Source organism: Cnephaeus nilssonii (assembly GCF_951640355.1).
Source record: "Cnephaeus nilssonii genome assembly, chromosome: 11".
In the NCBI taxonomy this organism is placed as follows: domain Eukaryota; kingdom Metazoa; phylum Chordata; class Mammalia; order Chiroptera; family Vespertilionidae; genus Cnephaeus; species Cnephaeus nilssonii.
This window is the reverse complement of record NC_137082.1, coordinates 54,432,437-54,576,615: the sequence shown is the minus strand read 5'-3', so window position 1 is coordinate 54,576,615 and position 144,179 is coordinate 54,432,437. Positions and strand designations below refer to the sequence as shown.

The window sequence follows — 144,179 nt, the reverse complement described above, 5'->3', positions numbered from 1 at the left end:
TTATCTATGCTGAAGTCTCTTAAATGAACATTTTATTGGCACGTTTTATTTTCTTTTTCAAGGGTGTAGACTGTGCCTAGTATATCTTCGGCAGCAGCACCTAGCACCATAATAAATATTTAATAAATGCACATCAGCCTGTAGGAAGCAATTTGGCAAAGTTCAGAAGTCTTTGACTAAGAATCCTGAGTCCAGAGTTCAAGTTTCAGCTCTACTACTAATACACTATAGAATTTCCACAAATCCCTTGGCTTTAATTTTTCTCTTCTGAGGATGGGCACATGGGTGTTAATCACCTCTTCAATAACATTCAGGTTATCTTAAAAACCTATCGCAATTTATGAAGTAACTCTTTTATGTTATTCTAATGATGAGCTACTTTTTTAAAAAGAAGAAATATGGACACATTTATATTTTACCTTTTTCAAAATCTGTACTGCTTTTTAAAAGACATTGTGGCATAATTCAAAGAGTTCTATACCTGTGTTCTAAAAGCAGATTTGCTTCTAATTGTTTTGGGGCATTTGGCTAACTCGTTTGACATTTGAAGGAATCAACTCCTTATCTATAAATGAGAATATTAGGTTACATTAATTTAAAGATGTTTCCTACTCAATTCCTAAGATCTATTTCACTCCTAATAGTCTGGAGTGTTTCTAGGTGACATTTTAAAGTGTCTGCCTTTTTTTTCTGATTACAGTATTAATATTCATTTTAAGATGTTCCAAGACTATATAAATACTAGAGGCCCATTGCACGATATTCATGCAAGAATAGGCCTTCCTTCCCCTGTCTTCGCTCCCGTCCGCCTGGGAGCCTCCAAGTCCCCACTCTTGGGCCGCCCAGGAGCCACCAAGTCTCTGCTCTCAGGCCGCCCGGGAGCCGCCAAGTACTTGCTCTAGGCCGGAACACCGCTCCTGTAGCTCCCTCTGCCCCCTTCCCTCCCCCTCATAGCAGGCATCCCACCCCAGCTGGTTGCTCCATGCCTGCATATGCAAATTAACCTTCCATCTATGTTGGGTTAATTTGCATACTCACTCCTGATTGGCTGTGGGTGTAGCGGAGGTACGGTCGATTTACATGTTTGTCTATTATTAGGTAAGATATTAAGTAAAAAGTTAAGAGTCCTTCATAATGCTATTCCTTGGAGATTAGTATTTACAGCTTATTATATAATCCTTCCAATTTCTCGCTGATATACTTAGATGTATTATTCTTACCATTATTTTACAAAATCGGGGGCATGTCATACATACTTTTATGACATTTGTTTTTTCATTTAATAATATGTAATGAACATCTTTCAACTGGATACATTTAGTTCTGTCTCATTCTTTCTCATGATTCTTTTCCACTGAATGGATCTATCCAATTTATTTATCTTTCTCCTATTGAACATTTAAATTGTTTTTAAATTTCCATAATGGGAATCCTGGATCACCTATGGGTACCTTTGGTCATCTATTTTTGTACAACTTTGGAAGTATATCTTGAAGATAAATTCCTAAAAATGGAATTTCTGTGTGAAATGGTATCATTTCATATGTAGAGCCACATTGCTCCCCAAAGAAGTATTAACAATTTGCATTTACACAAACAATGTCTGATATGAGGACATGTGATACAAATCATGCTAATTCAGGTGTACCCTGTGGCAAGAATTGGGGAGCCTTATTATCTAGTTTGGGCCTTATTTCAAAATAAATCTAGACTAGTGGTGACCTAAAAAAGAAAATACCCTAATTCAAATCTGGTTGGTCTTTCATCAGGCATATCGCAAGTACTCCCAGAAAGCAGAATTTAAAATGTATAGAAATAACAGACAGGTAAATTCTCGCTCAATAAAAAAAAAAAAGAAACTTTCTAGCATCAGCATTTTCCCACTAAAAATTGCATTGCTGCTTGGTGTTGCTTGGTGGTTAGAGCATCAGCCAACACACCAAAGGGTCGCAGGTTTGATTCTCAGTCAAGGGCACATATCTGGGTTGCAGGTTTCATTCCCAGCCCTGGTGGGGGCATGTGCGGGAGGCAACCAATCGAAGTGTCTCTCTCACATCAATGTTTCTGTCTCCCTTTCTCTCTCTCTGCCTCTCCCTCCCTCCATTACACTCTCTCTTAAAAAAAAAAAAAAAAAGTGCATTGCTTTTTAGCGACTAACCAATCACTATATTATAAATGGTGATCAGTAAAAGGCTGGATGACCTTTTGTCAAATAAGTGATTAGATCTGATGGTCTCTAAAGTGTCTTTTGGATTTGAAGGCTCCAGGACACCCAGATTGGAAGGTTAAAAATTGGGGTTAAATCCTCTCACAGGCACTTGCCTCCCTAGACTCTGTTTCATGTCAAAATAACCATTTTTATGTCTTCTCTATCCTACTTATTTGAATATTTCATTAGGTTAATTTTTATAGGTTTAAATAACTACTTCTTTGGAGCTCAAGGTTAATATTTCTACTTCCATTTAATTATCCAACAAATATTTATTGAACCCCAACTATGTGCCCAGCAGAGGACTAATTGAGGTGAACAAAACAGACAATGAACAAAACAGACAATTCCTGCTCTTTTGGAATTTATAGAGTATGCATGTAAACAGGCTCTAGTTGCAGGCAGCCATAAAAATATTTATTTTAACTGACTATAAAATTAATCAGAGGCTGCCCAGTAAATCTGAATATGTTCATTAAGAAAATAAGAAACATGTGATTAATATTTTTAAACCATTTTTTTAGTAGACATGAAGCAAAACAGAAAGCAGAAACAATTACCTGAACATTTGAGTAAAGGTTAGAGCCAAAGTAATTATCTAATCTAAAACTAAAACAAAAACACATTTTACTCTGATTGTCTAGGAAATTGCATCTGTGTTCCCTCTTCACCTGTGGGTCTCCATGGGCTCACATTTTAAGATTAGAAACCTCTGAATACTCTAAGAACATGACTTCTCTGGCCCCAAGCCCAAGGGCATATTTTCTCAGACAAAAAGGCTACAGAAACAAGAGAAGATAAAGGTCCACAGGATGGCTTGGGTTGAACTGTGTGTGTTTATGAACAAAAATGCCAAATAGACCACATGTGTCATGAGGGAAAATACCATAAAGAGATTTCCCCAAGAAATCCCGGAGCCAAAACTCTTTCTTAGGTATAAATATTATCTCCGGGCACATTCCTCTCCTGTCATGCATGCATGAGCGGAATGCTTCCTGTTGAAAGCGCATTCTGAAAAACGAAACGCAGCCCCACAGTGAGCCTCGCTTCCCAGGAAGGCAGGACAGAGTAAACAAAGCAATCCTCATTTTCAGTTACATTTCTTTATTTTAGGTAGGATCTAGAATGTTCAGGGAATAGAATTTGAGAAATTTTGACCCTCTGAAATATAGCTACACCAGTTAAACTTGACCAAAGTTTGTTGTTTTTTTAATCTTACTTTAAAAAAAACTCAGGAGCTTAAAAAAAAAAAAAAAATCAGTGAACTATTTCTTTACAAGGTTCCCAACTTGATATTCAGTGGCAACCATTACCTTTTACCCCACAATCCAAATGTTTCCCTGATTATATGTAACTAGCTGGTAAAGCCACATGGGCAGACATGATCCTTTCCTGTAACTTGTTTGGAGCTTAATCCATTTGATGTGTCTTTACCTTAGACATTAATTCCTCTCTCCTTATCATCCTCAATGAGAGCTCTGTGTCATGACACAGAATGTACACTTGGACATTTTTAGGTCGCAACAAATAAAATTGCCAATTTTGGACCATTTTTGACCTATTAAAATAGCAATTTCACCCAGTTCAACTCAAGCAAGATCTCTCTTCATTTGTAACATGATGATGTCCAAGGTGAGCTCAAAGATCCTAAGTATAATATTTTACGATTCCAAGAGTTATAGGATCAAGTTCATACAGATACACAGAGGCATGCATAGGTGCCATCTGCTATTGCAATTTTGCTACAGAACGAAAAATAATCCATTTAACAAGTAGTCATTGAACACCTACCTAGGACAAGGCCTTATTAAGTAGGTATGTTTATGATATCCAAATGCTAGTGTTTATTGGGCTATTTATGAAGAAAAAAATGTCAAAATATTTTTTGGACTTGAATTCCTTGAGCTTTAAACCAGATTTAACTTTGTATATGTCAAATGCTTGGTTATGCTTAGGAATTCCAAGAGTAGTGGTTAATAATTACAGTCATAATTTTCTCCCAGTGCCCTCTGGAGCCCTGGGCTGAGTCTATGAATGAACAGGAACAAGCTGCACCACAAGCGTTTCACAACTTCTTTCAGGCACTCACTTAATTATAAAGGGTAATTTATTAAATTATAAATGTGCCAGATTCTCCCTGAGTAGCTGCTCATTCTTATGAATAAGCAATAAACCACCAGTGCATTAACTCTGTAGGCAATAAATCATTCATTCCGCAAACATTGCCTGGGTGTTTACTATGTCAAGCACTGGCTGGGCTAGGATTTGAGATATGAAAATAAAAAGTCCCTCTCTTCAAGAAACTCACATCTTATTGAGCAAAACAGATAAGTAAACTAATACTCACACTGCCATGTAATAAGTATGTGCAAAGTACTATAATGACACAATATGGAAGGAGAGAGGCATTGGACACGTATACACTTACTTCACAAGGAAGGTGACATCTGAATTGGAAACTGAAGATTTTTAAAAAAGTTCACCACGTATCAGGGGTGAGGAATGGATACTACAGGCTAATTAAACAGGATGTGCAAAGCATGAACACCTGAAAGAATATTCTATACTCAGAGAAAGGTGGGAACACCTACGTAAAGGATATATAATATGAGGCAAAGATATTAAAGGAAATAAGTCTAATAATGTAGACTGGGACTAGCTTTTGTAGTCCTGAAGGCCAGCTAAAGAATATTAACTGGTTTGTATATAACAGAAAGCCACTGAGGGGCCTTTAAGCAAAAGAGTAGCATGATCAAATTTTTAAAATTATCGAATGACAGTGTGGATGGCATGTGCCCTAATCAGGAATTGAACCATGGTCTCCTGGTTTATGAGTCGACGCTCAACCACTGAGCCACGCTGGCCGTGCTAAAAATTTATTCTTGATTTCTAAATATTAGGTAACTGGTTGGTAGCAATCTCATTTAGTTATTAGCTAACTATATCGAATGGAAGACTGAGGTAGTGAAATGAAACAAGTAAATTAGCTGCACTCTTACGAACTGTGAATCAAAGAAACCTGCTTCTCATGCTCCACGGCCTGAGTGAAAGAGAGCCCTTGGGTTCTACCTTTATACTGCTGAGAAGAAAATTAGAGATGGTTGCCCAAGAGATGAATAAAGACACGGCCTGAGGTCACAAGATTAAATTCTAACACAGTGAATAAAAAGGAAGAAAAAAATGGTCACCTATATAAGTAAATCAGCAAATTTTGAATAATATCAAGATCTTGTCTTTTCATTCTTTTAACAATGTCTTTTGCAAAGCAAAAGTTTTAAATTTTGATGAAGTCCAAGTTATCAGTTGTTTCTTTTATAGATTACACTTTCAGTGTTTTATCTCAGAGCTCTTTGCCTAACCTCGGGTCATGAATATTTTTTCCTATATTTTCATCTAAAAGTTTTATGGTTTTACATTTTATATTTAGAGTTATGATCCATTTTGATTTAATTTTTGTGTAAGGTATGAGGTTTAGGTGAAGGTTAATTATTTTTGCATGTCTATATCAATGGTTCCAACACTATTTATTGAAAAGATGATCCTTTATCCATTGAATTGTCATAACAGCTTTTCCATAATATAGATCCCTTTACCCTCCCTACATGACATTATATTTGTCTTGTGTATTATATCTACGTATATTAACCCTCAGTCCAATTTTCTGTCTACTTTTATTTCATTTCACGATGAGAACCTTATTTATTTGAATGAATACTTTTCACGTCTTTTAAATATCTCTTTAAAAATGCAAGCTCTTCTGCACTCCCCACTCTGGCAGGGGGTAGGTAGAGGGGGATGGCAGTATATTAGTTAAGTGTCTTTGGTTATATGTACAGAAACCGATTTTGATTAACTTAAGTAAAGGACATGATATTGGGAGGAGACAGGTGAGTTCACTGAATTGAACAGAAAAAGAGGTGAACAATTGTTCCTCAGAAAGAGCAAGGAGCTGAGCAGACTTAAGTTGTCAACAACGGGAACTTATGGAATTTCTCCCTGGGTTCTACCATTGAGTAACTTGGTATAATTGATTATCTACCCTGCAGAATCTCTACTCTAGAGTCAGAGAGAATCTAGTTGGCCTAGCATAGACCACTGGCCCACTCTAGTGCCTAGGAAGAAAGATGTACTGTGATTGGCAGCCCCACTAGGAACATACAGAAAGGTGAAAGAGTAACTCTTTGAAAATAAAAAATATATTTACTTGGTAGAAGAGGGACAAATGGTACATGGCAGATTTACATTGAAAACTTTATCAGAAAATGTTATTGTTTTTTCTTTAATTACCAAATATACTTTAAAGAACTGAAAGGATAAGAATTGTCTATTATGTTTACCTAGATATTTGCCATTTATATTGCTTTGCCTTCATTCTTTTTTTTTTCTGCCTTCATTCTTCTTTTTTTTTTTTAAGAGAAGTAAGCCTTTATTAGTGATTAGTCAAAAATATTAAATCCCATATCCTTGTCCAACTCCTCCAACTCTTGGAAGGAGACTTGACGTGGGGTGATAAACATGTAATACAATTTACAGATAATGTATTGTAGAATTGCATAGCTGAAACCTATATAATTTTATTAACCAATGTCACCCCAATGAATTCAATTATAAAAATAAGCTAAGGACTTAAATAAACATTTCTCAAAAGAAGATATGCAAATAGCCAACAATTATTTGAAAAAAAATGTTCAACATCACTAATCATCAGGGAAATGCAAATCAAAACCACAATGAGATATCACCTCAAACATGTCAGGATGCCTGTTATAAAAAAAAACACATAAGACAATAAGCATTGGCAAAGATGTGGAGAAAATGGAGTGCTTATACACTGTTGATAGAAATGCAAAATGGTATAGCCACTGTGGAAAACAGTATGGAGTTTCCTCAAGAAATTAAAAATAGAACTACCGTATGATCCAGAAATTTCATTTCTGAGTTTTAATCCCTCTCACCAAAATGAAATCAGGATCTCCCACTTTTCACAATAGCTAAATTGTGAAATAGTTTAAATGTACATTGACACATTAATGGATTAAAAAAATGTGGTATATACATACAATGAAATACTATTCAATCATTAAATATAGGAAATTCTGCAATATGTGACATAGATGAACTCTCAAGACATTATGCTAAGCTCAGCAAGCCAGCCACAGGAAAAAAAATACTGCATGATTCCATTTCTATGGATTCACATAAATTCAACATCAAATTCATAGAGTCAAAGGATGGAATTGCAGTGCCCTAGCTGGTTTGGTTCAGTGGATAAAGCATCAGCCTGGGGGCAGAAGGGTCCTGGGTTTTATTCCAGTCAAGGGCACATGCCCAGATTGTGAGCTCGATCCCCAGTAGGGGGCGTGCAGGAGGCAGCCAAACAATGATTCTCTCTCATCATTGATGTTTCTCTCTCTCTCTCTCCCTCTCTCCCTTCCTCTCTGAAATCAATAAAAATATATTTTTTAAAAAATGGAATGGCAGTATCCAGGGGCTGGGCACAGGAGGAAACGGGGAATTACTAACCAACAGGAATAAAGCGTCAGTGAAGCAAGATAAATAAGCTCTAGAGATCTGCTGTACAACATTGTCACTATTGTCAACAATAGGTATTGTGCATTTTAAAAATTTCTTAAGAGGATAGATCTCATGTGAAGTGTTCTTACCACAATAAAATATGTTTTTTAAAGAAGTATATGCTCTTACTTCTTTCAGCACATTTTGTCAGCTAATTCCAGCAGCTGTGACACAGTAACATATGTCAATTCTTATGCAAGTTGAGTTTTTCCTGGTATTCAGTTCAGTTCTATGTGTGTGCCACACAATGACCAGTCTAGAACTTGAGCTGTGGTCTATCCCTTAGTTCAGTTCTCAGTCTTTGGTATGCTGTTTAGGATCAGATCCATGCATGCACTGCTACGGGTGAACCCAGGAGGTCATAGACAACTATATGGGTTTTCTTCCCAGACTCCCGCTTTCTCTATGATCTTTCTGGTATTCCTGGTGTCCTGGGCCCCCTTTTCAAATTTCTGAAAAAGAAGCTGGACTTCTCTCCACACTTCCTGAGATTGGCCCCTCCTTGAGGCCAAGCAACAGGACAGCAGAGAGAGAGAAAGAACAACAGGGACTCACCTCAGCCTTTTGGGACCACAGCTGCTTCGATCATAGAGAAATGTTCTCTTCCCTGTTTTAGGTGCTGGGGTCCCCAGCTGTGGCTGCTCTTCTTGCTGCCACTGCCACTACCACGGCATGATTGCCTAAGGATGGTGCACAAGAGAACAGAAAAGAGAGTCAAAAGAGGAAAAGAAGGAACAGGACTCCCCCTCCCACCACCTTTCTCTGAGCGTTAGCTGATCCCTCTCCTATTCCTCAAGCCAGAACTAGAGGTTTTCTCCTGGATCAGTCTACGTCATGCCTATGCCTGCTTCTTGATTTGGGGCTACCTTAAGTTCAAACTGGAAGTTACCAGAGGACAAAAACTGGTAATCTCACCCTATTTGGTGGTGTTTTGAATTATTTTCTTGTGCCATCTGCTTGCTACTACTTTTCAGAGTCCTCAAGTATCTGTTCCATGTGTTCTGTCCAGGTTTTATAACTATATTCTGGGGGCTGGGGGGAGGGACAAGATGAAATGTTCTTGCTCCATTTTATTTGGAACCAGAAACGTAATAGACATTCATTAAAATTATGCCTGCACTTTCAAAGAATTAAAATTGTTGATTGCTTCCATTAAGCTGTTATTTGGTTTCTTCATTTGTTTAACTATATGTAACCCAGTTCAACTAGATGTGAGGTTTGTTATCCATTGACCTACCAGAGGTAGTTTTGTTTTCAGAAATCAGAAGCATTCTCTTTTATAATTTCCAAAAAACATTTGGTCAATGTTGTCTCTACTTTCTTCTGCTGTTTTCTATTTTACTAGGCTGAAAGACTACAATACATTCAATTTTATTAAAATAAAATTTGTATTTAGGATTAAAAAAAATAATAGAATATCACATTGCTTGACAACAATTTGAATCCTTACATTGCTGGACCATTTGTTTATGTCATTTAAAGCAACTAACAGCAACACAAAAAAAGTCCCAATACACCAAAAATTAGCCAATTGAATGGTCAGTGATACAAATAGAAAACTATTTTTTAAGTTTGTGCCACCATCTAATATTTTGAATCATTCCACACAACAAATTATTTTCTAAAGAATTTTTCTCTTTGTGTGTCTAGCTTTTCAATGCTACTTACACTTATTAAATCTGAAGACCTCCATGGTTTTTTACAAAATAAAAAATTCATGGAAGAAGTACATATAGACAGGCACTACTTCTCCCCCCCCCCAAAAAAAAAAAAATATATATATATATATATATATATATATATATATATATATATATATATCTTGTGCACCCAAATAGAGAGCAGAAATCACATCTCTGTTGATATATGCTCTAAGGCTAAGTAGGAAATAATACCTGGCAAATGGAACTGCCAAAGACAGGAAGAAACATGGATTATAAACCTGGACATAAAAGAAGACATGTAAAAACAGACCATGCAGAAAGAGCTGCTAGGAATAGATTTCATATATCTCAAGGCACAATGCAGTTGGCTGGAAGTGAGGAGGAAAGGTTAAATAAAATTTACCTACTGCCATGAGGATTGTGGTTGGAAAGAAGAGTGGTTACAAGTTAATATAACCAGTTTTTCACAAAATAAAGAATAACATTTATGATTCTGTCTTAGCCTATTAACCTGATGGTAATAGTTTAGTAAAGATAGAAATACAGTACATTTTTATGACGTTAAGTATTCCTTACCTAACACAACTTTAATGGATAGCACAGATTTTTAAAAGAATTTGTATAAACTTTCCCCACAACTCCCTCTCACTCTGCATGTGAAAGGCAAATATAGTTTGAAATAGAGACCCCAAATATGCACAGTTTATTCCAATAGACACTTACAGAACTGAAATTTTAAAATGCTGAAAGGGGGAAGATGGGCTTCCACCAGTCACTCAAATTAAAGTAGGTAAGTGGTCACAGCAAAAATGTTTATGGAAAATCCACAAATAACCATGAAAGTTGAGATCGCAACTTACCAATTTAAGGCTTTAAAATGAGCTATCTACCTGATACACAGGTAGAGAGCTAAGACCCAGTAAGGGACCATCTGATTATAACCAGAGTGTTTCCCAGAAAAAATACACAGATTTCTCCTTGTGAAGCTGTTGAAGCTGCTCTCACACCAACCTAGTTATTAGAGTCCAACCATCTTATCTTTAGGATTTGCTCAGTACCTAGAATTGTGTGCTGCACATTGTAGATTCTCAATATGAAAGATTCAAGTTCATTACTCTGTCGTTATGTATTTTTAGTCTATTTAAAATATTCCAATGGGTTTCTCCAAAACACACAAGGACTAGAAGATGAAGTTTATCATTTACTTATGGTCCTAATTACACGATTTTACTTGTTTGAATCATCAACATAAGTGCCTTTGAATACAGTGGGCATTCAATAAGTGTCTGAAGGATAAAGGTATAAATAAGGTAGCTGGACTACAACCCTTGATGAAGGAAAGGAATTGGCCCGCTCTTTCTTGTGGCTTCCCTGCACCAAACTTCCAGAGCCAGCACGCCCACAGTGAAAGAACACCCTCTGAATGAAGCTTCACATTGCTCTCTCATTACCACTGGGCTTCTGGCATCCAACACATCTTAGAGTCCTAGTGTTAAGGAATGCTTTCTGAGCCTCTGCCGGCACAGGCATGTCACAATGAGACTTCTAAAACAAACTGGAGCTCAGATTTGTTTCAAGTCTTCACTTGTTTTTGATGGAAAGTGCACTGGCAGCTGTTGTCATCATTAGCCTTGTGGCAATACTTTTTCCCTTAAGTGTCTTATATGAAAGCTTAAAGCTAGTTAAATAGGGAGGGACTTTGGAATATGTGCCAATGTTAAACAGTAAAGTTTTTATTTTCCCTTGTGGTAACAGCTTTAAAGATCTGAATTCCCAAATCTTAGTCCCTAACACCACTCAGGATTTTAAGTTAGATAATGGGGTAAGAACAGGGGGATACTAATTCCTTCTCCTCCTTTTATGATATTTTCCAGACAACTAGTAAATGAAAGATTTAGGGCCTGTTAGACACTTTGGGTGTGGAATTCTCCAATAATCTTGATGTTTAGGAATGAGTGAGCTGTTCAACCATGATTCTGTAACCTGGAGAGTTGAGACATCTAAATGTATATGAACAACCCAATACAGTCTTCAGTGACATTAACATTTCCCAACAGCTGACCCAAATGGCACATTTGAAAATTCACAATAACTAATGTTCACTAGACACTTACTAAATGCCAAGCAATAGCTTCAGTACTTTACATCATAAAAATTTCACAAAACACTTTCAGGTACATACTTATCTCCATCTTACAGTTGAGAAACCCTTAAAGAGGTATGGAACTTGCTCAAAATTTTATTCACTAAAGAAAGACTCTTTTTTTTTAAATCCTCACCTGAGGATATATTTTTATTGATTTTAGAGAGGAAGGGAAAGGGAGAAAGAGAAACATAGGTTGGTTGCCTCCAGTACACACACTGACCAGGGATCGGAGCCACAACCTGGGTATAAGCCCTGACAGGGAATTGAACCTCTGACCTTTTGGTGTACAGGATGACACTCCAACTGAGCCACACTGGCCAGAGCTAAAAAGGGTAAATAGCATTGCCTAATATGATGAAAACATCCACTCCACTGAACTGTTCTTTAGGGCAATAACTATTATTCACTTCATCTTTGTATGCCCCACAATACCTAGAACAATGTCTATACACTTCTTAATAAAAGTTTACTGAGCAAATGAAAGGTCCCATAGTTCTGGAATGGCTGTATCTCTCTCTCTCTCTCTCTCTCTCTCTCTTTCTCTCTCTCTCTGTCCCCCTTTCTGTTTCCATTTTTTTCATTCTAGGGAATAAGTTTAAGTTCTGCAACCCTCAAAATCATTCATACTCACATGCACACATACTTATTTACCAAGTTCACCAGATCCCTCCTTCGAATCCGAATCCCAAAAGCACAAGCTTCTGAGGCCAAAAGCAACAGCTGCTTCATCGGTGAACTTCAACACCAGGTAACAGGTTGGGACAAGTAATTAAGGATATAAAATCCATTTGAAATTGCAGGGGAAATTTTGGGAAGTAGAATGTATTTATCAGAATTGGAATTTGGCCAGCCAGGATTCTAAGGAAAACATCAATTACTCTTTGATAATACAAAGTAGCACGTAAACACTGTTTAATTGAATTTCTGTGTAAGGTAAGAATTTCAGAGATCCACCAAACAGGCACATCATCACTGGACAAATTCTTTGTACTTTCATAATAACCTCTTGTATCTAACAAAGAAAACCTCTTGTCAAGTTAGTAGCAGAAGTGAATCCTAGTTGAAGGAAGTAAGAGGTCATTCCAGCAGTTCAATCTATTGTGCACATTCAATTCTTTTAGATAGCTCCCTTCAGCACAGTAACTCCACAGTCTCAGATATCTCTATGTGGAAGACACTTCAAGAGAGCTGATTTCATCAAAATCAGACAGCACTTCTCTGTCCAAGATGTGAAAGTGAAGGAATGGATTGGGTAACTTTCCAAGATCTCTAACCACCTTCAAGATAAGAATTCTACTAAAGGATCTAAACTAAAACATAACAAATTAAATAATTTAGTGATATACCAGCTAAATACAAACGTGTGGACCTCATTTAAAATCTGACTCAAAGCAATTGGTTTTTTTAAAATGAACTAATTGAAGAAATTGAACACCAATTGAATATTTGATGATATTAAGAAATTCCTATTAACTTTTCAGCATAACAATGATAAGTGTATTTTAGAGATGCATACTGTAGTATTTGTAAATGAAATGATATAATGTCTAAGATTGGTTTTGACATGACAGAGAAGTTTGTGAGGGTATGGCTAAACAAGATTGTCACGTGTTGAAAATACCTGAAGTTCAATGATGGGTATACATGAGGACTCGTTATACTATTTATCTTCACTTTTGCATGTTTGAAGTTCTTCATAATAAAATCTTTTTTTGAGGTAAATTAATATCACTGTTCACTATAGGTTTGAACATAGATGGGATGAGCCATGACTCAAGTGCAATTTCTAGTAACACAACAATTTTCTTTCTTTCAAAAAAAATATAAGAATGTACATAACCTGAAAACTGTATAATTTTGTTAACCAGTGTCACCCCAATACATTCAATAAAAAGGAGAGGGAAATAATGTAAATAAATGAGAGTGACATTTTATAGCAGTAATGTTGAACTTTTGCTAACTCACAAAATAAGTAAATTTTCTAAAATTTAAAATTTTTAAAAATATAAACGCTTATATTATTCTGTTTGAATTTTTCTAGTAAAAGTTTTTTTTAATTTATCATAAATCAAGTAAATCACATTATTTTTCTAAACTCCAATTGAGCTGAACCCAATCAATTAATGTTTTTTTGACCAATAGATAAAGCCAAAGCACTTTGGTGGGGTTTTTTCCAGCACTTTTGTTTTTAAATGTGCAATAAAATAATTCATTGTGTTTGTAAACATTCAAATAAAATTTACTGAATTCCTACATGCTCTTTTTTTTAAATTTAAATTCCTTATTGTTTAAAGTATTACATGAGTCTCCTTTTTCCCCCATTGACCTCTCCCCGGCCGCTCTCATCCCCCAGCACATGCCCTCACCCTGCTACTGTCTGTGTCCATTGGTTATGCTCATATGCATGCATACAAGTCCTTTGGTTGATCTCTTACCTCTTCACCCCCCCACCCCCGTCTTCCCTCATAGGTTGGACAGCCTGTTCAATGCTTCTATGTCTCTGGTTCTATTTTTGTTTATCAGTTTATGTTGTTCATTATATTCCACAAATGAGTGAGATCATGTGATATTTATCTTTCTCTGACTGGCTTATTTTGCTTAGCATAATGCTCTCCAGTTCCATCCATGCTGTTGCAAATGGTAAGAATTCCTTCTTTTTTACTGCAGCGTAGTATTCCATTGTGCAGATGTGCCACAGTTTTCTAATCCACTCATCTGCACTTAGGCTGTTTGCAAATCTTAGCTATTGTAAATTGTGCTGCTATGAACATAGGGGTGCATATATCCTTTCTGATTGGTGTTTCCATTTTCTTGGGATACAGTCCTAGAAGTGGGATTACTGGGTCAAATGGAAGTTCCATTTTTAATTTTTTGAGGAAACTCCATACTGTTTTCCACAGTGGCTGCACCAGTCTGCATTCCCACTAGATATGCTCTTATTAATATACTAAAAGATATTGTGAATACCAGAAAAGTAGAAAATGGTATCTGCCTTTGAGAACTAATAGCCAAATTCAAAAGATGAGATTTATGTATGAAATAGAGCATAATAAGAATCTGAATACTCAATAAATTAACTTACATTGCTAATCAAACCTATAGGTTAATGATCTCTAAACAAAACTGAACCCAACCAAGTAACTGTTCAGTCCAAATTACTACATCTCTCTGTTTACTTTATTTATAATTATTTTTATTTTATTACCACTTCCATTTTTTTTTTTAAGAGTCTGTTGCTGCCTGAACTTCTTTAAGCCTATGTGCAGGCAGACTGTGAATTGACTCAACATGATCCTCTTCCTATTGCCCACATTTTGTTGTTGTTGTTTTGGTTAATCCTCACCCAAGGATATTTTTCCATTGATTTTTAGAAAGAGTGGAAGTGAGAGGGAGAGACAGAGAGAGAAACATTGATGTGAGAGAGCACATTGAATGGTTGGCTCCTGCACGTGACTGACAGGGGCCGGGGAAGGTATGTGCCCTTGACCAGGAATCAAATCTTTCAGTGTGCAGGCCGATGCTCTAACCATTGGGAACACTGACCAGGGCTCAGTTGCCTATTTATACACAAATGATGAATTCTCAGAATGGCAAACTAGGAAAACAATCTCATTTTTTTAAAAAGAAAAAGAAAGAAAGAAAAAAAGAATGCCAAAAAGCCTGGCCAACACCTTGATTACAGCTTGGTAAGACCCTAAGCAGGGAACTCACCTAAGCCATGCCCAGACTCCTGACCACAGAAACTGTGAGATAATATATGTGTGCTATTTTAAACCAATAATTTGGAGGTAACTTTTACAAAACAACAGAAAACTATTACAGTAGAAAATTTTAAAATTGTAATATGTAAAAGTACAGTTAAATCCTGCGGTGTTGTTTAAAAGAAAACAAAAACATGCAAAGCCAAAATATTTGTTTGACTAAAGTCAGAATGTCTTTAAAAATGACTTATATTCCACCCTGACAAATACAGTTTTTAGATTTACTCATATTTTTAGAAGGTCACAGCAATTCCAGGAGAAATAACTAGGAAAATTGGTGTGTGCTATATATGAGTTAGAAAGGAAAATAAAATCCACTAATCTTCACATTTTAAACCAACTTTGCACTCCTGGGATAATTGGTTATTACTTATTATACTTTTAATTTGCTAAAGTTTTAAGAATAAGTTTCCTATGTCCTTATTTGTTACTACTTGTTTTCTCAATATGGAGAGAGTGTTGAAATCTCTGGCTAAAATTGTGGACTTGTCTATTTTACCTTTCAGTTCTATCAGTTTTTGCTTCATGAGTTCTGAAGTTTGTTATTAGGCACATAAACATTTAGGATTGCTGTGTCCCCTTGATAATTGACCCTTTATCATTACAAAATGAGCCTCTTTATTCCTGATAATAGTCTTTGCTCTGAGATCTACTTTGTTTTATACTATTATAGCCACTATATCTTACTTTTGATTAGTGTTAGCATGTTATATCTTTTTCCATTTTCATTTTCAAGTTATTTGTGTCTTTATATCTAAAGTAGGCTTCTTCCACTAGGTCGGGCAGGTCTCAGCTAATAGGAGCCACCGGCAGGAGATGGGGGGAGGAGGGGGAGGGGGAGCTGGAAGGGAAAGAGAGTATTTCTCCCTCTCCCTGTCTTCTGAGTTGATTGCCAGTTAACATGGGTCTTGGGAAAAGCTGCCTTTGGGACTCAGCATCTCAGTGATGTAGAGCAAAGGAGAACAAAGCACAGAAGCTATTTTTACAGCATTTCTTGCTGATAGATATTTTCTTTTTTTTTGGCAGACTGACTTTTGTATCTATTCCTTATATTGGTTTTAAGCTAGGAGACAGGAGTCTATCAGCCACCCCAAACCTTCAACAAGTAATTTGATCATGTTTGGGGTAGGCCACTTGGATGCTTGCTAATTCTAACAGCAAGGGATCATTGTGGCCACAGAGAGAACAGTGAATCTTCAAAATGTGGAGAAATAGTATGAGACTGTAAAATGGAATGACAGCTGTGCTTCTAGTTCCTCTTTCAGCATCTCTACTGTGAGTGACATTGTCAAATCCGCGTCTGCTGCTGATCTCCATGTCCAAACTTAAGAATCGCATCGAGAGCTATTACTATCAATTTGACAGGATCAACTTCTTTCATATGAATGTTTTAAAATGTAAAAAAAAATAAATAAAGTAGGCTTCTTGTAGACCATTTACATTTCATGTGACTATTAATGTAGTGGGGTTTAACTTTACCATCTTGTTTTATTTCTAGTTAGCCAACCTGCTCTTTCTACCCTTTATCTTCTTTTTCTGTCTTTTCTAATTTTTGGATTCATCTTTATAATTCATTTTATCTCCATTATGTCATATTAGTTATAATTCTTTGTTCCAGTTTAAATGTGTACATTGTTATTTGGGGATTTACTTATCATGGCCTCCAATCAAGTAATAGATGACTTCATTTACATAGTCCCGCCTTATCTGCAGTTTCACTTCCCAGTTTCAGTTACCCATGGTCAACCTCAACCGGAGTCTGAATATATTAAATGGGAATTCCAGAAATAAACAATTCATAAGTTTTAAATTGCAAGCCATTCTGAGTTGTGTGGTGAAATCTGTGCTCTCCTGCTCTGTTCTGATCAGTACATCAATCCTCCCTGTGTCCAGCTTATCCACACCCTATGTGCTACCTTAGTCACTTTATAGCTGTCTCAGTTATCAGATTGGTTATCAGAGAGAGACCAGATTCACATAACACTTATTACAGTATATTGTTTTATTATTATTGTTCTTAGTCTTACTGTTTCTAATTTATGTATTAAACTTTATCATAGGTAGGTATATATAGGAAAAAACGTAAAATATGTATAGTGTTTGGTACTACCCGTGGCTTCAGGCACCCACTGAGGGTCTTGGAATATATACTCAATGTTGTAAGGGGGACTACATATAGCAGAAGACTGTTTCAATGGTATACTTCCATTTCTCCCTTTTTGGTCTTTGTGCTATTGTTTTCATACATCTTATTCGTGCATATGTTATAAATCTCACAATATGTTGTTATAATGTTTGCTTTAAACAGTAGGTTATCTTTTAAAGAGATTTTTAACATAGGAAAAATGTCATGTATTTACTCACATATTTACCTTTTCTAGTGTTCTTTTATTCTTTTGCATAGATCCAGATTTCCATGTTATCATTTTCCTCTTTAACATTTCCTGCAATGTAGGTGAGTGATAAATTATTTCAGCTTTTGTGTGTCTGAAATGTATTTTGCCTTTATTTCTGAAAACTATGTTTACTTGGCCTAGCATTATAAGTTGACAGATTTTTATTTTCAGCACTGCCAATGCTGCTCCACTGTGTTCTGGCTTGCAATGTTTCCAACAAGAAGTCTGCTAGCATTCCAACAAGAAGTCTTGTGTCATTGTCACAAGGATATAAAATGTCATTGGCATTTTTTATGTCAATAAAAGAATACCTTTATTTTTCCGGACATAATGTATATTTTTTACTGAATATTTTAATATTTTTCCTTTGTTACTGGTTTAATCTTTTGCCCTTACTGTTTTATTTTGGTATTCATAAGTCTTTTTGTTGTTGTTGTTAACCTGCACCCAAGGATATTTTTCTATTGATTTTCAGAAAAGGTGGAAAAGAAAGGGAAAGACAGCGAGAAACATCAATGTGAGAGAAACATATAGATTGGTTGCCTCCTGCATGAGCCCCGACCAGGGAGGAGCCTGCAACCAAGGTATGTGCACTTGACTGGAATCATACTCAGGACACTTTGGTCCACAGGCCAACGCTCTATCCACTAAGCCAAACCAGCTAGGGTTCTTCATAAGTCTTATGCTTGGATTTTGTTGAGCTTCTTGAATATCTGTCAGTTGTTATTTCTTCAAATAATGTTTTTATTTCTCCGTCTTTCCCCCCTCCTTTGGCAATTCCAAGTACATATTAGGCTGCTTGAAGTTTCCCACAGTTCACTAAGGCACTATTGATTATTTTTTAAATACCTATATTCGTTTCCTAGGGCTGCCTGAACAAATTACCAAAATTTGGTGCTTAAAACAACAAAAATTTATTCTCTCACAGTTCAGGAGGCCAAAAATCCAAAATCAAGGCATTATTAGCATGATTGGTACTCTCTGGGCACTCTGGGGAAGAAACGGCCCTGTGCCTCTCTCCCAGCTTCTGGAAGTTGCCCACAATCCTTGGCATTTCTTGGCTTGTAAGTGTATCACCCCAATCTCTGCCTCCATCTTCACATGGCCCTCTTCTCTTCTCGGGGTTTTCCTCATTCATTTCCTTTCTCTTGGGGATTACTATGCTTCACTACCTGATGTCTATTGTCTGAAAACTATCCTTTCACATATTTTGTTGTTGTTTTGTTTTCGTAGGAGAGTAAATACAGTCTCTGTTTTTTATCTTGTCCAGAAACAGGAGTCTCCCACTAAACTGAAGGAGTACACAATGGTGTAAATACCCTCTCCAGCCCTAACCGGTTTGGCTCAGTGGATAGAGCATTGGCCTGAGGACTCAAGGGTCCCAGATTTGATTCCAGTCAAGGGCATGTACCTTGGTTTCGGGCACATCCCCAGGAGGGGGTGTGCAGGAAGCAGCTGATCGATGTTTCAAACTCTCTATCCCTCTCCCTTCCTCTCTGTAAAAAAAAAATCAATAAAATATTTTTTTAAAATACCCTCTCCATGAAATTTAGTATTTTTCAATCTGAAAACTACATGTATGTTTCACACAATACAATATCTCACATGGAATTAAATCACTATAGAAAAAGCCATGTTGCCCAGCCAGCGTGGTTCAGTGGTTGAGCGTCGACCTATGAACCAGGAGGTCGTGGTTTGATTTCCAGTCAGGACACATGCCCGGATTGCAGGCTCGATCCCCAGTGGAGCGTGTACAGGAGGCAGCCGATCAATGATTCTCTCATCATTGATGTTTCTATCTCTCTCTTTCTCTCCCTTCCTCTCTGAAATCAATAAAAATGTATTAAAAGAAAAAGGGAAAAAGAAAGAAAAAGCCATGGTTGTTTATTATGATAAATAACTTAGACAGTTATAGACATACTTCTTTTGAAGAACTGAATGTTCAAATCATTGAGTTACATGTGTCAGAATTGTTGAAATGCACACCGAAAACATTGTTCTAAGATAGATATCTTTACCCTATAGAATTCAATATGTGTAACTTTTCAGGCCCTTTAAAAGAGGAAAGAAATTGAGTGAAAATTGTGAAGTGTATTTTATCTTTAAACTCTTCCATTTTGGAAATTTTTCATTAGTGGTTTTGCTCAGTTTTTAAATTCTATCAAGTAGATAGAAATTTCTGCTATGGTAGCTACTTACAGCAAGACTTTTTAAAGTCTAGTAAATAACAGGAAATCCTCTATTAGGGAAGGCCCTAATCCCATTTCCTCTCATTCTCAGTGCTCGCAAAGGGTCCACTTTAGTGATTTATGAGGAAGGAATGGTATATCATTCACTCACTTCTTCTTTTCTTCAAAACATGTGTTCGGTGGTTTCCCCAATGAGAGAATAGATACTACGTTTGAATGTTATAAATGTCCTGTAGTGGAGTCCTGTCTAGGGAGACACAGAGAAAAGTTTGGTATAAGAAAGCACTGAATGGCAAATCTCTCAGCATTTAATTCTAGATGATGTAACTGAGCACCAATACAAGAGGCCTCACAACTCTACCCACACACCGTAAGCCTCCAAAATATCTGTCTCTGCAAGCCCAGACATTCTTTTAGCCTACAGCTGCTTTGGGTAGTGAGATCGCTTGACTTGCCATGGCAAGGTCTGTGTATTATGAATAAAGTGGGGGGAAATATTTGAATGGGCCCAATTGTACACTATTCCATGTCCCACTACTACTGGTCAGAGTAAAGAGAGTGACAGAGTCTGCAGTACAAACCATAGACTGTTTCTTCACTATGTTGGGAAAAGACTATTAACTGGTACATGTAGCCTTTCCTAGTATTTGTACAATGGGTGCCAAAAATGGGAATAGTAACAATCTGAGTCACTCATATGTCAGGTGTTAGATATTTACTCCTTCATGAAATAGATTTCTAACCAGAAATTAGTTCTAATTTCATAGTCTCAACCCTGTAGAAAGTTTCTCCTCAAACTTAAGATATTTCTATTTCCAGCAACAATTGTAGGTTAGTCAGGGAAGACAGTCTCTGACTTTTTGTTATTGTTTAGATGCTATTTACCTGTTGCTGAGCTACAAAGGGCATTTCCTGTTTCTTGTCTTGTTCTCAAAGAAAAACTTCCCAATGAAAAAGATTTTTCATCTATGTCTGTAGCTTTGGGGAAATAGGCATTCTTAGACATTGCTGGTAGGAATGCAAAATAATACAACATCTATGAAGAAGAATCTGGCAATATCTAGCAAAATTATATATACATGTTCCAGCGGTACCACTTTTAGAAATTTATTCCAAAATATACTTGCAAAAATACTACAGTGGATTATGTGGTGGGTTACCCAGATGCCTTCTTTATGACATAGGCTATGGGAGATCCCATTCCTATGAGTTTGGTAGCAGATGGCTCTCAGCTGAGATCCTCTCCACAAACTGCCTTTTGCTGAGGAGAGCTACCTCCCAATTCACATCCAGTGACTGTTCTATTCACGGGTATACAGTTCAAAGAACAACTTTGAAACCCCATCTAGCCCCAGAGCTCTCCCTGGTATTAGCTGAGACCTTTGGTGCATCTCCATAGCAGTTCAACTCTTTCCAATGCCCAATGCTCCATCCTTCAAAGGTTTGATCCCAAAACCACTCACCAATAACTTCCTACACATAAATCTCTGCCCAGAATCTGTTTCCCAGGGAACCTAAATGACTGGTGCCAGAGTGGTCCAAAATAGCAGACCCTAAAATGGGATTTTAGAGCTGGCTCATTAGCCAGCTGGCTGACAATGAGGCCGGGCCCAGATCATGCTAGTAGGTAAAGCACTTGATAGTGCTCAACATGCTGTAGCAGTACAATTGTTTAAAGTTTTACAAGTGGTAAACCAGGATAGGACACCGGTGGACGGGAATGTATTGACAGTTGTGATACCTCAGGCTTTTATGGAAGTATTAATTATAAGCACAAAAGAATTCAATCACTGTTGCTGAGTGCCATTGATGGGCTGGAAAAATAAGACAATCAAAGGCTAGGGATAATTATTACTTTAGAGAGAAATGCAAAACTAAAAACTCAGTAATCCTCCCTGGTAGCAAATGAAGAGACTATCTCCTATAGCCAGGGGACAGAAAAACCTGAGGACATTCTCAGGGTTCAAGTACAAGTAGCAGAGTTCCGGAGAAAGGTGAATTGTCATTTCTGCAAAGTCTAAGTCAGGGCCCTGGTGGGAAAGGATGTCATAGTCAGAGCCCTGTTTGAGTCTGGGGTTATCTGAGTTGATTTACTAAAAAATCATAAAACCTCTGATCATCCATCCCCCTTAACCCCCTGGACCTACAGAATGGTCGACCCCTCTCCGTTAAATGCTAGCCTTCCACTCACAACCCTTGCTTGGAGATAAAGCATGCCCTCTCCACCATGCCCCGCCTTCCACCAAGATTGAACTCCTCTTCTCCTTCTGACTCACATCACCAATAACTAGGGTCAAGCCTCAGTAGAACCCAGAAGAAGAAGTGTTGGAGCAGATAAAGGAGAAAAAGGACTACGTGCTGAAGGAACTGGAAGATCTAGCCAATATGTAGTGGCAGGAGCTAGAAACGTATGCATAGGATTGGGTCCTGAGCATAATGGATCAATAGAAATAGAACATCAGGTTGGACAAGGGACAGTTTTTCAGAATGGGAGCACTCTCCCAGGATACAGGATTTAGCAGCTTGACCAGAACCCCAGAACCATGTTGAAAGGCAGAAAATTCAATGGCCTACACTATGCGAAGTGGAAATACCAAAACTGCCTTGGAAAATGTTGCAAGAAGTAATCAAAAGACTCAGAGAAATAGTCAGGGCAGAGTGGATATACTGTATAACACCAGACACTCAGACCTATTAAATATGTTCCATGTGAGAACCTAAAGAAGAACTTGTTTCCCCAGAGTGATAAAGAATGAACAAGTGAGAAGAATACCAGAATCATTAAGAAGCTCAGTGTTGACTATTCTCTATAGGCCAAAGCTGAGAGTAGGAGAAGTCGAATTATAGAACTAGTCTTAGTGATGGCAATGGGGACAATGTTCCTACCTCAAGAACCTTAAGTAAATCATATCTGCAAAGTCCCTGTTGCCATGTAATTTACTCATAGGTTCTAGGGATTAGAATGTGGGCCTTTGATGGGGCTGGGGGCATAGGGGCATTATTTTGTCTGCCACAGATTCTGATTCAAACTAAATAACTACAAAAAGATATTTTCACAGAATTGGGAAATTTTGACCATAGATTGGTTATCGTATATAGGGACTGTTATGAATTTTCTAAGGTAAGATCATGGCATTGTAATTTTGTTTTTAGTGTAGGCCATCTGTTGGAGATGCTTACTGAATTATTTTTAGGTAAAACTATATATCTGGTATTTGCATTAAAATGTGTTTAAAAGAATAAGGGAATAAATGAAACAAGATAGGCAAAATACTAAAAATTGTTAAAGTTACAATATGGTCACGAGGGATCAGAATACTTCTCCTCTACTACTGTGTATAATTAAAAATGTCTAGACCTGACCAGGTAGCTCAGTTGGATAAAATGTCATCCCAATATGCCAAGGTTGTGGGTTTGTTCCCTGGCAAGTGGAACAACAAATCTCTCTCTCTCTCTCTCTCTCTCTCTCTCTCTCTCTCTCTCTCTCTCTCTCGTCAATACAAATTTTTTTTAAAAGAAAGAAAGTGTCTACAATAAGAAGGTTTTTTAAATCAAAGATAATTTAATATGGTTTACAAGAAAAGAAATGGAAAGGAAAGGGATGTGTCTAGGGCTTCAATAAACAATTCTTGTCCATATATCTTTGCATACCAGTGTGAATATACAGTGGGGAAAATTCTTAGACACGGAATTACATTTAAAATGTTGATAGTAATTGCTTTATATGTACACTAAGGTTGAACAATTAAGTGAACAGATGGCAGATAAGCCAGGTTCCTCACTATCGGAGATGAAAGTTGCAGGATAAAATGAACCATGTTGTGCTGGATTAAAGTCAGCTTTTTAAAACAACTGAAGAAATGTGTACTTGTTCTTTAAATGAAGCTGCAACACTGTGCAGAAATTCTACAGACACCCAGAACAGAATAACCTGTTTCAAAATTCAGGTTAGTTACACTTGGTAAATTGGACAAAGTCTTTTTAATTTAATTTTTAATTCACAAAGCATTTAGCACACTGTGCTAAGAATGTCCACAATTAGAAAAAGTAAAGAAGCTTCTTTATTTACTGATTATTCACTATTGATTATAAACTTTCTAACACTTAAAACAGAAGATGAAATTTTTAAAAACTCTTAGCCATGAAAGCAATAGGAATAATGAAATCCTAAAATATGCACTATATTTTGCTGAAGTACACTTCTGTAATAGTAAATGACAGGAAATGGGGATTATGGAAAAAAAATCTAGATATGAATGGAAATAATAAATTGCTTGAAACTTCAAATTACATAGCTAGAAAACAGAACCTTTGATAAGTACATTTTGCATTGAAGAGATGAAGTCTTGAAGCAATTCTGTCCTGTCCCCCTTTTTCCCTTCTCAGCTATAGCTTGCCAGTGATCTGAGATTCATACCGTCCTCATTCTCCAGGGAATAACATGAAAGTGACTGTTTGAAAATAAAATGAGGGATTGAAACACTATACTTCAGAAGACAGACTCAGTTACCTGACATTCAATACCAATCCTCACTGTGTTAAGAATGTCAGTGTTTCACATGCCCCGGAAAAGAGTTGTTTCAATACACGCTTCTATGACTTTATTCAGTTTGGTTACACCTCAGAGAGTTTAATTTCATGCAAAGCTTTCAGATAATGCTTTCCAGTGACAGGAGCAAGTCCACGCACCATAAGACAGCACTTAGACGTTCAGGGGAAATGAAAGCAGCTTGGGTTGCTAAAGCTTCATCAGAACTTGGGCCTTGCCCCGAAGTTAGCCTTCGAGAACTGAGAAAGTAGTGTTGGGAGATCCTGATGTAAACATAATGGAATGAAAGATGATCTGGTTGGATTGGGGCTTATATTATAGCCATAAAGGGAAATGGCAATGAGAAGTGGATGTCAGAGATTTAACTAAACTGAACTGACTTCATGAAAGGCTTAAGAATCTGCCTGGCTGGGAAAAGAGAGGAAAAACACCTGCACTACTAGTCCACACATGAACAATGCATTTATTTTCAAACAAAGAGCAGATAATGCTCAAGCTTTGGAAAGGGAGATCTATTTTTCAGAGAAAGTATGGACACCTGAAAGAAACACATGGGCCATTGTGTTTAGGAATGAAACATGTGATCTAGGGAAATGCCAGTTTATCCAAGTATTGGCTGGGTTACTGCTTTGTTAAGAGAAGGGACATATTTTTGAAACAACTGTGATTAACTGAGGTTTAATATACTTTCTTGTAATTGCCTATAATTTTAAAAGATTACATTGTAGCTTGTAAGCCTAGTTTTAAAAAAAAAACAAATCAGGTGATGTTTTTTAAAAATACAACATCATATGTGTTTTATTGCCTCAAATTTATCCCCAAATACAGAGATAATGTATGTTTTGCTATTTGCTAAAAGTCATTTTGTTGATTCAATGTGGCTTCTCTCTCCACCTTTGGTTTCTTAACATGGTTATACCGCCATCAATTATTTAATATTTCTCAAAGTTTATGTAATCATGCTCATTGACTAAAAATTCATTCTGCACAAATGGAGTTTCAAGTACTATAAACTTTCACAATTTACCTTTAGTGCTCCATGTTCTCCTTAAGGGATAATATCTGAATGAGTTTTTCTTATATCATTCTAGAACTCATAGACACAAGAACTCTCTCACAAGTTAGCTCAAAGAATGAATATAGATTGTTAGAATTTCTTTTTTATTCTCATACCAATTCTGAACAAGAGGGGCCTTCCTCTTAACCCATTCTTCTTTAGCTGTGTGAGCACACAAGTTTGATAACCCAGCTTCTGCACCCTTCTTTCCTCTATCTGCACTTCAGTTTGTTTCTGACTGAAGTACATCACTTAGTGCTCTTTCTGGAAAGATCTAGGGAAATGAGCTTTTCTCTTTAGTGATATTTTGGGTAGTTATTGACTTTTAAGTAACAATTAATTTACCTCAGCTCTTAGAAGATATTATTTCAGCCCAGCCGATGTGGCTCATTGTTAATGTTATTAAAGTTAGACTGGTATATAAACAAATACAATATTGAATGTCAACTGTAATTGGAAAAAAATTAAACAAGGAAATTCTACCATTTGCAACAGCATGAATGAACCTTGAAGGCAATTTGCTAAGTGAAATAAATCAGAGAATATCCTATATATATGTGGAATCTAACAAAAAAAAACTCATATAAAAAGAAATCAGACTTGTGATTACCAGAGGCAAAGAGTGGGGAGAGAGAGAGAATTGGAGGAAGGCAGTCAAAAGGGACAACCTTCCAGTAATAAGATCAGTAAGTACATATGTAATGTACAATATGATGGCTACAGCTAACACTGATGCAGGATACATAGGAAAATTGTTAAGAGAGTAAATCCTAAGACTTCTCATCACAAGAAAAATTGTTTGTCCTTTTTTTTCTTACCTTCTTTCTTTTCTTTTTATTGTTTCTATATGAGAAACTGGATGTTAGCTAAACCTAGTGTGGTAATTATTTTACAATATGTGTACATTAAGCCGTCATGCTGGGTGCCTTAAACTTATTCTGTAATGCACATCAACTATTTCTCAATAAAACTGGAAAATTTTTCAAAAGTTTAAAATCTTACACAATGGAATTAAATTAAAAATTAATTAAAATATTTTTAATATTCACAAATATTTAGAAATTACATCACATAAACCAGATGAAAAATTCACAAGAGAAATTATAAAGTATTCCCTCCGCCTCCTTTTGCAGTGTCAGAGAAGCAGTGGAGACAAAGGCTGATGAAGGTCTCATCTAAATTTAGCCTCTTTCATTCTTTTAACTTTTTATTTTGAAATAATTATAGATTCACAGAAAACTGCAAAGATAGTACAGAGAGGTCTCATACCCTTCACTCAGTTTCTCTCAATAGTTACATCTCAGTAACTATATTTACTCAACACCGTGATATTGAATTGTCATTTTCGGTCCCATTTGATCACATGCGTATATTCACGAAGCTACCACCACGCTTAAGAAACAACCATCAGCACAAAGATCTCTCTCGTGCTGCCCCTTTAAGGTCACACCCTCCCCGCATCATCCCTAAACTCTGACAACCCTAGTTTGTTCTCCATTTCTGCCATTTGGACATTTTCAGAATATTTTATAAATAAAATTATATAGCATGTAGCTGTTGTATCGCAAATCATCGAATGAGATACAAGACACCTTAATGAGCCAATTAATTAGGAGTCATTTATTGCGTGCGGCCCAGAGGGAGGTGTCTTTCCAAATCTCTGAGCCCCGACAAAGAGGAAATGTCTTGTATTTATACTTTTCGAGCCCCTTTGTTTGCAGATATTACAAAGGGCTCTGTGTGAGTTATTGTTACAGACAGTTGTAACCTTGAATACATAATGAGTTTGTACTTGGCATGAGAATATGGGAATTATCTATCACATTGGATGGCTAGCTTGCAAGGTCAGACAGTTAAGTTTATCTTTTTCTATTATTTAAACTAAAAAATAAAGTCATTTTACAGAACAACAGACTGTCTTAAAGTGACAGAGTTTATAATGACAGAGTTTACAGAACAAGGGATTATCTAACAATAGCAGAGAATTTTAAACAGCAGTTTTATATACAAGATGGAAGTTACTATGTTTCATAGCCTCTTAAGATTGTTTTTCACTCAGCATAATATCCTTGAAATCCACCCAAGTAATTGTATGTATCAATATGAAATCCATTCCTTTTCATTGCTAAGAAGTATTCCTTGATATGGATATACCACTCTTTACTTAACTAGTCACCTATTATCAGACATATTGGTTATTTACAGTTAGGAGTGATTACAAATAAAGCTGCCATGAACAATTATGTGAAGATTTTTGTGTGAACCTAAGTTTTCATTTCTCTGGCATAAATGCCAGGAGTATGACTGCTGGATTATATGTTTGATTTTTTTTAAGAACTTGCCAATTGGTACTGGCACTATTTTTAAAATTTTAGCTGTTACCATAGGTGTGTTAGAAATAGTTCATGTGGTCTTAATTTGTATTTTCCTAATGGCTAGTGATGTTGAACATCTTTTCATGCATTTATTTGCCATCTGTATTAGCCTCTTCAGTGAAGAGAAGGTGTCAAGGTCACCTTGGAAGATTATGCAGGATGGAGACACTTGCTGCCATTTTTAGAAAATATAGTCTGATATAGGTAGATCATGAACTAGGAAGGGTTTGGATAGGCAAGTAGCAAGAAAAAGGCATTTGAATGTATACTCTTGTATACACTCCGTCATTGAGAAATTTTAGAGTGCAATATTTTTATTTAGTCAAAAATGTATAGCTAGAATAGAAGATACGGAGATATAAAGGACAGACCACACCAAGTTTACATAGTAAAGTTTCCAGAAAAGATCCTTTACTCATCTCTTTCCCCTTTAAACTCCCTCCCTCTGGTAATTGCCCACATCTTTTTAACTTGTACTCGTGGTTTTTTGTTTTGTTTTGTTTTTTTGTTTTGCAAAAGCATCCATGTTGTTGTTTTTTTAAAATAATTCTTTATTGTTGAAAGTATTACATATGTCCCTTTTCCCCCCCATTGGCCCCCTCCAGACCTTCCTCAGCCGTGTCCCAGGCCCTCACCACCCCATTGTCTTTGTCCATGGGCCATGCATATATGCATACAATTAACCTCCACTCTTTCTCCTCTTTTCTGTAGCCCTACACTTCAATTTGTTTCTCTTCTTTTTTTTTCATATATTTTTATTGATTTAAGAGAGGAAGGGAAAGGGAGAGAAAGATAGAAACATCAATGATGAGAATCATTGATCAGCTGCCTCCTGCACACCCTACTGGGGATCGAGCCCGCAACCCAGGCATGTGCCCTTGACTGGAATTGAACCCAAGACCCTTGTCCATAGGCTGATGCTCTGTCCACTGTGCCAAACCAACTAGGGCTATTTCTCTTTGTCTTTATTATAAGAAACAAAGTGTTGCCCTGGCCGGGTGGCTCAGTTGATTGGAGCGTCATCCTATACACCAAAAGGTTGCAGGTTCAATTCCCAGTCAGGGCACATACCTAGGCTGTGGGTTTGATGTGGGTTTGATCCCTGGTAGGGACACGTATGGGAGGCAGATTGATGTTTCTCACATCAAGATTTCTCTCTCTCTCCCTTCCTCTCTCTCTAAAAATCAATAAAAACATCCTCAGGTGAGGATTAATATATATTTTTTTTAATTTTAAAAAGCAAAGTATTACTTTCTTAACTTCTCCCAATCTCTTCCAAGGAAGAAAACAAAAAAATTATATTGTGACTATATTGTGACAGTTCATCCTTTGAGTGTTAGAGGACATAAGTTCCATATGGTTTGCGAGGTAACCTGAGGAAAGAATAAGAGTTTTACAAATCGAAAGTAATAAAAAGGATATCCTCATTTTTCATTGGATTTCAGTATATAGCAATGTATTTCTGTCTATATGTGCCTAATTAAGCACATTTATGGATTACTAACCTAACCCTCACACAATGGCTCTAAAGACAAAGTAATGTTAACATGAACAAACTAAGCACAACACCAAGCAACAAGAAAGCAACACAATCTCTTTAAATAATTGAAATTATCATTAACAATTATCTTTATTGTGCATTGAGATGTTCCTAGAAATGGAGATACATGTATATAATTTATAAATAAACAAATGTCACCAGTCAAAATTTAGAGGCACTGGGCTAAGGCATTGGTAGCACTATTCTCTTCCCCGCTCCCACCCTGCCCCACCCCCTTTAGATTGCCCTTGTGAAGATTAGGCTGCTGATTTGAGCTCCTACCCAGATCTCTTGAGTTCCTAAATTTCTCTGTTCTCTCTTCCCCTAAGGTACAGATGCTTGGAGGAAGTCTGGCTTTGGTACCAACTGAATGACTTGAGTCTGTTTTTTCTTTGCCACAATTCTGGGTAGATTTCTTGAGTTTGCATCTTACATTTTGGTCTCTCCTCTCAATCTCCAAAGCAGAAACCAGAGATAATTTCCTAGGTTGAATATGCTACATCATTTAGGCTTGATGTCCACCTGCCTGTCCTCTACCTGAAACTTAGGAAAGAGGCTGACAGTCTGTGTGTCTGGGAAAGAACTAAGAGCATGAGAAAGAATGCCAACACCTACAGTTCTAATGAGTCACTTATTTCTATATATAAAACCCTAATATACAAATAGACCGAATGTCGGAACAACCGAACAACCGATCGCTATGACATGCGCTGATCTCTGTAGCCCTACAATTTGTTTCTCTTCTTTTTTTTTCATATATTTTTATTGATTTAAGAGAGGAAGGGAGAGGGAGAGAAAGAGGGGGCACGTGCAGAACATGGCGGGCATTGGCCATAGCAGGATGGTAGAGCAGGTGAGCGGGAGCGCCAGACCAAAGCGGGGCGCCGGTCACTGTCATCGGGGCGCCGGTCACTGTCATCAGGGCGAGCCTCTAGTGGTTACCGAAAATTCTTTGCTCCCACATGCCACAGTCCTGCCCAGCATTTGCACCCACTGCCAGTGCCCAGCATCAGTCCCGATCACTCAGTGCCATCAGCAGGTGCAAGTGGCGGCTGCTGGCCCAAATCGCCCCTGAGGGCTTCTCCACCTCCCCCTGCTCCTGAGAGGCAATTGGGGCAGCAACCGCCGCTTGCACCCACTGCTGGCGCCAGCCCCAATCGCTCCACACCATCAGCCGGTGTGAGCTGGGCCGGCGCCATCAGTGTGTGGGAGCGGCAGCAGCGGGAGCAGGGCTGCCTGCAGACAGGGGACAGGGGGCCATGACGGGAGGTGCTGGGCGGGGGCACGGAGGATGGGCTGAGACCCGCCCCTGTGCCCACCGCAGCCTCACAGCCCACAGTTCCTTTCAAGGTGCACAAATTCGTGTACTGGGCCCCTAGTAATATAATAATTTGCTCTGATGATAAAATTCTTAAAATACAAAGTTCAGAATAAACTTCATTTATATGTATTTTTAAATAATGATAATGTATTACTCAATGGAAATACCAAGAACCTCTATAATGTACCAAGTGCCTTCCCAAGGGAAAGATACATTAACAGTGATACTTCTTGAGTCCCATACTCTGTTGGTCTATGACAGGCGTCCTCAAACTACGGCCCGCAGGCCACATGCGGGTGTTTTTGCCGTTTTGGTTTTTTACTTCAAAATAAGATATGTGCAGTGTGCATAGGAATTTGTTCATAGTTTTTTTTAAACTATAGTCCGGCCCTCCAACGGTCTGAGGGACAGTGAACTGGCCCCCTGTTCAAAAAGTTTGAGGACCCCTGGTCTATGAGTTTCTTCAAGACAGGGATCACACCTATTTGTCTTTGTTTCCCCAGGTCTAGCATTGAAAATAATGATTAGCATTATTTTTAATACACATTGCTACTACTTTTTAAGTACTTACTATGTGCCAGGTTCTTGCTAAGCATGTTTCGAATATTATTCCATTTAATCCTTATAATAATCTTATTACCCCCCCTTTATGGATGAAGAAACTAAGCCCAGAAGCGCAGTAACTTCCCAAAGAATTCACTCCTAGTACATGGTTGAACTGTGATTTCTACCTAAGACTCATAATTTTGAAACCCTAACTCCTAATAACTATGTTATAATGCCAAGGAGGAAAGGTTTGGAGGGGTAGGAAGAGACCTATAAAAGCTTGCCACTGCCTTGGCCTGGCCAGTGTAGCACTGTTGGTTGGAGCATCCTCCCGTGAACTGGAAAGTTAGGGGCTCGATTTCCCAATCAGGACACAAACCCACGATTCAATCCCTGTATGGGAGGAAATCAATAATGTTTCTCTCTCATCTTGATGTTTCTCTGTGTGTGTGTCTCTCTCTCCCTTCCTCTCTCTCTAAAATCAATTTTAAAAAAAACACATATCCTCAGGTGAGGATTACAAAAAAAGCTTGCCACTGCCTTCCACGCCAGAAGTAAGGGCATGTTGCTACTTAGAAAATGTGACTTCCAGCCATGTTTCCAGCTAATTACAACTTCTTTGACATTAAAGACATTGGTCATGACATCCTCAGACATGGGAAATCTCTTTCTAACATATGTCACAGAAAAAAATACATTGTAGTGACACAGGTATAAAGTGAAAGGAAGAAAGAAATAGGAAACCTGAACTTTTGTAACTTCTTTAGGGAGTCTAGTTATTATTGCTGGCACATAAAATGATGCTCTTTGCAAATTCATATCTCTTAATTTGGCACAAGGTAGTAATTTAAAGGAAAAAACTATGGATGGAAAGAAAAAATCACGGCTTACAACAGCACTCAGAACCAGAGTGACGCAATTTTCATTGCATGTCTACTCAAGTTGAAGAATTCATTAGCACCTATATAGTACTAAGGTAATTTGAGACAACGCAAGTTGCAATATTTAACCATAAGTTTATTTTGCTTTGTAGTTCTATAACTTCATTTTAGTAGTTTAAGTATACCAATTATTTCAACATTAAATATAGATTATAAAATACTCATTTCAAGTTCTTTTTCTTTTAAGTCTTGATCAACCATAAAATTTTCTAAGTGATAAATTTGCAAAGGTTTATTCTACTATTACAGTTAGTTTCAGCCATAAAATTGGAAAATATACCATATTGCGGTTTTCTATTAAATTCTAAATAAATTTTAATTTACATTGGTCTTTTAATGGTAGATAATGCTTAAGGTAACTTTCCAGCTCCTGTTCTCACTTCACTGGCAACTAGGATGGCCCCATCAGCCTGATATGTAATCAGGGATGGCTAAATAATCTAATCGCCATCAATCTGATCCTCCTTCTTGGGGATTTGGAATTAAAACCCAATTCTAATCAGCTAAGTCTGCTTACTTAAGTTGAGTTGCTGCTGCAGGGAAGACTTTTTTCTCCCCCATACACACCAAGAAGCAAAAGTAATAAAGGTAAAAATTTATTATCTTACTGACAAATACTGTAATGGTCTTTCATTTCTGCATCTATCTGCAAGTCCATTTCATTTCTCTTTCTTTGCATAGCCAAATGTCACCTAAAATACTCCAGGGCTTGAGATTTAGATAATGTTGCAGATACCATATTTCACATTCATTGTGACTTTGGAGGCTTCTATGAGATGTCTACAGGTTTCTGAGTGAGGGGCCGTGAGGTAAGTGGATGGGGAACTGACGTTCTTTTAGTCACCTCTGGCTCTGGTTTCTGTTTCCATAGGCAGTAGATTTTGTTGAAGGTTTGAGGTTTATATCACAGCAATATAATCAGCACTGACCGCGGGGGATACCTTCAGTGACTCCTGAGAAATTTCCATTGGTCCTTCACCCACAAAAGTCCTTCCACTTGAAACTTTCCTGCTGAATTCTTTCTCTTTCTCTCCCTAAGAGGGAAACAGATTTTTCTGGTGTCATACAGAACAGTTTTACCATCTTCTTTGATTCTGTCGCTTCTAATACTTATGCCCTCAGGGTTTTATATTCTATCCTAAGCAACTCAAACGAGGACATCTTTTTATGGTTGTATTCGTTTGCTAGGGCTGCTGTGACAAAGCACATAGGTTAGTCAGCTTAAAAAACAGATACTTATCTTCTCATGGTTTGCAGGCTAGAAATCTGAAATCGAGATGTCAGCAGGGTTGGTTTCTTCTGAGAGCCATGAGGGAAGAATCTGTTCCAGGCCTCTCTCCCTGGCTTGTAGATGGCTATCTTCACCCTGTGTTTTCCCTCTGTGTGTATCTGTACCCAAATTTCTTGGTCTTATAGACACCAGTCATACTGAATTAGGGCCCATCCTAATGACTTCATTTTAACCGTATCTCTTAATACAATTACATTCTGAGGCATTGGGAGTTAGTATTTCAACATAAGAATTTCTGAGGGGGGGGGGACATAATTCAGCTCATAGCTCTGCATTATGGTATTTGTCAGTAAGATAATAAATTTTTACCTTTGTTACTTTTGCTTCTTATGGGAGAGAAAAAAGTCTTCCCTGAAGCAGCAACTCAGCTTAAATAAGCAGACTTAGCTGATTAAAATTGGGTTTTAATTCCAAATCCAAGAGGGAGGGAGAGAGGGAGGGAGGGTGGGAGGGAGAGAGAAAGAGGGAGAGAGAGAGAGAGAGGATAATGAGGCTTTCTATTTCCTGGTCTTAATTCTTCATTTGACCAGACTGAATCCCAATTTTTTAAATACCTGCATCCCTATATTCCTCTTAGGATAGCATTATAGCCCCCAAATAAATTTCTGCCTTTCTTGGCTTATAGTAGCTCAAGTTAGTTTCATTTGTGACCAAAACTATTTTTTTAATGTTTCATATACACTTGAAGAAAATGTGCATTCAGTTGTTTTTAGGCCAAATGATCTACTACTGTCAATTACATCAAGTAGGTTGCTTGTGTTAACTCTTCCACACTCTTGTTGATCTCCTGTGTACTTATTCTAACAATTATTGAAAAAGGAGTGTCAAAATCTCCAGATACACCCACCCCCATCTTCCCTCTGAGATTTGACAGTCTGTTCCATGCTTCTATGTCTCTGGATCTATTTTGCTCATCAGTTTATTTTATTTATTAGATTCCACATATAAGTGAGATCATGTGATACTTGTCTTTCTCTGACTGGCTTATTTTGCTTAGCATAATACTCTCCAGGTCCCTCCAAGCTGTCTCAAAGGGTAAGAGATCCTTGTTTCTCCTATATTATCTTTTAGGGATTTTATGGTTTTTCATTTTACATTTAGGTCTATAATCTGTTTCAAGTTAATTTTTGTGAAGGGGTAAGGTCTGTGTCTAGAGTCATGTTTTTTTACATGTCCAGTTGTTCCAGCTCCATTTGTTTAAAATATCTTTGTTCCACTGTATTGCCTTTTCTCCTTTGTCAAATATCACTTGACTATATTTATGTGAATCATTTTCTGGGTTCTCTATTCCATTCCATTAATATATTTGTTTATTCTTTTGCCAACACCTCACTGTTCTGATTACTGTAGCTTTATAGTAAGTCTTGAGGTCCAGTAGTGTCAGTCCTCCCACTTTATTGTTCTTCAGTATTGTGTTGGGACTCCTTTACAACAGGATATAGTTACAGAGATATTGACAACCTAGCTCTGAGAACTCATGTGTTTAATCATTATATTATTCTGACTTAGAGATGAACTAGATTTTGATTCTCGAATAGATATTATTATAGATTCTATTATTTAGCTATTTCTATTTGTTATTGTTAAGAAGGCATTTTTTTAATGTTCTTTTTTTTTTTAAATGAGGAATATGTATGTATTTATTTATTTATTTAATCCTCACCTGAGAATATTTTTCCATTGATTTTTAGGGAGAGTGGAACAGAGAGGGAAAGACAGAGAGAAACACTGATGTGTAAGAGAAACACATCAATTGGTTGCTTCCTGGGAGGAGCCTGCACCAAGGTACGCGCCCTTGACCAGAATCGAACCCGTGATCCTTTGGTCCACAGGCCAACGCTCTATCCACTGACCCAAATCGGCGAGGGCCAGAAGATATTTTTTTTAATTACTTTATTGATTAAGGTATCACATATTTGTCATCAACCCCCCACCCCTATTCCCATCCCAAACCCCACACACACACACACACACACTCATGCCCCCATCCCCCTGTTGTCCGTGATTACTGGTTAGGCTCATATGCAAGCACACAAGTCCTTTGGTTGATCTATCTCCCTTGTCCCCACCCTCCCCTACCTTCCCTCTGAGGTCTGACAGTCTGATCAATGCTGTTCTTGTTCTTCAGTCTATGTTGTTCATCATTTCCCCTAGATGAGTGAGCTCATGTGATACTAGGAATACACTTATAGGAACCGAAAATGAGACAAGCAATAATGGTTATGCTGAGAGGCAAATGAATCAGTCTATAGTGAGTTTCTTTCTGGGCCAACAGTTCTTTTGAGTCCCGATTTCTATGTCCAACAGTTGTTTATGTGTACATAACAGCAATGATATTTCAGTTCTGGATGGTGGACAAATGGTGGTAATGCAGGTCCGACCCTCTCTGGTTTGGTCCTGGGCAATCTGCAGTGACGCACATCTGCTGACTGCTAGTATGGCAAGGCATGGTCAGCGTCTTCCATCTCTGGACTGTTTCTCTTCTGTCTTCATGGCTAGAGCACTCCTGTCAATTCCTCTCTGTTGCAGGAATCCACATGTCTCGGAGTTGTTTTCTGAAAATATACAAACATATTCTCGACCAAAAGTTAATAAAGGAATATTTTCTATAAATTTGACTTGCGATCCTTTTTCATTTTTTTGCCCAAGCGATTTTCCTTTGGCTTGTTTTGACACCATGTATGTTTTACCTGGGTGTCTTGCTGTTAGCATTACAAATGAAAGTTAATTTTCTAAAGTAAAAATTTTCTAGATTTAATTTATTTACAGGATATTTTTCCTTACATGATATTCTTCTACTGTCCCCCCTTTTTTGGTTTAAATATTGGGAGGCTTTTGGAAATTTTATGCTGTAATCTTGATAGCTTTTAAATTTTACTTTTTTGCACTAAAATGTGACTGCTTTAGGTTCATTATATGTTACGCAATTTTACCATGAGATGAACTACCAATAAAAATTTTAGTTAACACTTTAGGAACAGCATTTTTGTCCAGTACAATTGATTTTTCTAGAGTATTTGCTTATTTTGATTGGCCAATTTAAATTAGTCTGAAAACTTGACTACTATTTTACTGTCAAATTTAGTACTTTAACAACCATCTTGTTTTACCCTGTAAATATTAGTGGAGAGGATTATTTGCCTTCTTGAGTAGACCCTGAGCATTCCAAGAAGATTTTTTTTTAAGTTTCTTTCAACAGCCTACCTTATCTTTTCTATATTCACCCCTTATTTAAAAAAAGTTTCTCTCTACTGCTCACAAGCAATTTATTTTGTGTTAGTATTTCCCAAACATATTTGATCTCAGAACACTTTTTTATAGCATACTAGCATACTTCTCAACCCCCTACGTAATACTGTGTGCAGTATTTTTATTTATTTATTTATTTATTTATTTATTTATTTATTTATTTATTTTGCAGGACACAAGTTTAGAAAAATTAGAAGGGCCATTAATCACTCCATTGTTGTAGTATCAAATGTCCTCTTTGGAATAGCAGCAGGTGTGATTAAAACTTCCAATAATTATCAAACTGGTTTTGCTATTTGTTTTTCATGCTGTTTTATATGTATGTTATACAAATCTTAGTTAAAATAGTTTTGGTGGCCCTACCTGGTTTGATTCAGTGGATAGAGCGTGGGCCTGTCGACTGAAGGATCCTGGGTTCAATTCTGGTCAAGGGCACATGCCCCTGTTGCTGACTCCATCCCCTATAGGGAGCATGCAGGAAACAGCCAACCAATGATTTTCTCTCATCATTGTTTCTATCGCTCTCTCCCTCTCCCTTCCTCTCTGAAATCAATAAAAACATTTTTTAAAATGGTTTTGGTGACCGGCCGATGTTGCTCGACTGTTGAGCGTTGACTCAGGAACCAGGAGGTCAGGGTTTGATTCCTGGTCAGGGCACATGCCCAGGTTGCGGCTCTATCCCGAATTGGGGGGCGTTCAGGAGGCAGCCAATGATTCTCTCTCATCATTGATGTTCGTATTTCTCTCTCCCTCTCCCTTCCTCTCTGAAATCAATTTAAAAAGTAAATTTAAAAAAGTAAAAATAAATAAAAACAGATGGATGGCAGTTAGATTATATAGCCGTCCTGATTACATATCAGGCTGATGGGGCCCATCCTTGTTGACAAGTGATCTACTATAGTCAATTACATCACGTAGGTTGCTTATGTTAACTCTTCTACACTCTTATTGATCTCCTGTGTACTTATTCTAACAATTATTGAAAAAGGGATGTCAAAATCTCCAGATACACTTATAAAATATAATTATGAATTTGTTCTGTTCTCCTTTGAGTTCTGTCAGCTTTTGCTTCACCTATTTTTTATTTACATGATTAGATGCATAAATATGTAGGATTATGAGGTTTCCTTGGTAAATTAACCCCTTAATCATTTTGAAATGACCTTTTTTGTCCTTAGTAATATTCTCTTATCTAATACCTATTTTGTCTGATCTTAATATAGCCACTCCAGATGTCTTTTGATTAGTGTTAGCCTGGCATATCTTTTTGGCCCTTTTACTTTTAACCTATGTGGGTCTTTCTTTTTGAAGTATGCTTATTGAAAGCAGCATAGAGTTGGGTTTTGCATTTTTATCCAACCTGACAATCTCCATGAGACCACTAAACTCTACCTGGGTTACCCCTCTCTTCACCATGGCCTGGAAACTCTCTAGGCAGTATGCTGGGGTAACTGCAGGGCTCACCTTGTTTGTTTACTCTCTCCTAAAGAGATAACTGTTCATTGTTCACTGATGTACAATGTCTTAAAAACCACTGTTTCATACATTTTGTCTTTGTTTTGTTTTTCAGGTGGTAGGTTAAATCTGATTCCTATAGCTCTGTCTTGGCTGGGAGCAAAAGTCTTAATACTTCACTCTTAATATTATAGTGCCTGCAACCTCTTCAAAGGAATATTCTTGGGTTACTAGAGCCAATTCTCTTGAAGAGCCAAGAGTATCTGGAAGTTACAATCCCTGGAGTAGCCAGATGCCAGTGACTGATTCAGGACTATGAAAGCCTAGTTCCTTTGCCTCCAAGTGAGATAAACTCTTTCTCTGTAATTTGTGCTCTGGAACTCCTTGGGATCAGGCTGATGCTGAACTCATACCCTTGCTTTTCATGATCTCCTTTATGGGCCTGCCTTCCTGACTCAATTACTGGTTTCACATTGGAGCAAATTTCTAATAAATCACTTGCACCCGAATCCGTATCTCAGTGTCAGCTTTTGGAGGACATACCTTAAAATCAGCTTGCATTTAAAAATTGCTCTTCTGTAGAATGTCTCCTTGATTGGTCTATTTTGCTTTTGCTTTCACGTTTTTTAATTGTTCACTTGCCCAAAAGAATAGAAGTATTGAGCTAAATAGATACTTAGAATATATCCAATTGAACTCCTTCATTGAGTAAATGAAGCAACTGAGGCTCAGGATGTTAAATAAATAAATACTCCATGTTTACACACCCTAAGAGTAACTGAGGAAGCTCAAAATGAGGTTTCCTGATTTAGACTTATTCAAGTAAAACATGCTCTTAATTTCATAGTGATCAGGTTTTACTAGCTGTAGGATAGTATGTTGCAAACCCTTACTTATGAATATTGGCAGATATAAATGTGCACACTTTCTGCAGGTGCAAGTTTGTACTTGTAACAGTTTGATCACCTTCCTCATTTTATGATCTTTGAACATTAACCCTTGATGAGTGAATTTAACACTTGCATGTTAAAAAATCTTTAAATTTAAATTTAATACCAAAAATCAATCATATTGCCTTCTTTTCTTTTCCTTTTCCTTTCCTTTTTCTTTCCTCCCCTCCTCCTCCTCCTCCTCTCTTCCTCATTCTCCTTCTCCTTCCTCTGCTCCACATCCTCATCTTCATCCTCCTTTCTCTCTAAAAAAAATAATTTTCCCAGACACTGCCAAATGGCCCCTGTGGGCAGAATCATTCTTGGTTAATAACCACTGCATTAGGGTGATGAGAGTTTTGAGATTTTCTTGGAGAAAAATTCTCCAGTTTCCTGCTTTCTAAGTGAGGAGTCTGAACCTGGTTACTAGCATTTAGAAGCCAAGCAGAGGAATGGATCTGGGCATCTCACCATTCAATATAGAGACTTTGACTTAATCTCTGTGGTAGGCAGAATAACTGTCTTTCAAAGATGTCTAACCTCTAATCTCAGGAACCTGTGAATATGTTATGTTACATGGCAGAGGAGATGTAAGGTTGCAGAAGGAATTAAGGGTTGATGATCAGTTGACTTTAATATGGGGAGATTATCTTATTATACAGTTGGATTTACATATGGGAGAGGAAGGCAGTAGAGTCAATGTCAGAATGATGCAGTGTGAGAAAGACTTGACTGGCCATTGCTGACTTTGAAGATGGAAGGGGCCACAAGTCAAGAAATGCAGGCAGCCTGTAGAAGCTGGAAAAGACAATAAAACAGATTCTCCCCCAGAGCCTCCAGAATGAAACTCAACCCTACTGCTAGCCAATAAGATCCATTTTGAACTTCCAACTTCCAGAACTGTAAGATGATAAATTTGTATTCTTTTAAACCACTAAATCTGTAATAATTTGTTAGACCATCCATTGGAAACTAATACGATCTCATTGTTTTCAGTGTGCTGCTTTACCATTCACCATCAGCTCTGCCTGATATTTTCAAGTCAAAAACCAACCTGTGACAATCTCTCCCAGAATGAGTCAAGTCCTACCTATCTTCTGTCACATATCCTCCCATTTAAAGCCTGGATAATGCCCTGGCTGGGTTGCTCAGTGGTTAGAGTGTAGCCCCAAAAACTGAAGAGTGCTGATTTGATTCCCAGTAAGGGCATTATCTCCTTTGCAGGCCTGATCCTGCCCCCAGGGCATGTGCAGGAAGCAACTGATTGATGTGTCTCTCTCATATCCATGTTTCTCTCTCTCTTTGTCTCCCCTCTCCCTCCCTTCTACTCTCTCTAAAAATCAATGGAAAAATGTATACACCCACTGGTGAGTATTAACCAAAAAAATTTTTTTAATAATTTTTAAAGGTATCTTGTGCCTCCAATTCCTCAAGTTTTCTAAGGTTCTATAGCAAAGACAGACTTGCTTTTATTATTGCAAGTAGACTTCCTCTTTCTCTATTCTGCTAAATTAGTCATCACTCTTCCTCATTCCTTCTTCCAAAATGTATGAACACCTCTTGTCTGCTATCTCTCTCAATGTTTTTGATCCTTTAGAGTTTATGCTGTCATGTTAGTTGGGCTTTAAGAACTAATGGAAATAAACACCCATGTTCAACTAGTTTTATTTTTAGCTGGCATTTTATTGGGCCCTTACTGTGTACTAGATTTTTTTCATTAAAGCCTCATGTGAATTAAATTATTTGACTTTTACAATAACTCTAGGGATTAGCAACTATTACTTTCTTCCACATTTTAAAATAAAACTAATGCCTGACTCAGGTGACAAAACTAATACGGAACAGAACTGGGATGGAGCCCAAATCTTCTTGACTCCCAAGACCATTTTCCTAATTATGCAGTCTTGTTCATTTTAACGTTTCATTTTAGAGCAGGTGTCAGCAAACTATGGTCCATTGGTCATATACAGCCTGTCACCTCTTTCTGTTAAGTTTTATTGGAATACAGCCACACTCATTCACTGACTATTACTTATTATTACTTATTAGTGCTACCATGTTAGAGTTCAATAATTGAAAGACAGACAATCTGGCCCACACACCTTAAAATATTTACTCCCTGATACTTGTGGAAAAATTTGCTGGGCCCTACTCTAAATAACCTTTATTACTAAGTTTTCAGGTCATAGTGTCTGCATACTGAAAACTTTTATTTCTGAATCATATCAAAGACATTCTTTTTATTGTTCCCTCAGCCTTTCGTTACCCTGCAGATAGCAATCTTTGGTCATGCTAAGAAAGGAAAGTCTCTAAAACCCATCTCTTTTTTGAAGTCATACTCAGTCATACTTGCTCTCTTTTCTGTGCTCCTACCTCAATTATTATAATTATAGTACTTAATGTAGTTTGATTCACATAATAGTTACTAGCTGTGAATCCCCTTGGATCTAGCAAGTCCTGGCACTGAGTAGATAATTAATAAGCACTTATTAAATACTTTCTAAGTGTCAGTGTTCTGGACACTGGAGATACAAAAGTAAATATTACATTTTTATTAATATGTATCCTATTTAATTAAGTACAAAAATATAGAAAAGAAACTGAGCCTGGAGTCTGGGCCTATGGTCTCTGTCACAATTGCAGCATAATCACCATAAGTGCTTGGATAACATCCAGACCTACTGAATCAGAATCTCTGGAGGTGAGGCCAGTAATTTGTGTTCTTAATCAGCACTTGATAGGTAAGCAGGAAAGTTTGAGAATAACTACATCAGTAGATAGAAAAGAATGTTTCTAAATGTTCAAGTATTATGAGAGAATAAGGACAAATCTCACATGATCTCCCTTACTATAAACCAATTCTGTCAAAATGTGAGCTTGTGTTGTTCACTTCTTCCTTCCAAAAGATTACTAGACATGCTTAACTGGGCACCTGAACATTCCTCCCACCTCTTACTAAACTAGTCTTTTTCACCACTGAAACCCTATACTTAACACAGTTTCTGGCACCTCGTAGATATCAGTACTTTGTATTCAACTATTGAATATTCAAAGTAAAACCTCTCCAAGTTGCCCTAGTATGTAGAAATAGTTTTTCAAACTGAAATGGTATGAGGATTGTTTAAGCACAAGGAAGATAACACACCCAGACAAATGTTTAGTCAACCTCCATCTCGTTTCCCTCCCTCTAAAAACCGTTCCTTTTACCTCCAGGGCCACTACTCTTGGAGAATATCAACCTCCCTCTCAAGGCTCAACTAGACTGAACAGAGCCAAGTAAACCAGTGGAAAAGGTCAGGCATCATGGATTCTTCATTCTTGTAGATAATCTCTTTCTAGAGGCTTTAGTCTGCAGAGAGCCTGAAGTACATTTTTAAAAGGAATTACCTACCTCTGAGGATGATAGATACTCAAGTATCTACAATGAAAGGTTTATAACAATGGACTCTTGCTATACCTGACACAGATCTACTCCTCCCACTAGAACTCTGAATTATTTTGCTGGAGGCTACAACATTCTGAGCAGTTTGTTGGAAGTTGACGGCAGGTGGGGATAACTCACCCGGTACAAGCTTAGCAGAGCTGAGCCGCTGCAGCTTGTTGGGCAAGCCTTTGATGCAGACTGGTTGGACGGGTTCTGGATCTACAGAAGAACCGGTTTGACGGGCCTGTTATGCCAACATATTCTGGTTTGATTCCATGTTCCACAGACTGTAGAAACCTGCCCAGCCAGTTAAATGAAAGACATATTAGGTTATCCATTGCACATTGTATATAGCTTAGATGCAGCAGACTTCTTCCACACAACAGTACTGTCTAGCAAACTCTAGCGTGGTCCAGAGAAGTGGTTTCCACTGGTTTACTGTTTAAGTTCAGGGAAAGTCAGCAGTGAAACACCTTCTGCTTTTGACCAAGAGCAGAGGTTTTCCAAATAAACTGAAGGGTAAGTTAATAAATTGCTTTTCTATTTCTCAATTTTCTCTGCAATTTTGGAAGCTTAAATGATGTTTCAGAAAGTATCTATTTTTTAACATAATACCTGCATTATACCTTTTATGTAAATTAGATATGGTTTTATAAAACTTGCATATATGTCCACTGACTTATTTGGGTAAAGGTTATTAGGTATATAATGCACTTTTGCTATACTTTTTTGTAAGTTGGGCATGGTTATAGCCATTTTAAAAACTGAGTTGAATAATTTTGCTAAATATATTTCATCTATTAGTAATTCATCTTAAGCCATCTACTTCTTTGATAATATACTATTATGTTTTATGGGCTGTTGCTATAGAGTAACAATTTTAAGTGGTAAATCTAATTGTGGGTGAAATAATAATTGCTTTTTTAAGGTGGAAAAAAATGGTGGTGTCCTCTTGGTGATTGTAAGTACATTAAGAGGAACAATTCACAACAAGAATTGGGGATTGTAAAAAACAAAGATGTGGAATCTGGTAACTGATTAACCATTGGAGTTCAAAGCACTTACTGAGCTGACTAGAAAGGAATGAAGACAAGTTTTTGTCATGCCTATTTCATCTGAAAAATTTCTGGGATTAAAGAAAATTTGGATCTTCCTTTTCTCTATATTTTAAAATAATTTTTTTACATCTTTCATGGATCCAATTAATTTATTTTAGTAGTATGTCTCATTTAAAATACATAAAGTTTACCAACCCCTTTAGATTTATTTCTGCATACCAAACTACCCCCTTAATATTAGATCAAATTCAATGTACAAATCTTCTGGCATTCAATTTAACATAACAGTTAACATATGAATTTATCTGGAAATTAAAATAACTTTTTAAACAGATTTATACTGAATAGTCTCCTGTCAAGAGCTTTTGTAGACCATCTTAATATGACTTTGCCTTGAACTCAGCAAGACATGTATTCTTTTCATCGTCCCTAGAATCCTCACTTTGTTTTTATGTTCAAACTCAAAGGCTATTAGGGTTTCTTTAGTATGTTAATAATTTTTGAGAATAAATATTCAGATGAGACTTCATTTGCAAGGAAATCCTTTGGATGCTTTTTAATCCTACTCTCCAAGTCAATTCTGCATAAAACTTTTGATAATTCAGTTAGACTCCTAAAAAGCCATGTAATGTTGAATCTTCAAAAGGAATGTGCTGATTCAGCAAACTAAAACAAAAAGGTCTTTTTAGCATAAACTGTATTCTGACAATTTGGGGAGAATAGAATAAAAAATTTTAGTTGGTTGAATTTTTCTCTTTTCAATTAGTTTTTAGGCAAGATATGGGTATATATCAATAGAATATACTTTTAGTATTTCTAGTGAATCTATTATATATAGTAATGTACATTTTTTGAAACCATATAGTGTTTAAATACAGGGCTTACTGTTTGAAAATAAACTTAATTTAGGATTACAATTTATTTATTATTTTTTATGTTTATGGTTTTGAGGAAAGCTACTTAGGAACTAGATATATCTTTTCATATCAAATCTATGGGTAATATTTAAAGCCTAACTCTACATTTTGGAGAGGGATTCTATAGTTTTCATTTAATAGTATTTTCAGTTTTAAATATATGAAAGTCCTATTAAATAACTTTTATATATTTTCCATAAATTGATTCCTTTAAAACATTGATACATTGTGATGTTTTGATTAAAATTAAGGCTACATATACTTATCAATCAAATTAAGAGTCTGTGTTTTTGTATGTGTGTGTATTTGTGTTTTATACAGCCCTTCCTTTTGTCAGGACCCAGGTCAAAAAGTGTTCTACTCATTTAAAAATCTTTTCATTCTTTAAGTCTACTTGGGAATGCATCCCTTTGTCTTTATCCTAGCCACACAGTTTCATACAATGACTCTTTTTGTCAACAATGCTAAGTTTCTTAACAATAGTAACCTCTTTACTTTCTCAGTACCTTCATGTGTTTCCTATCAAAAACACTTAGAATCATAACATTTTTGAGCTAGAAGGACTCTTAAAGATAACTAATGAATCCAACACCTCATTATTTGAGTTGAATGAAAAGCCTCAAAATATGCTAATTACTACATACAAGCTAAAGGTAGATCTGGAACCAGAACATCTGTTTCCTCAACACCAGCCCAGACTAATAATTTTTTCACTACTCTACATTGATTCTTCTGAATGCTACATGAAACCTATGTTTTCTAAAAAAATTGTAAAAGATTAAATTGTGTTATAGAGTTACATTAATGAGTCTTTGCTGAACTAAAAGATTATTTGCTTTTCTATTTTAATCAATATCATTACCCCCAAACTTTTTTGGTATAGTGGCTGAATTTATTGGAGTTGCCATTGATAATGAAGGTGACTACCATTTCAAACCCTAATATCTTAATGCCATCGTAAACTTTTATATCACATTGATAAGAGTGCTTCACATTCCTTCATATTTGTGGGTCCTATTGTCATTTTCTGACTTAATATTGCTTTAAACTATCTCAACTGTTTATTTTCTTAGAATAGATGTATGTATTTTTGTATTGTTTTATGTGGATATAGTTTAGGATTTTCCAAAAAAGCCATCTAAAGTTTGGTTAGAACTTCAATAAGGTTATGAAGACCAGAATTGCAGGAGTCAAAACCCCTGTTAGAGATGATAGAACTTGTTATTTAAGGAGTATGCTCTTACTACAGTGCTTTACACACAAGTGCTCAAAAATGCTTTAAATGTTTTTAACTTGAGGAATTCCAAGGAAATGGGATTACAGAAAGCTTGAGAACCAGAGGTTCAAAAATTTCAACTGACTCCTAGAACTAAATGTTAATTCTCCTAACTTCCTTATCTTTTCACATGGAAAATCCTACCTGAGGAATGCTTCTAAATTTGTAAATTTAGTTCAGTTCAAATGACTCTGGAAAATAATCACTTCCATTTGTTTCTTACCTTTACAGGAAAGAGGAAGGATAGTATGTTGAAAAACTTACGGGTTTTTGAGCCAAACTGAAATGGGTTTGAATACTGACTCTGCTACAATCTGGTTTACCCAAGGGAATTATTGAACCCTCTGAGTTCTCTTTTCTCCAACTATAAGTTATGGAAATGACTACCATTCTCTAAGAGTTGTTGGAAGAATTACATGATTTTTTGTATAAAACACTTAACACAGTTCCTAGAGCATAGTAGGTGCAGCAAATGTCAATATCCTTTCCACCCTATTAATAGAATTTATAATAAATTTCAACAAATAGCTTAAGTAAGAGAAGTCAACACTTAACTTAGAATATACATTTTATTTTTGTCAGAGATATAAAAATTAAATCAGCAACCTTGGAAAGCATTAAGATTTAATATTGAAAAATATTTAACTTTATTAAATTAAAAAATTAGAAATCCATGTAAGTGAATCCAATTAAAGAGTCAAGAAGCCATTGCTAAATATATTTTGAGAGCAATATATCAAGGTAATGAAAACGTTTAAATAATTTTTTTAAATTCAAATCTCTGTTAAATTCAAATATCCCTATACTAAAGAAAGGAACTTTCACATAGATAGACTAAATTTCACCTTACATGTGCCTAGTATCTGAGTTTTTCAAAGGTATTTTATATCTATTATCTTATAAAACATCAAACTAGTTGTCCAAGGATTTCTATTGGTCTAAGGATTGTGCTCTTTCTACTATCAATTGAATTATTTCTTCAGGGCTCTATAATATGCTTTTTTCCTTCAAAAGGTTCTCTTCTAAATTAAATTTATTGTAGGTCAGTATTAAATCATATTGCATTTCCTTGACAGTAAATGATAGGGAGAATGGGTTCAAAATGTTTTGGGTGTAATAAGTAAGACAGAATAGGATTTAACATTTTCTAAAAATAATATTAAATTAGCCTCAGACTCATTGATTGTTTAGGAAATGGAGTTAATGAACAAAGTTCATATGCAAGATATTTATGAAATGAATGTCATTAATCAGAAAGGAGTTCAGAAGAGTGTGGCAAAACATTCTAAAACCTAAGAGCAGGAACTGACTTGATATTAGAACCAACAAATAGATCCACTTATAACACAAACTGCTCTTACTGAGCTCTTGCAGTCAACTTTAATTTCCTAAAAGATGTTTAATTGCTATACAAATAAGCTTTGTGCTAATAACATAATTTGAATTTATATCCATGGTAAATGAATTGTCTTTCCTCTTAAATTGAAAAGCTTGTATGTAGGTGGTATACCTAAAGACAAATTACTACTTACCAATTAAGTCTACTAATTATACATTCTTTCTCTTTTTTAAGAAAAGCAAGCAAGAATTTATTGACTACAGCAAAAACACACTTAGGACAGTGAAACTATAAAGCGATAGAAGAAGCAACAGGAGAGCCTAGACTGGGCTGTTTTGGCTCATTGGGAAGTCAGAGAAAAGGAGGCCTTGGCAACAGGTTCAGGGGGTTAGCCCCCTGAGACCAACTACTGCTGCCCATTGCTCCCCTGGTTGCAGGTCTCGTGGAGTTTAGGAAATACATGCCTGTAGGGGAAGGCAAGGGAGAAGGGAATGGCACAGGCATGCTACTAATTATACATTCTTATTAAAACTATTTTATTATATAATAAGCAATTAATCTTATGTGACTATTCATTAAATTAGTATTTAACCTGCATTTATTTTCACAGATTTAGAGTATTACTATAAACAACTGAAAAGAGGGCAGGGAATAACAAATTTCAAAGATAGTTCTTAAATGTTTCTATATATAAAAGTAACCATGAAACTATTATCTTAGAAGTTATTATTATTAACAAAGTAAAACTAAAACTTGCATGGCAAATTTTTAGTTTCAAAGTTCCATCTTAAGTCTATTTCCTTGAAAGTTCTTTGCCTACAGTTTCTACAATGATTTACATTAGGAGTGAGAAAAACTTCCAACACAAAAACATTTTAAATCTAATGAATTTCTGAATGAATCTTGAAACATTGAGAAATACAAGATCAATAGCTTTATTCATTCACTTTTCTGAAAATATTAATATTGTAATCAAATTTCAATAATATAATAAGAACTGAATAGTAAATACCATCTACACAGCATTTTAGTGATCTGTTAAATTATGCTCTAGTCACTTTCCAAGCAATTGTCTAACAAAATTTAAAACAAATATATGTTGCTCAGAAACAAGTTTTTAACTATAACACAGAGCTAACCACTGGAACCGGCCATAGGCCAGAAACCTGTACCCTGAATCTGGAACCTGGCTACACCAGAACCTGGCTACAGGTCATTCAGTAAGGCAAGTTGTTCAGTCCATCCAACATGACAACATCAGTCTCTTCCCCACAGTTTTACTTTTTAGGATGTGTTTACTTCCTTAAGATAAATGACCTTTCCTAGTTCCACCAGTAAGCATATATTAAACACATCTAGTGTAAATTAAATTCTTAGCAGTTCCTTGGTACCATAACAAACCACATGTTAATACTAATGTTAAAGCCAAGTAATCCTATATAATAAAAGCCTAATATGCAAATCTACTGAAGAGTGGAACGACCAGTGGAACGACCGGTCACTATGACGCACACTGATCACCAGGGGACAGACGCTCAACGCAGGAGCTGCCCCCCGCCCGCCTGCAGGCCCCAGGCCAACCAAGGCGAGTGCCAGCGGGCCCCCCTCTCCCCCCCACCCCGATCGCCCCGCCAGTCTCCCCACAAATCGGCCCTGATTGCCGGCCAGGCCTAGGGACCCTACCTGTGCACGAATTTCTTGCACTGGGCCTCTAAGTATCAAATAAAATTTCTACAAAGGAAGAGCACAATGACTCACATAAAAATTGGGTTATCATTTTAATATGATTTCTCAGTGGTTTTAGCTCGATTTATTAGAACATATGATTAACAGTACTAATTCAATCTCTGTGGAGTCAGTTAGTTTTAATTTACTTCATAGTCATAGATTACACCCAGCAGTATTACTACTATAATAGTGTAGCAATGTTTCTCAAAGTGTAGTCTCTGGACCATCTGACTCACCTGGGAGATGCCTATTAAAAAGACAGATTGCTAAACGCCATCTAGACATATCACATTAGAATCTCTGGTGGGTAGATCGTATGAGTGCATATTTACATTATTTTCTAGATTATGCTGATGTCCACTAAAGTTTGAGAAGCAACAAGAAAAGATTCTCTTACCTATAAGAGACTGAGCAATAGTGTATGAGTTCTTTGAAATCCAACCATTATCACTTTCAGAAAAATAGCCTAAAATGCCCATGTTCAACCAATTTGGGGTCAGCATTAACATTTTAACAAAGTAGTACATAGAATTAATCTAACTCCCATCCATGCATACAAACTTTCAAAAGTTAAATTTCCCCCCTAGCCAGTTTTCTCAGTGGTTAGAACATCGGCCCACAGACTGAAGGGTCAAGGGTTCAATTCTGGTCAAGGGCCACCACCTCTGTTGCAGGCTCCATCCCCAGCCCAGGTCAGGGCACATGTGGGAGGCAACCAATCGATGTGTCTCTCTCATATTGATGTTTCTCTCTTTCTGTCTCTCCCCTTCCCTTCCATTCTCTCTATGGAAAGAAATCAATGGAAAAAATATCCTCGGGTGAGGATTAACAAAGAAGAAAAAAAAGTTAAAATTTCCATTAACAACTTAAAAATACTAAAATGGAAATCTCATGTTTAACCATGATCTCTTTGTTTGGGTTCTCTCTAGAAAGTAGAGCCTAAATCCTCTAGATTATGTGCAGGTTCTTTATTGGGAAGTCATCCCAGGGAACAGTTAGTTATGTGCTTTAATTAGGGATCAGAAGTGGGGGATTAGAAGAAAGAATTGGGGAGGGAGGGAAGGCCAATACAAGAGTGCATTCTGGAGTTCATCCCCTACTTTGGGCAAAATGGTACCTTCTTAGGAGCCATGAAGCTAAAGACATGCAAGAGGAGCATTTATCCACCAGTTTGACTTCTATCAGTTAAGTGATGTCTCATGCGTTATTAATTTCCTCACACTTTCAGGTTCTGCTTCTATTTCCAAAGGTTTCAGAGAAGCCCCCAGAACAGAAAGTCCAGGTGAGGGGCTGTCAGGTTTCATGTGCTTGAATCTGGTTACAACTGCAATGATTGGAGTGAGCAGGTCCAAAGGGTGTCCAGTACATCACTATTACAGCAAAGATATGGTTAAAACACTTTTTCCTTAGTTTACCAATATAATTTTAATATACTATATTTTCTGAGAAATGAGTACTTCAATTTCTAATGGAAAGTGAGGAACTTTAGCCTATTTTTGTCTGATGTATCTGATCCATTCCCACAAAACCTGAGATGCACTGAAACTTGATCTTCTGTGAGAAAGGTATTTTCTAATAAACTACATTTCATTTCCTGAATTTGGTTGCCAATTTTAAAAGAGCCAAACAGCAGCAAATGAACAATTAGTATGTATTCTGAAAATACTTTGTCTCCAGTATTGATCTAAAGACTTTATTGTTTAAGTTTACATTGGTAAAATTTTAGTAAAAATAGATTGACTACATTGGACCCTCAAGTAACACTTCCTATTATAGTAAAACACAGAATTTTGAATAGAACAAGTTTGTCTTGGACTGTGTCCAAGAGGGTCTGGTTACAAGAAATAATTCATTATAACCTATAATGTGATACTAGAGCATGGCTATGAAGAATACATTAGGCGAAGGCTCTGGTCGAATAGATTAAAAATAGAAAATTAAACAGTTAGTTATGTGCTTTAATTAAGTAAATATCATATTATTTTGCATAATGATAGAACTAGTTTAGCTAAGTAAGAAATAGGTATAAATATAAAAGAAGTCTATCTCTTCATTTAACTTGAACTGTTAAAATAATTAGTATTTGAGTTTTTAAAAATAACTCTCCTTTTTAGAAAATAATATATTTTTATTGATTTCAGAAAGAAAGGGTGAGGGAGAGAGAGATAGAAACAACAATGATAAGAAATAATCATTGATTGGCTGCCTCCTACACTCCCAACACTGGGGATTGAGCCCACAACCCGGGTATGTTCCCCGACCAGTTGCACCGTGACCTCCTGGTTCATAGGTTGAAGCTCAACCACCAAGCCACACCCTCTTTCTTAGAAGATGGTTAAATAAGCTAATGAATTGATAAGGATGAAATAGAGAAATTGGACTGAAGACAGCCTAGAAATAAGAAAAAGTGGGGATGCACACTGCTGAACAAAGTCCAATAATAACAGATACTATTGTCAAAAGAAAGAATCAAATATAATCAGGTATTTACTAAATTAGCTCAGATGACAATCAACTTGATACCAACACTTCCTTTCTTAGACTGGAAGCTGAGTTTATCATAAATCTCTGTTAAATAAATTATTTCTTACAACCACCAATTTCTGAAATAAATAAATTGGTTTTTCCTCCCTACGCAATTTTGCAGTTGGGCTAGATGATTTTTATAGTCCCTTAGAATAAAATAAAATTGAAATAACAATAAAATAATACTACCTGATTTATTTAAACTTAATTATGTGAATCAAATAAGGTATGTAAAAGCACTTAAAAACTGTTATTTAACCCCTTCTATAATTATAAATGTCTCACAATTTACATAGCAATTCAACATTCACTAACTATAATTTTGTAACTAGCAATTGGAGAGATCTCTATGATTGGCTGTAGCTCTTAAAACTATCTATGATTAACAAGAGCTTCTTATACTGTTTGGATACACACATATAATCATTCAGTCCTATCAATCAATAATCCTGTGAAATACCCAACATATATATTAGTCTCTTCATATCACTCATAAACAACTAGGCACAGATAAGTTAAATTACTTGCTCAATAGGATTATAATCAAACTTAGAATTCATCAAACCAATTAAGTGGAGCTTATGCTGATTTTCCAATAGCAACCTATACAAATACATTACTATTTACTTACAGTTTCCAGAATTCACAGTGATGCTCCAGAGCAGAATCTTTGAACATGTCTTATGCTCCTAATAGGTAAGGTTCTTCTTCCACCACTCTGCTTGCTCAATAGGCATGCTGCTTCAAACTTCTATGAAGTCTTACAACAACTCTTTTGGACACAGAAACCATGAATATTCTCATTTTTCAATTGGGGAAATAAGGCTTGTTTAGGAAAATACAGTAATCAGAGATAGGGACAGAGCTTAAACCCTGGTCCTATCTCCCAGCTCAGGACTTACCAAGTACCATACGCTGGGATGTGGCTATATGCCATCATTGATTGTAGAACACACAATTGTCACAATTTTTTGGAGCACTTCCTGCTCTGGTCCCTTCTGAGATTACAACATTAATTCAAGGCCCTTTAATCTACTTAATTTTAAACTTACTTTATAGAAGAATCCACAGCTTGGGATTCCCTAGATTTGAGAAAGGCTAATATGAACATGTTTGCCAATTCTATTAGAAGTCAATTTATATTCTCTCAAATGTCTACAGCTATTATAAGGCAAATAAAAAGGCACTTGTGCCATAATTACTATGAAATACATTATTAATGCAAAAAACCTAAAAAATGAACTGAAATTAATCCGTATAATAGGTGTTTCACTCCAACCCTGACTGAGTCCTTTTAGTAACCTCATAAAATGTGAAGCTTTCTGAAGTAAATAGAAAAATGTACCAGAACTGTCTGTAGGTAATAGGAATTTTTAATCAAAATTCAGAAACTTTATTTGGTTTTCTCAAAAAATATTTTCTAAATTAAAAAATTTTAAAGCACAGGATAAGTTTTAAATAAATTTACTACTCAAAACTAGTAGGGTATGCCGCAGAGAGCATAGATATAGGATTTATAGCCAGAAGATTGGGTCTGAAGTCTTGGATGAACTTATCTAGTAGTTTGTACATATAATGCTATCAAACCACCTAGTTTCTCAACTTCTCTAGAAAGATGAAAACTGGTCCTGCTCTAATTTTATGACAGTTATATTTAGCTTCAAAAGAGAAGATATACAGGAAAAGCACTTTGTTTTTTACCATCACTAATTGTTCCTGCATCCATTTCCTGTCAGTATAAAACAAACCACTTCTAAACTCAGGAATTTCAGAGTACTATCAACAAATCAAATAATATTATTGCTTATATTATCTATACCATAATATTATTTTTAAAAAGTTTAGATAGGTCTGTACATAGTTGAGAAGGAAATACTCCTGACTACAAAAGGTCATTTTAAAAATGACCTTTTTTTATTAGTTTATACTTCAAATTCCTTAAAGCTTCTGATCATATGATTTATAACCCAAACCAGAACATTTTTTAGAGTAAACAGGAGCCTTATTAATAATTAGCCAGAACAACAGATATTAACCAGAACTGTTGATGGTAAGCCAGAGCATATGGTCACTTTACATAAGAAGCAGGCTAGATTTGAAAAGATGAAGTCTGTTTATTTCTGTTTTAACATCCACAAAAACATAGTTTGTAAAAACTATAGTTTAAAAAGTCATCTACAAATTGTCACCAAGGGTGTAAAGTGAATTAAAGCATAATTTAATTTCACTATATATTTCTAATGCTTCCGATTATAACTTAAGTAAAATTGAAAAGTATTGGCTGAAATGTAAGTATTTGAAATATTTGCAAATAAATTTCCTGACAGAAGCGAGGAAAAAAAAAAAAAAGTATTGGCTGAAACCGAAGGTCTTCTCTAAGAATTTTGGACGTAAAACATTTTTGGAAAAGTAATTATCAAAGCTGCCTTAACCTTAGACTAATATTGGATTAAGAAGAGCACAAATCCAAATAGACTTAAACAAAGTCTATTTTTCTCAAGTGTAGTTAGAATAGGGAAAAACCGGGGGGTGGGGGGGGTGGAGGGGCAGGAAGTTAGGGTTAGGGAAGGGGTAGTGAGCCTGTTTGAACACATAGCATCTCTATAATTTGTGAGGCATGAGTACATTAAAAATCACAACTATTTTTCAGCAGTGAAGAAATTTATCAATTCACAGAGGGAAAAATTACCATTTAAGATATGAATCATTATTTTCTTATAAATGGACAATGTAATGAATATTAAGCATGTTTGCTCTTATGAACCTAGCAGGGAATGCTTTAATTAATAGACTCCAAGTAACTTGTTCCTAGAGTTAACTCTTCATTATATATATACTAGAAGCCCGGTGCACGAAATTCGTGCACGGCAGGGGTTTGTCCCTCAGCCCAGCCTGTACCCTCTCCAATCTGGGACTCCTGGAGGGATGTCCGACTGCCCGTTTAGGCCCGATCCTGGTGAGACATCCCTCTCACAATCCAGGACTGCTGGCTCCCAATTGCTTGCCTGCCTGCCTTCCTGATTGCCCCTAACCGCTTCTGCCTGCCAGCCTGATCACCCCCTAACCACTCTGCTGCCAGCCTGGTTGATGCTTAACTGCTCCCCTGCCAGCCTGTTTGCCCCCAACTTCCCTCCTCTGCCAGCCTGGTCACCCCTAACTGCCCTCTCCTGCAGGGTTGATCACCTCCAACTGCCCTCCCTTGCAAGCCTGGTCCCTCTCAACTGCCCTCCCTTGCAGGCCTGGTCCCTCACAACTGCCCTCCCTTGCAGGCCGGGTGCCGCCCAACTGCCCTCTCCTGATGGCCATCTTGTGGTGGCCATCTTGTGTCCACATGGGGGCAGGATCTTTGACCACATGGGGGCAGCTATATTGTGTGTTGCAGTGATGATCAATCTGTATATTACTCTTTTATTAGATAGGATAGAGGCCTGGTGCACAGGTGGGGGCCAGCTGGTTTCCCCTGAAGGGTGTCACAGATAAGGGTGGGGGTTCCCTTGGGGTGTGGGGCGGCCTGAGCGAGGGGCCTGTGGTGGTTTGCAGGCCGGCCACGCCCCCTGGCAACCCAAGGGGAGGCCCTGGTATCTGGAATTTATTTTCCTTCTATAATTGAAACTTTGTAGCCTGGAGCGGAGCCAAGCCTTTCTGTGGCAGTTAATTCACCTTCTACAATTGAAACTTTGTAGCCTTAAGCGGGTGAGCCCGGCCAGGGTGTGCAGAAAGCTTTGCTTCCCCTGTTGCCGCCGGCAACCCTGGCCTGCTCTCTCAAGCTCCGTTCTGCCGCCATTTGTTTGAATTTGTTTACCTTCTATAACTGAAACTTTGTAGCTTGAGTGGAGGCTTAGGCCTACAACGGCTATGGAAAGCTTGGCTTCCTCTGTTACCTGGGAAACCTTGCTCTCTGTGGCTGTAGCCATCTTGGATTGGGGTTAATTTGCATACCCTCCCTCCCTGATTGGATTGTGGGCGTGGCTTGGCTGGTGGGTGTGGCTTATGTAGCGGAGTGATGGTTAATTTGCATATTACCATTTTATTAGAGAGGACTAGAGGCCCAGTGCACAAAATTCGTGCACTCAGGGCTGGGGTGGGGGGTGTCCTTCAGCCCGGCCTGTGCCCTCTCGCAGTCCGGGAGCCCTTGGGGGATAGATATCAAACTGCCATGGAGGTGGGAGAGGCTCCCACCACCACGGCTGCATTCGCCAGCCATGAGCTGGGCTTCTGGCTGAGTGGTGCTCCCCCTGTGGGAGCGCAATGACCACCAGGGGGCAGCTCCTATGTTGAGCGTCTGCCCCCTGGTGGTCAGTGCACATCATAACGACTGGTCGTTATGCCGTTCAGTCAATTTGCATATTAGCTTTTTATTATATAGGGTATTTTTTACATTATTGTAAATAAATACTATTCCCACAGCTTCCATCATGGTAGCACTATACATATGTACATAAGACAATGCAGTATAATACTGTACTATCTAGTAAGATAAAAGGTAAAGATTAGTTTTTTAAGATTCCCAAAATATAATCCATTTTTTTACTCTATAGTCTAATGATAACTCTTACATTCTTTTATCATCTCTATAGCAGTTAAGTTCTGAGGTTCCTATAAATGCTGGTGTCTAACAGCAGTGTTAAGTATTAATGCCAATCCCATAAATGCCAGGGTTAACTACCTAACAAAAGTCCTGGACTTCATAAACCTACATGCATAGGTATGAAATATTGCCCAAGCAGCCAATGTACTACAAAAGATGTCCCTTTCCATAGATAATAAATTACTTTGCAATGACATCATTAACATTCTTGGTCAGCTCACCATCATTTAGAGCTAGGCAAGTAGGCAATTTTATAGTATACTGTACTATCTTCACCAAATATAAAAAGACTAGAGGCCCGATGCACAAAATTTGTGCAAGGGGCTCAACTCTCGCAGCTGTGGCAGCTTGCCTCGGCCCTCGCAGTCCCAGCTTTGTCCAGGACATCGTTCGGCTTTCCGGTCTAATTAGCATATTACACTTGTATTATTATAGATAGTTCCTAAGTGGGCAAAGTATATATCTAGTAAAATTTTGCCCATTACTGATGTGAAATGAAATAGCTAATCCTATCTAATAAAGAGGGAATATGCTAATTGACCCTCACGCTGTCACAAAGATGGCAGCGCCCACAGCCAATAAGGAGGGAATATGCTAATTGACTGCCCCGCCCTCAAAGATGGCAGCGCCCACAGCCACAAGATGGCAGTGCCCTGTCCCCTCAGCCCCGCTGGGGTGGCAGGCGTGTGGCCACTCCATGCACCTGCCTCCGGAGTCCCCCAGTCCTCTCAGCCCCACAGCCGCCCAGGGCTGGCCTGAGGCGCAGGCAAGCCTTGGATGGTGGCTGCCCAGCCGCCCAGGGCCACCCAAGGCTCAGGTAACCAGGGCCGGCCGAGGCTTGCATTGCCAGCAGTGGCAGCAGCAGAGGTGTGATGGGGCATCGCCTTCCCCTGATCGCCAGGTTGCCTCCCGCCCCTGAGGGCTACCAGACTGTGAGAGGGGGCAGGCTGGACTGAGGGACACCCCCTCCAGTGCATGAATTTTCATGCACCGGACCTCTAGTTGAATTATATTTAGAAACATAAACAAAAACTACTTTAATAGTTTATAAAAAGGAAATGCAGAAGGTATGAATATGTAGTGAAAATCAAAATAAATAAAGGTTCTTTATCTAAGTTGGAAGTATCCTCACAGATTCCATGAGGATAATTTTTCTGATTGAAAAGCCACGTATAATCTTTAATGTGTACTATGGCACTTTAATGACTGCCTAAGACTTTCAAAATAAAAAGTGTGATACTGACACCCTTCATGAATGTTAAATATATCTTTTAAAACAATTATAAAACTGCTAAACCTAACTGGATCTTGGCACATCAACTCAAATCACAGACAAAGTATTTTGGCACTTGGGGCAAGATCACTAATTGGTGTATATGCCTACCCCCAAACAACACTTAGTAATTACTGTAAACAACTTTTAAAAATTAAACCAAGTGTTCCAGTTGATAAAATGTTGACAGTTAACATAATTTTCTTTTATCTTAAAGTCTTATTTCTCAAACAGCCTTTTGTCTTATTCTTAAAATAGTTCTTTTGTCTTAAAACAACTCATCCGTGATTCATTTTAAAGGTGCTGAACACTTTTATGTAAATATTCATAATGGGTTTAGTCACTTTAAAATTTTTGGCCCTCAGTGCTGGAAGAGGAGGGGAATGGGATGATGTAAGGAGTGGGAAAGAGATGGGAAATGCCCAGCACAAATAACCAACTCTATTCTGGTTCTTCAGATAAATCACATAACCTCATTTGTTCCTTATATATACTAGGTTTGTGTGGTCCAATACAGTAGCCACTAGCCACATGTGTCTTTGAGCACTTGAAATGCAGCCAATCAAATTGAGATGTGCTGTAAAGATTATATACACATCAGATTTTTAAGAATCAGTATGAAGGAAAAGAATATAGAAAGTCTCAATAAATTTTTATATTGATTACATATTGAAAAAAATATTTTAGATTATTTTTTAAATTTATTGATTTGAGAAAGAAACATGGATTTGTCATTCCACTTATTTATGCATTCATTGGTTGATTCTTGTATGTGCCCTGACCAAGGATCAAACTGGCAACCTTGGCATATTGGAACAATGCTCTAATCAACTAAGTTACCTGGCCAGGGCTATTTTAGATAAATTTAATTACATTAAAAAAATATAGTTAATTTCATCTATTTCTTTTTACTTTTTTATTTTATTCTTTTATATATATATTTATTTTTATTTCAGAGAGGAAGAGAGAGGGAGGGAGAGATGGAAACATCAATGATGAGAGAGAATCATTGATCAGCTGCCTCCTGCACGCCTCCCACCAGGGATTGACCCCCCCAACCTGGGCATGTCCCCTGACTGGGACTAGAACTGGGACCTCTTGGTTCCATAGGTCAATGCTCAACCACTGAGCCAGACCAGCTGGGCTCTTTTTGCTTTTTTAAATGTGGCTACTAGAAACTTTTTTATATAGGGTGCCCCAAAAAATGTATGTGCACACTTTGATTAATTATAAAGACCGTGTTTATTAAAATACATTTCACCAGGCAATTTTTAAATGAGCATCTTAAACCTCCAATGGGTTTTAGGTATGCTGGGACAGTAAAATCCCAGCCCTCAAGATGGCAGCATTGGGCCTAGAATGGCTGGAGTCCCAACTTCTGTTGCCCCTGAATGGAAGCAGCCTCATCTTTTTATCACAATATAATACAAGTATTCATTTTCTAAGTACTGAAAAAGTTTGGGAAGCATTGTTCTAATCCATTAAAAAAAAAGAAAAGAAACACAATATTACAAAAGGTTCAAAATAGCTGCTTCTCTTTTAAAGACGTTTTAAGTTTTCTCACTTCTTCAGGACTTCATAATTTTTTCTACCAGGTAGGGAGAATAAAGCTCCTTATTGGTGACAAATATCTATATGTATGCCCATCATTTCCACTGTTAAGTTAATCATAGTATAATCTCATAAGGAGAAGCTAAGAATTGTGAATGGGTTCAAAGACTTTCATCAAAACATGAGAAATAGGAATCCCTCAAGTGATGCCCAATTCATTTACCCACAGAGTACCTCCTTTATGGCAGGCAATTAGATAGTTTCTGAAAATAAAAAGGTTGTGACATCACCCTAGCAAGTTTGGCTCAATGAATACGGCATCGGGCCATGGACTGAAGGGGTTCAGGTTCAATTCTGTTCAAAGGCATGTAGCTCAGTTGCAGGCTCAATCCCCGGGCTGGGTGGTGGCAGGCAACCAATTGATGTATCTCTCTCACATCGATGTTTCCCTATCCCTCCCTCCTCCTTCCACTCTCTCTGAAAATCAATGGAGAAAATATCCTCAGGTGAGGATTAACAAAAATAAAAAGGTTTTGGCCTCAAGAAATTTACAATCTGCCTGGCAGGTGTGGCTCAATGGTTGAGCATCGACCCATGAACCAAGAAGTCACCAGTTCAACTCCAGATCATGGCACATGCCCTGGTTGCAGGCTCAATCCCCAGTAGGGGGAGTGCAAGAGGCAGCCTATCCATGATTTTTCTCTCTCATCAGTGTTTCTCTCTGTCCCTATACCTTCCTCTAGCTCTAAAAATCAATAACATTAAAAAAAAACACGGATTAATTAAATAATTTAAAGTATAATAAATATAAGATGGGAAGGTACATAGTGCTATAAGAGTATCTAATAGAAGAGACTATTAAAACAAGATAAAAAGATTAGTAATCACTAGGCATAGGGTGGGGGTAAGTTTGTTTCAGAATTCCAGACAGAGGCAACAGCATGCCAAGCCCTAGGATTAACAGGCCAGTGAGGCCAGAGGGCAGAAAATGTTTGGAAATGAACCTGGGGAAGCAGTAGAGGCAGTTTAAAAGGGCTTTCTTCAGAATAACAGTAAGCCACTGAAGGGGTTTAGGCAGCATAGTGCCATTATCAAACTTACTTTTCAAGATTATAGTATCTATAGTGTAGAGGGATGTTCTCAAAGAAGGCAAAACTTAAGTGGGAGAAGATACTAGTTTTAATTTTTTTTCTCATCCTTTAAAAATGTCTTTAAGACATGTGTTATAATAATCATCATCTATTAGCTCAGATGTATTAATAAGGCTAGTTTTTACTGAATACATACTACCTATCTGAACACTCTACCAAGCAGTTTATATAGTTCACTCATTTACACTTCATAACTCTTGTGAGGCTGGTACTATTATCCTCATTTTACAGATAAGAAAAATGACACAGGTTAAGAAACCAGTCCAAGGTCACATAGGAAGTATTAGAGCAGGACTCAAAGCCAGGATGTCTGGTTCATTAGACTATATGCCATTTTTCAGCAATACATGTATACAATTTAAAAATATGCATGAATTGAGAATAGATGCTTAAAACTTTTCCTGCACACCAGTGAAGAGAAAGGTTCAGATGGGGTTGTTGGTTGGGTGGATATGAACAGCAGACTAGGTAAGAGATAATGGTATCCTGAAATATGGGGGTAGTAATGAAGAGAAGGGGATGGATTTGGGAGATAATTGGTGAGTAAAATTGACAAGACTTGGTGATAGACTGGGTATGGGGGTTAAGGGAGAAGGAGCCAAGGATGATTCTTTTGATTCCGACTTACATAAATGGATTGGACAATGAAGCTGCTGACAGAGGCCAGGGCAGCAGGTTAGGTCATTCAGTTATGATAGTTTTTCTTTGGACCACAAGTACACTATCCTTTCAATGTGCCATTAAAAGACAAACTGATTACAGGTTCTTTCCATTTGTAACAAAACTCTCCATTATAACATTTATACAAGCAATTATGCCTCCTACGTTGCATTAAAAATGGCATGGTCAAATTTTCACCCATTTTCTCTAAAGGTGCTATGAATTAAGCCATAAAATTTGGAAGTGGATGTTTGCTATAATAGGGCAATGAAAGTTCAACAGTCCTCTTCTTTAAAGATACCAGTGTTCCTATAGCATTGCTAAAATCGTTCAGGAGCATCCTATTATGTTCAATCACAAGAAGTAAGCTGTGATATTCAATCCTGAAGATCGATAATGATTGGAAAAATTACTTTTACATTTTGTATTTAAGATTTTCTAAATACTACTTAACCTTTTAAAGTTTATAATATTGTCCTCTGTCTTCCTCCCAGGTCTTAGAAGAATTAACAGAAAAGAATTGAACTGGTTTAACAGATACTGTGATTCTGGTCTATTCTGTTTATTTCCATTTGTAGAATTTCTAATGCTAAAACGCTCCTTTTAGAAATCAAGATAAATAGGAAAACGTATTAACAGTTCGAATGTTATTAGCCACAGGAAATGTTGATTTAAAAAACACTCAATTGGGTAAGTCAGCTGGTTAGAGCGTCACCGGATACACCAAGGTTGCGGTTGGATCAACCAATGAAATGAATGCACGGAGGGTTGGAACAACAAAATAGATGTTTCTCTTGCTCTCTCTCGCTAAGACAAAACAAAACCTAACATACCGTTCCAACAAATAATGCCGGTCACTTCGATTCCTTATTTCAGGTTCTCCAGAAACTTGCCATTTAACCTCAGCAAAACAGACATCGTTCTGCTGTCTGGTCTCGCCACCCAGTCCTGTCCGCTCACATCACTCAACTGCAGGTAACAGTCACGAGGCAGAGAACTGCGTGAACACACCCTGTCCACCCCCTCATCCGTTCATTCTAAGTTTCCACGTGGTACGGGCCACTCACAGACGCTTTCCCTGAAATGTGCTGAAGTCAGACACATCTGTAAATTTCGCGTCACACCAAGGAGTTGATTCTTCCCAAACGAAACCTCGTGAGCTCTCGTCGGGGCGTCCCCAAAACGCCGCGGCGGCCGCCAGCTCTCGGAGCCGCTGCTCCGGGCAACGCGGCGGAGGCGCTCCATTCCAGTCAGCGTCAGCAGCCTCCGCGGCGGGCCCCCGCGCAGAACCCACTCCTCCGCGGTAGCCCCGAGGGCCGCCACCTCCCGGGGAGGCGGGAGGAAGGGGCGTGAACTCCCAGGAACACCCGCGTGACGTCGCACGGGCTCGAGGAGGGGCAAGTCCGGCCGCCTGCCTCCGACCCGGCCGGCGGCCCTCGGGCCCTGCCCCACCCCCAGAAAGCGCGGGCTGCCCGGAGGGGCCAGCTTTCCTTCTGCGCGTTGGGCAAGTTCGTGAGGGGAAACGGAGAAAAGCCAGCGGCCTTGTCTTCACAGCCCGGAAGCGCGCCGGCATCCCTGCCGGCTTCCGAGAATCTAGAGGCAACCTTGGAAGCCGTGAGTAAGAGGAACCTCTTAAGAGGAACCTCCTTCCCCCCCGACCCGGAGCGCTGGGTCCGAGAGGCCACTTCCGGCCTGGAGCTGCGCGCTGACCGTGGGCCTTTGGCCCTCGGCGTGGGGGTGGCCGTGTGGGTCTGGGGTTGAGCCGGAGGAAGTACCAGGGCCGGGCTCAGGCTGGCTGGAGGCGAGGGAGGGCAGGCTCGCGCTCCGGGCTGCTTCTGGAACTCCCGCGTAAGCTTCGGACTGGCGTCCCCGCGCCGAGCCCGCCCCGCGCCTGCGCAGAAGGCTGCCCGGCGCGGGCGTTGCCCCTCGCGCTTTCGGTGCCAGTCGCCCTGTCAGCCTTTGGAGAGGGCGCGGGAGGAGAGGCTGGCGGCTGAGGGTCCTGGGAAGGGAGCTTTGGGACCTCCGCTTTGCTAGTAAGAGCACCGCTCAAGTCCCTGTCCCGTTTAGGGCGCCTGAGTGACTCCGGGCGCGGCGCTTTCCTTACTTGTGTGAGGATGCGTGTGGTGTGACAGGAGATGTTTCGTCGAGTGGCTTCAAGGTGGTGGGTGACACCGCAAAGGAGGCACAGAAATGTATTCTGTCACCTCAGCCCTTGCAGCCAGGATGCAACTTGAGAGGCAAGAGGCACATTTCTGAGCTCTTAGAGCGCACCATCGTGCGCTGAATAACGGTTCACTGACGAAAGAGATGCCAACGAAAAGTGCCGGGCGTGCAGAATAGGTTGGAGATGGTTTTTTCTTTTCTTTTTCTTTTTTTTTTAATATATATTTTACTGATTTTTTACAGAGAGGAAGAGAGAGGGATAGAGAGTTAGAAACATCGATGAGAGAGAAACATCAATCAGCTGCCTCCTGCACACCCCCTACTGGGGATGTGCCCGCAACCAAGGTACATGCCCTTGACCGGAATCGAACCTGGGACCCTTCAGTCCGCAGGCTGACGCTCTATCCACCGAGCCAAACCGGTTTCGGCTGGAGATGGTTTTGTGAGCCAGAATTTGCAAGTTTAGTATTGATGAATTGTGTGGTTTTTTTGTGGGGGGAGGGGAATAACTGTTTTACCACCTCTGAAAATATATTTCTTAAAGGACACTTTTTTTTACACTATTGGATTTAAATGAATACTATTCATTTTCAAATTCATTTAAGTAACTAAAACTTTGTTTTAAACTGTTTATTTAATGGAAACAATGAATTTACCTGGTTTGGGTTACTTAGCAGTATTTTGTAGTTATTGGCATCACGACCTGAGTTCCAACTGTGACACAGCCTTGTCCCACCAGTATCACCTTGGAGTCAATCTCTTAAGCCTGTTTCTCCAACTCTAAAATGAAATTAATAATAGTAGCTGTTTCATGGAGTTCTGAAAATTTGGATTAAAAATGAATATAGAACATCATGATTCTTGGTATGTAGTGAACACTTAATAAATGACAGCTTTTATTGACAGTAGTATTGGCCCATTGAATTATCTTTTAGGGTTAAGAAATAGAATACAAGTGTCTTTGGAAGTAAAACTGTACTAATGCAATGCACCCAGTCCCACTTTTTAAAAAAAAAAAACTTTGTGGAAATAAAAAAAGGTACACAAGAGAGACACTCATTGTCCATCCATTGTCCAGCTTCAATTATTACCCAAGTGCAGCCCTTCTTGTTTCATCTCCCCACACAACATCCTTTTTGTTCATTTTAGCTGGAGTATTTTAAAGCAAATCTCAGAGAACATGTCAATTTACCTGTAAATACCTCTGTATATGTCTTTTTATCAGATAAAGGACTTTTTAACATGACCACATCATTATCATACCCAAGAAAATAAAAAATAATTCCCTAATATTACCTAAAAATTCAGCCTATATTCCTTTTTCACTGATTGTTTCAAAAAAGTATAGTCACAATTTTTTAAAACTTAATAAAAGTAGTTTTATTTTTGTAATACTTTACAGTTTAAAAAATTTGTTTTATTATTGATTGATTTTTTTAGAGAGAGGCAGAGATAGATTTATTGTTCCACTTATTGATTATTCATTAGTTGCTACTTGTATGTGGCCTGACTGGAGATCCAACCCACAATCTCAGCCTATTGGGGACGGCACTCTAACCAGCTGAGCTACCCGGCCAGGGCTGCAGTACTTTACAGTTTACCAAGTGGATTCACACATCATCTTGCTCCCTTTAGAAATATCACCTCTTATTTTAACTTCTTCATCAGCGACCTCAAGAAATGGTTAGTAAAAGACATATCAGTTTGGGTACTTGTTAGTAAGGCATTGACTAAGGAGCCAGATGTGAGGTTTAATAGACTTGTTAATCATTTTACTTTCTTAATGGCAGCTAGTTAATGGTTTCAATTTAAGAACACATTAAAATATTAATTCACTTCAACTTCTTAATAGCCTGTTGCTTCCTTCAAGGGCTATACAAATAATCAACTTTTTCACCGTTCCTCTGAGAGAGGTACAAAATACCTTTACCCTAGTTGCCTTGTTATTAAATGTTTCTGTATTCATAGATCTTTGCTGTATCTGTTTCTTGCTCACTGGCTTCATGAGAAAGCTATTCAGATACTCATATGTGTTAATACGTCAATCATCTTTCTTGTTCTTTCTTGTTCAAAGCCATATAATGTATGTGGCTTTGTATGTATGTAGAAGTGTGTGTGTGTGTATGTGTGTGTGTGTGTGTGTGTGTGTATGTATATATATATATATATATATATATATATATATATATGGAATGGTTAAGTCAAGAATATTTTTAATATATATTTTATTGATTTTTTACAGAGAGGAAGGGAGAGGAATAGAGAGTTAGAAACATCAATGAGCGAGAAACATCCATCAGCTGCCTCCTGCATACCCCCCACTGGGGATGTGCCCGCAACCACGGTACATGCCCTTGACCAGAATTGAACCTGGGACCCTTCAGTCCGCAGGCCGACACTGTATCCATTGAGCCAAACCGGTTAGGGCAAGTCAAGAATATTTTAGAATGTTTTTTCATTTTTTGGTTCAATATATTGTTGCATTCTATATCAACTCAAAAGTTTAAAAAGCAAATTCTTTTAGAATGGTGTATCAATATTGATCTCTATATTAGTATCCTTTCAGTTTAACATAATCTAGGTAATTACTTTTTTCTAGGAGGAATAAGAGAAAATTTGCCTGAAAATTTAGCTTAACTAAAATCCAGATTTCTAAAATCAGGGCTTTTTTCACCATAATCATCTTTCTTCACACCCCTCTTCCCCCAAATTCTCAACATTATTGATTGTAAGTCAATTAGGAAAACTGGCTGGGCTCAAATTACATAAAGGTAAATGCAGGATTTATTTATGTTGTAATCTGTCATTTCAGGTATTTCAGCTGTCCAAAGACAACTTCATACCTATATAATGTAACAGAAAAGGTCAAAAAACATTTAGGCGAGTAGAAGTGTGGAGCATATTCAAGCAAGATGAACGTCTCTGGAAGCAGTTGTGGAAGCCCTAGCTCTGCAGAGATATCTAATGACTTTAAGGATCTTTGGACAAAACTAAAGGAGTGTCACGATAAAGAAGTACAAGGTAAAATATTTTCTCCCAATACTTACCACAACAGCATTGTACTGAGACTGTAATAATAATAACTAATTTTGTCTGACAGTTCCAAGATCTCATTTTAAAGGTATCTTTACTATTATAATTTTTTGTGATACATTTTTTATGGTTAAGTTGTAGCTTATCACCTACAGACAACCACTACAGTAGGTAGCTTTTGCACAATTTATAGTTACTTGTAGTAATATGTATGGTATGATGGAAAGAGCATAGAATTTTTTAACTGAATACCTGGATTTGAACAGATCATTACAGTGTAATGAAATAAGAGCTTAAAAGATTTCTATGAAATGCAATTAGTGATCAGATGATTGAGCAGTTGTGGTTAGAATGAGTATATAAATATCAGTGATTGTGTTAAAGTGTATTCCATATAAAGGAATGTTCTATTGAAGCTAAACTCAAGGTTTGATATTAAGCTTTAATATACCTATTTAATTCTGTAACTTTACTATAATACGTTTTTGTCATGTTTGGGAAATGCTTCATATTGTATTTGTTTCTTGCAATCATAGGTTTAATTCTATGCTACTTTGTAGTTTTAACATTACACTGGAGTCCCATTAAAACATAATCTACCTGAATCTGAAGTACAGTATGTGGGTCTGTGTTGGAACTTTCCTAGGGTACATTTAGTTTGGTAAAACCTCATGATAATGGACTCATTAATTAATGGGTTCTGAAAAATGAACCCAGAAATATTCTTGTAAGCCTCAGTGTACTTGGAGATAATTGTTCAAGAAATGTTTTAGGGGGCACTTATTATGTGCCAGTCCTTATGAATAAAAATGAATCATATACAGTCCTAGTTTTAAGGGATTTTGTAGTGTACCATTTTATCTGGGAATATAAAAGAAGAACCAGGTATATATGTTGGGGGAAGAGTGGATGATTTACTGATAGACCAAGCTTTATAATTGAATTAAGTCTAATTAACTAGTATGTACTATGTTGAAGGCAAGTTGTCATCATGCCTTGTCATCATGCCTTGTCATCATACTTTGTCTTTAGGATTAAATCTAAAACTTTCATCTTTCATTGATTACAAGTGGATGGGAATAGTGCTGAGCTGAGAATGAGGCCATGTGATGGAGTGGTTAAATCCATGAATTCTCCATCTAGACCCGTGGTCGGCAAACTGCGGCTCGCGAGCCACATGCAGCTCTTTGGCCCCTTGAGTGTGGCTCTTCCACAAAATACCACGGCTTGGGCGAGTCTATTTTGAAGAAGTGGCGTTAGAAGAAGTTTAAGTTTAAAAAATTTGGCTCTCAAAAGAAATTTCAATCATTGTACTGTTGATATTTGCTCTGTTGACTAATGAGTTTGCCGACCACTGATCTAGACTACCAATATTCGAAAGCCATATCCATCAATTGAATAGAGGTGGTGACCTTGTGCAAGTACTTAACTTTATAGTGCCTCAGGTTCCTTATCTATAAAATAAAGATACTAATAATAGCTACCTCATTATATTAAACTAGAGGCCTGGTGCATGAAAATTCATGCACTGGAGGGGGGGTCCCTCAGCCCGGCCTGCCCCCTCTCACAGTCCGGGAGCCCTCAGGGGCAGGAGCCGACCCGGCAATCAGGGGAAGGTAACGCCCCATCATACCTCTGCTGCTACTACTGCCGACAGCGCAAGCCTTGGCCGGCCCTGGTTACCTGAGCCTTGGGCAGCCGCCATTCAAGGCTTGCCTGCACCTCGGGCTGGCCCTGGATGGCTGGGGGCTGAGGGGACTGGGGTACTCCGGAGGCAGGTGCCCCAGCGGGGCTGAGAGGACTGGGCGCCGCCATCTTGTGGCTGTAGGCACCACCATCTTTGAAGGCGTGGCAGTCAATTAGCATATTCCCTCGTTATTGGCTGTGGGCACTGCCATCTTTGAGGGCGGAGAGGTCAATTAGCATATTCCCTCCTTATTGGCGGTAGGTGTCGCCCTCTTTGTGATGGTGTGAGGGTCAATTAGCATATTCCCTCTTTATTTTCTTTTAATATATTTTTATTGATTTTTTTACAGAGAGGAAGGGAGAGGGATAGAGAGTTAGAAACATCGATGGGAGAGAAACATCGATCAGCTGCCTCCTGCACACCTCCTACTGGGGATGTGCCCGCAACCAAGGTACATGCCCTTGACTGGAATCGAACCTGGGACCTTTGAGCCCGCAGGCCGACGCTCTATCCACTGAGCCACACCGGTTAGGGCTATTCCCTCTTTATTAGATAGTACTAGAGGCCCAGTGCACAAAAATTCGTGCACTTGGCGGGGGGCTGGGGGACTGGCCTGCACCCTCTCGCAATCCAAGAGCCCTCAGGAGATGTCTGACTGATGACTTAGGCCCGCTCCCTGGGAGGAGCGGGCCTAAGCCATCAGTTGGACATCCTTAGCACTGCCAAGGAGGCGGGAGAGGCTCCCACCACTACTGCTGCACTCGCAGCCATTAGCCCAGCTTGTGGATGAGCAGATCTCCCCCTGTGGGAGCGCACTGACCACCAGGGGGCAGCTCCTGTGTTGAGCGTCTGCCCCCTGGTGGTCATAGGGTCGATTTGCATATTACCCTTTTATTATACCAGGTGCACCAGTTAATAATGCGGATTTTGTAATCAAAGAAAACATGATAATTTCAAGAGAAACATGAAAAGTGCTTTACTCAAAGTAATGTCCATCACTAGCTACACATTTCCCCCATCTTTCTGGTAATTTGTGGATACTGTCCCAATAGAACTTTTCTTGTTTTGAGGCAAACTTCATATGTTTTGAAGTGCTGCTCAGAAAGTGCATGTGCCATTGATCTGAAGGAGCAAGGTCTGGTGAATACAGCGGGTAGGTTAAAACTTCCCAGGCAAGATCTTTTAACATATCTTTAACTGGTTTTGAAGTGTGTGATGGTGCATCATCATGAAGCAAAATTACTTTGCCATGTCTTCTGGCCCATTCTGGTTATTTTACGATCAAGGCATGGTTCAAATTGATTATTTGTTGTTGGTAGCGATCAGTATTAACGGTTTCACAAGCTCATAATACACCACACCTTCCTGATCCCACCAAACGCAGAGCATTGTCTTCTTTCTGCACCCAGTAGGCCTTGCAGTCGATGTTGATGGTTGACCTGGATCAACCCATGATTTTGTGCATTTGGGATTCTCAAAATAAATCCACTTTTCATCGCTAGTCACAATTGGATGCAAAAAAAGACTTTTTTTCATGCCATTGAAGCAACATTTTACTGAATGCTTTTCAGTTTTCCATTTGTCTTTCGTTCAATTGATGTGACACCCATTTTCCTTGCTTTTAAATCTTTCCCATTGCTTGTAAACAATCGGAAATTGTTTGCTGAGCAACGTTTAATCTTTCTGCAAGTTGTTTTTGAGTTTGACACCCATCTTCATCCAATAATGCTTGTAATTGTTGGTCTTCAAACTTTTTCGGTTGACCTGGACGTTCTTTGTCTTTCACATAGAAATCATCACTTTAAAGCATTTAAACCGGTGTTCACAAGTATCTTGAAATGGAGCATGTTCACCATAAGCTTCCCGAAGTATAAGATAACCTTCAACAGCACTTCAAAATAAAGTAATGAATTAAAACTGCCCGCAAATGCTCTCTTTTTGGCACGAAATTTGACATTTTTAAGTGTAAAAATATCTAAGATGTTAACACCTTCAGAAAATTTGACATATGAAGTTTTGAAGCTTGCTATCAATACAACAAAATAGCATACATATCAAATTGCATATATATCAACACATGTGTAACTCCATCTATTGAAAAAATCCACATTAATAACCAGTACACCTGGTATAGGATAGCTTAATAAATGTAAAGCATTTGGAAGAATGTCTGGCACATAGTACACAATGTTTCTGTTAGCTGTTGCTATCATTCTGAAGCAGCAAGGATTTGTACTATCAATTCTCAGCTAGAGACAATGGGTTACTACAAAAAAAGTTGTAACAGATGTTTCACATACTGATTACTTACTATCTCCTTGGTACTTTTTTGGGGGGAGGATTTCTTGGAGGAAACAAAAAGAATGTCCAAAGTAATAATATGAGAAAATTTAAACTTAAATGTTTAGGAAATCTTAGAAAATTTTTACTTTCAATTTTTTTTGTGGGGGGTGATGGGGAGAAGTGAGGATACTTTAAGAAAAATTGTCATGAAATACATATACATAATATAACATCTTAGCTATTTTTAAGTGTACAGTTTAGTGGTATTAAATACATTCATAATATTGTGTAATCATCACCAACCATCCATCTCTATAATTCTTTTCATCTTGTGAAACTGAAACTCTATATCCACTAAACAATAACTCCCTGTCCAACCTTCCCTCCAGCCCCTGGCAACCACTATTCTACTTTCTGTCTCTGATTTTGACGACTCCATGTACCTCATATAAGTGGAATCATACTGTGTCTTTTTTGTGATTGGCTCTCTTTACTTAGTATAATGTACATGGATGTTGTAACATATTTCAGAATTAACTTTCTTTTTAAGACAGAATAATTTTCCATAGTATGTACATGTCATATTTTGCTTATCCATTCATTTACTGGTGGACATTTGGGATGCTCTTATCTTTTAGCTGTTGTGAATAATATTGGTTGTTGTGAAGGTGGATATACAAATATCTCTTCAAGATATTGTTTTCAGTTATTTTGGGTATACATAGAAGTTGAATTGCTGGATCATATAGCGATTCTATTTTTGACTTTTGATGAACTTCCATACTGTTTCTCCTTGTGGCTACATTATTTTACATTCCCACCAACAATGCACAAGGGTTTCTATTTCTCTACATTCTGCCCATTTGTTATTTTCTGTTTTTCTTTTCCTTTCTTTTTTCCTCTTTCTTTCTTCCTTCCTCTCTTTCTCTTTCTCTCTCTGTGGTAGTAACATTCCTAATGGATGTGAGGTGGTATCTCATTGTGGTTTTTATTTGCATTGCCTTACTGATTAGTGATGTTGAACATCTTTTCCTGTACTTATTGGCCATTGGTATATCTGTGGATAAATGTCTATTCAAGACTTTTGCCTAATTTTTAATCAGGTTGCATTTGTTTTGTTGTTGAATTATAGGAATCCTATATAATAAAAGGCTAATATGCAAATCGACTGAACGGTGGAACGATCGGTCACTATGACATGCACTGACCACCAGGGATTAAACGCTCAACACAGGAGTTGCCCCCAGCCTGCAGGCCCCAGGCCAGCCAAGGCAGGTGCCAGCGGGGGCACCCCCCCCCCCCACCTCCCCGCCAGTCACCCACAGAGGGAGGCAACCAGCAGCGGCAGTGGGGGGTGGGGCCGGCCAGGGCTGGTCACCCCGCTGGTCACCCCACAGATCGACCCTGATCACCGGCCAGGCCTAGGGACCCTATCCATGTACGAATTTCGTGCATCGGGCCTCTAGTTATTTGTATATTTTGGATATTAATCTCATTAGATATATGCTTTGAAAATATCTTCTCCCATTCTCTGGATTGTGTTTTCACTATTAATTGTGTCCTTTGATGCACAGGATATTTTAATTTTGATATAGTCCAATTTATCTCTATTTTTGTTGTTGCCTGTACTTTTGATATTATATCCAAGAAATCATTGCCATATCCAGTGTCATTAAGCTATTGCCCTATGTTTTCTTCTAATAATTTTATAGTTTTAGCTGTATGTTTAGCTCTTTGGTTCATTTTGAGTTAAAATTTGTATATGGTGTAAGGTAAGGGCCCAACTTCATTCTTTTGCATGTGGATATTTAGTTTTCCCAGCACCATTTTTTTAAAAGATTGTCCTTTCCTCATTGAATGGTTTTGGAACCCTTGTCAAAAACCATTTGATCATATATGCAAGAGTTTATGTCTGGGCTCTAGTCTATTCCATTGATCTATATGTCTGTCTTTATGCCAGTACCACAGTTTTGATTACTGTTGCTTTTTATTACATTTTGAAATCAGAAGGTATGTGACCTTCAACTTTATTCTTCGTTTTCAAGATTGTTTTGGCCATTCAGAGTCCCTTAAGATTCCCTATGATTTTTAGGACAGATTTTTCTATTTCTGCAAAAAACATCATTGGGATTTTGATAGAGATAGCATTGAATCTGTAGATCTCTTTAAGTAATATTGACATTTTAATAGTAAGTCTTCCAGTCTATGAACAGGAAGTGTCTTTCCATTTATTTATGTTTTTAATTTGTTTTAGCAACACTGTAGCTTTTATTTTATAAATCTTTCATCTCCCTGGCTAAGCTTATCCCTTATTATTTTATTCTTTTGGATGATATTTAAAATGGAATTGGTGGGGTTTGGTTTTTTTGTGTGTGTTTTTTTAATTTTTACTTATTGATTTTAGAGAGAGGAAGGAAAAGAGAGACATACATTCATTGTTCCACTTATTTATGCATTCATTAGTTGATTCTTGTATGTGCCCTGCTGACTGGTGATCGAACCCACAACCTTGGCATATTGGGATGACAATCTAAAGAAGTGAGATACCTGGCCAGGGCTGAAATTGTTTTTTTTAATTTCCTTTTCAGATTGTTCATTGTGAGTCTATAGGAACACCACTGATTTTTACATGTTGACTTTGTATCCTGCAACTTTGCTGAAAGTCTTCATTTCTTAATTGTAGTTTTTGAAGTCCTAGCTGAGATAAACATTAGAAACGCTGTAATTTTTTATGAAAGGTTGGAATTTAACCACCTTTACTACTTCACCCACATCCTTTACTGCTCTATTATGCTCATTCTTTGATAGATTATTCTGATCCATGTTTCTATTAAAAAACTTTTCAACATACAGGATTGCTAATGCAGTCAGAGTATAGTAGTGTTCATTTAGAAATTCAGATATCTGTGGAGTTACTATTGTTTTATCTGTTTTTTTAAACTTAAGCTTTTTTTCTAAAAATGTCAAAACACAAAATAAGCGGTGAAAAGTTATCCCTCTCCCCCACCCACACATACAGGTAACTGCTTTTATTATTTGTGTGTGTTCATCTCTGTTCTTTTCTAATTTAAAGTTTAATATTTTTTTATTTTAGAAATATTACACATATAAAAAACTGAAGAAAATAGTATAATGAACTATATACCCATCACTCAAATTCAACCATTGTCAGTACATGGCCAGTCTTGTTTTACCTATATTCCATGTACTTCTCTATCCCTCTTCCACTCAGTTATTTTGAAGTCTCTAACATAATTTCATCTATAAATACTTAAGTATAGTTCAGTAATCTTTTCTAACAAAAACAAAATGCCATTATCATACTAACAAAACAGATTCTCCAGTATCATCTAATATTTAGTAGATGATAGTGTTCAAATGTCCCACTTAATCTAAAATGTCTTTTTTTAGTCGGTTTGTTCAAATCTGTACTTAAAAGACATCTCCATGTTGTATTTGATTAATAAATCTATTGATTTTTTTCAGTGTAGTTTCAAATTTGTTGTTAGTAATAAAGATCTAATTTTAAATAGGTATTCTTTCAGTCATATGTCCAGGGACAAATACAAATATTTTATAGTAATTCTGCTCTTTAGTTGATTACACTATTTTCTCTCAGAAAATCTGGTGTGAAACATTGAAGAAAGATTCTGGGTTTGAGTACTATTTAGTCATTCATTCAGTAGCAGTTACTGAGAATACAATAGTAAAGAAGACACGGTAGGTTTTGTAGGCATTGTATTCATTTTCTTTAGGAAAATATTTGTACACTGTAATTATATGGTGAAATGATAGCAAAAATAAGCCATTTACAAGACTGTCCTGGTAACACTGATAACAACAATATAATCAGCTACATGTATATTTTATAAAACCGGGAAGGAATAAACAATGTCTCCCAACTTCTGTCAAAGAGCAGCAGTATCTTCCTTTTAGTGTATAATACTGTGACCTCAGCATATAGGGTTACCAATAAGAACAGCTTTAAGTTCAAACAGCTATTATAGGAGCTACAGATTATATATAAAATTTATTCTCTGTGACCTGGAAGTGAAGCAAATGCAATATTTTGAAATAATTTAAATAGGACCAGGTGTACTTGAGTTTTTATTAAACATTTGATAGAGGAGTATTAGTATTCTGCCATCTTCAAGCATAAGGTTAAATTCTTTATCCTTCATATAATTATATTCTGTTGTTTTATAACTGGTTATAAAACGATCATTAAATTTTTATTATGCAGAGTCCCTATCTTACTCATCTTTACATCCCCGTAGGTAAAAGTGCTTGGCACATATTAAAAATCAGTAAAAGGTATCTGAATGAATTGCATAGTTTATAACTGGATCAATGAAACATTTTCTTAAATATCAGTTTTTAAAGTCCCCAAATGTATGAAAATATCAAAATTATATATCTGTCTAAAACTCAGAAATACTCTACTACTATTTACTTTAAATTTTCTATTTTTAGAAAATATTGTAGAAAGTTGAGAAAGGAAAAATAAGTCACCATTCTATAGAATGATATTTGTTTATTCTTTCCTAGTTTTAAAAGATATACATGTAGCTTATTGTATTGTGATTAGTGTACATAATGTTTTTATACTTGCTTATTTTTGCTGTTATTTTTACTATTTTCCTAAACCGTGCTTATTTTTCATGTTGCACATCATTGTCATTTTAGAATTTTTATACATGCCACTTAAAACTGAGCCAGTTTTACTTTTAAGCTCTTAACAGGGAAAACATGTTCATCAGATTTCATCATGTTTCTTGGTGTTTCAGGGCCTTAAGGAGACTTCTATTTTATGAGGAAACATCAAGAAAATAAATAATATGCTGTTTGATAAGAAAAATATGCCATATTCATTAGATTATAGAACATGTAAAATGCACAAAGGTTACCTAGTATATAATTTTTAAAAATTGTACTCCTTGTAAACTATTATAGTTTTCACACTCCCAGGTGAGTTTATAATCACTGAAAAACTTTAGGGAGGAATACAGCAGTTGTTGGTATTTGATTAATATCCATGTGCTTTATGAATGGTAGATGTTGGATATATATTTGAGCTAATGACAGAAGATAATCTCTGGTACATTAAAATATATTGGTCAGGGTATTTTTTTCCATTTACGTATTATATTATTTAAAAGCATTTTGGTTGGGGCTAGGCAAATTTGCTGAGAGCAGGATTTTTTAAGAGTCCTTTGTCAATGTGTTTCACATAGCTCCATATAAAATTAGATCCTCCAACTATATGATAACATCAAAGACATGCCTGAAGGGTACTTCTTTTTTTTTAAGGTGGGTGATCCACTTGGAGAAACCAGTATAAGAGGCTATTTGAAAGACATCAAACATGAACTTGTCCGGACTTTGCAGGTTTTGAAGTATATATAGGAATCAAAATTGACTCATTACTTTTAAACCTAATGTCAGTTTAAAAAAAGAAAGAAAATGTTATAAATGGCAGTAATTGAGATATATAATTTTTACTTAGGCATCCAAGAAAGTCTACCCATAGGAACTTAGATCCATCTGAATACCTGCCATGTGTATCTTGAGCTTTCTTTTTTCTCACTTGACCAAAACATAATAAACTGGTAGCAAAAACATATATACAAGGCAGTACGTACACTGATCACAAGAATATAATAAGCTACATGCATTTCTTTTAAAACTGGGAAATAATAAAGTGTTTCAACTTCTATTGAAGAATTGCAATATGCTAAACAGACTGTTTTTGTTGGAAATTCTAGAGATATTTGTGACTGAGGTTTTTAAATCTTTTATCTTTAGGATAATAGTGTCCTTTCATGATTGTTCCTTCTAATGTCTTATGTTCCTTTTGTGACAAATGCTGGTGGTGGGTGTCAGAGTTACACACAAATTCTTGTTGATAATACATAGTCTTTATGCTTTGAATTCAGAATTAATGTTTCAATAGAATTTAATAGAAATTTCAGAATTCTTTAAATTTTAAAAGTTTTAATAAAATGTTCATTTGGATACTTTTTTTGTTTTTGTTTTTTGGCCTTTTTAACCCTTCCCGTATCAAGTTTATTATTTAAAAGCAAAATAATAAATATTATTAAAATTTTAAAGCAAAATAAAAACAATAATTAAGTGGGGGAGGTGGGGTTGGTGCCCCTTTGAAGAAATGGGAAGGTATGGAGGTTATAATATGATAGGGTAAATATTTCTTGATTCAGTTTTGGATTCCTCCTTTTATTGTCATAGCTGTTTCCTCGAAAATTTCAAAAAGATTTTTGGATAATTTTCATATTAAGACTACACAAATTAACAATGAAAGGAATTGCATGTAATTTTGGTTCATAACTTCAGTGTCCTCATTATTAAGAATACTATCAGTAAAAAAAAAGAGAATACCAGTATCAGTAACTCTCAAATATGTTATTTTTTTCATTTGCATCAACATTCATAAATTCAGTAAAATCCACAAAAATTTATTTAACCTTTTTGAGGTAATTAAATCTTAAGAGCAAACTAAGCACACCTTAAATATGACTGCATCTCATAAAGAATTTTTACTTTGGAGTTGAAATAATTAGGCATTACAGAAATATCAATAGTAGAATTTTTGGTAGAAGTTAAATTACTTGGGCTATATATATCAAGCCACTATTTGTCAAGGAAGATGTTACTAAGCTTATAATTCAAAACCGTAACTTGTTTAAAATGACAGTACATACATTAAATATGGTCTTTTCTGGATTGAGAATTAATATAAGTAAAATTAACAGCAATGATTTTATTTGGAATTCTTCCCTCATTTCTAAATTCTTAAATTTGTTTTGTGTGTTATAACTATACAAATGGGCTCTTAATTTTCATTTCCTCCAAAATTCACATAGGAGTTGGGTGTAGGGTTAATTGTAGTACAGTGCTTAGTCTTTTGAGCGCTCTTTCCTCAATGGGTGTCTCAGGTTGCCAGTGTTAAAATCCCAAATACTTTGTTGAACAGACTACTTGTTCATACAGGAGCTGCATTGTTGTATAGCCTCATTCCTTCCAATGGGTGTGGAGCAGGATTAAAGCACACTTTATAGGGGTTCTAATTGTAGATGCCTAATTGACTTGATGAATAGCAAATGCTAAAATTTAAACACACACATACATATACACACATAAACCTGTTTCAGGGCTGATCTGCATGACAGAACAAATGCCTCACAGGTGTTGAATGCTTACAAGATAAAAGAGTATTCGTTCTATATTTCCTAAGAATTTTCTTTTGAAGTTTATATGGATTTTCTATCTTATTGTTTCTTTTTTTTAAATGGTTCTTGGCAAGAATCCATTTTATCTTTGGGTGCACTTTTCACTTCTAAAGGCAGACCTGAGTTTTTGCCGAAATTAAAAAAAGGAAAGAAAATCTGTCAAAAAGTAAAATTTCACGTACTTTGGGAAGGGAAGAAGAGAATTAAAAACTGAGAACTGTAGTCTTTGGTCTAGTAGGGTCACAAGTCCTTTTCTTAATTCTTCAAGAATGATTTGATGTTTTACTAAGTACTTTCAAGGTCTCAAGAGTTTTTCATCATTACCTGATAAAGAAGGAAGCTTCTCAAGCTAGGAACTTGACAGCCAGATGGAAATTTTTTTTAATAAAAATAATAATAATAAATGATCACACCAGTTTTCTTTAACATTCTTAAAATTTTTTTCCCTTTACTATGTATATTTTAACAATGTTCCAACTCGCTTAGGACAATTATTTTTCATAATTTTTTTAGCTCTTTATAGATTTATATGTAATTGTAAGAAACAATACAGCCTGGCCAATATGGCTCAGTGGTTGAGCATCAACCTATGTATCAGGAGGTCACAGATTCCTGGTCAGGGCACATGTCTGGGTTGTGAGTTTGATCCCCACAGAGGGGTGGGGGCATTTAGGAGGCAGCCGATCAATGTTTCTCTCTCATCATTTATGTTTCTATCTCTCTCTCCCCCTCTCCCTTCCTCTCTGAAATCAATACAAATATTTTTTTAACATTTTTAAAAATTGATTTCAGAGAGGAAGGGAGAGGGAGATAGAGATGGAAACATTAATGATGAGAGAGAATCATTGATCAGCTGCCTCCTGTACACTCCCCTCACCCTCCCCCCACTGTGGGGATGGAGCCCACAACCCAGGCACGTGCCCTTGACTGGAATTGAACCCAGGACCCTTCAGTCGGCAGGCCAATGCTCTGTCCACTGAGCCAAACCAGCTAGGGCCAATAAAAATATTTTTTTAAGAAATATCTTATACCTTTTACCCAGTTTCCCCCAGTGTTAGCATCTTGTATAACTATAGTGCAATATCACAACCAAGAAATTGACATTGATACAATCTACCAACCTTTTTCAGATTCCATCAATTTTAATGCACCTACATGTGTGTGTTTGTGTGTATGTATTTAGTTCTATGCAATTTAATCACATGTGTAGATTCTTGTGACTATCCTCATGCCACCCTTTTAAGTCCCCAGCACTTTCTACTACACTTCCAACTTCTGGCCACCATAGTCTGTTCTCCATTTCTATCATTTTGTCATTTTAAGAATATATATATAAAAGCCCAGCAACTGGAATGACAGAATGACTGGAACGACCAGAATGACCGGTGGCTATAATCTGGGCCCTGATAGGCCCCTTAATCTGAGCCCTAATCAACCCCCCTGGCCCCTAACACCCTGATCAGGGGTGGGGCCGACCGGCCAACTGCCCATGGCCCCTCCCCCCCACTGGCCCAACCCGATGTACCCCCATCGGAGCAGGCTGGCCTGACCCCACCTGTGCACAAATTGTGCACCAAGTCTCTAGTATTATATAAGTGGAATAATATAGGATGTACCCTTTGAGATGGGCTTTTATTTTTTACTCACCATAATTTTCTTGTGATCCATCCAAGTCGTTGCATATATAAACACTTCATTCCTTTTTATTGCTAAGTTGTACAAGGTTGCACCACAGTTTTGGTGTTTGTTTGTTTGTTTGTTTGTTTGTTTTAAACAACTCGTGCATTCAAGAACATTTGGGATGTTTCTTGTGTTTGGCTATTATGACAAATTGCTGTGAACATTTGATTATAAGTTTATTCATAACATTTTATTTATTCAAATTATAGGCCATAGAAATGAGGATAAAATGTATCAATAGCAGGTGGATATTTCCTAAAGGTGAAATTTGAGATATAGGGCAAAAGTATAATGCAAAAAAAGTTCTCCAGAGTCTCTATTTTTTTTCATAATATCTGGTTTTCCTGGCATGATAACATTTCACTTGGGTTGATAAGAAGAGGTGATGTCCATATCAGTATCTTTGGACTTTTAACTCCATCCCTAGTCAGCACCATGGAAGGAGAAATGGTAGGGAAATATATAGGTTTATTTTTAAAACTCTTATTTATATTAAATTATGTGGTTCAAACAATAATAAAATTAAACAGGTAATGAAAAATCTTGTTCTTAGACGTGACAAATTAATGTTTCTATACACATTATATGGAAAACTTTTCTAAATGTATAACACTAGAATCCATAAACTACCAAAGATGAATAGTAAACTTTATATTTTTAGAAATCAGTCAACTAATAACTATTTATTGGAAACTAACTCTGCCCCAGGTAAAATAAATTCTTGAGTAGAGATAGACTTTTTAAACTTTCTAAGCATTATTTTTAAAAGTAAATAAAATATCCACAATTGGCAAAATTATAGAATAGTAAATAGATTGATTTAGGTACCAGAGAAAGTACACACAGAAGCTTTTCCCCTTTTTCTGATAATCACATTGCAGCAAATAGCACAAAAAAGCCATACAGTTTAGTGTTGCTAAATATAATTAATATTTTTATTTAATTTTAATAGCTGTATATTATTCCATTAAGTGGTTATACCATATTTTACCTAAACATGTTCCTATTTGAAGCATTTTATATTGCTATAAATTGTTGTTGGTTTTTTTTGTTAATCCTCACCTGAGGATATTTTTTCATTGATTTTTAGGGAGAGTGGGAGGGAGAGGAGAGACAGAAAAACATCTATGCGAGAGAGACACATCTATTGGTTGCCGCCCATACACGCCCTGACCAGGTCTTGGATCGAACCCGCAATGGAGGTACATGCCCTTGACCAGAATCAAACCTGGGGCCCTTCAGTTTGTGGGCCAGCCCTTTATCCACTGAGCCAAACCAGCTAGGGCTACTATTCTTTATGACTATGAGTTTTTCTATAATTTGTATTATATTCTTAGGTTAGAATCCAAGATGTAAGATACTGATTTTTTTTTTCAAAGTCCTGTTACATATTGCTAAACTGCTTTCCAAAAGAATTGTGTCAATTTATAATATCTCCAGCAAAGTATGGGAGTATGGTTTTACAATGCTTTTATCAACCTTGGGTATTAAAATTTTGCTAATTTGTTTTGGTTTGGATTACACTTAGTTGCTAGTGATGTTGGATATTTTTTATGTTCGTTTAATAGCTGTTTTTCTCCTTTTAATTATTATTTCTAAAAATTTGAAATGTCACTCTATTTTGCCTATATCTTCCTTCCAGTTTCAATGCCCACAACCTGCTTCCTTCACAGTAACTATCCAATTTCCATATGCAGTGGTTTTCTCTTGTTTTGTGTCAGACTCAATTAAAATTAAAAATAGACATAACATATCTTGATTTAAAACACTAGTGCCCTTCGTTAAATATTTCTCATAAACAACTTTGCTTCTAGTCCAGGACTTCCTGCCACAATCTATTGTAATCCCAGAAGACTTGAGCCTACATAAGCACTATTTCTGTTAGCAAATATATAGGCTGTGTCAGAACATAGACCTTCATTTATATTGAACATCTAATTATATGCTTGCCCTTGCTTTTAAAAAGCAAATAACTCACTTTAGGTGAAGAAAATTTCTTTCTAGTTGACTATCATATAGTAGTCTAAAAGCAATAATGTTACATGTATACTTTTGTGACCTCAGGGTGTAATGTAAGTAAGGGAAATAACTCTCTTCAAACTAATGGGACCTGGCTCATTATTCAGAGGCCAGTCTCAAGTGACTTATTTAGTGTAGCATTAGACTCATAAAATTTTTTAGATTAACTGCTTTAGAAATGGTAAAATGTATAAATAAAACAATATGGTTTTTTTCCATTTTATTTTTCAGGTTTACAAGTAAAAGTAACCAAACTGAAAAAGGAACGAATTTTGTAAGTATCAACATATAACACTAATGTCTTATTTATAAAGTAATTGATACTGATGTCCTGTTTGACCTCAGTGTCTTATTTATAAGGAAATTAGATTTCCTTAGTGTGGCTAGTTGACAGCAAGTTTTTTAAACTTCCAAAGTAAAAAGTATAACTTGATTTTTAGTATAGTCTTAGTTAATATTTTCATATATTTATATTTTAATACAATTTTGGTATATAATCTTTTTTCCATAAAGTATTTATTAAGATGGGAAACTATCTGTAAACTCATTTTGATCTGTCAACAGCATTATTTTCTCAACTGTGATTAACACCTGGAATTTGAAATACTACAGGAAGGGAAACAGAATAGTTCTGGGATTTCTAAGCTCATATAAGAAATGGGAACTAGCCCTAGCTGGTTTTGATCAGTGGATAGAACATCAATCAGCCTGCGGACTGAAGGGTCCTGGGTTCGATTCCAGTCAAGGGCATATGTCGGGGTTGCGGGCTTAATCCCAGTGTAGAGCATGCAGGAAGCAACCAATCAGTGACTCTCTTGTCATTGATGTTTCTCTCTCTCTCTCCCTCTCTTTTCCTCTTAGAAATCAATAAAAATATATTTAAAGAAATGGGAACTAAATATTCTACATCCCTTTTAATTGGTTCAAAATTACCAGTGGTTCTGAATTGTTTTGGTTGTTAAGCCCAGAATCAGATCTGATTATCTAAGTCAAGAGCAGATTTTTACTCACAGTTCTATAGAGCTTCCACATTCAGGAACCTGAAACAGGCATATAGTAGAATATAATACTTAATAACAAAAATTAATGTCATTGTGACTAATATTGCATTTGCTTTATGGTATATACCAGTGGGTCTCAGTTACTTCATATTCCTAAAGCTTCCAAGGCTGTAGCCAAAAGCTAGAGTTTGCCAAGCACCCATCAAACACACCTAGTTGTTTTTGCCATTATAATCTGAAAATGAAAATTGCAGTTTTTCTTTACACCTAGAAAGTCATGTTAGAAGATGACTTAGATTCAAAAATATAAAATCATAAAATTTTAAACAGTTCTTTTGAAGAATAATTTTATGATTCTCCTTAGTGACACTTTAAAATGTTTTGCATTGTTGAAAGTGTATATATGTTCTTATCTTAAATATTAAAAAAAAATTTTTTTAAGATTTTTAAATTGATTTTGAGAGAGAGAGAGAGAGAGAGAGAGAGAGAAACATCAATGTGATAGTGAAAGATCAATGGGTTGCCTCCTATCTCCTATACGCCCCCCCCCCCACCCCCCAAGGGCTCGAGTCCACAACCCTGGGCATATGCCCCAACCAGGAATTGAACTGGCAACACCTCTGTGCATGGGATGATGTCCAACCAACTGAGCCACATTGGCCAGGGCAAAGATATTTTTTTAAACATCATTCATAGAATAGTCCATTTCTCTGTTTCTGTGATAGAGTTATATTTAGTTTCTACAACAGAGAAATGTTTCTTTACTTACAGAGGAAATTAGAGAAATTATTTCTGAGTAGTAAATTTAGGATGTGCATCTTATTAGTTAGGATAATTTCTTACTGTGAGAAAAAAACCCACCAGATGTGACTTTTACAGTAAGGAAAACATATTCTTTCACATAAAAGGCCCAAAGTTGGGAGATTCTAGAACTGCTTATTCAATGACTCAAAAATCATCAAAGACTCAGGTTATTTCTGTCTTTTCTATTCTCTGCCACCTTTAGTGTTTTGGCTTGTCCTATTAGCTTTCATTGCAGAATGTCAAGATGGCCATCATCATCTAGTTACCACTTGCAGATCCTCCTTGTGTTCCTTCCCACTAATTATAAAAGTTTGTCAGAAGCAGCCTCCAGTGGACTGAACTCTGACTCAGTGATGATTATTGTGTGCTCATTCCAAAACAGTAGCTGGCAAGGGTAATTAAACTAACATGATTCACTTAGAGTAGTAAAGATTCTGATCATACTTTATATGTATTCTAGGATTGAGCAAATAAGTAAATTCATTATTGACAGGTTTCTCACTATTAGGAGAAAGGAGTTACAAATAAGAAAAAGGAGAATCCTAGAATGAACTCTATGCTGCTGGATAGGAATTGTAGTTATTAGTATGAATTTGTGGGTTTTGATATATAGATGAAAATATAGATATGTGTTAATGTGTGTGAGGACATACATGTATTTTCTAGGCCTGGTCCACTAAGGGCCTAAAAACAGTGATTCCCAGCAGTAATGAGCACACCTAAGGCCCAGATCTTGATTTCTAAAGAGGATTCAAGCTTCAGTTCTCAACCAGATAACCTTTCCATGCTGATACATCAGTGTGACAAAAAGCATTTCTCAGGCCACAAAGGAGAAAATGCTAGTCAGTTTACATCTTTTTGCTTTTGTTGCTGGTGAAATTTGAAAACATAAAGAGGCTACCAAGCGCTAATGTTGCTCAGGATGTGAAAGAAACAATGATCCCAGGTAAATGAAGAAATAGAAAAACTGTTGTTGATTTGGATAAAAGCAAAGCAGTTAGCCTGTGATAGCATTTCCAAGGCAGTGATGTGTGGAAAAGCAAAGATGTCTAAGATATCGCATGCTGATTTCCTGAGACTCCCCTGGAAGGAGTGCTGAAAGTGATTCCTTTAAGGTTAGTAGGGAGTGGTTTGATAAATTTAAGAAAAGAAATATTTGTTTATAGATTAAACAGTACTTTAGACATGTACTGTATATAAGAAAGGTTAAAACGGAATCATTTGGGGGTCTGGAACGAATTAATTCAATTTACGTCATTTCTAATGGGAAAAAATGATTCGGTTTTCGAACAAATCGCTTTTAGACAGCCTTCTGGAATGAACTAAGTTTGAGAACCGAGGTTCCACTGTATTTGTTTTGGTACAGCAAATTCATGATATATGTAAGTGGTGAGACCATACTTTGGAGTTCTTATGACAGAATAATCCTGTTAGGATATTTTTCCTTTAAAAAAAAACAGACAACTTATTTCTTGACTTTTAGAGATGCACAAAGACTTGAAGAATTCTTCACCAAAAATCAGCAGCTGAGAGAGCAACAGAAAGTTCTTCATGAAACCATTAAAGTTTTAGAAGATCGGTGAGTCTGATTCTTGGGTCTTCTTGAGTAAGAGGTGATTTTTCCCCCCTTAATAGAAAGTACAATGGTTTTAATTTGTATTCAGCCCTAGGACCGAAAGTGATTTTTTTCCCCCAACCTATGTCAACTTTGGATGAATACTTTGAAATTAAGGATATACTCTTGCAATGCTTGTTGTTTTCACTAATTACAGCAATTATTTCTACTATCTTCTGATCTTTTCTTCACTTTATGATTTCGAGTTTGGGCTTCCAGTTCTGTTATTCTTTGAATTTTGTGTTTTTCTTCTTAACTGAATTTTTCTTTTCCAGGCCCATTCTGAGAAAAAATGTCAGTAGATGAATGCCCCTACCCTTCCCACTGAAGTATTTTATAAATTACTCTCTTATTCAGTTAATATATTTAATTGTGAACATTATCTTTTTTGTGGAGTTTCTGGATTGGTGAACATGTGGAGATGTGGGGAGAGTATTGTACCCAGGGAGGGGAAAATATATATATATATATATATATATATATCTTTTATTCTGCAATTTTTATTTTTTATTTAGTGATTTGGGAAAGAGAGAGAGAAAAACATCGATGTGTTGTTCCACTTATTTATGCATTCATTGATTGATTTTTGTATGCACTCTGACTGGGGATTGAACACGCAACCTTGACTTATCAGGATGATGCTCTAACCAACTGAGCTGCCTGGCCAGGGCTATTCTGCAGGGGTTTTTTTTAACTAGATTCTTTTCTATTTTTTATCTATGGCCACTAATTTCCTGTGATATCCTCCTTCTCTGCTGTTTCTTATCCTAAATGTTCTCTTGCCTTTCATTCCCTTCACATTTAGGTCATTAGTTAGGTGGGCCTATAATTCATTATGTGGTATTAATTTGGTGGTGGGAGTAGGGGGTGGTACAAAGAGCATAGTTCATTTCTTTATATATATGCTTTTTCTCTCCTTCAAATACAAACCTGAAATTTTCTTTTGGGCTTTCTTTAAGGTTTATTCCTTGTTTCATGAAGCCTCATATAATTAAAACAAGAATGACCTAGATCTGACAATTACTGTTTTAGGGAGGAATTGATATGCATTGAGGGCCCACTTTGGGCCCAGCACTTAATCTTCACATTAACACTGTAAGATGGATGGTAGATCCATTTTACATGTGAGGAAACTGAGCTGGGAAAGAGTTTCTATGGTTTCATGATGTCTTGTTGGAATGCTGTCTTAATTTTATAAATGTGTAAATGAATTACACTTGAACTAATTATCTCACAGTATTTGTGCTTGACCTAAAGTTACCAAGACACATACTCTGAAATAGTTTTCCCCATTGTCTACTATCTAGTCTGTTTTCTAGGAAGTTTTTTTTTTTATATATATATTGATACTAATTGAATACCTTTAAATGTCTACATAGGTAACATTTGGTAAAATTCTGCCTTATAAAATTTCATTTTAGTTTTATATTATGTAAGAATGGTGTCTAGAGCAAGCTTTATAAGTCTATAAAACTTAATGTTTTTCTGAGACCTTAAAAAAGCAACACGTATTTTGTTAAAATTTCTAAATAATTCTGAAACTTGCCATCTACTCTTCATAAGATAAAGTAATTCTTATGCTAATGTTGTAAAAACATTGGGAGATGTTTAGATGAAAGGAAATTACCCAATAAAGGTAAATTAGGTAATAAAAAGGCCTAATTTTGTGTGGCTCGTTTATGTTTTACTACTACTATTATTACATTTACAAACTTTTCTTTAAGAAACCAAAGTATTTCACTAAATCTAAGAAACAGTCACTGTGCTAGAAAAGTAGATAGAATGCATTTTCTTAAAAAAATCTGAACAAAGCAGTTAAACCATAGTTGTTCAGTAGATTTTAATGTTTTTAAAAGCATTTTTGGCAGTCATGAGAAACTCCTATTTCAGTTGTCATAAAAAGGGAAAATTGGTACTCATAATCAGAGGATTTGTGTTTCTGCAACTATTTTTCAAATACTGAACCAAATATTCTCTTTTGTCTTGCTAACTGTCTCATAGATTTGAATTTAAACATCATATTCTTTGGGAGACCTCTGACTTCCTAGACTAGGTTAAGTTCTGCTATGTGCTTTATACTTCACTAGAGGCCCAGTGCACAAATTCGTGCACCAGTGGGGTCCCTCAGCCTGGCCTGTGGGATCGGGCTGAAACTGACTCTCCAACATCCCCCAAGGGATTCCAGATTGCGAGAGGGTGCAGCCCAAGCCGAGGGACCCCACGGGTGCGGACCCCACGGGTGCATGATTGGGGCCGGGGAAGGACGCAGGAGGTTGGCCAGCTGGGGAGGGACCGCAGGAGGGCTCCAGGGTGTTTCCGGTCTGTCTCACTCAGTCCCGATAGGCCAGACCCCAGCAGCAAGCTAACCTACTGGTTGGAGCGTCTGCCCCCTGGTGGGCAGTGCACGTCATAGCAAGCAGTTGAGCCTTAGCATATCATTAGCATATTATGCTTTGATTGGTTGAACAGAAAATCTGGTCAACCGGACATTTAGCATATTAGGCTTTTATTATATAGAATAGTACCCTGTATTTCTTCTGTCATGATATAAATCATACTTTGTTGTAATTACTTACTTTTTTATTGTCTGTTTTTCTCTAGCAGACTGTTGTAAACGCTTTAAAATAAGTAACATTATGTTGACCACCCTTGTATTATACTACCTACAATACTCATTGTAGGCATTCAGTGAAACCCTTTTGAATGAAAATAAATAAATTTAAGGAAATTTTGGGAGGTATAGAAAGCAATTGTGCATACTTGTCAATCTGGTGAGTTTTAATTCCAAAATAAGTTATTATTTCTTCATTTCTGTGAACAAGCTGGGATAGAACACATGTTGCTGTCTGTTCTTACAAGTGAAATTACTCTTCTTTCCCTTTTTCCTATTTACTGCATTCTCCTATGAAATTGAGGCTATTTTTTTCTTTCTCTGACAGCTACAGTGGAGGATAGGCAAGAGGAAAGCAATGGAGCCCTGCTAATGGAAATGGGAGCATATTTTCTCACATCCATTTAAACTCAAACTAGGACCAGTAAGCAATTAGGGGTTGACTCACAGATATTATTATCAAGAGTGGCAGTTGATTGGAGAAATCTGGAAGTAATAAACAAGCCAGGGAATATTGCTTTATTTTATAACTGTGTCAGTGGCATTTTTAAACTTGGAAACTAGGGGTCCCAAGGGATTGTTTTTCATTATACTTTATAACATTTTAACATATCAGATATGATTTCTTAGAAACAATAAGGTGTTTAGTTTTTAATGGCAAACTGGCTAGTAGAATGACACTTAAATAATTCATTAAAATTGGTTAATGCAGTTTAACTCCTTCAGTGTTTTTTCAAAGACCTTTCAATGTCATGTGATTTTTGGCTTCTAGAAATTGTCATTCCATTAATGCAACCTTTGATCGCTAACCTTTATTTTTTATATCCTCATCAAAACGCTGTTTATGAGTTTTACTTTTATATAAAAAATCTCTAGGTTCTTTTTGTTTGTTTTAGTTATACAGTTTTCATATTTTATTTCCTTTTTAAAAAAATTAATGGTCTATACTACCAGGCTGTGGCTTCCTTAGACACTTAAATACTTAGTACCTTACTCATTTAGATTATTGAGATGAAATTATTTTCTAAGAATATGTTTCCTAAATTCCTAATGTGGGGCATATGTCTTTTTTAACTGTATATTTTCTGATTATATAAATGAAATGAGGAAAATTTTGAAACATATAGAAAAACACTAAGAAGAAAATCTCCTATAATACTGATACCTGCAAGATAACTATTACTAATATTTTGGAGTACACCTTTCTCTCCACATTCCCCTCCCCCCATATACTATATGTATTTTTCTCTGTTCTTTAGCACTCACGCATAATTAGTAAAAGCTATTTGTAATCTTTTTTTGTTTACATAATAGTGCATTGTGAATTTTTACTAACATTGGGTGTTTGTTTTTTTAATACTGAAGGGAGCAAAATATGAGGTGACTTTTAAAAGAACTTTGAGTTCCTTAATCTTTAGTATTGATTCAACTAAAAATGTTTTTGAGCACTCATTAGTGTTATAATATGTGCTAAGCAAAGCAAATGCAAGCTTGCTTAAGATATAATGCTGCCCCTGAGTATTGTACTGGCATATTTTGGCTATAATATATTAAAACAAGGTTAGGTTCTTCAATAAATAAGTTCCCTTGAATAGAGTTTGAATATAGCAGATTTTTTACAGAATTTCGCTCAGAATTGCAATCTGTAGAAAGTTTTGTAGCATGATTTCAGTCTATTTGAGAATTTTTTAAAGGTATGAATATACCATTACATTAGTTAATTTTCTCTATATTTGCCAAGTCAATTCTTTAGTTCTTCATAAAGCATAAAAATCTTGGGGTTCAAATATTTTAAAAATCTTTTAGTACTTGAAAATGTTTTTTTTTTTAATTTCAGCTTTATTGAGGTATAATTGGCAAATAAAATTGTAAAATAAAGTGTACATCTTAGTGAGTTGATAGACATATACATTGTGAAAGAATTCCCTCCCTTTGGGGATAACACATCCATCACTCACTTATTTACTTATTTTTTTATGAGAACATTTAAGTTCTATTCTAAAAATGTTTTGTTTTTGTTTCATAGATTAAGAGCAGGATTATGTGATCGCTGTGCAGTAACTGAAGAACATATGCGAAAAAAACAGCAAGAATTTGAAAATATCCGGCAGCAGAATCTTAAACTTATCACAGAGCTTAGTGAGTTTTCTTTTTCATTTATTAAGCATAATGTACTATTGTTAAAACCTATTAGTAAGTTGGTTGCAACCAAATAAATGGATTGTTTACATATATTTTTCCTTATTTAGGCAAAAGTTCAAATGTCCTTCCTTCACTTTGTATAGATTTATTTTTTAAAAAAATTTCTTTATTGATTAAGGTATCACATATTTGTCCTCATCCCCCCATTCCCATCCCACACCCCTCCCCACACATGCCCCCACCCCCCTGTTGTCCTTAACCGCTGGTTAGGTTCATATGCTTGCACACAAGTCCTTTGGTTGATCTCTCCCCTTTACTTTGTATAGATTTAATCTCATGATTATTTTAGTAAGAAATACTTAACAGAAGATTGTGCACATACTGACCACATTGGCCTTAAAGTCTCACCAGCTGTAAGACAAGAAGTAAATTTCCTACAGATATGTCCATATTTGCTTCTTCGGTTTTATCTTTATTTTGTGTAATTTGACTATTAGTAAACTTAAATACAAAACAAACAATATGGTGTTCTACAAAGGTGTATACCTTTTTGTTTTCCTGACATACTATTACAAGTATACCATTTTCAGTTAGGCTCCTTACCCATTTAATATAGGGTTTTCTTTCATTCTTAGCCTTTTTCTCTTAACCTTTTTCTATTCTAATACCTCTCTTAACCTTTTCTTTTACCTATTTTTATTTTTTTAATATATTTTTATTGATTTCAGAGAGGAAGGGAGAGTGAGAGGGAGATAGAAACATCAATGATGAGAGAGAATCATTGATTGGCTGCCTCCTGCACGCCCCCTACTGGGGATCAAGCCTGCAACCCGAGCATGTGCCCTTGACCGGAATTGAACCTGGGACCCTTTGGTCCACAGGCCAATGCTCTATCCACTGAGCCAAACCAGCCAGGGCCCACAGTTATTATAAAAATAAAAACACTAAGGACTTCATGTTGATGAATTTTTGGTGTTTCTATCTTATTGCTACTTTTTTCTTCCTGTCCTGTCTTTCTTTCTTTTTTTGTTACTCGTCCCGGTTATTGACTTTGAAGGATATTTGATTTTCTTCTATTTCATTTTAATTTGATTCGTTTTTGGTTTGTACCTCCTATTCATTGAAGGTAAATGTCAGGGTTGTGCCGCTTGCTTTTGGATACACTCTTGAGTGTCACAGCTTTAATTTGATTCTATACTGGGGTTTTCTGTATTGTTTTTAAACATATTTTTAATTGATTTTAGAGAGAGAGGAAAGGAGAAAGAGAGAAACATCCATCTGCTGTCTCCTGCATGCCCCCTACTGGGGATCGAGCCCACCCCCACGCATGTGCCCTGACTGGAAATTGGACCAGTGACCCTGACAATACTGGCCAGGGCTTTACCATTGTTTTTTTGTTTTTGTTGTGTGTGTTTTTTTTTTATAAAATATTACATAGGCCCTCCTTTTTCCCCCATTAACCTCTTCCAGCCCACTCTCGTTCTCCCCCACACCATTTTTTTAAATTCTTATTTTTATTCTTTTTGATCAACTCATTTAACAATAGCCTAACTTGTCAGTGTTTTCTTCTCACTTTGATATATATACCTATTAACAAATCAATCTTCCCATCATTCATCTGTGAAAAATAACTTAATTTTTTAAGATTAATTTTAGACTTCTTAGCCTGTTTTTTTTTTAATATATTTTATTGATTTTTTTACAGAGAGGAAGGGAGAAGGATAGAGAGCTAGAAACATCGATGAGAGAGAAACATAGACCAGCTGCCTCCTGCACACCCCCTACCGGGGATGTGCCTACAACCAAGGTACATGCCCTTGACCGGAATCGAACCTGGGACGCTTCAGTCCGCAGGCCAACGCTCTCTCCACTGAGCCAAACCGGTTTCGGCTTAGCCTGCTTTTGAAGGCTTTCTATCATTTATTATACCCAGTCATTCTTTCTAACTTGGTTCCATTAATTTTCTACATAGAATAATCACCTATCCAGTTCATTTGTCCTCTGTGGTAAATTTTTTTCTGATTTCAAGGGCCCAAAACAACCTTTTTCTCCTTGAAATTTTCTTTAGTACTTTATCTGTACCTCTCTAATGCCCTTGTCACTTTCAGGTATATAAAATGTGTTTAATTATTAGCTTGTCTCTCATTAGACTACACTTTTTTTTAGGCCATTGTCCATATCTTAAGGTTTTTCTAGATCCTTCACAGGAGGTAATGTAGCAACCTCACATATTGTAGATAGTCAAAAAATTTTGTTTGCTCAATGTAAGAAAATATTTTTAGGCCTGGTTAGCATGGCTCAGTGGTTGAGCATCAACCTATGAACCAGGAGGTCATATGCCTAGGTTGTGGACTTGATCCCTCAGCAGGGGGCATGCAGAAGGCACCCAATCAATGATTCTCTCTCATCATTGATGTTTCTATCTCTCTCTCCCTCTCCCTTTCTCTCTGAAATCAATAAAAATATATTTTAAAAAAGAAAAGAAAATATGTTTCGATTAGTAAAGCACTAAATTATTAACAAATTTTTAGAATATGATTAACTTTCTTTGGTATAGGCTAATTGTATTTACTGTTATTGATCATATATATATCATACCTAATAAAATGGTAATATGCAAATTACCATCACTCCGCTACGCCCACAATTGGGCCATTGGGAGGCTGGGGGCGGGACTCGGGGTGGCCGATTGGGCTGACTCACGAGTCCCCGCCCTCCCCCCCCCCCCCCCCCCCCGTTCCTCCTGCTGGCCACAACGGCCAGCGCTGCAGGAGGACCCATGGGGCCAATGGAAGGCGTAGGTGGCGGAACTCGGGGTGGCTGATTGCGTGGCAGCCTGCACCAGTTTTCCACCAGCACCAGTTTTCCTCTGGCCACCCGCCGAATGGAGTGCCTCCCGCCAGCGCGATCGGCCACCCAGAGTTCCTCTAACGCCGCGCTGGAAGAACTCAGGGTGGCCGATCTGGGAGGCGCTCTGATCGGCGGGTGGCCATAGGAAAACTGGTGCTGGTGGAAAACTGGTGCCAGCAGCCAGGTGAAGGAAGATCTTTTGCACGAAACTTCGTGCAACGGGTTTCTAGTATATATATATATATATATATATATATGTATATATATTGCTCCTAGTAAAGCACATGCTTAATTAACCAGTAACATCATAGTAAGGATTGGTAAGAGATTTGTCCTGCTACAGTGGAAATTATAGCCCAAAATTGAGTTTTTGCTTTATAAATTAAATATGGGTAGATAGAAAAATTTAGTCGAGGTGGATTCAAACAGACTTCAATTGATATGTTTAGATTATTGATATAATTACTCATAAAACATAGAGTATGACTAAAGGAGAAAATATGACTTAAGTGTGGTTATGTTATAAAAATTACACTGATATCCAGTGTTATATTACTTTTATGATCAGATTTATTTCAAGATAAATGACTCTCACTAAAATGGTATTTGAAATTAGTAGAACTGAGTAACCAGATGGAATGCTTTCTTGTCCTCAGTATGAATAATTAGACTCTACTCCCCAGTACATGAGGTACTCTTTTCTTTTTTGCCCACAAGCATTACATAAAATTATTAATCATTTACATGGAACTGGCACAATGTGAGATGTAATCACTACCTAGTAACAAATTAGCTTTGCATGGTAACATTAATCCTAACGTTTTGACTTAGAATTAAAAATCCTAATGTCTCTATAATTGTTGAAATTATTGAAAAACCTTGACATACATGTTAAAAGAGTTATAATATGTGCCCCTTTTTTTTCACATTATATTTAAGTGAATGAAAAGAATACTCTACAGGAAGAAAATAAAAAGCTTTCTGAACAACTGCAGCAGAAAATTGAGTAAGTATATTTTCTAAATTGCAGTAGAAAATTGAATAATTGAATATTTTCCCCCAATTTTTCTTTCTTCATTTTATTTAGCTATACAAACTGTAAAAATATATTAAGAGTTGCAAATTTCATTTTAAAAAATTATAAAGTGTTATGTAAAAAAATGTAAAGAAAATCACTATATTTTTGTTGTTTTGAGAATACATATGAAAAGTGTATACATTTCTTAGTGCAAGAAAGTATCTGAACATTTTAATTTAAAATCTTTTAATTTTAATAATTATTATAAATAATATATTATTAAAATACTTATATTTCAAATAAATATTTTAGTTTTGTTACCTTTCTTCCAGCCCTGTCCTGGAAGCTTCATAAGAGCAAACTGAATAAGTATTTCCTCTTACACACTTCTCAGGTCACAAAAACTCTGTCTCTCTGATCTCTCCCTCTCCCACCATTTCTTTTAAAGAATAAAAATAACTTTTATCCTGTGTACCAGTTACTCTTTTTTGTGTTTTATGTTTACTATTTCTATTGTTATGATTCTTCAAGGTAGTTTTATTATCTCTACTTTATGGATGAAGAAATCAAAGCTCACAAGAGTCAAGTAACTTGCCTTGGTCTCACAGTTAGTAGGTTTTAACACCATCACTCAGACCCGTATCTTCTGACTTAAAAGCCTCTGTTCTTTTCTTTATGTGACAGTGTCTCCAAAAAATAGCCTATTTTGGGGGGTAAGGTCAACTTAGTGCAGAGCAGAGATATGGCTACCTCTTATTTTCTGCTTACATAAAATTTATATTTTTTTTAAGAATTAGGATTCAGGATAATCTAAATGGTTTTATAGGGCTCTGAAAGATTCTATTATATTTGAGTAGACATCTGTAACAATTTTGGTATAAACTATGCTTATTATGTAATATTCTTTTGGTTTAGAAGAATTATTGTCTTATGTATAAACACATCTCAAAGGTGAAATTAACATCCTTATCAGAATCCTTATCAGAATACTTTTAGGTAGTGGATGTCCAGTAGGATTTTGATATTTCTCCCATGTGATCAGTCCACTAAACATTGGTAGCCAAAGGGAATTTTGAGGAGGGATAATAGTCAGATGAGAAAAGAAGCTAGGGGATCAGACGGAAGCTATCAAACATGTATATGAAAAGGTAAACACTAATTTTCCTCATGCTATTAGAACACAGATCCATAATCTTTTACATATGATTCTAAAACCCAAAAGGTGTTTGTTTTTATCCACAACCTAACCTTACCTTAACTGACAGGATGCTATTTATAGTTCTTATTTATCCCACCATTTCATGTGAGCATTCGATGGTTTGCTGTGAAAATATCAATGTGCTTGGCTACAGGATGATACCTCAGGCTCCCCTGTGTTATATACTCATCTCTATATTATCTGTATTACCTTTCATGTAAAAAAAAAAAAAATCTGAACTCTGAATCACATCTGCTTCCAAAGATTTCAGATAAGTGATTGTTGACCTATATTAATTTATGTTTTGGGAAGTTATTTAGCAAGGTAAGTTATGTTTTGAACACATCAACCTTGATACCTATGAATACTGAAGATAAATAAGAATATTTATGTGTTGCCCTGACTGGTTTGGCTCAATGGATAGAGCGTCGGCCTGTGGACTGAGAGGCCCCAGGTTCGATTCCGGTCAATGGCATGTACCTCGGTTGCAGGCATATCCCCAGTAGGAGGTGGGCAGGAGGCAGCTGATTGATGTTTCTCTCTCATTGATGTTTCTAACTCTCTATCCCTCTCCCTTTCTCTCTGTAAGAAAGCAATAAAATATATTAACCCTTTGCACTCGCTTGCTTTTTTCTCGATTCCTTTATTCTAATGCTAACTGTGTCGAGTCACACTCGACATCTGAGTGCAAAAGGTTAAAAAAAATATTTATATGTTATATAGAGGTTAATAAAAATTAGGTGATTACCTCAACAACCAAGATATATAAAGTATATTGAAACCAAATAATGTCATTTGCTTGATAGAAATACCAGTATTAGTTCTGATTAGTTTAGAATTAGTTTATTTTTAGTGTTCTCAAATTCAAATATTTTTCCTGTTGAGACTCATTGATATTTTATAAAAGATGTAAAAGCTGAAGTTTAAATTACAGTAAAGATTAATCAGGTAGGTGAGCTCAGAGCAAGTATGCTTATTTAGTATATGCGTTAGAATAATGTAGGAGGTAATCTATTGTCTTTTAATTCTCTTCTGAAATTTAAGATAGTTGTTATTTTCACAAGACAACTTCTTTGTAGCTTGCTCTCCTTGAACAAATTTTCTTTTCTTTGCAGTTTAAAGAAATAACAAGTATTATCTCATAAAGGCAACATGGTTTCCTCTGATTACCTAACGTAACATTATATGCTATTAACGCCTGAAGTTCCCCTGAACTTTAGAAAAATTATTTGACCTATACTTTTGCTTGTGAAATGTAGTAATTCTAACTCACCTAAACTGTTTTTTTTTTAAATATATTCTATTGATTTTCCACAGAGAGGAAGAGAGAGGGATAGAGTTAGAAACATCGATGAGAGAGAAACATCGACCAGCTGCCTCCTGCACACCCACTACTGGGGATGTGCCCGCAACCAAGGTACATGCCCCTGACCGGAATCGAACCTGGGACCCTTGAGTCCGCAGGCCGACGCTCTATCCACTGAGCCAAACCGGTCTTGGCATCTAAACTGGTTTTGATGTTACAGATACCTTATATGGTAGGACAGTTATTTAATGACATTATAGTGAGAAATTACTCAGTAACAGTTTGTCATTATAAAGTTTAAATATATATATTTCAACTCTACCAGTCACAGAAAGCAGATAATTAACTAAGCTAGGTATTGGGGTCACCAGCGGTTGCCAACCTTTCGGACCTCACAGACCACCAGTGGTCCGCAGACCACCAGTTGGCAACCGCTGAGGGTCATGACTCTTCGTTTCGGGAAATGGATGTACTGGTTCAGTGAAAGTCAAAGGAGTCAATATTTAAGTGTATACACTTAAAAGACTGTAGGATTCATGTCATTCACTGTCCTCTTCTAGGTGGACAGAGTTAAAAAATAAAGTTTTTGTTTCATTTTGTTTTTTAAGATGAGCTACACTGCCCTCTTCTAAATTGAATTCCTTGTATGACTTCTTTAACAGAATTGTTTGAATACCTTTAGTACAAGTTCAGTCTCCCAAGCCTATTTAATTTCAGTGAGATGAAATTATTAGAAAGTTCTTTCTGAATTTGTGTAGAAATCACTCTACTTATATGTAAGTTATATTTGTCAATATTGATTTTTGCCTTCTGGGACCATCTGGAACAAGTTATTCCCTCTTCTACATGGTGGTCCTTTGTATACATGAAGACAACTATCATGGCCCTCCTGAGTCCTTTTCTTTTTTAATTTATCTTTATTGTTTTGTGTGGGGGGTTTTAAAAATATGTCTTTATTGCCCAAACCGGTTTGGCTCAGTGGATAGAGCATCGGCCTGCTGACTGAAGGGTCCCAGGTTCAATTCTGGTCAAGGGCATGTACCTTGGTTGCGGGCATATCCCCAGTAGGAGGTGTGCAGGAGGCAGCTGAATCGATGTTTCTCTCTCATCGATGTTTCTAACTCTCTATCCCTCTCCCTTCCTCTCTGTAAAAAATTAATAAAATATATTTTAAATATATATATATATTTATATATATATATATATAAATATATATGTCTTTATTGATTTCGAAGAGGAAGGTAGAGGGGGAGAGAGAGAAACATCAATGATGAGAGAGAATCATTGATCCGCTGCCTCCTGCATGCCCCCTACTGGAAGTCTGTGGAGAGCGGCTACAGTGTTTGGACAGGTTCAAGCTTCAGACTACTGAGAGGGCACATGGAAGTTGTTTTGTTTTCCCCCCTTTGTTTTTTATGACAAAGGAGAACGAAGGCAGCTCTTGTTTATTTAGTTTGGACACCTCTAGTTAAAGCTAGTTTTCAATTGTTTTTTTTTCTTTCTTTTGTGATCCCTGCTAATTCTAGATTGGCTCTGCCAGGAAATCAATTTCTTCTCATGACTCATTCATGTTTCAGGTTGAATTTTTATGACTAATAGGCAGGTAGGTTGTGATGTGATTAGTTAAAGTGAGGTCAGATAGATTTCACACTCCATTAATTTATAAGCCTTTCTCATATGACCAGCTTACTCTGTTTTTCCAGAATAAGACAGTTGAATTTGTAAAGAGAGATTAAAAATAAGATAGTAGCTCTAAATAGTTCTAAAATTCTCAATAAAAAATATAGGATTATAGACCACAGTAATATTGATATGATCCAGGAAATTAAGATATAAATGTTAGAAAATATTAATCTTTATCTTCTAATGTTTTTTTTAAATCTCTGTTGGTCATAGTTTATAAAATTTTCATATTGTATGTTTAGAGATTGTATTACAAATTGATAAGACTGTAGTAGCATAGACTGGTTTTGTCATGTAAAGACTCAATGCTTGCTAGACTGGTAGGAATTAAGTTGCAGATAAAGTCAGTAATGATTTGACATAGGAAAGTCAATTGAATTAAAGTTAATTAACTTTACTCAATAACTACAATTTAATCCAAACCCAGTCTTTAGGTGCCATATGCCTAGATCAGCACAAATTTATTTTTCTAGTGGGATCTGGGAATATCTCATACTCATCATTTACTCACTAAATATTTATTGAGTACCTACTATGTGCCTGTTCTTGTGGACACATGATATATTGGTGAAACAAAGATCCTTATCTCTTGTTTACATTCTAGCAGGTGAGCAATAGGTAAGTCCATTATATACTATGTTAGAAAGCAGTAAATACTACGGATAAGGTAAATAGAGCAGAATAACAAAAAATGAGTAGTAAGGCATAGGAAGAAGAATTGCAATTTCAAATAGTGTGTTCAAGATAGGCCTTAATGAGAAAGTAAAACTCCAGCAAAGACTTGAAGGAGAGGAGGTAATTAGCCATGTGATGTATGTGCATTCCAAGCAAATGGACCAGCTAGAGCAAAGAACCTAAGGTAGGAGTTTGCCTGGTGTGTTTGAGGAACCTCAAGGAAGCAAGGGTGGCTGGGCTAGAGCATGATAATGAAAGCAGGTCGGGGATATAGGCAAGGGGAACAGTCAGATCATATAGAACCTTATAAATCATTAAGAGGAATTTGGTTTGTATTTTACGTGAAAGGGAAGATGTGGCAAGTTTTAATCAGGGGAGTGACATAACGAGTTTTAATAGGTCTGTTCTGACTAATGTTTTGAGACTAGACTATAAGGGCCCCTGAATAAAAGCAGTGCCAGAAACTCAAAGGTAGAATCCTACTTGTAGTCAGTCATTTGTCTCTTGGTCTACACTAAGGATAACACATTGAATGGTTATCAGTATTATCCTGGGAGTCTGGCTGCTGGGATTTAGATCCTGGTTCTGTTATTTACTATTTTAGTAAGTGACTTAACTTCTGTAACTTCCATTTTCTCATTTGTAAAATGAGACTGTTGGTAATAACTTCATACTTTGAACAGTGTCTGGCAGTGTAGACCTACAAGAATGTTGGTAATTAATATTATTTATCACCATATTTTTGTCAGTTGCCAAGTCATGTTGATTCTACTACCACAGTGTTTAGCACTGGTCCCTTCCTTTCCATAGCTGTTTTCAGCATCCTAGTTCAAACCCACAGACGGTCTTGGCTGGACTATTGTAGCCCCGACCTAGTTGATTTCCTTGCCTCTTTTCTTTCTGTCCCAATCTTGCACACTGCTACTGGATTGTCGCATTACTTCCATGCTCTAAAACCTTAATTCCTTTCCTCTTGCTTTCTAAACTATGTGCACACTTAATTAAGACCCTCCTTCACATAGTTCCAGTGTGCCCTTCTCCAACACCAGTATACAATACTGCAGGCCTTTACTCAAACTCTGTGCATCTTCTGCTGATTTTCTCTGCCATTTGAAATTCTTTTAATTTCACTTGAAGTGGCAGCAACTACACTTTGTACATTTCTTCTCACAATAATATCCCCCACTCTAATCATTTGAATCCTTATATTTAGATTTTGAACTTTAGATGCAAGGAATTATATGTCTTAAGTTTCACACCTGTGTCTTCCTCTAGCTCTATACCATATGGTAGATGTTTTAGTAAATATTCATTGAATTAATGTTCTTTCAATTGTCATTATTTTCCTCTAGGAATGATCAACAGCATCAAGCAGCTGAGCTTGAATCTGAGGAAAATGTTATTCCAGATTCACCGATAACAGCCTTTTCGTTTTCTGGCATTAATCGGCTACGAAGAAGAGAGAACCTCCATGTCCGATACATAGAACAAACACATACTAACCCGGAGCTCTCTGTGTGTACAAATGGTAAGGATTTAGAGCTACACGTCAGTTACTTGGTTTGGTAAAAATAGTATCCATCTATTGTTTTTGTGTTATTCGATTTCATGGAAGGTAAATAGTCATTGTTCAGGTAAACTTGTTATACCTGTAAATTTAACTTCCACTAATGAAGTGACTGGAAAGGCATTTTCTACCTGTATTATATATAGACATGTATTGTTCTTCTGAATATGTAAACACCCAGCATTTCATAAACATTGTTAATAGTTTTTTGTTTTCTTTTTTTAAAAAACATTTTTATGTGTATATATATATATATCTGAGTGGGATAACAGGAAAGAGGAAAGGAACTTAACACTAATTTTTACCTACTGTGCGCTCAGTGGTTTGAATACAGTATTACTATATTTGAATTCTCATGTAGCTATTAGAACCTATATTTTATAGATGATGAAAAAATCCTCTTTAGAAGGGTTAAATAACTCACTCAGGGTCACCTCTCAAGTAAGTAGATGAGTCAGAATTCAAATACAGATCTTCCTAACTTAAACTTTTGTATTTTCCAGATCTTGCCCACAGCTATTCCATATTGAGAATCCTATCTTTAACTGGCTATTCTTACTTGTTATAATCTGTAGCAATTGGTGGTAATAAAGAAATAGCATTATAATATATCACTTTGTGGCTTACCATGTCTGTTAAATGCTTTGAGAATACCCTTTCATGTAATCCTGAAATGTATTATGTGACATGATACAAAGATTATTTATTTCAATATTGATCTAAAGTATATGGTAAACTTTAATTTTTAACCTAAATTATTTGGAACATATTTTATAATTCAAATAAATTTTTAAGAGTAGCTATGCCTTTGAAAAAATAAGTAAATCTTATTCTTTGATATTGGAAAATTGGCATAATTTTCATCATTTTACATGACCTTACATCACCATCTAGTGGGAAATTAAAGAACTGTTAAAAATCTTACACATAATTAAGAGCTAAAATAAAATGTAAGATCACAGATGTAGAATGAACATGCATTGGCCTTTTAGTCTGTTATCAGACAGGAGTCACTACAGATAACCATCTGCATAATTTAGGTCATGTTTAAATCCATGTATAAGAATATTCAGAAAAACAAATTCACAGCAATTTCCTTTATTAGGAAAGTCTTCTTTTGTATCACAAAAGCTCCTGACTTGTTTCTTTATTATATAAGAATAACATACAACTGTTTGAAAACTTGATTTGTCTGTTTTAATTTCGTACTAACCATTTTTACTTGGAATCTGAAATTTGGGGTTAAAATGCAAGATAACTTGTGAGCCATGCAAATTATATTAAAATTGACTCAATGACTATTTAGTCCTTTCCTCTTTCTAACCATCTTTGCTTATTTATTTTAAAGTTTATACTGCTTTGTAAAATTTGAGAGAGCAAGAGAGAGAAATATCCATTTGTTGATGCATTCATTGGTTGATTCTTGTATGTGCCCTGACCAGGAACGAACCTGCAACCTTGGCAGATTGGGACGACACTAACCAACTGAGATACCCAGCCAGGGCAGTTTATATGCTTTTTAATATTATTTTCAAGTTATAATTAGTAAAAGTCTATTTCCCTTTACTTTTTGATTGTTTGTTTTTCCTTTGAATTATTTCTGACAAAGCGTGTTTCAGGATTTCCTTTCAGAAAATAAAAACTAAAACAAAGATTGTGGAGATCTGGGATGCAGTATTTATTTTAAACTGACCTACTTATTTACAAAAAATACAAAAGGAAATGATACATTAAAATATTACAGTTTTAGGAGACTTGGATCAAAAGAAGCACATCTGCTCTAGTTCGCTCTCCCACTGTCCTCTAACTACTACTGATCTCTAACTTCCAGCTTTGTTTCTAGGGAAATTGTGGAATGAACTCTTTATTAGAATATGAAAGTTGTATTAATAAAATAGCACTTCTAATATAGGTAAAGATAGGTTTGTATTGGCTTATCAGAATAGCATTTTGATAATATTTTCCATCGTGATGGTTTATACATAATCTATTCTTTTTTCCCTTTAGAATTGAGAAAAGTTCCAAAATCTTCAACTCATCTACAACATAAGCCTAATGAAAATGAAATTCTAGTGGCTGACACTTGTGATCAAAGTCAATCTCCAGTGGCTAGTAAGCAAAATATTGAAATTACTTTATTAGTTTAAAATTTGTGGTTGCTGGTGGGCAAGAGTGGCCAACAGTCTGAATTAGATAATATTTTAACATTTTTTTATTAATTTTGTTTGTATTACTAGGTCTTTAGCAGTCTTTTTCATTATTAGAAAGTAATGTCATTCTATTATTAAATCATATTAGTAGCTCTACCCATTTTAATACAAAGTGCTAATATATTTTAAGTAAACAAAGCTTTACTCTGATTTACTCATTTAGTGTTTACTATATGCCAGGCACTGAACAAAACAAAGCCCTTAACCTCACTGAGCTTACAATCTAGTTGGGGAGAGGAAGAAAATAAACAAATATATTTTTTTGGGGGGGGGGATTTTGAGGATGTCTCAAAAAATGTACACACACACACTTTGAATAATTATAAAGGCAGTGTTTATTAAAATACATTTCATTTCCAAAATTGAGCTATCAGCTGTTAAAGTGTGTATACATTTTTAGGGGACACTGTGTATATGTTAGGCTTTCTTATACCTCTTTTAAGCAGGGTAAGAAGAGATATGGGAAAGCTTCACTTTAAAAGTGACATATGAACAGAGACTGAGGAAAGCAAGTGAGTCATGTGGGTGTCTAGGGGAAGGGTATTCCAGGTAGAGACGTCGGCGAGCACAAAGACTGTGAAGTGAGGGTGCTGTTCGGTTGGTTTGAAGAACCTTAAGGAGACCTGTGTGACTGGGGCAGACTGAGTGAAGGGGAGATTGGTTTGGGCAACTCTATTAACCGAGAGGGAAGAAGCAGCAGGTTTGCAGAATAGGGTGGGGGTGGTTAGAAATCAGGAGCTTGGTTTTGAGAGTATTCTGTTTGAGATACCTGATAGACATTCAAATAAAGATTTTAGATGGTAGGTGGATATGAGTTTAGAGAAGTCTAGGATAGAGGATTGGAAGTTGTTAGCATGTAGGTGGTATCGAAGCCATGAGAGTGGGCGAGATTACCAACCAAGTGAATGTAGATAGAGAAGTCCAAGTACTTAGCCCTGAGGCACTACATAGTGTAAAATAGTGAATCTCAAGTTTGTTTTTTCTTTTTTCTTTTTTAAACATGTTTTTATTGATTTCAGAGAAGAAGGGAGAGGGAGAGAGAAATAGAAACATCAACGATGAGAGAATCTCTGATCAGCTGCCTTCTGCACGCCCCACAATGGGGATGGAGCCCACAACCCGGGCATGTGCCCTTGACCGGAATCAAACCTGGGACCTTTAGTCCACAGGCTGGCGCTCTGTCCACTGAGCCAAACTGGCTAGGGCTCAAGTTTTTTTCATTATCACCCCTACACCAGCCTTTTTAGATATTTTTTTCCTCTAATCACTTCCCCTATGAAATTTTAATAGTTCAGCTGTAATATATGAATGTATGTATATCTGTGTTACACATAAAAAGATTTTTTTTAAATCCCCCCCCCAAAGCCATTTTCACCCCCTTGGAGGTGATATTGCAACTGTAGAAGTGGTGATTTAGAGGTTGTTGAAATGAGGAGGAACCAACAAAGTAGCTAATAGTGAGATAGAGCTAAGATAGTGTGTCCCGTAAGCCAGGTGGAGAGAGCGGGGAGAAGTCAACTGTGGCAAACAGTGCTAATAAGTGAAGGAAGGTGAAGTCTGAGAATTGAGCATTGGATTTGGTCACATGGAGATCACTGAGTGTTAAACTCATAGCATGAGCTATTAAAGTGTAAGGGTTATCAACTAGACTGTTTCAAGTTCAAGAGAAACCAGGATCAGAGAAAAGTGGAGAGAGCACTTCTAAACAAGTCCTTCAAAAGATGGGAGATGAAAACATATTCAGTATATTTTTATGTTTATGGAATGATCAAGTAAAGAGAAAAATTAATAATTCTGGAGAAAGAGGGAACAACTGCTTGATCCTTAAAAAGCTGAGTGGAGATGGGATCCAGAGACCATTTGGAAGGGTTAGCCAAGGTTAATCACTCATAATTTATTAGTATAAAACTTACACTCTGAAAGCCACAGATAACTTTATATTAGCATGTGTGTGTGTTTGTGTGCAAGCATGTGTGAATATGTATAGACAGGACTGTCTGGCAAAGGGTGCTGGGGGATACAGCATCAAGTGTGCGGGTTCTTGCTCCTCAGCACTCTGGACCCATCCTCTTCTGCTGAGGGGGACTTGACTCCATCAGTTGTTCTCTTTTCCTATATCTCCTCCAGCTTCTCTGCAGGTTCTTTCTTTTCAACATATGCATACGTTATCTTTTCTCTTTTAGAAATAACCCCTCTTGTCTCCATCCTTAGCGACAGCTTCTCTCAGAGCTGAAAAAGTGATCTTTCAGTATCTCTTCTCTCTCAATTCACTTCAGTTGAACCCACTATCCACTCCCCCCTTACACCCCGAGAGTCAGGGAGCAATGAGGGAAAGTAGTATGGGAAAGGGGTGAAGGAGGAGAAAGAAGAGGGAGAGAGGAGGGTCAGAGAAGGAGGATATAGTCTCACACTCTCTTCTCACACATTACATTGGAACTGCTCTGGCAAAAGTCATCCGTGACCTCCTGGTTGTTAAATCTAATTACTAGTAATACTTCCCAGTCCTTGTCTTACTTGACCTTTCTGTGACAATGGACATTATTGAGCATTCTCTGTTTCTTGAAGTGGTGTCACTTCCTGGTTCTCTTATTGTTCTTTTTTTGCCTTCCTTTACTGGCTGTTCTTTCTCTTTCTTTTAAATGTTACTGTCCCCAATAGATATGGTTTATCTCTCATATCTAAATACTCTCCGAATCTTATTGATTCTACCGCCTACATATCTGCCATAAACATTCTTCTGTACCCCCATTGTACTAGTTTAGGCCAATCAGCATCCCTCATACGATTGTTTTAGTAATTGAATTAGTACTCTTACCTGTTAAGACTGCTTCTTGCTCTATCATCCTATCATGGCTAGAATTACTTTTTAAACCCAAATACTGCATCTGTCCTCCATTAAAAACCTTTAGCTATCTCTTCATTGTCTACAGGATAAATTTTAAACTCTTTAGCATAATCTGAACCTGTCTGGGTTCATGTCCTACTACTACTACATCTTTTGCACTTTAATTTTCAGCAATTGTGAACCACATGTCATTCCCTGAATGTGTGATTTTGTTTCACATATATAGACCCTTACACATGCATAGAACTCTTTTCTCTGCTCCTAGTCCAGCTGACCTGTCAAATTCCTCTTTCTCTCAAGGGTCAGCTTAGGCATCACTTAATGTAGCTTTTCTTGATTTTCCAAGGCAGATTTAGGCATCTTTATGTTTAAATCTCCCCTTTTTAATGTGTTGGTATTACAGTTTATCACATTTTATGGCAGTTCTCTTTTTACCTTTCTATAGCCCATAAGTTCCTTGAGGACAAAAGTCTTTTCTTTTCATCTAGCACCTAGCACAACACCTGGAACATAGTATGTGCTCCATAAATACTTACTGAATTATTGGAACTCTGTGTGTATAAAATATTTATATATGTGTGTTTTAAATGCTATCTTTTTTTGTAATTTTTAAAATTGATTTCAGAGAGGAAGGGAGAGGGAGAGAGAGATAAGAAACATCAATGATGAGAGAGAATCATCCATCGGCCACCTCTGCATGCGCCACACTAGGGAGTGAGCCCAAAACCCGGGCATGTGCCCTGACCAGGAAATCAAACAGTGACCTCTGGCTTCATAGATTGATGCTCAAGTTGAGTCACGCCAGCCGGGCTGTATATAGTATTTGAACATAGATGATTTCTGCAGGAATATGTGTTAGTTTAAAACTTGAAAATTATGCAGTACTGAAAATCTCTCCCATAAAGTATGCTTTTATGAAAGGAATTATAAATATGGTTTGATATTCATAGTATATCTTAGGTCACAGTGCACCCATTATAAATATATATATTGTTTTTATGATATTCAGTTGCAATAAGAAAAATAATCTATCTGTTGCATCCAATTCACTTAAGATAAATAGCAAATTTAGCTGAAAATGTTTGGCAGATGCAGATGCTAGATATTTGCAACTTATTGCCATTTATAGTAGATATATTTGGGCCTTTTTGCACAGAATATTAAAAATTGTTCAGTGCCATCTTGTAAAATGGTTCTGTGAGCTTTTTATTTCTCTTTTTAAAAATTTTTTTAATCCTCAAGGATATGTTTATTGATTTGAGAGAGACAGAGAGAAACATTAATGCGAGAGAGAAACTTCGACTGGTACATCTAGTTTCTACTATTATATAATTGGGTTTTGGTTTTTTTTTCTTAGAAACACGTGGAACAAGCAGTTATCCCACTGATAAGTCATCTTTTAATTTAGCTACAATTGTTACCGAGACACTTGGACTTAGTGTTCCAGAAGAATCCGTAAGTAGATGTTTAGTTTGGTGATAATATGAATTAATTGGTGTCTTTTTAGGTCAGTTTTTAGAGAATTGAGCAAGAAAAAAAAAACACCCACTTTTCCCCCCAAAGACCATTGGATAAAGGCCTAGAACAAAATTGATGTGGCTAGAAAGGCTCATTTATATTATCTGCCCCACGCTGTTCCAGAAATCTAGAGTCTTTAGAATTTTGGGGATATAGGTTGTGAATTGAGTCAAAATTTAGGGAAATGATAATGGTTTAGAGGGTTTAGCCAATCCTCTTCCCTGTACCCAGTCTTCCCCCTATTCCTACCCTGTTTCATCTAAGAGAAGGCCTGAGCCTTTAGATTTATTTCAGAATTTATTGGATCTTCTGAACCTCCTTTAAACTGGAGTTTGATTTGAAAAACAGGATGAATTCTTGGGACTACCATATATATTTTAGTTCTCTGTCCTTATAAGTGCCAATCAAAAAAAAAACCTAATTGACCCCATGATTTTTTTTTATTATTTTAGTGCTTCCTTACTCAGACACATTTTTTTTTCTTAATTGATTCCTAAAAATAGAAAACTTGAATTCTTCAATCTTAAGGAAGTTTCACTTTGATACTATTTTATAATACTACTCCTGTGCTTTAGTTGGTAAATGTATATGGGTCTTTATAAAATTGTCTTACTGTTCATTGAATTTGTAGAAATTCATTTTTCATTACATTTTGGTAATTTGTTGTTATTTTCTTCTAGTTATAAATCTATATTCTTTTTTTTTTTAATATTTTTATTGATTTTCCACAGAGAGGAAGGGAGAGGGATAGAGAGCTAGAAACATCGATGAGAAACATCGACCAGTTGCCTCCTGCACACCCCCCACCAGGGATGTGCCCGCAACCAAGGTACATGCCCTTGACCGGAATCGAACCTGGGACCTTTCAGTCTGCAGGTCGATGCTCTATCCACTGAGCCAAACCGGTTTCGGCTATAAATCTATATTCTTAATAGTGGGTAATTTTTAACTTTTGAATTTTAAGTGTTTTAATAGTTTTTCATTTTCTCCTACCCATAAGCCTGGCATGTCAGTAGTTCTGACACCAAATATAGTAATAGAGCTGATCTCTAAGGATTTGGTGCTCAGATGGGATCCACAGTCCAACAGCATCTGCATCACCTTGAAATTTATTAGAGATACAAAATCTCAGATGCCACCCCCAAACCACTAAAAGAAAACTTGCATTTTAACAATATCCTCAGTTGTCTTTTTTAAAGTTTGAGGACCACTGCTCTCCAAAGGATCCTTTTAACTTCATCTCCTGTCAGTATAAATAATCATGTCTATTCCCTTCCCCTCATCTTAATAAATTTTTTGGAATTCGAGTTTTATATACCAATAGTGGAATATACTTACTTAAAATAGTAAAATAGCAATGCTTTTTTCTCTTTAAATTTAAATGTGCTTCATATATTTTATTGTGATAAAAAATGCACATATTGTAAAATTAACCATTTTAAAGTGTACAATTCATTGGAATTTAGTATTTTCACAATATTATGCAACTACCACTTCTATCTGGTTCCAAAGTATTATTATCATCATCCTAAAAAAAGCCAGTTAAACATTTAGTCCTTGTTCCCCAGTACTCGCTGCCTCTGGCATCCACCCATCTGCTTTCTGTCCTTACAGATTCACCTATTCTGGATAATTCATGTAAATTGAATCTTACATGATGTGACTTTTGAGCCAGGCTTCTTTCATTTACCCTATTTTTGAGGTTCAGCCATATTGTAGCCTATATTAGTATTTCATCCTTTTTAAGGAAAAATATTTCATTGTATTTATGTACTTTATATATTACTGTTGAAGGAATCTCACAGTCCCATGAGCCCTCTTGGTGATGAGCTTTACCACTCTCTGGAAGGAGATCACAAGAAACAACCTTTAGAGGAATCTACAAGAAATAATAAAGATAGTTTAAGGTAATTGGGGGCACTTTGGTTAAAATTTATAAACTATTGGTGAAATCCTATTATAATGAGTTCCATATAATTAAACTATTTCTCTCCCTCAGCATATAGTTTGTTATTCTGGTTGTATTAATTTTTATTTTAAAAATATTTTCTCTAGTTTATGACCATTTGAGGACTATTTTGCATTACTCTAGTGAAACAGATATTTTTAGATTTTTTCTGTACTTCTATTAAGCAGTACATAAGAGTTCCCAGCCTTGTTACTCTGCCCCTTTAAAAACCCAATCATCCCTTCTGGGTTTGCATTCCCAAAAACTGGATATTGTATAAAGCTTAGATGAAATTGTATAAAGATAGTGTTGCACCTTGCTTTTACTAATTTAAGAACAACCATTAATTTATAATACCTATATCTATGTAGCGTTTTGCTTTTTAAAAGAGCTTTCAGTTTTAGGTAGATATATCACATTTGTCATCATAGTAACTCATTAGAGTAGTATTTTGTCGATTGTAAAATATTACCACCATATTTTACAATCAACAAAAATGTAGCTGCAGAGAGGTTAAGTGTCTTGTTTAAGGCTACATGGCTATACAGTACCAGAGGCAGAGCTTTACCCAACCACTGTCTCTACTCCCAAAGCTGTCTCCTCTGCTAGAGGCAGACTGGGTCTGTTTGTTATTAATCCTCACCCGAGGATATTTTCCATTGATTTTCCCCCCGTTGATTTTTAGAGAGGGTGGAAGGGAGGGGGAGAGACAGAGAAAAACATAGATGTGAGAGAGACAGATTGATTGGTTGCCTCCTGAATGCACCCTGACCAGAGCCAGGGATCAAGCCTGCAACTGAAATATGTGCCCTGGAATCGAACCCAGAACCCTTCAGTCTGTAGGCAGATGCTTTATCCACTGAGCCAAACCAGCTAGGGCTGGTTCTTAATTCATGTTCAGTTCTGTAGTATAAGAATTACGTTTCTTGGAGTTACTCATGACAAGATTTCGTAACAACAGAAGTTGGGTCCCCAGTGGAATTTATTAAAATACAATTTTTTTAATATAGTAAAGTTATTTAAATTATTTAGGAAAAATATTTGTAGGTAGGAATATCATGGAATTGAGATAGGAGGATTGTATCATTTTCCTCTGCTTTTTGTCAGCTAAAGGAAAAGAAGCTGGTGAAGCATCTATCTCTAATATGTAGATAAAACCTTATTAATAATTAACATATGTTTTCTCATCATGCTATCTTTTAATTTTTACCTGATTTCTTTATCTTCTTAGATTTTCAGATCCTAATTCAAAGACTCCTCCTCAAGAAGAACTGACTGCTCGGGTATCATCTCCTGTGTTTGGAGCTACCTCTAATGTGAAAAGTAATTTTGTTTTGAATACAAGTTTGTCCCCTTCTCTTTTGGAGACTGGGAAAAAAAGCCATCTGAAAACAGCACCGTTAAGCAGCACTTCCAATTCTAGATCAGAGAAAACTAGATCAAAATCTGAAGATAGTTCCCTTTTCACACATCCTAATCTTGGGTCCGAAAGGAACAAGATCATTAGCCAATCTTCTAATAAACAGATGCTTATAAATAAAAATATAAGTGAATCCATAAGTGAACAGAATATTGATCATATTAAAAATGCTATTACTGATAAGCATGTGGTTCCCCTGAAATCATTGGGATGCAAAACATCCAAAAGGAAGAAAATTGAGGAAGAAAGTGAAGATGAAGTAAGCTGCCCCCAAACCTCTTTTGATAAAGAAAATGCTTTTCCTTTTCCACTGGAGAGTCATTCTTCTATGAATGGAGACTATGTGATGGATAAACCTCTGGATCTCTCTGATCGGTTTTCAGCTATTCAGTGTCAAGAGAAGAGCCAAGGAAGTGAGACCTCTAAAATCAGATTTAGACAGGTGACTCTCTATGAGGCTTTGAAGCCCATTTCAAAGGGTTCTTCCTCAAGCCGAAAGGTTTTGAGTGGGAGCTTTGTGCCAGCCAAAGATCCTCCAGAGGAGCCCCGTTTACAGGAGTGTGTCCTTCAGCCCCTGATCAAATCCTCTCCAGATAACAAAACACCATTACAGATAAAAGAAGAAAATCCTATCTTTAAAATCCCTCTACATCCACGTGAAAGTTTGGAAACAGAGAATCTTTTTGATGATGTGAAGGTTTGTGTTAAATATTTATGGATTTTGATTTTAAATGGTTTTTTGTGATTTCACCTAGATGCAAATGATTCTTTCTGTTTTAGGGTGCTGGTTCTCATGAACCAGTAAGAATAAAAACCAGGTCAGTTCATGGAGCATGTGAACTTGCATCAGTTCTTCAGTTGAATCCATGTAGAATCGCTAAAACAAAGCCTCTACAAAACAATCAAGGTATATACACTATAGGTAGTACTTCCACTCTTTATATACATTATCTTGGTATATTATTTAAGATACTAAATATATTATTCTTTGGATAGATTGAATTGTTTTGGGAGAAAATATTTCTACATGTTTCTGTATTTACAGAATAATTCTCTTTGGGTTCATTTTACATGTGATTTGTCCTTCTCTTGTGCTTTTAGAAAAGTGAATTGAGATCTTTAATACCTACTTTTATAGGTGATTTTGTGGAGTTATCTATTTTATGTAGTTACTTCTTTTTTAAAATTTTCATTTTTTGAATTTGAGAGAGAGAGAGAAATAGAGAGATTTGTTATTCTACTTATCTGTGTATTCATTGGTTGCTTCTTGTATGTGCCCTGACCAGAGAACGAACACACAACCTTGGTGTATCATGATGATGCTCTAACCCAGTGGTCGGCAAACTCATTAGTCAACAGAGCCAAATATCAACAGTACAACGATTGAAATTTCTTTTGAGACCCGAAAACTGACTTCTGTGCATGGGCCACGAAGTTTCAATCGCACTGTACGTGCGTGCCCGCACGTGGTATTTTGTGGAAGAGCCACACTCAAGGGGCCAAAGAGCCGCATGTGGCTCGCGAGCCACAGTTTGCCGACCACTGCTCTAACCAACTGAGCTACCTGGCCAGGGCCATAGTTATTTATTTTCTTTACAAAAGCTTTTAAAAAAGGTACACAGAATTTTAAAATATATAAAGTAGAATTTTCATCATCCAAAACTTGTTTCTCACCCCATAGGTAACCTGTTCTTTTTCTTTGTGTTTACATGTATATCTATAAACATATATTTACATGGGTTTTTCAGCTTCTTGTTTTAAAACATTGTCTGCTGTAATATGTATATCATTCTTTTCATAAGTCTGCTCTGCTTAAAAGGAGTCTTTGGTTTTTTTAGCAACCAAGTATTTCTGTACTTCATACGCAGTATTTTGTCTTTTATTCTTCATTAGAAATTATTCCTTAATTCTAGGTTTATTTTCCCTTTTTTCCTGAAGCACGTTCTTTTTTTTTTTTTTTTTTTTTTCTTGTTCTTTTTCTTTTCAGAGACAGGAGAGGGAGAGAGAGAAACATCAATGATGAGAGAGAAACATTGATCAGCTGCCTCCTGCAAGTCCCCTGCCAGGGATCAAGCCCCCAGAACCCAGGCATGTATCCTGACCAGGAATCAAACCAGCAACCTTTTGGTGCACATTCATAAAATTTATAAAATTCATAAAATTTACTGGTTTTGATATACTCACAGGGTTAAACATTATTACAATCTATGTATAGAACATTTTTCATCATCCCAAAGAGAACAGAAAGAACAGTATCCATTAGCAATCATTCTTTATTCCCTACTCCTCTTGCTCAATCCTAGGCAATCAATAATATACTTTCTGTCTCTATAGCTTTGCCTTTTCTGGAGTTGTTATGTAATGAAATTATATAATATTTTGTGATATTTTTCACTTTTTTATGAATAATGCTGCTATGAACATTGATGTACAATTTTGTGTGGATATATGTTGTTGTTCTGTGTTTGTTTTTTTAATACCCATAGTAGTAGAATTGTCGGGTCATAGGCTCTTTTTAACCTTCTGAGGAACTAGGTAACTTTTCCAAAGCAACTATATCATTTCACATTCCCACAAGCAGAATGTGAGGGTTTCAGTTTTCCCACATCCTTACCAACACTTGTTACTATATCTTTCTGGTTGGAGCCATACGGTGGGATGTAAAAGGTATCTCTTTGGGGTTTTGATTTGCATTTCCCAGATGGCTAATGATGTTGAACATCTTTTCATGTGCTTATTGGCCATTTGTATATCTTCTTTCAAAGACTATCTATTAAGATTCTTTGCTCATTTTCAATTGGGGCATTTGTTTTATTATTGAGTTGTGAGAGTTCTTTATATATCGTAGATACAAGTCCTTTACCAAAACTTCTCTTCATTCTGTGCATCCTATAATGTTTTAAAGTAATGAGAATTTTTTTTAAATCTGTTCTTAATTGTATTTTTTTTCTCCTTATCTAAGATGTATTCTTTGAAAATATCCAGTGGAGTATAGATCCAGGAGCAGACCTTTCTCAGTATAAAATGGATATTACTGTAATAGATGCAAAGGTAAGTTAGAAAGTAAAACCTAGGCTTGAGAGAAGATGCTTGTGTTGTATATTAAAGCTAAAATATTCTACAGGCAATAAAATATGAATCTATATTTCTAAAAGGTAAAAGTAAATATAACTTAATGCTACTGAAATGTACACTTAAAATGGTTAAATTAATGTTTTATATATATTTTACCAGAATGTTTTTTAAAGTAAATATAAGAACATAAAGGAACAATTGTTGAAATTTTGGATTTTTAAATATTCAGGATGGCAATCAATCAAGATTAGCAGGAGGAGAGACAGTGGACACAGACTGTACATTGGTCAGTGAAACTGTGCTTTCAAAGATGAAGAAGCAAGAGCAGAAGGGAGAAAAAAGTCCAAGTAAGATATGATTTCTTATTTTAATAAAAATATGGAGGGAAATACCATTGCATTGATCTCTTCATGAACAAAGTGTTTTTTTCCCTGTTCTGATGTTAGATTTCTCTTAGTAAAGCTCAGAAAACCTATTTGAAAAAATAATGATAGAAACTTCCCCTACCAGGTGAAGGAAATAGACATGTAAGTCCAGGAAGCACAGAGAATCCCAAACAAGAGGAACACAAAGAGGCCCACACTAAGTCACATCATAATGAAAATGACAAAGAGAGAATCTTAAAAGCAGCAAGAGAAAAGCAGTTAGTTACCTGTAAGGGAGGAAGCACTCATGCCTCAGCTGGTTTTGCAACAGAAACTTTGCAGGCCAGAAGTTAGTGGCAAGAAATATTCAAAGTGATGAAAAGCAAGGACCTACAACCAAGATTCTCCCTAGCAAAACTATCATTTAGAATTGAAGGTCAGATAAAGAGCTTCCCAGACAAGAAAAAGCTAAAGCAGTTCGCTTATCACCACCAAACCAGTACTGCATGAAATGTTAAAGGGTCGTCTTTAAGAAGAAAAAAAAAAAAAAGATCAAGAATAGGGACAATAAAGTCGCAATAAATACATATCAACAATTGAATCTAAAAATCAAACTAAATGAACAAGCAGAATAGAAACAGACTCATAGATACAGAGAACATTTTGAAGGTTGCCAAATGGGAAGGGGTGTTGGGGAGATGGGTGAAAAAGGTGAAGGGATTTAGAAGTACAAATTAGTCATGGCCTATGGGTACAGAAAATAGGTAAAGGCCTGGGGTGGGAGATAAATGGAGGGAAATAAATGGGGAACATCTATAATACTCTCAACAATAAAATAAATTTAAAAATAAATAAATAATAAGTAAAAGGTATAAAAGGGAATCTTGAAAGTCCTGTTTTAGAAATACAATTTTCCAAAGCAGTTTCGTAAGGCAAAAACAGGGGATCCTACTGAAAAGTATTAGTATAGATTTGCAAATTAGCAGTAAATCTTCATCCAAAAGAGGTGGGAACAGAAGGATTTTGCTTGGCACCACCTTAGCAACATTCCTAACTAAAGCAGCATATGACATGAGATCAGCTGGACTAGGACTAGTTTCATTTGTCACCCGTTTGAATGGAAGGTGTAGGACCTGCTACTTGGGGATTCAGTGCCAGAAGAGGCATTTACCAGCCCTCATCTGTTGGAAACTGAGGATGTTCAGACTGTATTTGCATTCTCAATCTGCTGAATATTCTGTAGTCTACCTGCTCAGCCAAATAATAAAACAGCTATTCTTGTTCTCACTTATTTAGAGACACTTTTTTTCTTGCTGCCCTACATGCAGTAAATGAGAGAAAATTTTAATACTTTGCCTTAAATCTTTGTCCTTAGAAATGAATAATGATTTATATTGATCAAGTAGCCAGCTGCCTAAGTTGTGAGAGGATGGTACCTATTAAAAGAAAAACCTTAGCAGTGGTTACTGGTTTTTTTATAGTGAATGACACAAGTAATTTTCTTCTTAAAAATATACTTTAAAGATTATTTTGTTCACAAACTCTATTTTATCCAGAAATTTCACTCTCAAAATGAAAAATAAACAAATGTCTAATCATCCTATATAATAAAAGCCTATTATGCCAAGTGTCCAGTGGTCCATTCAACCAATCAAAGCATAATATGCTAATGATATGAACTGCTTGCTATGATGTGCACTGACCACCAGGAGGCAAACAGTCGACCAGTTGTTATGATGTGCACTGACCACTAGGGGGCAGACACTCTGGTAGGTTAGCTTGCTGCTGGGGTCTGACAAATCAGGACTGAGCGAGACCAGCCAAACACACCCTGGAGCCCTCCAGCTTTCCATTCCCGGTTGGCCAACCTCCCGCATCCCTTCCCAAGGGGTCCCAGACTGTGAGAGGGTGCGGGCGGGCTGAGGTGCCACCCTCCACCCTCCCTCCCCCCGTGCACGAATGTCATGCACCGGGCCTCTAGTGTAGTATATAATGAGCTGCAATTTTATACCAGGAAGAGTTTCAGGAACTGGAGACAATGAGTAAACAGAACAGAACTAATAGGGAACAAACAAGCAAATAAACACATGGTATGATAGATGATTATTTTGTTCACAATACCATCCCTGATAATGTTTTCTTATTTTTATAGGGGGAAAAAAAAAACTAAAGTATGACTACTTTGGCTTCAAATTTATCTAGTTGATTCAAAGAATGTAATGGTTCCCCAATATATTTTAAGCAAATATTGTGTAGAAGTGAGGTTAGAACTTCAGCTAATGACTTATTAATTTTGGCTAAATAGGTCTTGCGTATACTAATGATGCATAATAAATTAATCCAATAACTTAAAAGATTAAAATAATAGATGTTTTCTTATCTTTCATAGTTTCTATGGCTCAGAAATTCAGGAAGGGCTTGGCTGAATGGTTCTGTCTCACAGTCTCTCATGCAGTTGTAGGCAGATGGTGGCTGGAGCTAGAAGAGTGAAATGCTAGACAGATGGGGGTGACTTGGCATCTCTCCTCATCCAGTCTTAGGGCTTCTTCATATGATCTTTCCACGAAGGCTAGTTTGAGCTTTCTCATCACATAGAGATTAGGTTCCCAGAGTGAGAATCCCGTAAGAGCAAGATAGAAATAAAAGGTAATTTTTATGATCTGGCTTCAGAAATGTCACAAAGACCTGCCTAGGTTCAAAGCAAGAGAAACGTGGCCCTCACTACTCAGTGGAAGGAGTGTCGAGATCACTTTGAAAGAACAGCACATGGGATAGGAGATATTGCTAAGGCCCTATTTGGAGAAAAAAAAAAACTATCTGCCCATTTTACCCATAAGATAAACCTTTTAAAACTTAGAAATGGTTAAAATTTAACACTCCAATAAAAACTCTAAATTGCTGCTAATGTTTCAACTCACAAAATGTTTTTTGCATCCCTACTCTGTGTTAGGACTTACAGATACTATGATAGAAAGATCAATAGGATATAGTCTCTGTACTCATATTTCATAGCAGAAGTCAGCGACTTACTGTGATTTACTAACTGCATATACAGAATGCTATGGGAATGCCTAGCAACTGCCTACACATAGAAGTCTATTTTATCCAGAAATTTGACTCTCAAAATGAAAAATAAACAAATGTCTAATCATTTAGTATATAATGAACTGCAATTTTACACCCAGGAAGTGTTCCAGGAACTGGAGACAATGAGTAAACAAAACAGAACAAAAGTACTAATAGGGAACAAAAAATAAGTATATGGTATGATAGATGACGGTTAGTGCTGGAGAAAGATAAAATATGGTATGGGTGCTAGCTAGAGCACCATGGATTGGGGGAGATGGTAGTTATTTTATAGAGTAATCTCAGTAGGCTTCTGTTCTGTCATATTTGTTAGCCAACTGGATCTATTTCTGTTTTTTAGTAAATCCTGGTGAATTTAAAAATGTGGTTCTATGGTGGGAAATGCAGTTAGTACTCTGAAGATGAATTTAGCATTTTGCATGTCAAATATGGAGTTGAATTAATTATATCAACACTACCAAGTGTTAATGGTAATGCAAGAAAATACATATTTTTTGCTGCCACGTTAGAAAAACAAGCAGGTAAACAAAATTCTATAGAGATTTTATTGTATTTTTTAAAATATATTTTTATTGATTTCAGAGAGGAAGGGAGAGGGAGAGAGAGATAGAAACATCAATCATGAGAGAGAATCATCGATTGGCTGCCTCCTGAACACCCCACCCCCTACTGGGGATTGAGCCCACAACTCAGGCATGTGCCCTGACCAGGAATTGAACTATGACCTCCTGGCTCATAGGTCGATGCTCAACCACTGAGCCACGCTGGGCTCTGTAGAGATTTTAATGTCAGCTATTTATACCCATTTTGTTTAAGCAGTATTTTTTTTTTTTTACTCATTATGATATGTTTTTTATTCCTCAGTTTCTTTGGTAGATCTCCTTTTGGTTTAGCATAAATTATACATGATCTGATAGGAAGAAAATGCTTTTTAATGTTTGTAATGAAAATAACAAAAACTAGCATTCTCTTTACATGAGTAAAGGATATTTGGAGCCATAACATAGAGGTTTTATAAATGTACAGTAATTATCTAGATTTGGGAGTTTATTCTTGCCTCATGCACATTAAAATTACTTTATGGCAATTAGTCTATATAAAAAGCAAATGGTCTATATAGAAAGCAGAAAGCTTGCTGTTGCCCTGAGTCAGTGCTCTTTTACATAGGTAGAGAAAGAAAAATGAATGATAGCTTGGAAGATATGTTTGATCGGACAACACATGAAGAATATGAGTCCTGTTTGGCAGATAGCTACCCCCAAGTAGCAGAAGAGGAGGAGGAACTGTCAGCTACAACAAAGAAACCAAACAGTAAGGCTGTTTTCTTTCTTCTTATGGCTTCTCAGTTACACTGAGTTCAGGCTAATTAGTAGAGTATGGATGAAGTATATTTATTAATGTTTCATGTTGCTTGTATAAATTTCTTTTTCATAGGTTTTGTGTTTTCTTTCCAGACTAATAGAAGAGTTACAAGGATAGTTCAAAGGGTTCCCCTGTACCTTTCACTCAGCTTCTCCTTGTTACCATCTTATGTAACCATAAAATACTATTCAGGATTTAGAAATTAATCTTGATTCGATACTACACATTTCTCTATAATATGTGCATAAAGTTTATAAAAGTTTTGAGAAAATTCTTTTTTTAAGTAATAAATTAATGATTGCAACAGAGTGAAAAGAGAAAGTTTTCTAGAAAATTCAGGCTTATATCATGCTTGAATGCTTTACCTTTCCAGACAAAATACTTAATGTAACTATATATATGTCTTCTTAAACTACATTTTATTAGAAGCAGTAGTTTATAATGTAGGTTAGCAACCAAAAGAAGAGTACTGTAAGCGAAGCTCTGAAGTAGTTGGTCTAATTGAATATTAGTTACAATTCTAGCTAAATATCTCATTTTCTCACTGTGAGCAAAACAGAATTTTTCATCTTGGGCAAAGTCTTTTTTTTTATGCTGGTTTAAATGAGCGCACCTTCTGCTATGATACAGTCTATCTTGATTATTTTTTCCTTTGTGCTTCCATCAGGTTTTTAAAATGACAAGCCTGAGCTCAGAGTGAATGAGACCCTGAGTGAAGATACAGAACAGCATGCTTTGCTTGCTCTGTCTGTGGCAAAATCTTGGTCAAGCAAATTTTGTGATAAAAATCTACAACTGTTAAATTTACATTTTTTCCCTCAAAAAGAGCCTTTTGCAAATTGGTTCCACTTTAAAAAAAAGATATTCTTTTTTACAAGATATAAATGATTTGTCTCTTTTTTAAGTTACATTTCACCTTAACCATCCCAAAATTTCTTCTCATTTAGCTTTTGTGACAGTGATACAACATTCTTTTGAACTCTGACAACCTTTTTTTTCTAGATTATCTGCAATACACTGGGTTTTTTTTTCCCTCACACTCATTTTCTCTCATGCTTTTATTTTATTTTTTTATTCTGATACCACAAAATATTTTTAATATGTTCATATATATTTATACATATTTATTATTTGTTTTTTAAATTTCTTTATTGATTAAGGTATCACATATTTGTCCTCATGCCCCCATTCCCATCCCACACCCCTCCCCACACATACCCCCACCCCCCTGTTGTCCTTAACCGCTGGTTAGGCGCATATGCTTGCACACAAGTCCTTTGGTTGATCTCTCCCCTCATGCTTTTATTAACCACCTCTGAAATTATGATCCCAAATCTGCATCTCTAGTCTGACTTCTCTGATGAATCCCATCCTGAATTTTTATTGCTACTTTTGTTTCTCCTCAACAGTTTAAATTTAACATATCTAAGCCAAGTTCCATTTATTTCTTACCAAGTGACCTTTCAGACGTTTTTGGGTTTTTTTTTCCCAGTCACCCAGGCATATAATTTAGGACTTGTTGTTCATTTATTTATTTTTTTTTACTCTCGTATCAAAAAGTTCTAAGTCTTCACTCATAGGAAAGAGCAAGTTTGGGGGAGGGTATCAAAAGTTCAGCTCTGGACATGTTAAACTAGACATTCAAATAGAGGTGTTTAGTAGGCAGTTGATGATTCTTGAATTTGGACCAAAAAAATCCAGAATAAAGAAATTATTGTGGTGGGGGGAGGCGGGCAGGAGGTCAACAGCAAATAGATGGTGCCTAAAGCCATGACACTGAATGAGATCATCAGAGTGTTGAATATAAATAGGAAAGAGAAGCATTTTGTACATCACCAGTTCGATTCCCAGTCAAGACACAAGCCTGGGTTGCAGGCTTGATCCCCATTAGGAGTCATGCAGAAGGCAGCCAATCAATGATTCTCTCATCATTGATGTTTCTATCACTTCTCCCTTCCTCTCTAAAAATGAATAAAAACTTTTTTTTTTAAAAAAAGAAAAGCATTTCAAGTTCTAACCTCTGAGATATGGCAACTTTAAAAAGTCAGAGAAACAAAGAACCAGCAAAGAACACTAAGAAGGAGCCACAGCCTGTGAAATGTGAGGGGAAGGAGAGTGGATGCTGTTTTGGGGCCAACTAAAAAAGACGCTTCTGTATACTCATTACGTCCAGCCTCATCCCCTCTCTGCTGATCCCCAGATTTGAATCCAACTACTTATCTATACTAATAAAAAGGTAATATGCTAATTAGGCTGGACATCTTCTGGGCGACCTTCCAGACAAAGCCATGGTGGCGGGGCCGAGGCAGAGGCAGTTAGGGGCTTCAGACCAGCAGAGGAGAGCAATTAGGGCAATCAGGCCAGTAGGGGAGAGCAATTAGGGGTGAACAGGCAGGCAGGCAGAGAGGTTGGGGCAATCAGGCAGGCAGGCAAGTGAGCAGTTAGGAGCCAGCGGTCCCAGATTGCGAGAGGGATGTCCCACTGCCAGTTTAGGCCGATCCCACAGGCATCAGGCCTAAACCAGCAGTCGGACATCCCCCACGGTCCCAGATTGGAGAGGGTGCAGCCCTGGCCGAGGGACACCCTCCCCCCATTGTGCATGAAATTCATGCACCGGGCCTCTAGTTTGACATAAGCACCTTGAACTGAACATACTTAAATTAGAAATCTTTTTTTTTTTTTACCCAATTTTGATCTTCCCCTGCCTTTCTGCATCTCATTAAACTCTATTACCTATCCTCACAGTGACCAAAGATAGATGTTAGAGTCATATTTGATTTTTTCTTGCACCTCACCTTCAAGCCCAGCCTGATACCCTAGCAGTCCTATCTCCAAAATACATTTAACCTTTTGCACTCGGATGTCAAGTGTGACTCGACATGGTTAGCATTAGAATAAAGGAATCAAGAAAAAAGCAATCGAGTGCAAAGGGTTAATAACACTTACATTCATATCTGTAGCCACCACCCTAGCCCAAACCACTCCTATCTCTACCTCTTCTATCACAGGCCTCCTAACTGGTCTTTTTGTATAAGTTATTTTTCCTCTCTTGTTCAGTCTCTACAGGGATTCAGAAGTGATTTTTTTTTAATCCTCAACTGAGGATATATTTATTGATTTGAGAGAGAGAGTAAATGGGGGGCGGGGGAGAGAAACATCAATGTGAAGCCACGGCCCGCGTTGCCTCAGGTTCAAAGACTTGGAGAAAGGGCTGATGCGCAAATTAATTACACAAGACAAGAAATATAAATTTGGAAATTATGGGGGAAGCCAGTTGTGATCTTGGTACAAGGGACCAAGTTCCACTGAGTCTCCGTTCCCATCTGCTTTTATTTACTAGAATACACAATTGCCTTTTAGGAATGCAAACAGATATATCAATGGTAATGTTTAGTAAACAGTAAGATTATCAGGTTAGGGGAGTTTGCTTTAGGCCATTGAGTCATCAGCAGTAGGTAATAAAATGCGGATCTTCATCCCTGAGAATATCAAAGAGCCCCATTCAGCCTTCTGACCAGACTTCTCTCGAATTTATATTAATTACTGTTGATCTTGGTTCCCAGCACATCAATCAGTTGCCTCCCCAATACACTTCAACCAGGGTTTTGAACCTGAAACCAAGGTATGTACCTGATTAGGAATCAAACCCACAACCTTTTTGGTGTACAGGCTGATGCTCCAACTAACTAAGCCACCCAGCCAGGGCCAAAAGTGATTTATTTTAAATGTAAATGGGCTTGTATTATCTTTTTGTTTAAAAGAAGATAATTGAATGGCCAATAAGCACATGAAAAGATGCTCAATATTATTGGACATCAAGGACAAAGATACCATTCATACCTGCTGAAATGGTTAAAAATATTGGCAATACCTAGCATCCGTGAGGGTGAAGAGCACCGGGAGCTCTCACACATTGCTGGTAGGAGTATAAAACTCTGCTTTGGTAAACAGTTCAGCATGGTTCTTTAGCAGCTTTATTGGGGTTGGTCAGTTTGTTTGTAATTTAAGCATACACCTTACTTGTGACCCAGCAATTCCTCTCCTGTTTACATCCAAGGAAAATAAAAAACATGCTCACAGAAAGATGTATTCAAGAATGTTCATAGCAGGGCTGTTTATAATAGCTCAAAACTGGAAACAGGCCCTAGCTGGTTTGGCTCAGTGGATAGAGTGTCAACCTGAGGACTGAAGGGTCCCGGGTTCTATTCCAATCAAGGGCACATGCTCGGGTTGCAGGCTCGATCCACAGTAGAGGACCTGCAGGAGGCAGCCGATCAATGATTCTCATCATTGATGTTTCTCTCTCTCTTCCTTTCCCTTCCTCTCTTAAATCAATAAAAAAAAATTTTTTTTAAACTAGAAACAACAGGCAATTAAATAGAAATTGTGGTATGTTCATGAGAAACACTACTCAGCAAAAATGAAGGGAACTATTAGACTCAACAACATGGATGAATCACTAAAACTTGTTAAATTAGAAAAATGCAAAAGATCAAAAAGAATCTATAATAATAAAAGCCTAAGTGACCATCACAACCAAACACCGTCCCCCGCCCCCGAGTGCACGAATTTCATGCACTGGGCCTCTAGTACTTTTATAAAAGACTATTTGTAGAGTCTTTAATTTAATAAATCTTTATTGTTCAGATTATTACAATTGTTTTTCCTTTCCCCCCCCCATAGCTCCCCTCCACCCGGTTCCCACCCCTCCTTCTGCCCTTACCTCCCCCCCCACTGTCCTCATCCACCCCTCCCTCTGCCCTTACCTCCCCCCCACTGTCCTCATCCATAGGTGTACGATTTTTGTCCAGTCTCTTCCCACACCCCCCACACCCCTTTCCCTGAGAATTATCAATCCACTCCCTTTCTATGCCCCTGATTCTATTATATGCACCAGTTTATTCTGTTCCTCAGATTTTTAATTCACTTGATTTTTAGATTCACTTGTTGATAGATATGTATTTGTTGTTCATAATTTTTATCTTTACCTTTTTCTTCTTCTTCCTCTTAAAGAATACCTTTCAGCATTTCATATAATACTGGTTTGGTGTTGATGAACTCCTTTAGCTTTTTCTTATCTGTGAAGCTCTTTTATCTGCCCTTCAATTCTGAATGATAGCTTTGCTGGGTAGAGTAATCTTGGTTGTAGGTTCTTGCTATTCATCACTTTGAATATTTCTTGCCACTCCCGTCTGGCCTATGTAGTTTCTGTTGAGAAATCAGCTGACAATCATATGGGTGCTCCCTTGTAGGTAATTAACTGTTTTTCTCTTGCTGCTTTTAATATTCTCTCTTTGTCTTTTGCTCTTGGCATTTTAATTACGATGTGTCTTAGTGTGGTCCTCTTTGGATTCCTTTTGTTTGGGGTTCTGTGCGCTTCCTGAACTTGTAAGTCTATTTCTTTTACCAGGAGGGGGAAGTTTTCAGTCATTATTTCTTCAAATAGGTTTTCAGTATCTTGCTGTCTCTCTTCTTCTGGCACCCCCATAATTCAGATGTTGGTACACTTAAAAGTTGTCCCAGAGGCTTCTTACACTATCTTCAAATTTTTGGATTCTTTTTTCTTTTTGCTTTCCCGGTTGAGTGTTTTTTGCTTCTTTGTATTTCAAATCTTTGACTTGATTCTTGCGTTCCTCTAGCCTGCTGTTGGGTCTCTGTATAATATTTTTTATTTCAGTCAGTGTATGTTTAATTTATAGTTGGTCCTTTTTCATATCTTCGAGGGTCTCGTTAACTTTATCGGCCTTTTCTAGGAAATTCTTGAAAAACTTTATAACCGTGGTTTTGAACTCTATATCCAGTCGTTTGTTTTCCTCCATTTCTTTCATTTGTGATCTGTTTGTCTCCGCATTTTCACTGCTTCCCTGAGTTGGTAGGGTAGCTTTGTGTGCTAGGTGTCCTATAGGGCCCAGTGGGTCGGCCTCCCAGTTACCTGAGGTGGACACTCTTGGTGCACCCCTTTGTGTACTGTATGTACAGCCTTGTAGTTAAGTCTTGATTGTTGTTGGTGTCACTGGGAGGAATTGACCTCCAGGCCAATTGGCTGTGAGGACCCACTGTGTCTATAATGGAAGAACTGCTGTACTGGAGACATGCTTATGGGGCAGGACTTGTTTCAGTGGGGCTTTGGTGCTCACTGAGTCTGCCTCTTGAATGTGTCACTTATGGATGTGAGTAGTTGAAATCTGGTGTCGTCTCACACCGACGACTAGATAAACTAGCTTCTGGATTTCCAATGGTCCACCCAGCAGGAGCTACAGCGAGAACTGCAGTTTTCTCCTCTTTGCTTGGGGTTTGGAAGTTTTGGAGCTGTCTGACCAGAGCTGCAGTTTGTTAGGTTAAGCTGCGATAGGGCAGGCCATTTATATGCAAAAGTCGATGCGTGGAGCTTGGGTGGGTTTGTAGATTGTGCGGGGCGGGGTCTCAGGGAGTCACTAGGCTAGGGCTTGGCAAACAGCGATGGCTGCCAGTCAGCCGTCTCTGCGTCTCCACGTTTCCAAGTCCCCGCGCCCCAGCACAGTAAACAATGATTGCTGCACGCACCTCTGCAAGAAAGTCACCCTCACTTTCCGACCCGATGGCAGACAGTCCAGCTTCTCCCTGTAGGAGTTTGGGTCCCCAGCGTCTCCCCAGAAACTGGAGTTCAGAGTAATCGGGAGCTTATCTCCCTTCGGGTTGAAAAAAGCAGCGCACCCAGTCGCCCACCACCAGCCCGATTTGCGTGCCTCTGTACCTCAGCTTTTCAGCGCTTGTGCACGTCTCAATGCTCTTTCCTTCTAGTTGTAGAACTTCCACTCAGCCAGCTTTCCCGTGGTTCTGGGTGATAGACGTTTTGTCTTTTAGTTGTAGTTTTTAAATTGTTGTGCAAGGCACCAGTTTAGGTGTTTATCTATGCTACCATATTGGTTTTCCCACCCTGTAGAGTCCTTTTTTTTTTTTTTTAAGTTTGTCTTCTTTGTAGAGACTTTTATACATAGTTTTTAAATCTAAGATACTTTCATAGATACGATTTTATCTCTTTAGTAGTAAATTTTTAAATATTTTTTATTGATTTTTGAGAAGGGAGAGGAAACATCAATGATGATAGAGAATCTTTGATTGGCTGCTTCCTGCACATCCCCTACCCACAAAGGAGAGGAGAGAAACATCAATGATGATAGAGAATCTTCAACCAACTCATTCCACAACCCAGGCATGTGCCATGACAGGGAATCAAACCATGACCTCCTGATTCATAGGTCTTTGCTCAACCACTGAGCCACTGCAGCTGGGCTAGTAGTAATTTTGAGCAGACATAATTTGCATTCTGCTTAGCATGCAGATGAAAAAGAAAGGGAAAAATTCGTTATTAAAATGGAGGTCTTAATACGTCTTTTTTTTTTTCCTCCCCCCAAAAAAGCTAATTATTTTAGTAATTCTGTATTCAGTTTGTGGTATACTTCTTTTGTTTATAGCTCGTGGTGATAAACAAGATAAAGTCACACAGAAAGCATTTGTGGAGCCCTATTTTAAAGATGATGAAAGGTAAGTTGGTCTTAATAAATGCCACCAATGTGATTGAAAGTGTTAACACGGCTTTCTTTGTCAGAACCTCTCTGAAACTGTAAAATTGCTACTTTGGTTAAAAAACAATGTGTTTCATTTAATTTATGGCCCTAACAAAACTGGAACTCAAGCTTTACAAAAATGACAAATTTTATAAATAAGGAACATTTTACCACCACTACCCTTTCTTTTTTACAATGGTAATAGTTATTTTCTATATTTTATTATAACAAATATATTTTATTATGAAGTTTATTTGAACTTTGGAATTTTTTTAATTGTATAACAGTAACTTTTACACAGTATAAGACTTTAGGTGGTAAACCTTAGGTTGTGCTTCAGAATTGTTTTATAAGGAGTTTTAAACCTTCAAAGCAAGTTAATTTTGAACCATAATGCTACGTTCTACTAAATTCTGAAACTTTCAGTCATGTACTATTCTTTTTAGAAGTGAATGTACCTTAGTTGTGGGCACATGGGGAGTGTGCAGAAAGCAGCTGATCGATGTTTCTCTCTCATCGATGTTTCTAACTCTCATCGATGTTTCTAACTCTCCCTCTCCCTTCCTCTCTGTAAAAACTCAATAAAATTAAAAAATAAAAACATAAAGCACATGTACATACATCAAAATGATGGAACTCTTTTTATTTAAATGGGAGATGACGACGTATGTCGAGTAGATGAATCTGTTCTTTGGCAGGGAGTAGGTTAGCCCTGAAATATGGGTTCTTAGTACTAGAAAACCAAGTTAACAGAGGTAGTATTCTCTTTCTTGGTTATGGTATTGATGAGAGATAGAGAGAGATGAGAGAGAAGCATTGATTGGTTGCCTCCCATATGCACCCCAACCAGGAATGGGAACCCGAAACTTAGGTAAGTATCCTGACCGGGAATTGAACCCATCACCTTTTGGTGTATGGGACGACACTCCAACCAACTGACCCACCTGACCAGGGTAGTATTCCTTTTTACTTAGGCTATTTTATATTTAATCTCCTAATCTATTATTTTCAACCAGTCGGGGGCAAAAATAGGAATAGTTATCTTTTTCAGAGAAAAATATCCATAAAAATACCTCACATATAGTAGGCACTTAATATTTACTGAAGAATGAGTGAAGAAGTATTTGGGTTTTTGACATACTGAATAAATATTTCAAATAAAATGAATATTTATTTGGGGATTATTTCTTCCCCTGGGCTCTCACCTTGGTTCATTTAAAACATAAACCAAAGATCTTTGTAATAACAAATGGATGAATTTTAAACTTATTTTTTTCCCCCAGAGAGACTAGCTTACAAAATTTTCCTCATATTGAAGTGGTTCGGAAAAAAGAAGAGAGAAGAAAATTGCATGGACACACATGTAAGGAATGTGAAATTGTAAGTACTACTATAAATACTGTTCTATTGTTGTTGTTGTTAACAGTATGGCTTTATATAGATCATGAATGCATGATTTTAAAATCATAGATACAAATTACATTTGTATCTAGAAACCTAGTTTAAGCCAGGAATAACACAGTAAATAGAATATTGGCTGGAACCTAAGAGAAATAAATAGATAAAAAATGTATTTTTATTTGTTCTAGGGAGAGAGAAAAACATCAGTGATGAGAGAGAATCATTGATCAGGTGCCTCCTGCACATCCCACACTGGGGATCAAGCCCTCAACCTGGGCATGTGCCCTGATGGGGAATTGAACCATGACCTCCTGGTTCATAGGTCAATGCTCAACCACTGAGCCATGCCAGCTAGGCTGGGTATTTTTAATTGATAAACTTTTTTAGAACAGTTGTAGGTCCACAGCAAAATTGAGTAATACATACAGAGAGTTCCCATATACCCCTGTCCCCATTATCCTTTTCTTTCTTCTCTCTTCAGGGTGTACTTTCAACACAGCAATGAATGGACTTTTTTTCCTAATGATGTTTTTGGAATAAAAGTTAAATCATGTCACTTCTCTACCGAAAACCCTTAAATGTCTTATCTCACTAATAAACAGAATCTAAAGCCCTACAGCACACTTTAGCACCCCACTTTTCTCTGACTTCATCTTCTACTACTCTCCCACTTACTGTTACAGACACATTAGCCTGTGTTGTTTGTGAATATGTTGTGATTTGGTGGTAGTGTTTCTCTAACATTGATTGATAACTATGATTCTTTAAGGGCCTCCCATCCCCATTCCCAGGCTAAGGTAACAAAGGCTTAATTCATGGCAATGAGAATGATGAAAAAGATACCCAAAAAAAGTTGTTTCAGAGATACTCTAAAAAATTTTAATTAAACTACAGAAAAAATATGTATGAAATACCTTTACCTTAAATTTTAGTTTCTCAACTATAAAATGGAATTAGCTGGATTATATATGATCCTATATCTCTGTTCTATTAAACTTTACACTACTTTGTTTTCTTTAGATCTAGAGCTTAATGACCTGTACAGTTTGTACATATAAGTTTTATCCTTATTTGTGTGAAATTCAGGTTATGATTGTAATTGCAAAAAAATGATATGCCTTTAATCCCAATTAAAAAGTACAGTTTGGGGGAGGGGGGGTCATGAAGCCCTTCGCATTCAAAATTAAACCTTTATTTTTAAAACTGTAGAGATAGGAAAATTACTTCAAAACATACATTATATCCAAATAACAATTGAGAAAGTGCTGTTCAAAAATGCAGGCCTCTCATTTCTGTTACCGGTCTGGCAAAGGAAAGAGTTTGCACCATAAGTAAATCATCTATGTCACTCAACACATTGTAAAGTTCAGCTGGTATTTCTTCCCATTGTAGACTTTACTGATGAAGGAGGCAATGTATTGATGTACATTGTAATACAAGCTTCTTTTCTCATTTGTGAAGCAAACATTTCACATACCAGCAGTAATTACTGTTAGTAATTGATACTACAATCATCAGGTAGTATAGTTTTCTTAGCATGCCTTCTTAGATTCAAGTTTATAATCAGTAATCAAATCACCCCATTTACTATTCCTAAGTGGGAAAACTTACCAGTTTTTATTATTAGTATTATGCAGACATTCCAGCAGAAGAAAGAGAAAAGAAGCTGGCTTCCTGTTCAAGACACCGATTTCGCTACATTCCACCCAACACACCAGAGAATTTCTGGGAAGTTGGTTTTCCTTCCACTCAGACTTGTATGGAAAGAGGTGAGAGTATAGGTTATAACATTTTCAAATTAATTTTTTAATATATACCCAAGTATAACCTTTTCTCAATGGTTCTCTTTACCTTCGGTAACATTTTGTGACTTAAAAACAAATTCCTAAAGATAAAAGGCTTACCTTCAACTCTTCAAGTAATTTCATTGGAATCAGAAATTGTTTATAATACTTTAGTGCAGCAGTCACAAACCACTGGTGGTCCGTGAGGTCCGAAAGATTGGCGACCACTGCTTAGTGTGATAGTGTATGCATCATCCTGGTCTGTCATTCAAATTTCAGAAAGCAATTTGCTCCTTCTTGCTATCATCAAAACAACTTTTACTAAAATAATCTTATAAAAGTTGCGAAGTTTATCATTTTAAAGCCACTACTCTGAATTTTAGACTTTAAAACCTCACTTATCCAGAATAATGTTGGTTATTTTTAAACCACGTATGAGTAAAAATGACCTTTGTTTGTTTGCTTGGAAAATTGTTGATATGCAACTAGCTCATTCAAAAATGACACATTTAATACAATTTGAGGATGTATGCAACTTTAATGCTCTAGACATTTAATGGTAAGATAGTTCTTCCAAAAGATGCAGTCTTTGACAGTCATTACCATATTTCCACTTTCCCCCTTAAACAAGCCACATTAAGTCCTCTGTGACATGATCTCTCCGCTGGTCATCATTTAGAATTAGTCTGGATGAGAGCCTCTTTGTACTAATATAGCCTAAGGGTGTGGTTGGAGAACAGCCTTCCCCTGAATACCTTAGGAGAGTCTAATAATCTGAAGAGTATAGGGGCTTATCATCTAATGAAATAGCTGCTACAAAAAGTCTTTTTGATAAGCACCTGGAATCCTATCTAATAAAAGTGATATGCAAATTGACCATCACTCCAACACAAGATGGCTGCCCCATGTGGACACAAGACGGCCAGCAGGGGAGGGTAGTGGTGGGCTTTCAGGCCAGCAAGGGAGGGCAGTTGGGAGGGACCAGGCCTGCAGGAGAGGGCAGTTGGGGGGGACCAGGCCTGCAGGGGAGGGCAGTTAGGGGCAACGGGCCAGCAGTGGAGGGCAATCGGGCTGGCAGGGGAGCAGAGCAGTTAGGGGTCGATCAGGCTGGCAGGGGAGTAGTTAGGGGGTGATCAGGCTGGCTGGCAGGCAGAAGCGGTTAGGGGCAATCAGGCAGGCTGGCAGGCGAGCAGTTGAGAGCCAGCAGTCCTGGATTGTGAGAGTGATGTCCAAATGCCCATTTCGGCCCGATCCCACTGGGGTCCCAGGTTGGAGAGGATGCAGGCTGGGCTGAGGGAGGGACCACCCCCACCCCACCCCCCGTGCACCGGGTCTCTAGTTTATTATAATAGTATAGTGGAAGCTACTTCAAAGGACTATGAGTGTTATCTGAGGTAATGTACATAACACATTTGATAAATGTTTGCTACTATGATGGTTAGTATAAATGAGGAAATTGATGCTAAATAATGAAATCCTTCAGCATCACTCAGCTAATAGAATCATGTAAACTTACAAGGCATTAAATAAGTTAAATGTTTACTGAAAGAAACATGTTGCTAATATAGTCTTCTAAATTTGTAATTTGTTTTTAAGGTTATATTAAGGAAGATCTTGATCCTTTTCCTCGTCCAAAAAGACGGCAGCCCTATAATGCAATCTTTTCTTCGAAAGGCAAAGAGCAGAAGACATAGATGGTGAAGCAAAAACAGGATAGAGAACCATTTTTTCTTTCTAGTTATTTATAGCTAATGTTGGTATTAAACACTGAATTTTTTAAATCTTCTGTAAACTGATTTATAAATCATTTTTCTATTAAAAATGTTTTTAAATGGCATTTACCCACCACACAACTACTTAAAATGTGGGGAAGTTTATATTGTGTTTTTTGCTTTTGCACCTCTAAACAATAAGGTGCTTTAATTTTGCACTCTAAGTTAAGAGTTGTTTATTTACTTTGTTTGGCATTACCCAATTACAGTTTTGAAAATATAATTGTCTGTGATTTGTTGTTTTTCAGATCTTTTCTTTTTATTCCATCTTTCCGTGGTATTTGCATTCAGCAGTGACTTCATGTTTATCATTACAAATTTTCATCCTCTTAATCACTGCTCTTCTGTTGGTCATTCCAATATCTAAATTTAAGTGTTTAAACATCTAAATTTTAATAGTCCTTTTAGTTTTCCAGCTTTTTTCTTTTGTTGAATTGAAATGAGGTGCTACTGTGGAGCGTATTCCTTTCGAGGTGCCCAAAAATACCAACTTTTTTTCTTTTTGCATGAACTATAAGTTAACATCGCCCTCTGATCTGATGCTAATATTCCAGTTTCTCACATGTAATTTGTGTTGTGTTTTTTTTTTTTCATTATACTTTTTTTTTCTGGTGCATTTTTCAAGATAAATTTGTTGAGTTTCTCTGCCCATATGTTCAAGTTTAGCTGTATTGTTTCTCTAGATTGACTAATGTTATGAACTCCCAACTTGGCAACAAAATAGATTTCTCTATTTAGCAACTTTCTATTCCTCTTGGACCTAGTATAACTGAGCATATCTGTGTCACCTTTTCTAGTGGCATTTTGTTTATCAGTGGGTTTTAGTGTGTGTGTGTATTCCTTTAATCCAGATCTTGATAGTATTATATAAGCAGGATTACATAGACACTGAATAGAATGTCTCACTAAAACCTAAGTAAGCTTACAAGTATAATCTTTATTTCTCAGATCATTGCTTAGTCTTGACTTCCTCACTGATCAAGGTTCTCATGTGAGTAAATTACATCAGTTTGGGTTCTCACAGAGAAGATGGGAAATCACTTACATTGAGTATATGTCAGACGCCCTGTGTACATTATTTGGCTCTGAATGTGATTCTGAATTTTTTACAACCCTATCATAACTTCTACTCAGCACTTTTCTTCCCATCCCAAATTGTTTCTCTATCCTGTTTGATTTTTGTTCTCTGCTGACAGTTACCTAATCTCCCCCAAAATGATAGAAACCATTCATAACTATGCCAAGAACTGTTTATACTATTCACATAGATTTTTCTTTTAATTCTCAAATAATCTTATGAATTTATGTATGAGCTTAACATTACGCTGCCAAAAATGGATCTAAGAAGCAGATTAAACAAGAAATGACTGGTTTTCTTTTTGGCATCCAAGTCTGGCAGTGCAGCTCCAGGATGCCCTTGTGGACCCAGGGTAGTGTTTATTTGTAATTCAGTTACAAAAAAACGAAGAGTGTTACATAAACCAAACACTAATACATTTATTTAAAAACCATTTATCAAGCACTTTACCAGGCACAATACTAAAGACAAAATCAGGCAAAATTGGACAAATTTTCTTTCAAAGGAACAAGCTTTTAAAGAAGACACACCTAAGCATTTTATTCTGTTATCCCTGACATCTAAGCATAACAAACATGAATTTTATATTGAAAAAATGCCACTTTGGAAATAAGCATTTCAAATATATCTCAAATTTCAGCATCCAGCTATGTTCAAGAATTCTAGCAGTTTAAGAAGGGACATCTCAAACTCTTTCTTTGCTGAGCTGCTGCTGTTAGAATGGCTCCTTAGAAAACTGAAGTGTCCTTCCACTTGAGTCCTGTAGCATATACACTTAGGCAAGCAGTTGTGTGCTATCGCCAGCAGAGGCCAGAAGAGAGTTATTGTTGGAGAATGATCAGTGAAAACTAGGGGCTAAATGGGACTACCAAAGAAAATTTCTAGGATAAATAGATATGAGTTGGGAACCTTTGGTACAGTAATGAAAGCTTATTGGGCAAAAAGCAAGCTTTCAACAAAACTGTACTGGAATAAAACAAGTGGCAGAGGTAATAATTCATGGTCCTGAGGGAAAAATAACAAACATTGCATATAAACCATATGCTAGGCATTTAGGAGCTACAGAGATGTGAGATCCTATTATTGCCCAGTAGGAGACCAGATATAAATTGATTGCTTGATTGATTGATGCCTAAGAAGTCAAAGAATTTTAGATTGAGTACCAAAAAAATGTTAAGGATAATTAGAACCTGAACTGTTTAGGACGATTTAACCTAGTGAAGCAGGGAAGACGAGACAGTGCAGTCTAAATTGGGAAACTAAGCTGAATATTGAAATGTTAAAATACCAAGTCAGAGGAAGCCTCAGAGATTATCGGTTGACTTGCAAGGTCCCTATGAACTGGAACCTCAGTAGGGTGCTTTTTTCCCTTCCTAAGTCCTAGGAAGCACATACACGTTTATTAGTACGAGGCAGTAAACTTGTGTCTTAAAGGTAAGACTAACAAATTTAGACTTGAGTCTTTAGGCCTTAAAACTATTAGTAGCAGATTCCTTTACTCAAACCCTACACAGAACCCCAATAAACAATTTTTTTCAAGGTATATGTTTATTTCAATGATTCAGGTTTATCACCTTATTAATCCAATCAGGACTGGATAAATACAAAATTGTGAAATGACTTATGGATGGCATGTTACATCAGCCTCAGCATCCATGATATCCCAGACAAAAGTCTGCTGCACCCTAGACCAATTAAATCATTTGTGGGTAAGTTCTAGGCATCAGTCCTTTTTTAAGAGCTTCTTAAGTGATTCAAATGTACACTGGAGTTTGAGAACCACTGCCCTAAATCACTGTTTCAGGCTGGTTCAATGGTATTCAAACGAATGTTCATCAAAACCACGTGGGAGGTTTATTAAACTACAGACTGCTAAGCTTTACAGTACACTTAAAAGGCAGAAAGCATTACTAGAAATAAAAACCAGCAATCCTATCAATAACTCCTATTTACCAGGAAGTTCAAAGTTCACATAGCCTGGCCAGTGTGGCTCAGTGGTTGAGCACTGAGCCATGCACCAAGAGGTTGCCAGTTCAATTCCTGGGTTGTGGGCTCAATCTCTGGGGGCGTGCAGGAGGCAGCCAATCAATGTTTCTCTCTCTCTAAAATCAATAAAAACATGTAAAACATACACATGCACCTAACATAAACTCAAATTATATAAAACAAAGCTACAAGGACAAATAGACAAATTTATACTCATGAGAGTTTTAACACATTACCCTCATTCAGGGATAGAGGACATCTCTTTCATAACCAACAGATCCCCACCAAAAAACCACAAAGATATAAAAAGCTTAAATAGCATGAGGAGCAAACAGGATTCAACATGCACAGATAAAACAACTTTTCCATCTGGCCTGCCCTAAAGTGTTATTCCCAAGATGTACAGGAGATGGCAACAGAGAAGCACAATTGGCACATTTTTTTTAAAGTGACCACATTGTACTGTGAAGTAAGTTCCAACAAACTTCAAAGTATATTGCTATTATGAACAACTATGTGCCAACAAGCTAGACAATGTGGATGAAATGAACAAATTTCTAAAAACAATACAATCTTCCAAAACTGAATCAGGAAGAATCAGAAAATCTGAATAGGCCAATAAGAACTGATGAAATGGAAGCAGTAATCAACTCCCAGCAAGCAAAAGCCCTGGTCCTGAGGGCTTCACAGGGGAGTTTTACCAAACCTTCAAAGAACAACCAACACCTATCTTCAAACTATTCCAAAAAAATCCAAGAGGAAGGAACACTTCCAAGCTCTTTTTATGAGGCCATCATTATCCTAATTCCAAAACCAGATAAAGACACTACAAAGAAAGAATTACAGGCCAATATCCCTGATGAACACAGATGCTAAAATCCTTAACAAAATATTAGCAAATCGGAACCAGCAATATATTAAAAAGACTAGAGGCCCGGTGCATGAAATTCATGCATGGGGGGTCCCTCAACCCGACCTGTGCCCTCTCCAATCCGAGAGCCCTCAGGGCATGTCCTGCTGATGGCTTAGGCCCGCTCCCTGTGGTTCTCTGCTCTCTGCGGGGCTTGCCTGCTCCACACCATAGCGATGGGCAAGCAAGCCCTGCTGGGTGCTGCCTGCAGCTGCGCTTGTCTGCTCCCAGGTCGCCGCGGCAACACCCAAGCAGGCCCTGCTGGGTGCTGCCTGCAGGCCCACTTGCCTGTTGTGGGTCGCCAGCAGCTACCACCAAGCAGGCCCTGCTGTCTGCTGTCAAGCTGCACCGCTGGACCTACCCCCAGGCCCACCCTGAGGTTGCCTGTCCAGCCCTGCCTGGCTCCCCGGCCCCGCAGCAGCTGCAGCTGCTGGGGTCTGGCCCTGCCTCCCTCTTTGGCCCTTGAAGCAGCCTCACTGGCTGCTGACCAGGCCCTCCCCCAGTGCAGGTGCATGGAGGCGGGTCCAGGCACCGCCGCCCCAGACCCGCAAACGCTGATGGGCCACCGCCCCAGGAGAGACCCCGCCCGGCGGCAGCAGCGGCGGCGGGGGCGGGGTCTCTCAGGGGCCGTGGCGGCGGCGCCCGGACCCGCCCCCATCGCTGCCACCACTCGGACCCGCGAACGCTGAGGGGTCTCCCCTCAGCAGCGACGGATCCAGCCATTGAGAGGCCACCCTGAGTCCCGCCCCCCAGCCTCCTGCTGCCCAATCGTGGGTGTAGCGGAGTGATGTTTATCTGCATATTACTCTATTATTAGATAGGATCACTCATCATGACCAAGTGGGATTTATTCCAGGGATGCAAGGCTGGTACAATATTCACACATCAATGTGATACATCACAAATTGAGAGACAAAAATCACATGACCATATCAATAAATGCAGAAAAAGCATTCAACAAAATCCAACACCCAGTTTTGATAAAAACTCTCAGCAAAGTGGGAACAGAACGATCATATCTCAACATAGTAAAGGTCATATATGACAAATCTACAACCAACATCATATTCAACGGACAAAAACTAAAACCAATGCCCCTAAGAAAAGGAACAAGACAGGGATGTCCTCTTTCATAACTTTTTTTTTTCACCACTCTTATTCAACACAGTATTAGAAGTAGCCAAAGTGATCATTTGTAAAATTCCCCCTTTTTATACCTTAGAACACTCATTGCTGAAAGGCCTAGGCTCAGTCTTGGCTCTGCCTCCAGGGAGACAGCAAGGTTGGACCTCAGAATGTTCAGGTAAACTGACACGAAGTAGTGTACTCCGGAATTCTGGTATTCTATCTGAAGGATGTGCTCATGAAAAATGGCCCTACGGATATGTTCACCTAATGTGCACCCCGCCTCTCAATTCAGGAAAAAGTCCTGCTAGTAAGTCCATTAAATATGACCAGATGCTTGCCTCATGTCCCAACACCATAAACTTTTAAGGCATGTTTTTGCAAATTTGGGTCAATTACTAAATCTTCAATTCTGTTCCATTAAATCACATACAATCTATATATATAAAAGCCTAAGCGACCATTATGACTGAATGACCAGAATGACTCGAATGACCAGATGACTGGCCGGTAGCTATGACATGCACTGACCCAGACCTTGCTGCTGGGGCCCTGACAGCCCCGAACCTGGTTCACCCGCACCTCAGACCCAGACAGGAGGGAGGAGGGAACCCAATTCCTCACGGAATCAGCCACTGGTTAGGTTACTGCTGGGGCCCACCTCCTGCAGTCCCTACCCCCGGCCAGCCACCGGCCCCCCCCCCGGTCGGCCCCAAGCACAGGCCAGGTCGAGGGACCCCAGCTGTGCATGAATCCATGCACTGAGCCTCTAGTCCTATATAAAAAAAGCAAGTATGCAAATCAACCAAACAGCAGAACAACCGGTCTCCATGACGCGCACTGACCACCCACCAGGGGGCAGTCACTCAATGCAGGAGCTGCCCCCTGGTGGTCAGTGTGCTCCCACAGGGGGAGCACCATTTAGCCAGAAGCCGGGCTCATGACTGGCAAGCGCAGCAGCAGTGGCAGAAGCCTCTCCCGCCTCTGGGGCAGCACTAAAGAGCAAGTGGCAAGCAGTTAAGGAGCGGCAAGCAGTTAGGAGCGAGCGGTGAGCAGTCAGGAGCAAGTGGCAAGTGGTTAGGAGCGCCTAATGCCAAGTGCCAAGCCCAACTCAGGCTCCTCCCTGACCGCCTGCTGCTTCGCACACTGATACATCCCCCAAGGGGTCCCAGATTGCGAAGAGGGCACAGTCCAGGCTGAGGAACCCCAATCAGTGCACGAATCTGTGCACTGGGCCTCTAGTCCTATCTAATAAGAGAGTAATATGCAACTTAACCATCACTCTGCTACACAAGCCACACCCACAAAGCCACACCCACCAGCCAATCAGAGTGAGTATGCAAATTAACCCAACAAAGATGGCAGTTAATTTGCATACACGGAGGAAGAGAGAGGGACAGTGTAAAGCAAGGCGGCTGCAGCTGCTGGAGGGAAAGCACTGGCAGTGCGTGCTGGGCGGAGCGAGGTGTGCGGCGGCGGCGTGCGCAGCCGCGGAGGCGGTGGCAGGAGGAGGTGGCAGTGGGAGGCAGCGGGGGAGGCAGGCGCAGCAGGTCACCCTGCAGTGGTAGCAGCGCGCGCAGCCTCAGAGTCCGCGGTGGCCGTTGGCTGGGTTGGGTGGGCAGGACGGGCGGGGGCGTTCCGCCCACCCCACCCGCCACAGCGGGAGAGATGGTAGGGTGGGACAGGTGGCCGTGGCGGGAGGGAAGCCCGCCGGAAGTCTTGGAGGAATATTCCTGCAATGGGTCACTAGTCCTATATAATAAAAGCCTAATAATATGTTAAGTGTCTGATCATTCGACCATTCAACCAATTGCTATGACATGCACCGACCACCAGGGGGCAGACGCTCCGACCAGTAGGTTAGCTTGCTGCTGGAGTCCAGCTGATCAGGACTGGGCGAAACAGGCCGGACACACCCTGGAGCCCTCCTGCAGTCTCTCCCCAGCTGACTGGCCCCAATTGGAACTGGGCGAGATGGGCCAAACACACCCTTGAGCCAACCTCCCACGGCCCCTCCCCGGCCCCTAAAATATTTCATCTATTTAATTTCCTTTCAATGTGCACAAATCCATGCACCGGGCTTCTACTGAGGTAATATTTGGTATAAAAAAATGTTTTGGAAAATTGTGAAGTAGGGTGATATGCAGATTATTTAGGAAAAGTGTAGCACACTTGGCAGGTTATTTTTTGAAAGGCAACCCCAAAAACAATAGGATATGCGGGGTAAAGGGTGGTCAACAGACTCCTTCTTGGAGTCTTAATGTCTAAAGCTAATGCAGCCAAGGCCGGTTTGGCTCAGTGGATAGAGTGTCGGCCTGCGGACTCAGGGGTCCCAGGTTCGATTCCGGTCAAGGGCATGTGCCTTGGCTGCGGGCACATCCCCGGTGGGGGGTGTGCAAGAGGCAGCTGATCGATGTTTCTCTCTCATCAATGTTTCTAACTCTCTGTCCCTCTCTCTTCCTCTCTGTAAAAAATCAATAAAATGTATTGGAAAAAATAAATAAATAAAATCCTACCTAATAAAATAGTAATATGCAAATTGACTGCACCTTCACTACGCCCAAGCCACACCCACCAGCCAAAGCCACACCCACCAGCCAATCAGGGTGAGTATGCAAATTACCCAACAAAGATGGTGGTTAATTTGCATATGCTGATGGAGGGAGGAGTGAAGACTGAAGACAACTTAGAAGAGGGAGGAAAAGTGGAAAGCAAGGTGGCTGCCAGAGGGAAAGCCCAGGCGGGGCGGGGCAGGGTGGGGCGGCAGCAGCGTGCGGATGCAGGTGCGGCAGCGCACGTGGCCGCAGCGGCCGCTTGCAGGATTCTTCCTGCAAATGGGCTACTAGTAAATAAATAAAGCTAATGCAATTATGCTAAGGTTCCTTTCCTAAAACCAGGTTTTTCCATTGAAATCTCTTAGGAAGAAATGGGGGAGAAGTATAGGTTCTTTCTTGGCTTTTGTATTTCTTAGCTACCAGTTTAAAATAAACATATAGCCCTAGCCAGTTTTTCTCAGTGGTTAGAGCTTCAGCCTGAAGACTGACGGTCCCGGGTTTGATTCCAGTGAAGAGTACATATCTCGCCAAAACCGGTTTGGCTCAGTGGACAGAGCGTCGGCCTGCGGACTAAAAGGTCCCAGATTCGATTCCGGTCAAGGGCATGTACCTTGGTTGCGGGCACATCCCCAGTGGGGGGTGTGCAAGAGGCAGCTGATCGATGTTTCTCTCTCATCAATGTTTCTAACTCTCTATCCTCTCCCTTCCTCTCTGTAAAAAAAAAAAATCAATGAAATATATTTTTTTTAAAAAAAGTACATATCTCGGTTGCAGGCTCGATCCATGGCCCTGGTCAGGGTGTATACAGGAGGCAACCAATCCATGTGTCTCTCTCATATCCAAGATTCTTTCTGTCTCTCTCCCTCCCTTCCACTCTCTCTCTGAAAATCAATGGAAAAAATACCCTCGGGTGAGGATTAACACAAAAAAAACATGAAAATACAAAACTTTGGTCATTTTTATTCCCACCTTTTGAATAGTAAATAAAAGTTTTACATCCAGAAGCTAAATTAGTTGATTATTCCATATCTACACTAATAAGAGAAAGATGCAAACTGACCATACCTCCACGACGCCCACCAGCCAATCAGGAGTATGCAAATTAATCCGACAAAGATGGTGGGCAGAGAACATCCTCGGGACCCAGGCTGCTCTAAGCCTGTAGGCCCACATGTAGGCCCTGAGCGGCTGGGGTCCCAGAACACCCCTGGCCAGGAGTGGCCTACGGGCGCCCATGCCAAGGAGCCCGGGTCCCACGACAAGTGGTCAGGGGTGCTAAGCGGGCTGGGCCTCGGGACAAGTGGTCAGGGACGCCAAGCGGGCTGGGTCCCGGGACAAGCAGCCGGGGGCACCAAGCAGCCCAGGTCCACACCCCCCAGCCCAGCAGACATAGCAGCGAACACGGGGCCACCGGATTTGGGGACCTGCCCCCAGTAGCCGGGGACACGCCCCTAGCCCAGTGGACACAACACAGGGGATCCTCTGTGCATGGGCTGCAGAGGAAACACTTTTCTTTTTTTAAAAAAAGAAAATATTTTATTGATTTTTTTACAGAGGAGAGAGGGATAGACTTGTCAGAAACATCGATGAAACGTTGATCAGCTGCCTTCTGCACGCTCCCCACTGGGGATGTGCCCCCAACCAAGGTACATGCCCTTAACAGGAACCAAACCTGGGACCGTTCAGTCTGCAGGCCGATGCTCTATCCACTGAGCCAAACCAATTTGAGTGTAAACACCTTTTCTGACTGCTCATTGGCTAAGCTCCCTGTACGCCGCCACTTGCAGTGTTCTTGGTAACTTGGGTAGTAAGAATCCAAGAAGGTGATCTAGGGTTTTTCCACCACACTCCTGGAGAAAAAAAACGAAGGTCCACCGCTGGAGGGGCTAAGAAATGTCATATCCTGTCCTAGTTGGTTTTGCTCAGTGGATAGTCTCAGCTTGCTGACCACAGGATCCGGGTTCGATTCTAATCAAGGGCATGTGTGGGAAACCCTTTCACGTCCCGCGTGGTTCAGGGTTCAGGTTCTGGAGAAGGCCGCACACAAATGAGAGAGACTAGAAAAGTATTAATTTGGGAATATTGGGGGCCAGATGGGAGCCCACCTCTAGTGGGAGGACTATGCTTTGCTTTGGCCTTGCCATCCCTTTTATTCAGGTTTGGGATACACCCATTGCCCTTAGGCAGGCAATTCCTGTAACAGGCAGATTATTTTATCAGTAGGGATTTACATGATTATTTGGTGGGGAAGTTGCTTCAGCTATCATTGTTTCAATTAGATAGGGAGGGTTGGCTCTGACCTTTCAGAGCTTCAAGGTTGACCAGCCTTCCAGGTTCCTTGTCCACACCTTTCTAATTAGTGAGACAATGATCAGTTTCCAGCATCTCCCTGTTTCTTTTCTTTAAAAAATCTTGCATCTGCAGACTAGAAATAAACATCTAAGAACAAAAAAATGTTTGAGTCCCAATTTCAATGTCAAACAGTTCCTTATGTGTACATGTCAACAATGATATCTTGATGGTGGACAAATGGTGGCAATGCAGGTCCGACCCTCTCTGGTTTGGTCCTGGGAAACCTGCAACAATGCACAGCTGCTGACTACTAGCATGGCAAGGCGTCTTCACCATCTTCCATCTCTGGACTGTTTCTCCTCTTGTCTTCATGGCTGGAGCATTCCTGTCAATTCCTCTGTTACAGGAATTCACATGGTCTTGGAGTTGTTTTTGAAAATATACAAATATATTCTCGACCAAAAGTTAATAAAGGAGTCTTTTCTGTAAATTTGACTTGGGATCCTTTTTATTTTTGCCCAGACTATTTTCTTTTTGCTTATTTTGACACCATGCATGTTTTTCATGGGTGTCTTGCTGTTAGCATTACAAATGAAAATTAATTTTCAAAGTAAAAATTTTTCTAGATGTAATTTACTTACAGGATATTTTTTCTTACATAACATTACTCCACTATTCCCCCCCCCCTTTTTTTTTAATTTAACTATCAGGAGGCTTTTGGAAAATTTATAATGCAGTCTTGATAACTTTAAATTTTAATTTTTTGCACAAAAATATGACTGCTTTAGGCTCATTGCATGTTAAGCAATTTTACCATGAGATGAACTACCAATAGAAATTTTATTTAATACTTTAGGAACAGCTTTTTGTCCAGTACAATTAAATTTTCTTGAATATTCACTTATTTCAATTAGCCAATTTAAATTAATCTGAAAAGTTGACTACTATTTTACTGTCAAATTTAATTCTCTAAGAACAATCTTAGTTTACCCTGTAAATATTAGTGGAAAGAATTATTTGCCTTCTTGAGTAGGCTCTGAGCATTCCTGGTGCTAGGCTGGATTTAGATATAAGGCAGCTGCTGTCAGCCAAATCTCTGTCTGTTGCCTGGGTCCCGATCTGAGCTGGGCGTGGGAAGCAAAGCAGCCATGGGGGCAGGAGACCTCCCTCAGAAGGGGTGGGGGTTCAAGCCCCTGCAATGTTGGGGGGGGGTGAGGGTCTGTGCCCCACCTCTTTTGACCCCCAAGTTCTCTCCTGATGGCCCCTCTGAGACTGTGCCTGTCTTAGGTTGTTCCTTCCCTGAGGAATCTTACCCGTCTCTGGCTAACCATCCATCCTCCAGGGCCAAGCAGGGTGATGTGAGGTTCAGTTCTATCTCCTTGGTAGCTTATGCTCCCATGGCCTCCACACCCAGCACCTGCCTTGGGATCCCCTTGCTTGCTGGCGGGGCCCCGGCACTGATCACATATCTTGGGGAACCCAGGTTTCTTCTCCAGGGAGGGCCCAGCTCACACCATTGGGCAAGAGACAGATCCATGGTACCAGCCACCATGAGGCTTCAACCTCAGCATGAACAGAAAGCTCAGGCAACAGCTGCGGGGGCAATTGGATTGTGAGAAGAGGGTTCCTCTTGGCAAAAAGGGCAAGAGGGGCCAATATAGAATGCTCAAGTGTGCCTTCCCAAGGGGCCCTCTACACAGTGGAAGGGATTAAATCCTTTCATGTCCTTTTAAATTGCTGCCTAACATTCAAAGATTTCGTTTTTAAGTTTATTGGAGATAATTGTATAATGTGCTGTTGTAAAATATCAAAAATTATAATGCCATTGTAGAATAATATCATGTAAGGATATTCTTTGCTCTAGGCCAGTGATGGGCAACCTTTTGAGCTTGGTATGTCAAACTTTGCCAAAAAACTGACCATAACTCGGGTAGTGTGTCACTTTGAGGAAAAAACATTATTTCGCGATATTTATAGTTTAAATAACATAAATGTTTCATCCTCGGCATGCGGCCGCCTCAGCGGCCGCGTGTCATCAGAAATGGTACTGACACACGTGTCAGAGGTTCGCCATCACTGCTCTAGGCCATGGCAATTCAATTTCAAACTGGCTGACAATTTCTTTTTGTATAGACAAGGTCTTAGTTACATTTTTTGCACCTCTCCCAGGAGCAAGTAGTGATAGTAGACGTATTTTTGCTTTTGCCTCCCCTCCTTTGGTGTCCATGCAAACCAGAAGCCTCTCTTTAATTTTACACACAAAGGAGCAGTGGTTTGATTTTGTGTAATACAAAAGGGAAGCTGGGTGGCGACACCTGTGTAATTATACTTCCATGCCTCACCCATGTTCCTCCTGGATGACCAAGGTGTTTGGTATTATTGGTGACTACATTAGGTGGGGGATCAGCCCATGTAAGGGGTCTTACCCATGAAGGGTCAGGAACTTAAGTCCAAAATACTTCTCCATTTGCCCCAGGTAATATTACCTTACAGCTGATTACTGCTAGCATGGCAAGAAAGACATTCTCAGGCATCTGTACCGTCTTCTTTACCATGCCCCAGGTGGTCTCCAGGCTATTTGTTGTCCGGCTTGTCCTCCTACTGTTCCTCATCTTTAGTGGATTGCTTGGAGTCACTGCTCTCTGTGGCTGAGGTAGTTGATTGTCTGCAGCTGCATGGTGTGGCTCCAGGTGCAAGGTCTTCATTCGTCTGTCTAGTTTCTCTCTTGGATCCCTGTTGCAGTTTAATATTTCTGGCAGGAATCCACACAGGTTTGGAAAAATTGGTTAATAATGGATTGGGTCCCTTCCATAAACCAGATTTGGGATCTTTCCATTTAACTAGACTATTTTCTTTTGTTTTATTCTGACACCAATGTAGCTCCATAGGTGTCTTTCCATCAGCATCACAAGTGAATAAATTTAAAGTAATTAAGGCTTGGTGCAGCCTGCCCGCAGGTGATTTCTCCATCATCCCCCCTTTTTATTTTACAAGTTGGGATTTTAGCCACTGATGCTGTCATTCAATAATGGCCTGTCCTTGGGAATTGTATGGTATTCCTGTAATGTGCTGAATTTTCTACATTTTACAAAATTCCTGGAATTGACAGCTTATGTAAGCAGGCCCATTATCAGTTTTAATAATTTTTGTAACTCCCATGATGGCAAAAGCATCTAGGTAATGATTAATAACCTGTTTTGCCATTTCTCCTGTAGATGTGATAGCCCATATTACTTTTGAAAAGGTGTCTACAGAGACATGTAATGCCCCAAGGCGTCCAAAGGAATTCTAATGCGTTACATCCATTTGCCAGATATGGTCTCCTAGCAAACCTCTAGGGTTGACTCCTGTGTTAGGTCCTTGAGGTAGATGTAACATGCAAGTGGGACATTCCTTAATAATCTTTTTTGCCTGTTGTCAGAGTGATTGAGAACTGTTTAGACAGCATTTTGGCAGGCTGATGTAAAAGCTGATGAGATTCTAAGGCTTCTTTTAATAAGGCAACCAACTGATCAGCATGTGCATTTCCTTTTGTTAAAGGACCAGGTAAGACACTATGAGCCCTGATGTGAGGCATGTACCTAGGTTACAGTCTCCTCCCAGGCCGGGGCCCAGGTCAGGGCTCATGTAGGAGGCAACCAATCAAAGTGTCCCTCTGACACAATGGCACCAAGTCTGGAGATCAGCAGAAATGATGATAGAAACGTCTATTTGCCTCCAGGAGCACACGTACAAGGAGCTGCTGTAGCGGCCATAGTAGGGCTAGGTCCAGGAAGGCAGTTCACCATTGGTGGAAATATCTCAATCCTAACAGGATTCGTCCTGGCTGCCTTCCCGATGCTGTATGATGCTCCAACCCGGCCATTTGATCCTTATATACACCCAAATCGCGAGATGCAAAACTCACAAGGCATACTTCTTCCGTGGAGTGAAGACACCCCAACATTGACCACTGAGATGATCGACAAGGTCCTCAAAAGTGCACTGGTGCTCCTCTACCATGTGATCAGAAAACCACAAAACCCGATGTCACAGTTCACAAGAAGATTTAATGCTCTTTATGCAAATGTGCACCCGGGTATACAACCATCTACGGTTGATTTGGACCCGTCCCACGATTACAAAGAGGCTGCTGCCTGGCTTGCATACAAGGGCCTGGACATTGTGGTCTTAAAGTTTCTCCTGTTTGCCGAAGACCATCCTGAGATGGGCCCAACAGGAAAGGCTTTCATAGCTCAACTCCGTCTGGTTGCTTCGTTCGCAGAGATGACTCCATACTTGACTATTAAGTCATTCTTTGGAGACGGTTACACTAAGGGGATCACCCTTCCTGGAGTTGGTGATGAGATTGGTGCCTTTGTAGATGCTGAGAAGATGCTTAAAGAACATCACAGTGAAACCATGTTTCCCAATTGCAAAGTCTTGCGCCTTGCTGGTCATGAGGCCTTGGCTCCAATTAACTTTCCAAACTTGTGTAAAGTTGCGAACACAAGGAAGAGGAAAATAGATGGCATGTTCCAAGACTATAGATCTACAAAGGAATCACTGTCAAATCTTACTGACAAAGAGGTAGAAGAAGCCGTCATGCATCCTCCAATGAAGAAAAAGGCCATGAGTAGCAGAGACATCAGTAG

At 37.7% G+C, this 144,179-nt stretch overlaps 2 protein-coding genes across 7 annotated transcripts; one reads left to right on the top strand and one right to left on the bottom strand.

Annotated features, from left to right (window-relative positions):
- Positions 1-42,765: 42,765 nt before the first annotated feature.
- On the bottom strand, positions 42,766-62,256 carry LOC307107082 (uncharacterized protein; the record flags this gene model as incomplete). Of its 2 annotated transcripts, none has more annotated exons than XM_079784008.1 (2): positions 42,766-42,913; positions 61,751-62,256. In XM_079784008.1, the coding sequence occupies 2 exons, from the start codon at positions 62,254-62,256 to the stop codon at positions 42,766-42,768; spliced, it is 654 nt and encodes a 217-aa protein (XP_079640134.1). The 2 variants fall into 2 exon arrangements, 1 of the variants encoding a protein (XP_079640134.1); XR_013814184.1 differs by lacking the exon at positions 61,751-62,256 and adding an exon at positions 52,092-54,574 and having other exon boundaries at positions 42,801-42,913.
- RBBP8 (RB binding protein 8, endonuclease) lies at positions 62,064-129,844 on the top strand. Of its 5 annotated transcripts, none has more exons than XM_079784004.1 (20): positions 62,064-62,297; positions 64,335-64,529; positions 65,659-65,867; positions 81,027-81,069; positions 84,084-84,179; positions 88,853-88,965; positions 92,758-92,824; positions 99,051-99,226; positions 101,273-101,377; positions 105,678-105,775; positions 107,633-107,745; positions 109,018-109,903; positions 109,987-110,113; positions 112,169-112,257; positions 112,511-112,628; positions 116,901-117,044; positions 124,550-124,619; positions 125,926-126,022; positions 127,671-127,812; positions 129,424-129,844. In XM_079784004.1, the coding sequence occupies exons 3-20, from the start codon at positions 65,759-65,761 to the stop codon at positions 129,519-129,521; spliced, it is 2,691 nt and encodes an 896-aa protein (XP_079640130.1). In that variant the 5' UTR covers positions 62,064-62,297; positions 64,335-64,529; positions 65,659-65,758; the 3' UTR covers positions 129,522-129,844. The 5 variants fall into 5 exon arrangements, with proteins under 5 accessions (XP_079640130.1, XP_079640131.1, XP_079640129.1 ...); XM_079784006.1 differs by lacking the exon at positions 62,064-62,297 and adding an exon at positions 62,353-62,716; XM_079784005.1 differs by lacking the exon at positions 64,335-64,529 and having other exon boundaries at positions 62,064-62,301.
- Positions 129,845-144,179: the final 14,335 nt, after the last annotated feature.

What these genes read in the sequence shown, in the direction of transcription:
- RBBP8 (XM_079784004.1), top strand. Translation starts at nt 65,759, where the DNA reads ATGAACGTCTCTGGAAGCAGTTGTGGAAGCCCTAGCTCTGCAGAGATA. An exon ending in TTAGTGTTCCAGAAGAATCC is followed by an intron (nt 105,776 to 107,632) that starts GTAAGTAGATGT and finishes TTACTGTTGAAG; the next exon opens with GAATCTCACAGTCCCATGAG. An exon ending in AATAATAAAGATAGTTTAAG is followed by an intron (nt 107,746 to 109,017) that starts GTAATTGGGGGC and finishes TTATCTTCTTAG; the next exon opens with ATTTTCAGATCCTAATTCAA.